At 40.0% G+C, this 144179-nt stretch overlaps 2 protein-coding genes and 2 non-coding genes across 7 annotated transcripts; 1 reads left to right on the plus strand and 3 right to left on the minus strand.

Annotated features, from left to right (window-relative positions):
- Positions 1-926: 926 nt before the first annotated feature.
- dhcr7 (7-dehydrocholesterol reductase) lies at positions 927-8793 on the minus strand. Its single transcript, XM_003437582.5, has 8 exons — positions 8654-8793; positions 7521-7627; positions 4600-4822; positions 4427-4517; positions 4049-4262; positions 3745-3949; positions 2409-2540; positions 927-2256 (listed from the first exon to the last, which is right to left on the minus strand). Exons 2-8 carry the CDS (start codon positions 7607-7609, stop codon positions 1792-1794), a joined length of 1419 nt encoding a protein of 472 aa, XP_003437630.1. The 5' UTR covers positions 7610-7627; positions 8654-8793; the 3' UTR covers positions 927-1791.
- Positions 8794-29706: 20913 nt separating this feature from the next.
- LOC100690420 (MTSS1-like protein) lies at positions 29707-111612 on the plus strand. 4 transcript variants are annotated; one of them, XM_019361146.2, is made up of 16 exons: positions 29710-30253; positions 56341-56402; positions 57209-57282; positions 86846-86930; positions 87770-87861; positions 88915-88989; positions 91496-91504; positions 93496-93653; positions 94240-94347; positions 94437-94534; positions 95931-96078; positions 96417-96491; positions 99522-99677; positions 100128-100310; positions 100772-100937; positions 101487-101910. In XM_019361146.2, the coding sequence occupies exons 1-16, from the start codon at positions 30167-30169 to the stop codon at positions 101768-101770; spliced, it is 1860 nt and encodes a 619-aa protein (XP_019216691.1). In that variant the 5' UTR covers positions 29710-30166; the 3' UTR covers positions 101771-101910. The 4 variants fall into 4 exon arrangements, with proteins under 4 accessions (XP_019216689.1, XP_019216691.1, XP_013120320.2 ...); XM_013264866.3 differs by having other exon boundaries at positions 29711-30253; positions 95802-96078; XM_019361148.2 differs by lacking the exon at positions 99522-99677 and having other exon boundaries at positions 29717-30253; positions 95802-96078; positions 101487-101650; positions 101689-111612.
- An 11438-nt stretch (positions 111613-123050) lies between these two features.
- Positions 123051-123122, minus strand: trnap-agg (transfer RNA proline (anticodon AGG)). The gene has a single exon. It is a non-coding gene; the product is annotated as a tRNA-Pro (tRNA).
- Positions 123123-132347: 9225 nt separating this feature from the next.
- On the minus strand, positions 132348-132419 carry trnap-agg (transfer RNA proline (anticodon AGG)). The gene has a single exon. It is a non-coding gene; the product is annotated as a tRNA-Pro (tRNA).
- Between the last annotated feature and the right edge of the window lie 11760 nt (positions 132420-144179).

Genomic DNA, 144179 nt, shown 5'->3' on the forward strand with positions numbered 1-144179 from the left:
GCTGAAGGAAGCATATTTAGTGAAAACAGTTAACTGAATTTTTTTGCAAAAAGATAAGGTAAGCTCTAGGTTTTCCATCTTGGGATGAACCAACTCACAATTCAGCTTTTTGATCCAACACACGTAGCTAAATGTAGATTTTCAGTTTGGGATGTTTTCAGCATATTTCTTGAATCCTTTTGACAACTATTGTCAAATAGAGCTCCTTTAATTCTTCTTTTGTCTCGATAATGTTTTTGTTTTTTTTACTTATGCAAGTCTCTTGTAACATAATAGTGGTGATAAGGCACAATTTTACTTTATTGAAAGACAAAGAGCGTCCGTATCTAGGAAAGGTTCAACAATTACTGTTTTGAGCATTGTTTAATTTGGTCTAAAGTCACGTCCAAGATCACTTGAGTGAATAAAAAGAAATTCTAGTTTATAAATCTAGTGCAACCCTGTATTAATTTTTCCTCAGCTGACTGGCCACCGAGATTAGCCGTCACCTGCTGCCCTCTAGTGTTAGACACCGCAACGTACAACAAATGGGATCAACTTTGATTGTCCACTCTTTAGTTCCTTCACAATCGATATATGTAGAATTGTCTTGATATTGTGATTATGATGCAAGTTTCTGAATAATTAATTTATAAACAAAATGAATAAAATAAATTCATTTATTGATGGGCAGCACGGTGGCGCAGTGGCACTGTTGCCTGAGTTAGACTCCACCATCTGGCCGGGGTGTTTCTAGGTGGAGTTTCCATGTTCTCTTCGTGATTGCGTGGGTACTCCAGCTTCCTCCCACAGTCTAAAGACATGCAGTTAGTGGGGTTAGGTTAGATATAGGATTCTAAATTGCTCATAGGTGGGAATGTGAGTGCAAACGGTTTTCTGTCTTTATGTGTTAATTGAAAGAGGATGGATGGACATTAATAGACTGATATTTTTAACATTTTAATTCTTTAAGTTTAATTCTTTACAGACTTAGGAAAAAACCAGAAAGTGCAGTTTACTGTTGTTCAGTTGTGTCATTTCCATGATCCTTAATAAGTCTTTAAATGAGTCAAGGCCAGTATATGTGAGCATCCTGCTCTCAACCAGTGAAAAAAAAACAAACAAAAAAAAAAACCCCAAAAACATTCACCAACAAGATAAGCCATTACACAACCTGGCTCGTGTAACAAAATTCTCCTGTTGGTAAGAAATGAGAATCTTGCAAATGCTAATGAACAATGTGACACCTTACAACAACCTTTATATAAAAAGAACATCGTTTTTTTCAGTGAACCTGCGAATAGAGCCAGCTATTAAGTAATTCGGAGCTAAGCGTCATCTTAAAAACTGGAAAGAAATTCCCAGGAGATAAATTGTAATCAAAACTTACTTTTGATAAATGACAGTCATATCAATCACCCATACACAAACCACAGCATTGTGTAGTTGGAGAAAAAAAGGACTTACAGAACTAGCTGTATATGTTCCTGATTTTGGTGTGAGCTGGTTAGGCTGTGTTTGGTCCTTCTGGTTAAAAAATGTGTTTGAAATCGTCAGAGCTTAAAGAAAATAGATTTGTGCATCAAACTAGCAATAAATCTACTCTGCCTGCATACACACATGTAATACAGGCACCATGTATAAAAATACAGCACATATGAAATGTGCAGAATGTTCAATGATGTATTCCCAATGTGTATAAAACTCATGTTTATTGTGCTAACCTACCAGCATTTCAAAATTTCTGTATTTATTTATCTTTTCCCTGCTCACCCTTCCTTCCTCCCATTATTCCGCCACCCCTTCCACGCTCTAAAACACTCCAGGAATTAGCCGGGAAGGCACGGCATCGGTGTAGCGTTTCCAGTCTTTGCCATACTTGCTGCTGCAGCGGTGTTCATCGCGTACACAGCGGTGGACCAGCAAGATAGTCATGTAAACAATGTAGAAATATGGAAGCATGTGGCCGAAACCACACGAGGCACAATAGGCCAGAGAGCCCATCAGATCACCGGTGTAGTTGAAGTGCCGGGCCACGCCCCAGAAGCCTGAGGTCAGGAGCTTGCTGCGGTGCATGCCGCCATCAGCTGAGCGATACGTGCACTCGATCCATGTTGGTTTGCGGCCCCAGATGGAGCAGGAGCCCTCTGTGCGGCGGAACAGATCCTTCTGGTGGTTGGTGGAGCGAAAGATGTAATACCCAACGAGGCCGAGCAGCAAGACGGTGAGGGCGTGGGCATCAGAGAGCTGCACTGGGTGGTACACCAGGTACAGACCCTGAAGAGACACAAACGCATTCATTCTTAATGGAAGCCATCCAATTATCAAGTCAAGAGTATGAGAAAAGCATTTACCGGTAATACTGCTGAAGTTTGATCTTGTTTATCCTTTTGTGTGTTTTTGAGTGTTAGAATTTACATATTTGTTACCTGCAGTGTGTAGAGGTATGGCAGCCAAACACAGTCTCCCCAGCCCAGATACCATCCAAAGTGGTCATGACAGATATCGATGGTCTTCAGGTACCACGCCTCATTCCAGAAGAAGTCCAGTACATAAATAGCCTATCAGAAGCAGAGGCTTTTTACTCAAATTGCAGCTTTAGATTTCAGATGTTTCAATTTTCATCCAACAAAAGTTTTCTTTAAAGTGGGCCAAAACCAAAATAACCTCAGTGAGCCAAAAGCTCCAGCTTCAAACTCGTATATGCTCAGTTTCAGGCAGGCTTTGTACTATTCCTAATACGGTCATCTCAGACACACAGCACTAACTGTGAGAACAGAAGCACCACCCACCTCTTGTTCAAACTCTGTTTATAAGGGAGAGTGACCTTTAAGAGAGAGGCACTAAATCGAAATCAGGCTGAGGATGAACTGAGAGGTAAAGTCAAGAGAGCTCAAGAATAAAAATGTTTTTCAGCATTATGGATCTGCTTTAATGAAACATGCTGGAAATATATCATGTACATCTACACACAACCTTGACGTGAACATGAAGGATGCAATGCTCTGTTGTATTTTAAGTTTCACAACATACGGTGGGTTAGATAAACTCGTACTGGGATATAAACCCGGATATTGACAAAAAGTTTGAGATAGTAGAAACATTTAAAAACACAAGAACAACACAAAATTCTGAATCTGAAAAAACAGAAATGTAAAGAAAGGATTAATATTTACAGATCTAGTTTATTTCTATGTCAGCAATGAAAGGTAAGTTAAACCTGACCTTCTGTCATTGAACACAGTTTGTACCAAAGATCTGCTGAGTTGCATTCTACCACTGAAACAGATGACACTATCTAATCTACTCATCAGAGGCTTGCTCAGGTTAATCAGTCTGCAGCCATAGTTCACCCGTTTAATTATGACCGTGCTTTAGAGCTTCCAACAGAAGAACTGTGAAAGTAGGACACATCAGGGCTTTTCCTGCCTACAGGGATTTATGAGCATCTTGAGGAGGTTTTATCCAAAGCTCGATGAAAACATTTTTTTCCCCTTGGTCCTTTATGATGTCAGTGAGTGCAAATACCTACAATATGGCCTTCTCAGACATACAACTACTAAAAGCTTCTTTGAATAGGGGCAGCAAATCTGGAGCTAAAAAACACTTATTTCAGGGCTGCAACAAGACTAAATAAGAATGATTTTGAACAGTAAACCTTGCAAAGCCACTCTAGCAGTGCAAGTATAAAAATATCCTTTTAAATCATTCAACTTTCACCTGAAATTGTGAAAGAAGATTCATTTAATTTAAACCTCGTCTTACCTGCAGTACATTCACCAGGATCATGGAGTTGGTGATGTAACCGTAGAGTTCTTGTTGCTTGGCCATGTAGGACAGATTGATTAGAGTCCAGGCTACGATGCCGGGCCGGCCGTTGAAGAATAACTTGAAGTCAAACCACTTGCCTATGCGGGGGTTGAACTCAATGCCCATCATGTAGTTATAGAAGATGTTCCCTGTGAACTTGCTGTACAGTCAGACACAGAGATGGAAGAAAACATGTTCAAAAAGTTGCTTTAAATTTCTACTCCTCCTACCTCAGTGACACGTGTGCATCAGTACTCACCAGTCCTCTGCATTGGTGGGGAAAAGATACGCTTTTATGAAAGCGAACGTGGACACAGCATAGCCCAGTATGTTAGCGCACCACAGCAGAGGGATCCAGTTGTCGAATATGATCGTGGGAGAAAACCAGTGGAAATAACGTGCGTTGGCAAACCACAGTGCATGAGTGATGAGCCAGCACTGCAGTCCATTGATCTCATACTTGTTAATCAGGCCTTGTGAGCAGAGAAAAAAAAAACAAGACAACTATTTCTACATAATGCTTTGATAATAAAAGCCAAAATCTATTAATCTTTTCACAGGCATGGGTATAAAACAGGTCCTCATAATTAAACGAATGCTGTGGACTGATGAGTGGGTGTATATGTGTGTTAATTACCAGCAGGAGTTCGTGCTCCTTCCTGCACACCACCAACATAGCCAGGGATGAACTTGTGGGTTATATCAGGAAAACACATGTACAGGAACACCTAAAGGAAAACACAGAGCATTTGAACTAAAAGACAACAGACAGTTTCTCTGAGTTACACGCTCTCAAACTCCCCTGCTTACCTGGAAGCTCACCCAGATGGCATAGATCTTAGCAGCTGACCACGAGAAGGAGGGTGCCCGGGCCCAAATGGAGAGCAGGGTGGCCTCTCCTTGGTACAAATCCAACACAGGCTGGGTGATGGAGCATTCGTACTGATCACAGGCCATCACAAAGTAGAAGACAATGAAAGGGGCAAAGCAAAGGAGGCTTATTACACTAATGAGGGAAAACCAGTCCACCTCCCTGTGAACAGATCACACATGCACACAGATACAGTGTTAGGACATCAAGCTGAAACATTATTCACCTGTTTCATCTTTCTCTAAATGTGAAATGTGAGTGCAGTACTCTAAACCTAAATACTTTGAGCCTCTCTTAAATAAGGGTAATAGGACCCCTAGAGGTACTTTACGGTACCGCATAAGAAACTGAAGTTTGTTTTGTTTGGGGTTTTTTTTTTACCTCTAAACTATCTATTATGAATAATTCCTAAAATGATTAAACATTTATTGGTTAAACAAAACAATTGCTAAGATAAAACTCCATTTTAGTACCAATCAGAATCTGTCAACTGCTGTAAAAACTCACTGATGGAAAAGGCAAAAGATTACGAGAAAGAATTACAACAAAATAAATCCATCTATCCATCCATCCATTCTCTTCCACTTATCCTTTGCAGGCTCGCGGGGGACGTGTAAATGATGACTTGGTTCCATGAAGCTGGTTTGCACAATAACAGGAAACTAGAACAAAACAGCACCAAAATGGAATGCAGTCGTTTTTTATTCTCTTGCATTACACATGTGGAGAGGTCAACTTCTACCATACATCACATGATTCAACAAAAAAAGGAACTGGAATTATGGAGTTTTTTTGTGGATTATCATTAAACTTTCATTTCTTAGTCAAGTGTCATTTCTGCAAGGGAAACGGTAATGACCGACTGTCAGTCTGAAATCTATCAAAAACTGTTTAATGGACTGGCTCGAAATTTTGCACGGGCCTTCGCTTGCCCAGGTGATCAATTTTGAAATCTTTTGTTCCTTGGCAGCTCATCTGTCATCACCAGCAGGTAAATATCATTTGACTGGTCTTATTGTAGATATTTATGGTTTCCAGGTGACAAATCCTAAAGCTGCAGTTATTGTCTCTAAATAAATCAATGGATCGATTCTGCACTGATGTATCACAGATGACTGCAGAGACTCACAGACCAGCCTGGTTATTAAACTGGGAAACAACAAAAAGTACCACGCCAGCATACCTGACGACACATTTGCAGCAGGTGAATGTGAACTGTAATGAGTGCTGCTCTCCTTGCGTTTTCAGGGAAATAAATCAAAAAATTATAGGATAGACTGACATTTATTTGGGGTTATACATAGTAATTAACAGCTTAATATTTCATCTAAAGTCATCATCAGCTCCAGTTTGTGACAATAATGTGTTTATGACCAAACACTTGTCAAAGTAACGACAGTCTCATTAGCCTCAGACGTACATTCTGATTAATTTTTAATCTTACCACTTCTCCCTGGTGCATTACTCTCCGTTTATATATCTGTGTGTCTTCTCCCAGCTTTGTACCAAGGCTCATTTGTGTGCCATGAATATATGATGTGTGATCAAACTGTTTATGATGCCATATCCCAATGACCCAGATAAGTCTGCAGATTGTGTTCTGAATTTCATGGACTTGTTTAACAAATTGTTCCAGGATGTTGCTGAAAAAACAGTATGTCAGTGTTTTCGTTTATAGTTTGTGGAAGATTTGAGTTTTTTTGTTCTTTTATAGTCTTAATCTCAGTAGAAATTTTCTGGCGGACCTCAAACTTTACTTTGTTATCAAAAGTTAAATGCAACAGCATTTTGGTCTTAAAATCCAAGACTAAACTTGAAATCACTTACTGATGTCAGTTAAAAACCAACAATAAAGTAATAATAACACATCTGGTCAAGCTTAAGAAAGCTGCTCAAATCTGAAGGGAAACTAAAAATCTAAATATGAAACGTCTGTGACACAAAGAACAGATTCTTTTTATCAGCATTTCCTGACTTTAAACACCAAACATTATTTTTAGTATTATTATCTTATTAAGCTTACATCATCCCATCTCAGTACTGTATACTGTGCAGCAGGTTGGCTAGCAACACCTTTTATCTCTTTGTCATAATTTTCAAGGTTACCATCAGTGTATTACAAGTGTAATAGCACTGATCTATTACAAGCTAGATCCCAAGTAATAAGGAATTTAGTGTTTTTAGGCCATCTTTGTATACAAAAGCAAGAAAAGCTATTTTATTTGCCTACAGTTTTATATATTCTAACATAAACCTGGCCCATGGTCAGGTTTTCCAGACCTATGGCGCTTTCACACCTGTCATGTATCGCACAGATATGTACAGTTAATTTGTCTAACAGTGTATATAGTCCGATGACAAAAACTTGTTTTTTTAAAAAATACTTTAAAAGTGATATTTAAGGACTCTTTCATCATCCTGTACATGTATGTAGACATACTTACATTATGATCATAATAGTGAGACAAGGGTTCGACTGCAGCTTGTTTCAGATAAATAAATAAATACAATTGCATGTGTGGAGAGTGAGAAAATAGTAGCATTGTTTAATGGAAGCATTTTCTAAAAATTTTAGAACTTAAGACAATTAATTTTTAAGGTCTGTGTTTTCCTGGCTTAAAAAATGCATTTCATGGAGTAATAAAACTCTGAGTCAAGACTGCTCTGTGTATTTAAGCCAAACATGTCTATGCATTTTAACATTATTTCTGACTATATGATAAACAAAGATTATATGTTTTTAATGTCCGAGTAGATTGTTTGCAGGAAAGACTCTCAACAACTTTTTTAGGACTTTCACAGAAGTTTGTGAAAACTGTCAAGGAAAATTTCGGGTGTTTTTTCAGTGAATTCGACTCACCATGCTCTCCCCCACTGTGCTAGCTGCTCCTTCTGTTCAGATCTTTTCCCATTGGCACTGTGCTGCGGTCGTCTCCTGGTGGTCTCCATGGTCACTGCTCCACTCAACTGTGGTGAAGAATTTTGTTATCAGTTTATAATCTGTTATCTACAAATGTGCTGCACTTTGTGCACCACTGCAGTAAGTCGGTCAGATACTCAGTAACTTTCACTGAATGTGCCAGCAGTAAGTAACAGCCTGTTATTAACCAAACAGATGTTACCTTCTAGTTCACATATTGACTCTAGTCTTTTGTGTGTACTTGCTGAACAAACCCTCCAGAGTCACAATGTCACTGCAAATCTAATCATGCAGCTTACTCCACAGGCCGCACGTTTATAAACAGATAATGTGCTAATTGGAGGAATAAAGTGCAAGTCCTTGGAGATGTGCAATAACAGACAGACCCAACTCGTTTAACAGGAAACCTGATGGCACCTTATGCATGAAATCATTTATTCTTCTTTGTATCTGTTTCATTTTCGCTTCTCTCTTTCACACAAAGACACAGTCACGTCTCCTTCCCATGCACTGTTGCTTTACTCTAAACTTAACTGTAACCCATCCTAAACTAAAAAAGGCAAGTACTAAAACTTACTTTCCAGGAATTTGCATTATCTGCACAAACAGGGGGCGGATCCCCAGAATGTGACCCTGTGAACCGCCCCACAAATATGAGTAACACAAATGCACACCGTTCTGCAGCACTAAAGCTACCATAACAATAAAACTGGAAAACTTCAGCTTAAAACACTTATGGCTTTCATATATATATATATATGTATAGTCTAAACAAGTAAAAACACGCTGTTTTAGCAGCTTCGTGTAGAAAGCTATATCTGACGGGGGAGGGGGAAACCCATCGTTGTATAACGTAAACAAAACCGTTAATTTCCGGATTCTGTGTTGATAGTATGATTGTTCAGTACATATGTCAGATCCACTTCCCATAATGCAAACTTAATCTACCGTGACCGTTCAGAGATAACTGCGTCCTTTGTTCCGTGCACGGTGGATTTTAAAAAGCACACTCACAATTTATTCACGGAGTACCGTTAAACACACGCTACACAAATGCACCGTGACCCACTCACCTGTAGATAACCGTAACAAATGAGGGACAGCCTTCTCCCTACTCCTTTCTTCTTGCCCAGGTGCTCGTTATTGAATAACAGCTGGAGAGAGCTCACCTTTCAGCCACAGACTCCGCCTATAGCGCCATTACGTTGTCAGAGTCAGCCAATGGCAATCAAGAGAAGGCGGGCAGGGGAAGAGATTCTGATTAGTGATTGGGTGATGCTGACTGGAGCCACAAGCGCCTGATAGCATCACTTGTGGTTGAATGGTTTAGAAAGACTAGACAACAAACTTCCGACAAACACATTCTCTGCCCTTTGACATTTGGGGATTAAAAAGTAAATGTATTAAAAAAAAAGGTTAATTACAATAATACTCAAGATATATGTAAGAAAATGACAGACAATTATTCAGTTATGTGTTGACATCGACACACCACAGATTTGGGTCTCTTAAAAGTGTTTTTTTTTTTAAAACTGATTAAAAAATTAAAGAAGAAAATAAATATGAACATTTCAATTCCTAAAAAAGGTTGAGAAGTTGTGCAAAATGGAAGTAAAAATAAAGTACAATGACAATAGAGGATATCAAATGTTCAAGTGGAGGCATTTTATAATTTCATTAAAAAGTACTTGGTCATTTTGAATCTGATGGTAGCAGCATGTATCAACAAAGCTGGGATACCTACTGAAAAACAACTGGAGGAACATTTTACCACAAAATAAGTTAACTGAAAACAGATCATTAACATAACCAGTATAAAAATAGCATCTCAGAGGAGTTTATTCTTTCCTTTTTTAAAGAGTTTCTTAGTAGTACAGATGGGCACAGGTTCATCAATTTTCAAAAATAAACAAAAAGAAAAAAGATTCAGAGAATTAGACAAATCAGTATTGGATGTCAGTGATCTTCAGGCACCTGAGGCAGCATTAAAAACAGGCAGAATTCTGTCATAAAAATCATCCAGAAATCTTTTTCTGGGAAATCCATTTTGACCAGGATATAGCCTTCAACGCACATATTAAACAAATATGTAAGACTGCTTTCTTCCATTTGCCCAACATCTCTAAAATTAGGAATATCCTGTCTCAGAGTGACGCTGAAAAACTAGTTCATGCATTTATTACTTCCAGGCTGGACTACTGTAATTCATAATTATCAGGAAGTCCTAAAAACTCGCTGAAAAGCCTTCAGTTAATCCAAAATGCTGCAGCAAGAGTACTGACAGGGACTAGAAAGAGAGAGCAGATTTCTCCTGTTTTGGCTTCCCTTCATTGGCTTCCTGTTAAATCCAGAATTGAATTCAAAATCCTGCTCCTCACATACAAGGTCTTAAATAATCAGGCCCCATCTTATCTTAATGACCTTGTAGTACCATATCACCCTATTAGAGCACTTCGCTCTCGCTCTGCAGGCCTACTTGTTGTTCCTAGAGTATTTAAAAGTAGAATGGGAGGCAGAGCCTTCAGTTTTCAGGCCCCTCTTCTGTGGAACCAGCTTCCAGTTTGGATTCAGGAGACAGACACTATCTCTACTTTCAAGATTAGGCTTAAAACTTTCCTTTTTGCTAAAGCATATAGGGCTGGATCAGTTGACCCTGAGTCCTCCCTTAGTTATGCTGCAATAGGCATAGGCTGCCGGGGGACTCCCATGACGCATTGAGTTTTTCCTTTTCAGTCACCATTCTCACTCACTATGTGTTAATAGACCTCTGCACTGAGGCACACTTGTAATCTCTGTCTCTCTTCCACAGCATGTCTTTATCCTGTCTTCCTTCTCTCACCCCAACAGCAGATGGCCCCGCCCCTCCCTGAGCCTGGTTCTGCCGGAGGTTTCTTCCTGTTCAAAGGGAGTTTTTCCTTCCCACTGTCGCCAAAGTGCTTGTTCATAGGGGGTCATATGATTGTTGGGTTTTTCTCTGTATGTGGTATTGTAGGGTCTACCTTACAATATAAAGCGCCTTGAGGCGACTGTTGTTGTAATTTGGCGCTATATAAATAAAATTGAATTGAATTGAACTGTGCAGATTATTACTCTGTCATGTAAAAAATAAGAAGTATGCGAACATGATCCAGAAATACTGTTGACTTCTCTGGGCCAAAGGTCATTTGGACCAAGGCAAAGTGGAAAACTGTTCTGTGGTCAGATTGATTCAAATTAAAAATTAAAAAAAGACACCACAGCTGGATTATAGGGGATCAAAATGCTAATGCTAAATGCTTAAATTGTGCATTTTGTTGTCTTGTGACTAAAATATGGATTATGAGATTTCATTGCATTTTGGTCTTTTTTTGTTTCTTTGTTTTTTATGTTTGAATTAGCTTGTCATCCTACCCTACTCAGTGCAATGGCTAAAATTCATGTATGCATGTACATATCCCAGCCACTAGATGGCAGAACTCAGCTGTTACATATATAAATATTACAGAAAACATATACCAGTGCTATATAAACTCCAACTAAACACAGAGACACATCAGTCTGAGTACAGAATGCATTCAGAACTGCCACCGAGTGTATATTCATACATGCACCAATTGTCAGTGCTGTGGAGGGGACTCTTAACAGCACGTACTCTGCGGGATATCTCAAAGAGGGCAAGCGTCTAACTTTCTCAGATGAATCTTTATTGCTAACATAAAATTCAGTGGTCCACCTCCCCCTATATGGCCAAGTGGTATAAGAGGTATGAGTTGTTGCTGTTCTTTTTTCCACTCAGCCAGCTACAGCAGCTGTAACATATATTAAACATCTGAGGTCTACTAACCTTCCAAAAAGCAGGCCCCATCTTCTGAATATCAAAATAGTCCTGTTTTTTTGAATAACCGGCATATCTCATGTAAGCCCCTAGATCTGATTTTTTTGCAACTAGAATCATAAGTGTTCCTCCGGGAAATAATAGGAAAAACAAATAATTTACTTTTGGATATTATTGTATGAAGATGCTACATGATTGCATCATTTTTTGAACAGGACTGAACACAATGCAAGATCCTAGATCTGATTTCAGAATGTGAAAACTAATATAAGCCAACAGAATTAAGAGTAATGATTAAAAGCTGCACAGGAGAGTCCTGGTTATTTGTCTATCTACTTTTGCAATCTGAACAGCTGATGAGGAGCATTTTCTGTGTGCTGCTGCCACTAATGTTGAGAAATTCCTGTCTCATTAATTGTGGGTTTTTTGGTGCCATGTTAGAGATTCCAGCAGTGCATCACCCTGTCCATGCAATCAACATCAAACACAGACCTTCTGAAACTATTTAATAACAATAAATAGATGGGGGTGCCTGTGCCCTGGGCATGAAGTCACTCTATACGTTTAAACACAAGGTTGTAAGTTTATTTTTGCAGTGTTTGGAGGATTAGAAGATAAAAGAACTCAGTCCTGATTTTGACTCTTCTGCAAGTGCCTCCCTGCTGAAAAGCTCTGTTTCTTGTGTTAACATCTCAAATAACCCCCATCTCTCTGCTTTTCTTCAATTTCGTTTAGTGGTCTTTAAAACTTGCTTCCATTTCTTCTAATTCCTCCCTTATCTCCCTCTGTGATTTCCCACATGTTTGTTTTTCACCAGTTTTCTGTTTCTGCAGTCCTTATTCTCTTTCCTCTCCTCTCTTCTATACTCTTTGATCAGGTGCCTTGTTGCTATGCTGTATCCAGACAGTGTGATGTATCTGGGCCAAGCAGCAGTCAACAAAACTTCACAATGGCTGTCTCTAAGAGAAAGAAAAGATTTTGTGCTGTTGGTACCTTTTGTTACCTTGTGAAAGGTGAAATTTGATGTAAAAATGTGCCAGTCTGCTCTCGGGGAGTTCAGTCATTGAATACTTTTGTTTTTTTATTTTTGGATTCCTGTGGAAATTTCACATTGTTCCATATGCAACAAGCCATATTAGTAGGCCAGGAATCACATATTAATGAAACCCAGTCAGTTAAAATTACACTGTTGTTATTGTTATACCTTTTTTTCCTGCTTCTTTTTTATTTTTCTTTATATTTGTTGTTCATGGCTGTTGTTTACTTTTCATTGACTTCTGCCTGCTGCACTCTGTGTGTAATGAGAGGCACATAAAGGCTTTGTGAGGACGTTCACTGACATTAATGTATTTCGAAGCCTGTTAGGTGTCAAACCCTCATAACCTAAATTTGCACATTATTGCATATCATTTGTTTTGTATTACTCTAATAACTGGGAATGTTTTAATCCATGTGAGCTGCGGCCGCAAGGTGGTTGGTGCCTGCCGTGGTGGTAATCCCCGAACCAAATGGTGGACACCAGAGGTGAAGGGAGCCACCAGGCTGAAGAAGGAGTCCTATCGGGCTTGGTTAGCCTGTGGGACTCCGGAGGCAGCCGACAGGTATTGACAGGCCAGGCGGAATGCGGCTCGGGCAGTGGCTGAAGCAAAAACTCGGGTGTGGGAGGAGTTCGGAGAGGCCATGGAAAAAGACTTTCGGACTGCCTCGAAGAGATTCTGGCAAACCGTCAGGCGTCTCGGGAGGGGAAAGCGGTGCTCTACCTGCACTGTGTATAGTGCTGGTGGAGCGCTGCTGACGTCGACTGAGAAAATTGTCAGGCGGTGGAAGGAATACTTCGAGGACCTCCTTAATCCCACTGACACGTCTTCCGAGGAGGAAGCAGAGTCTGGGGATGAGGGGAATGACCCGCCAATTTCCGGGGGCGAGGTCACTGAGGCAGTTAAACAACTCCTTGGTGGCAGAGCCCCTGGTGTTGATGAGGTCCGCCCCGAGTTCCTGAAGGCTCTGGACGTTGTAGGGCTGTCCTGGTTGACACGCCTCTACAATGTTGCGTGGAGATCAGGGGCAGTACCCCTGGATTGGCAGACCGGGGTGGTGGTCCCCATCTTTAAGAAGGGGGACTGGAGGGTGTGTTCCAACTACAGGGGGATCACACTCCTCAGCCTCCCTGGGAAAGTCTATGCCAGGGTGCTGGAAAGGAGAGTTCGTCCGCTAGTCGAACCTCGGATACAGGAGGAACAATGCGGTTTTCGTCCTGGTCGCAGAACACTGGACCAGCTCTTTATCCTCTCAAGGATACTTGAGGGTGCATGGGAGTTTGCCCAACCAGTCTACATGTGTTTTGTGGACTTGGAGAAGGCATTCGACCGTGTCCCTCGGGGTGTCCTGTGGGAGGTGTTGCGGGAGTATGGGGTGTCTGGCCCATTGCTACGGGCCATTCGATCCCTATACAACCGTTGCAAGAGTTTGGTTCGCATTGCCGGCAATAAGTCGGACTCGTTCGCCAGGGCTGCCCTTTGTCACCGGTTCTGTTCATAATTTTTATGGACAGGATTTCTAGGCGCAGCCAAGTGGCGGAGGGCTTTCGCTTTGGTGGCCTCAGAATCTCGTCTCTGCTTTTTGCGGATGATGTGGTTCTGTTGGCTTCATCAGGTGAAGGCCTCCAGCTCGCACTGGAACGGTTCGCAGCCGAGTGTGAAGCAGCGGGAATGAGGATCAGCACCTCCAAATCTGAGGCCATGGTTCTCAGCCGGAAAAGGGTGGAGTGCCCATTCCGGGTCGGGGATGAGTTCCTGCCCCAAGTGGAGGAGTTTAAGTATCTCGGGGTCTTGTTCGCGAGTGATGGGAGAAGGGAGCCGGAGATCGACAGACGGATTGGTGCTGCGGCTGCAGTGATGCGGACGCTGCACCGGTCCGTCGTGGTGAAGAGGGAGCTGAGTGTAAAAGCGAAGCTCTCAATTTACCGGTCGATCTACGTCCCTACCCTCACCTATGGCCACGAGCTGTGGGTAGTGACCAAAAGAACGAGATCGCGGATACAAGCGGCAGAAATGAGCTTCCTCCGAAGGGTGGCTGGCCTCTCCCTTAGAGATAGGGTGAGAAGTTCGGCCATCCGGGAGGGGCTCAGAGTAGAGCCGCTGCTCCTCCACATCGAAAGGAGCCAGTTGAGGTGGTTCGGGCACCTGACAAGGATGCCTCCTGGGCGCCTCCTGGGTGAGGTGTTCCGGGCATGTCCCACCGGGAGGAGGCCCCGGGGCAGACCCAGGACACGCTGGAGAGATTATATCTCTCGGCTGGCCTGGGAACGCCTTGGTATTCTCCCGGATAAGCTGGAGGAGGTGGCTGGGGAGAGGGAGGTCTGGGCTTCTCTGCTTAGGCTGCTGCCCCCGCGACCCGGCCTCGGATAAAGCGGATGAAGATGGATGGATGGATGGATGGATGGATGGATGGATGGATGTTAAACAGACCAGAGATACATATGCACACACATCAATCTCCTCCTTTTGATTGCCTGGATGTGATGCAGGCCCATCAGTTGGGCAGACCATGAAGATAAATGTGTGCATGTGTGGCACATGTTTTTTAACGATCTAGATTTTACTTTTTGTGACATTCAAGCCTCTGTTTCCTTTATGATTCGTGGATTATTCAAACTGAAAAGGTTAATATGAATATGAAAGTGCACGGAGGAAGGTCTGTGCTCTGTTTCTGCGTGTTTGCCTGATTATTATAAAAAGAACTACTGGCAGTGGTGGCATGGCACATAAGGTGGGTGGGTGCTGGAACTGGGGGTGGGGTGGGGGTTTGTCTCATTGCCTGACATGTCTTACTCTAATCCGATCCCCTGGGAGAGTGCATGTGTGGGTCTATATGCCTGTATAATGTTCTGAATTTATGAATATTGTTTATACGTGTGCCACTCTCGATCGTGCATACTCTGTGTATGACTGTGTGCTCACTGTGAGTGTGCCAGTGTCTTCTGCATGTGAGGCCCATGCTGCATCATAGACACAGTGCAACATAGCTCTTAAATAATTTACAAATAAATGAAAGTGAAAAATTAATGAGAGCAGATTCTTTCTTCTGTTTGTCCTCCTCCTTACCCCCACCACTGTCCTGATGTAAATATCCTCGTGGCCTCCAATCTCCTGCTTAGTCTCACTATCAGCATTGTCATTAGCATAAAGACTCAATACACAGCTTATTCTTATTACTGTATATCTGCAAAAAATGTACCTACAAATTAATTTCAGAAGGACTTTAAGCTATGCGTCTCCATCCATTCATCCATTTTCTAATGAGTTTATCATATAAAAGTTCACAGGGACAGCCTGTCCCATTGTCTCAGTATTGCTCTTTGCTAATAATTTAAATAATATAATGTATCCATAATGTATAATGTATCCACGATACATTGTCTCATGTACTTTAGCATAAATCTATCATATTGTATAGGAAAATTGATAAAGCCTGCATAGGTAAAAAGCACTATCCTGATATATTTAGAGCCTCAGTTGGTAGTTTCAAGTAGTTTCATGATGTTCAATAGAAAACCAGTTAGAATAAAAAAGAAGGCTATGGCAGGGTATTCTTCACCATCTGATTGACAAGTTGCTAACCTATGAGTGTACAGAGTCTCTCGGTTCCTCAGTTATATCTAATCCTTGCTAGTGAAGACCAGTTACAAAAAAACAAGATGGCTGTGGTGAAAATGCACAGCTTGAGGTGACAAATGGACTATATCACAGTAGCTACATCTGTCTTCCATATACTTCTAGATCAATTTTTGACCAGGTCAAGGTCATGGTTTGATTCAGAGATGGCAGTGTAAGCAGAGAAGCCCAGACCTTTTACATACATGCATTTTCAGCACTCAGAAGATGCTGCAGTCAGGATTTCCTTCATTCTCCTGCCCAGCTAACTGCTAAAAGTCTAATGAATTTTAATAATTATAACTCTTCTCTGGAAAAGCATAGTGGCCTGTTTCTCAGTGTAGTATTGTTGTCATTCTTATTTTTCACTTCTCTGACAAATGAACTTTATTTTGAAGGGGGTCATATGTTGCAGACTAAAAGTTTGTTGAAGGCAGTTAACACGAGCTTTAATTCAAGGTTAGGCTTCATTTATAACAGGAACAAAATCATGATGTGATCTGAAATTCATATACATTTGTGACAAATCAGTTGTACCAAAACAATATAATTACTTGTAAATACCACTTTGCAATGAAGTAGTGAAAAACAGAGATTTAAGTAATTTTGTTAAATAAATGTTACTTTTGTATTTCATGCTAATGTACATAACATGTCCGTGTATTAAACATGTAGATGTAATGAAACCAAATGAAACCATTGAAACCCAAAGAGCATCCCATGGGGCCCGAAGAAAGCAGCCCAGCTGGGCATCGTGATGAGTCACTTCACAATAATTTATTTAGAGAAATTCCAACACTGATGACGTCCGATGACAGATTCTGATGTTTGTGAAAAAAGTAGGTCACATCAACACAGATGATTTGCTGTTTAAATTTATCAAATCACACAGGGAGCTTAATTTGTGTTGGGTTACTGAAGGGACATTCAGTGAGTGCAACATGTTTTTTAACCTCAGCTGGCTCAATAATGCAAGCAGAAAAGTCAAATGTTTAAATGTTAATTGTCAAATGTTGCAGTTAAAAACGTATCTGTTTAAACTTGCTTTTGGTTGATTTTGTTTTGTTTGAGATTTTAATGTCTGTTTGCTGCCTCTGTAAAGCACTTTGTGATTTTATCTTGAAAGGTGCTATATAAATAAAATTTTACTTTACTTTACTTTACTTTAAGGAGACCATGCTGTCCAGAAAGCTTTAAGTTCCTCGGAGTCCACATCTCGGCCGACCTTACCTGGTCCACAAACATCTCCCACCAGGTAGGGAAAGCACAACAAAGGCTGTACTTCCTCAGGAAACTACGTCAGGCCCAATTACCCCAAAGACTGCTAGTAAACTTCTACCGCTCCACCATTGAGAGCCTTCTGACTTACTGCTGCACACTCTGGTTCAACTGCTGCACTGCGGAGGACAAGAGGAAACTGCAGCGGGTGGTGAGGGCAGCAGAGCGGGCAATCGGCACTTCACTAACTCCCCTCAGAGACATCTATACTGGCAGACTTCAGCAGAAAGCCAGCATCATCATTAAAGACCCCTCGCACCCTGGACACTCACTTTTTTCCCCCCTTCCCTCTGGTAAACGCTACAGGTCCATCAGGTCGAAGACAAACAGACTCAACAGAAGTTTTTACCCACAGGCTGTCAAACATGCCCTACCTCCACCCTGATTGGAGGATAACTGCACTGCCAACACTCATGGACATTACACCTTATTTATAAATCGTATTTCTGTTTATACTTCAATGCAAACAACATCCTTACCACTTTAAACTGTATTTATTATAACATTATTTAGTATAGTTCCAACAGCACCCCCCCACCCACCCCCACTCAATGTGCAATATCACTGATCACACTGCACCTCTCAATGCACCTGCTAGTTAGATGGCATGTATGTGTATGTATATAGATGTAAGCGCGTATGTGGAAATATGTGTGTGGATGCATGTACGGATGCAAATATGTATATATACATATATGTATGTATGTGCGTGTATGTTTGCAGGTGTATGTATAACTTGTACATATCTTTCTTGTGTAAATGTAAATTTGTCATTGTGTAAATACTTACGCTATTGTGTACTTCACACACATGGAGAGATGCCAAACTGCCTTCCACTGTTCTTGTAACAGTGACAATAAAAAGCTATTCTATTCTATTCTTCTATAATGTGGGAGCAGAGCTAAGTGCATTCCCTGGTTTGTTAAAAAATGCAACCCAAGAAGAATCAGCCTGTCCTTCATCCAAATTCTTAAACACATTTTATAGGATAGTAATTAATTAGTCTATAACAAAGCCAAGACAGAGACGGACAGCCCAACATAGTCATATGCAAGATACCGACGGCATCTAATATGCTGCCTATATACTGTGTTGAGCAAACTGGAGTACACGAGAAGAAGAAAAAAAGGAGGTGATGGCCTCTTGAGGCTGACTCTAAAGCGAATGAATCCCCATAGAATCAGTGTAGTACAAATAAACATGTTTACAGCCTGGTACAAAAAACTGTATTGGTCTCTGGAGCTAACTGTCACCTTTGCGACAACAAGTCTTGCAAATGATAACGTAAGCTGTTTGTGCCCAGCCTAAAATAGGGCTTTGGAGTTGACGTCACGCCACAATGCATTGTGGGAGCGTGGTGCCATTTTCGGGGTCTACAAACCAAAACAAACACACTGTGTTGGAACGACGATGCTTAAAAGCAGTGCAAAAGAGAATGGACTGTATAGAGGCGAAGCGGCCATACTTGCAGAAAATAGAGTGCATCACAAATCTGGACACATATGAAATACAGCAGTGGAGTAAAGACCCCGACCACTTACCCCCACTGTCCTACCCCGATTTCTTCACGTATCTTGTTTGTGGAGTAAGCGCTTACACTGCGAACCAGTTTCGTAATTACAAGTCGCTGGAGGCGCACATCCAATTTACAAACGGCTGGGTGCAAGATTTGGGTATTTTCAAGCCGCCAAAATGTGAGTACGTCGTGATTCAAACCAAGGTAAGTCAGCTGGAGTGCACTGAGTGTAATAGCCATTGTTCACCCCACCACCACAATTAATGTTAGACATTAATCAATGGACTTTCCATAACGAGCGCCCCCTACAGGTGACCGGATACAATGCAACACAATATGAGGTGGTTTCACTAAGGCATGATAATTTATGATTAACATTTTATTAACAAAGTATCTTAAAACGAACATCACTCAGCAGGTACAGATAAAGATAATGGGCATCTTGTTAAAAGGAAAAGCCCCCAAATGCTGAGAGCAGTCATGGAACCAGTCATGGAACCAAACGATGGATGTTGAGCTCGCCTCATCACCTGCAGCCAGCTGAAAATAAAAGTAAGGTTGTACCAATAAAACCTCAAGTAGTTGCCTACATGGAATTTTGAAGAATAAAGTCTGCCATTCTTGCAAAATATGATCAATCTTTGAGCTCCACAGCCAGTTAAAGTGCACTCCCGTCTTCAGTGCATCTGAAGTAATGTGCTGATTGTTTGAAACTGTGAGTCATCATGTTTGTGTCTAACTGTTAGCTCCACTGAGTACAATCTTAAGGAACAAGTCACTACGTTTTTATAGACTATACAGTTAACCGATTTAACAAAGAACTGAAACACAATAGTCACTTGCCAGGAAAAGGTATGGAGAGCGAAAGACGCCTGATGGCGTTGCTGCAGAAGTCTTGGCAGAAGAAAACACAAGGTGCATGGATTTTAATTATAACCCTCCATTTGGAGTTTGCAATGGTTTGAAATCAATGAAGTGGCCACTCTGATAGCTGTGGAATATAACTGCCAGCTCTGAACGTGACCTCTTTACTTAATATTTCTGTTTCTGTGTTTTATCCTGGTGATATTTGTGATATTTCTTTTTCTTTTTCTGTTCATGCACCTCACAACGTCGGCACCATGTTAATTTTGTAATTAGTAAAATCAGTGTTCAACCCTTCTTGCTGTTAAAATGTGATCATGCTTAACTGTTTGCATACATCTGCACAGGTTTGTGGCAGATACTGCCTCTGTATGCCAACATGTGTGTTCTTCAGAGACTGTTGTGTGTGTGTGTGTGTGTTTCTGCAAGCATATTGTTCATGTGTCTATGTGCATCTGTGTGCGTGTATTACTGCATGTTGTGACGTATGCGTGTGTGTTTAGTCTGTGAGATGCGTCAGTAACTGGGGCAGAACTGATTGTTGCTGATGGCTGAAGGCAAGAGCAGACCTACATTCTGCTCTGCCATACAGAAGAGGAGGAGGAGGAGGAGGAGGGTGATAAAAATTGGGGTCTTTTCTGTGCTCCTCTCCCTCCATTATCCCCTCTCCTAATATATCTCCCATGCTTCTCCTTGCTCTCTCCTCTACACTCCCTACATTTTTTTCCATTTTGGCTGGTGTGACACTTGACAGACATATGGCCTTACTCAGCACACTGAGAGGAAGTGATAGAGGAGGTAATAGAAGCGAAAGAAGGTCATGAGATAAAGGGTACAACATCGGCAGAGGGGTACAGAAAGAAAACATCACAACATCGATTTGTTTTCCAATATATAGGGATTACAAGAAGAGCCACAATGCTCTAAATAGAGATTTATGAACACTTGATGTGCAAAACTAAAAATTAAGCATATCAAATAAACAATAGGGTGCACACTCCCAGAAATAGGGGTGCAGTAAAAGTCAATAGTGTTTCTACAGCAAAGTGCCTCCTAGGGCAAATTATTCAGCCTAAAGGCAGCTGTGTACTGATTTTAGAGCTAAAAAGAACTAAAAGGCACACATTGGCAGCACGTCTTCATGATTTCAAATAAAACTAACCAAAAACAAAAATTCATTTTTGTGAAATATAAACTATTTGATTTTTAGTTTGAATGATTGGATTTGAGGGGATTTGATGTCCTTCTGCCTGGTGGAATTTCTCTGTTTGCCAATGAAAACAAAAGGCAAAAGTTCCAACTAAACAGTCACAAATACAAAATAAACTGACTGGAAGAGAAACAAACAGAACCACTACCTACAATATGGGAGAACACGACAGTGAACAGAGGGAAATGCAAACAATATACACACAAGGAGGATAACGAAGGAACAGCACACAGGTGGGAACACAGCTGATACTAATCTGACCGATGAGACAGGAGAAGCAAAACTGAACACAGCACACAAACACAAGACTATCAAAATAAAACAGGAAGAACAAACACTGAGACCATGACTAAGACACATAGTCTTGACACTGGGACTGCGGGAGAAAGAAAGCAAACATACAACACAGAGGCATGATAACCAAAACCTGAAGACTGGATAACAAAACCAAGACCAGAAAATACAAATACTAAACATAGCAGCAATACAACAACAACAACCAAAACCTGTAACATAAACTAAACGTTAGAATATTAAATGAACCAGAATCACAAAGGTCCAAATACATAAACACTGGGTATTGGACCATGACAGTCACAGTGTATCATCAGCAGCAGTTTACTATATGCCACACGTTACCCAAAGGCCTTCTGTATTTTATGAGGCTATTTTTGTCTTTGGGGAGCAGTTTACATTCTGCAGTTAAAATTTATGTTTGGATGCAGGATTGTGGTATTTTTAGCTAGTTTATTCTTAGCTGGACTTTTATATGAGATGCTGGGGACTACAACAGTAAAACTTTACAGGCCTCTAACTATTACCTGGAAGTTTCTTGGAAACAGGGTTGTTTATATGCTCACCCGCAAGACATTTTTTATTCATTTGGGTTTAGTTAAGTTTATGAATTGTTTTTCCTCAAAATAAATGCTCTGTGTAAATTCAGTTTGCAGATAGAGTAACGAACCATGTGACGTAACCATCACAAATCTCACCCATGTGGAAAGAACCTTGTGAATTGCCTGGGAAAGTAGAATGACAAAACACTGAGAGAGAAGAATGACAATGGCAACATTTGGAAGAAATTTGTGCAGGATTTTAAATAAAAGGGTTGAAAGACATGGCTTTTTACAGTGGAAGTTGGATGTCATTGATTCCCAGCCCATACCTAGAGTCTTCTGACACTGATGCTGGATCAGAGGCCACACAGAAAGACAGTGACGTGCAGACTGGGATGAAACACTGTGGCATCGGCACAAAAAAAGAGGATTTGAGGTGGAAGCACAGTGACGAGGAGCAGTGACTGGACATCACTGCCAACTCCACAAAGTGGGACAGTGCTGTGGCTGAGCAACAAAGCCTCAACCTCAACAACAATCACTAAATCTGTACTTGAGAACAGAATAGCTCATTGTGACATCTTCATTGGCTGTCTGATTACCAATTAACTTTGACAGCATTTTCTAACACAGAGACTAAAACCAGCTAAACCTCAGAAGATGAAATATCAGTTAAGAAAGCACTTGTGATGCTCTGGAAGGCAGTAAGTAACAGCACATGTTTTGGCACAGAGAACCTCCACCACATGGTGTACCAAAGGTCTTGTAGCTAATTCTGTTATTATATGTAAATGTAGACTAATGTGAGTTTCCTCTATCAATATTAATAAAGGAAGTCGCACGCTCAATCATCTAGCTACATCCAGATGAACAAAATCAACCTTTTGGGATTATTATAGAAAGGGAAAAAAAACCTAGAATACCATCAGCAAACAGATCCGATGTTTAAACTAAGACAATTAACCATTTCATCAAAAAATACTGCCTCATTTTGAACTTGACATATTTTATAAAAGATGGAACGGGGGCAACAAAAGGTTGGAGAAGTAAATGCTAAAAGAAACAATTGGATGAAACGTTTGCAACTAATTAGGTACATTAGCAACAAGTCAGTAACATGACTGAATACAGAAAGAGCCTTTTAGAGAGGCAGAGGTGGGCAGAGGTTCAACAATCTGCAAAAAACTGCATCGACAAGTTTCAGAACAATGTGATCCAGAAGGGTCGCGTCTTCTCTGGAACAAAGCGCATATAAAATGGACTGAGGCAAATTCAATGTCAAATGAGGCAAATACTGGAATTCACACATCTGGAAAGGCACCATCAGTGCTGAAAGGTATATACAGGTTCAAGGGCAAAGTCTCACGACTGCTGAGCAGATGAAACCTGTATCAGACACAAATGAGACAACATTCCTGTCCCAGAATCCGACAACTACTATCCTCAGTTCCCAGACATTTATAGACTCCTGTTAAAAGAAGAGATGCTACACAGTCGTGAACATCCTTACTTTCTTGGGACATGTTGCTGCAAATGTAATATGTTTTCTATGTTTGAATGTGAATAAAATAAGCCTTTATGAGATTTGCCAATCATTGCAATATGTTTCATTCACATTTTACACAGCATGACAACTTTTTTTGGAATGAGTGAATGTTGCCGCTGGATATAAATCATTAGGTTGCATATTCATTTCAAATGGAGTCACCAGATGCCAATCTTTAAACCTGTTGAGAACATTTTCTTGCAGTTGGTCGTCCTATGACCAGTAGAAGTTGCTTATAGGTAATAACATCTGTGGGCTACTGAAGATGTCTTGTTTTGTATCAAAAATCTGTTTTCTGTTATTGTATATGTTACTGAAAAATGCTGCAGTAGCAATAATCACAGCTGCATTTCATTCATTTTGTAAGAAAACAAAGCAGAACGTTTCTGTTATCTCTCTTTGAATGAACTTCCATCTGGCAATAAATAAGTCTCTTGAAAAGGCGAACAGACACCAGATGATGCAAACATAAGTTCACATCTTGCAGGACACTCTTGTACTGAAAACTCCTCACATCTGCTGTAAGCAGGCCGTACCAGTTTTGCTCAATGTCTGGTGCTTCCTCACAAAAGAAATGCAGCGTCATCTGCTTTTAAGGTCAGCTGACCCCTGACCTCTGACCCTACCCAGGGACATTGCAGATTCTGCTTTGTGTATGCGTGGAGGGGCAAAATACATCACCACACAGAAATTCTCACTCCAGATTTCAGTAACATATGGATCCTTCAATATAAAAATATATTAATCAGCAGTAAACACATCTGATATGCTGGTTTGGGTTTTGCTTTGTTTTATTGTTTGCTGTGCATCCAACATGGACTAATGTCAATATGTACATACATTTAATTAAAATGCTGTCATGTATTTAAAAATAAATAAATACAAAGTAAAATGATAAGTAAAATTATTGCTTCACTCATACATCATTATGAAAGGCCAGTGCTGTAAAGCCTTAATCTCCAACATTTAATAGTAATTTAAATCTTTATGCCTATACTGTTGTCTCATTTAACCTCATGTGTGGCTTTATCAGGGAGTTTAAAAGCTTTCATAGAAACAGCAGCTCGTTTCTGGCAAACCTCCACCTGGGATGAAAGTGGAAAATTACACAAGTAGGTAAAAATACGGAAATATGGATACCAAAGGGAATCCATATAACCCGGACCAGGTCCTGGAGTCCAAAAAGGCCATCAGCAGCCCACAATCAAAATTTGATAAGCATTCCAATCCATTTCTTAGTCCATTACACTTATTACAAATATTATTGAGGTGTTTTCAAAACAACAACACAGTTAGTAAAGATGCAAAAATATTTGCAATTATTCATTTAGGCCAGGATATTTAATGGCCTCTGATTTATAAATCCAAAAAGCTTCCCTTTGGTTGAAGCTCCTTTGTTTGTCACCTCTTCATATGGAAAGAACGATACAGACAATTCAAAAGGCTTGTAATGTGGATGGATGGCTATTGTGGCTAATCGGCAAATGAAAGGATTTAGTTTTATCCCATCTGATCTAATATATTTTTTATAACACATCTTTAAGGGTAAGTATGGACATCTTGATTGTTTTTACTTCCGTTTTTTGTGAACAACAATTTTATTAATTCTTTATTTTTTCAGATTATATAAGCTAACTGCCAATAGTTCAAAATGACAGTGCTGGGTGTTTTTCTGAACTGGATGTGACTCAGGCTCTTTTATTAGACATCCACGCCTTTAGTAACAAACATGATCATTACAAGCAGCGCTGCTTCTATCAGTGGCTCCATACAGGCTTAGCTTTGTCATATGTGATTCACTGCAGTAACTGAATCATCTTTTGAGATCATCACAACATCCAATGACTAATCTTTGATTTTAAACCATTTCAAGGACAATAAATATTTACAACCCATAAATCTATATAAGCTTTACTTTTGAATCCATTGTGTTCTACCAAAAATGCTTAAACCCCCTGACATGTCCGGTTTCTCTTCATACTGTAAAAAAGTGTCAACAAGAGTAATAACAGTAGAAAAAAGATCTTAATTTCTTATATAGAGAGGCAGCATTTGTGCCCCATGCCCATTCAGTGATTGCAAGATTTTTTTTACATGCAGGCTAAAATTCAAGAACCACAAATATACCTGAACCAGGATGGAGACTCACAAAACTCAATAAAAAAAACAGCGTCCAGCCTGAGGATGAGGGCCCAATCAGTGAGAGGTTGTTGTTTGTGTAGATCAATCAAGCTCTCTCAAGGGAGACAAAGCAACTCCGGAGGGTTTATGGTAAAAATGAGAGGGAGAGTGTTACTGATGATTGTTTAGCTTCCCTCAAAAGGAATTTGAAAGGTAGAGTTCGCTCTAAAGCACCTGTACAGCCACCCCAAGGGCCAGAAACAGACCAGCAATTTAACTAACAGCAAAGTCCTTCGAGAAGCATATTTTACCACATTGCTGCGATCTTGGTAAGTTTTTTACAGCTCATATCCACATGAGAGGCACTCAATTATTATAAAAAACCCAGCCAAAACAGAACATTTAATTTAGTAAATTTGTCTCAAAATAAGATTGAAAAAGCTTGTTCACCAAAAAATGTGTATGTGCACTAAACTTTTGCAACATTTCAGCACATCACTACAGAGAGCACTAACAGCTAATCAGCATCTCTGCCTTGTTTAAGCTAGTGAAGAAAACAATATTTACAGGCTGGCAGGAGGCTGCAGTCCATCAGAAGCAGCATGGTGGAAATGTTTGAATACTGGATGTCAGGTTGATGCCGCGAGCTCTTTGTAAAGTTTCTTGAAACTGTCCTGTGGAGTCTTTGCAGTGTAATGAGGTGGATTCTCTTGGTGGGAAATGTCATTGCCCTCGAGTCAACATGATCGGTGTTTTTCATTTTACCCGTTGGTAGTTTTAATGTCGTGGGAGATTCCCGTAGTCATCATCTCTGTTAGTGACCTATGGCTGTCCTGGACTATTGTGTCCAAAGACATTAAATACTCACAATGAGGAGCCTCTGCCAGCTGTTTTCCATAACCAGCAAAGAGCCAATAACAGCTACGTGATTTATTAGCAGGTATTTTAAAAGAATTTTTACTGTTTAATATATGAAATGCAGAGAAGATACACTAGTATGGGCTCTCTTTAGGCTTTAAATAAAACTAAATATTATGTTACAACTTGTGTATGAAACAACACTCCTATCATGAATCTGGTTGAAGGTGTCTAATGTCTTTAATAATATGTATTTTAAGACCTTTAAGCATGACGGTAACAATAAATAAATAACAAAGCCACAAACAGGATAAAAGGGGAAAGTGAATCATTGCTGTTATGTGTGCAGCACTGTATACCATCAGGACCGTCTGGGCCACTGTTAGCAGAGTGCTAGGAATCTTTAAATAGAAATCAGCTCCAGAGTTAGGAATGCAGTAAAACCTTGTCAAATTGTTTTAACCTGTCTGGAATCTGTCACTTTACCATACACAGCTGTTACTACACCCACACTGTTTTCATGACTCTTTGAAGTATGTTTACTTTCTACACTGAGCCGATCATTTTCAGGAAAGGCCTCATGAGAGATAATGAGAACCAAAGGAGAGTTTTTTGCTGCGCTTGAACACATGCTCTTCAGCTTTCTGCAGACTCCAAGTGAGCCAGTAATGTGTGATGTGTGAAGGGAGACCAGACAGAAGAAGACGCATAAACACACAGGAGGGGTTGCATTAAGACGTAGAAAGCATTGGTTATGTGATATGCATTACATCCGCCCTTCAGTCAAGGTCACCAGTGTAGCCACAGGAACATATAGATGCACATATGCATAATACACAGGAGCTGCATGGGTGCATTTTCCCCTCACAATAGGAGGTCTCTAAGAGGATGCTGAACATTTGGTACAAGCTTAGAGCTGAGTGTTTGTGTGTGTGTGTGTGTGTGTGTGTTCAGAAATTCATCCCTGTATGCATACCAAGGTGTATTACGTCTGCTATCCCCTGCTCTCTATTATTAAATCCCCCTTTTTTACAGGTAGTCTCATCTAAGAGTTGTACACAAAAACAACTGGAGCATATACAGACAGAAAGACAGATCACATTTTTTCAGAGTTAAAAAATGCATGCTATATGAGAAATATAGCTACAAGGACTATGGGACAGTGTTATAGAATCATGAAGAGGACATTTGTATATTCCACCTTAAATATCATCCATCTGATGATCTGGAATTTTGAGAGGGGTTCGTGGTTTCTCTGGTTGTTTAAACTCGACACACAAGCTGTTCCAATAAAAATGGAATATCTCGACACCGCACTCTGAAATCTTCAAGTCATAACAACATTTTTCTGCTTGAAACCAATTCCATCTACCCTTTGACATGATCCATCTGTAGTCTCAGAATTACCACCCCACTGTGACCTTTGACCTTTAAAGCGTCATTCTGGCTGCATGGCGCATCATGTTACTGTTATGCTCTCTAAGCATACAGTAGACGGTGAATATGGCTTTCAGAAAGGACAAATGTAGATATAAAAGCACAGATTTTCTTTTTTTCTTTATCTGTCCTTTACCTCTACAAAAAAAAAAAAAAACATTATCCAGCAAACAATAACACCCCCCCAACTGAAAGGATTTCTGCTCATACTAGAACTGCCTCAGGAAACATTTTTGTAGTTAGTTATGGCTCTGAAAAAAATGATGTAACTGTCTACATGAGAGACACAGTGGTTTAACAGTAGCTACCAAGAACCTTATGACCGCAGTCATCTTTATGCATTTTCTGACTCAAAAAGCATAAATTTGACTCACAGTAATTTGACTACACTAATGAACACTGTCAGAGTTCATTTCATCACTTTAGAACCACACCGCTCCTAAATCAGCTAATATTTTGATACTCTCTTAGAGTTACTACTAAAACCAAGGTGTTCTTTTAACTTTACACGTAGAAGCTTCCATGAAGATTAAAGTGTGAAATGGCTACATAGTTGCATTTTTTTAATGCATGCAGATGTGTCATTTGGGTGTTTTATTATGTTTATAATGTCATTTTATGTAACAGTAATTGACTTTGCATCAAACTCTGACTGGCATTGAAAATTTTATATTAACAGCAGTGTAAGTATAAATATTAATCGCCAACTCCCCAACCTACTCGTTTTTTTTTTCTTTTTTTGGGATAGTCATACCAAAGTTTCAGATAAAGAGATAATGATATGTATGTCCAAGTAATCTCTTTGAGGCAGGCTCAAGCTTTAGACTGCTCTAAATTCTCATTTAGAGTTATTATTTTTTACAGTCATGGATTTGTATGTCAATGAGAGTGAACATCCCTAATATGGTCATGTTAGGTACACAGTGCTGAGTGTGAGCACAGAGGCTGAGCTGAAAGGAAGGAGGCAAAACTGAAAATAGAAAAAAGTCCAGAAAATAAAACTATGAAGCTGGAAATGAGAACAATTAAACCAGTTTATTTCAAAAATAATAATGTATTATTATTATTTTTGTATTTATTTATTTATTTGAGTATGCAACACACAATGATGTGCATTATACCAAATATAAATTCATTGTTCCCAGTTGTTTCCAGTTTGCAGTTTGCTGCATGTCTTTAAACTGTTATTTTTTATGTTCAACAGAAAAGGCAAAGTCAGTAAAACAGTTCTTTAGTGAGGATATAAACATAGTCAGGTAGCTTTAACCTCAGTCAAGAGGTCCTGTTTAGTCACTTGAATTATCACGGGTGTTTTCTACCAGTCATCTACATGTGCCTGTGCCAGCACACCTATCAAACAGAGGGGACACGCCACGAACTGTAACCTCTAACAGTTTCCAAACAGTTGTTATGAGGGGTGAAACCTATCCATAAAGATATTTTTGTACCGTAAACTGTAAACCATGGCAAGTATCTAAATAACTGCTTCTTCTTTAAGGATCAAAATAAAACAGAGTCAACTTTTATTTTTAATTACTTATTTAGGTATTTATTTATTACTCTGAGTAACTGATATGGAAAATGAAGTGTGTTGGACCTGAAGATGTTTTGCCTCCTGGGTAGACCAGTGAACTCATGTCACAAGAGGGTAGCAGGTGGAATTTCAGAAATAGCCACAATGTCAAAAATAACCACTCTTACATGTCACTGAATGGTTAGTGGTTTAAACATAAATCAAGTGGTCAGTACGCATTCCTACACACATACACACACTCTGTTAGTATCTAACTCTATCTGACAGTTAGCCCCTGCTGTAGTGTGTGTGTGTGTGTCTACATGCATGTATATGTGCCTGCGTGCGGCCATGTGACACACCGTCCAGGATTGTCCAGCCTCCCCTTTTTGTGACTCGCTTGCAGTTGAACGGATCGTATTACTGGCTGCTCTCCCTGCACCGCTGAGCCCACCGCTTGTGCACCAATCACAGCCTGTCGTTATGTTACCTACGAGCACATGCATGCACGAACGCACAGACACAGGCTCTGACACACCACATCCCTGTGCTTCTCCGCTGCGTTCACATGCGTCCCCGCGTTGCGCTGGCTGCGCCAAGATGAGCGTGGTCGCCCCGGTACCATCTCACCGCCTGAGTGGGAGGGAGTGAGAGAGCGCAAGAGACAGAGAGAGAGAGAGAGAGAGAGATTTCGTGTCTTTCCTCTCTCAAACCCAATCTTACCTTCTCCTGGAAGAGACCGCAACGAAGCCGTTTGTTTCGGCATCGTTCTTTTTTTCCCACCCCTCCTCTTCCCGTTCTTCCTGCATCCCTCCCGTTATTGTCGGTCTCCCGGTTTTCAGAGGCCGGTCGTGATTTTGTGGAAATAATTTTTTTGTATATTTTTCCCTGCTGGGTGTTGGTAGCGCGCAATTCGTGCGCGCTTCTAAAAATTCCGGCGAATGGTGGATTTGGCAAACATGGAGACGGTGGAGAAGGAATGCGGGGCCCTCGGTGGTCTGTTCCAGGCGATTGTCAACGACATGAAGGTAAATGAAAGTTTATTTATAAGAATTTGTTGCCACGGTTAAACACATGTGCTCCCTCCCTGAAAATAGCGGTGTCCTCCAGTCTAATTCCAGCTGGTGCTCTCAGATGGGCTACACGGTTAAAATACCTGGACGCACGCCGCTCCTTGAAAGCTGATGCTGATTTGTCTTCTATTTAACAATGAGGTGAATGAATGGATGATGGCAGCCTTTTACTGACAGCGATGCGGCGGCCCGGTGGGTTATTGGTGCGATCCGATCCCCACCGCCTTCCCCACGCCCGGAATATTGGCTGCGCATGCAAACGTCAATCCATTCGTTTATTTTATTTTCATTTCTTTTATTATTTTTTTAACGCAATCCTCCAATCTTAGCACCGCCACAACAACCAGGCACCATCACCTCTGTTTTCATTCAGTCTGATCAGGTTTATGCATATGAATAATTTTGCTATCAATTTGTGCTAAATGTGAACACCAGCTGGGTCTCATATCAAAGCCCTTTGGAAGTGCCCATATTAGCCTGGGACTCCATTGATCTCAACGGCTCCGTGAAGTGGTATAATTGGCAAATATAATCAGATGTGTACCCCTGTCGTGACTGACACATTCCCTCACATGCACACGCCGGAATCTTCACCAGAATGTCCTCAACCTAAGACCTGCGGCAGCTGTGTTAGAAAAGGTGCGCGCTCGACTTTTGCGTGTTAAGCCTCCGTCGTCCTTGCCTTTCTGGTTACTCTGCGTCTCCGTGAGAGTGCAGCGTCATTGATTTTCTGTCAGGCTGATCCAGCGAGAAAACACAAAAGCACGAGAAGCCGCGCAGATACCTAGCCTCTCTGTCCGCGTGTCTGTCTGCCCATACCACGGCCTGTCTGTCAGTCAGTGATTCTGCAGCAACCGTGGAGCGGTTCGGTACCCACCCAAGCTGAATGTGCACCGGTGCTGCTGTAAGATGCTTTGGATGAAATGGTTGGAGATGCAGTCTCGGGTGTATGCCTGCTTGTCAGACGCCCATGCAGCTCTGCATGCTTTTCTGTCTGCCTGTCACCTGATGACACGCATCCTTCTCTGTATGTTCCACTAAAATACCAGTTTACATGCGTGAATGTAAAATCCGTAAAGGTTTTTCTGTTGCACATTTCATTGCTATCTGTATGGCTTCACATGCTAGAGGTCACAGCCAATGCAGCACACTCATTGTGTTGTAAGCATAAATTATTGACTTTCTGTTGTGGGTGAGACATGTCGAAGTGACAGAAGGGGATATGATCCCGGATATCAATACCAACCCACAATCAAAGAGTACTTCCAATGGATCAGTTCTACTTAATGTAATTCAAATAATACAGGTGCATGGAGAAATGACATGACTGGCAAAATCCAGTCAATAGTGACTAGAACATTATGGACAATAAAAAGGAGCATTCCTGTGATTTACTATTAATAGTGTTTAATGATAAAGCAGCAGAAACAGTAGAATGTTCTGTTTTTAGTATGTACATCTAAAAGTGATTGATGCCAAGAAGATTGAGAAGAGACTAGAATACCAAGATATATAAACATGCAGATAGTTTGCTACAAGAATTGCAATTTTTATCTATCCCAGTATATATATATATGGTATATATATATATATATATATATATATATATATATATATATATATATATATCACTTTTTAAAAGCTAAATTCATATTGCAGTTGCACTTGCAGCAAATGCAGTCCTCTTTTTTTAAATTTTGCTTTTAACATGGAGACTGGTCAATATGACTCAGACTAAAAGCAGACTACAGCGAGAGTACCACCATAAATCATGTCTCGTTTTCACACTCAGCAATAAGCATGTGCAGAGATCTGTTTACAGCGATTGTAGATCCAGTGACTGAAATTTACACATGGCAGTAATGAAAATATTTAGCTTTGTGTGATGTGTGATTAGAAGTTAGCAGTAGCAGTATGTATTTATATTTTGGTAATGGTTGAGGAATGTCCACTTAGAGTGTTGTAGTTGGATACATATTCAGTGATCATAAATCAGTATTTTCATATGTTTTTACCAAGGATTTGTCATTTTTTTCTCTTAAGAGCTCATGCTCAAACATAAGTGTACAGTGCACATTGAGATGGGTTAATCATTGCTCAAAGAATACTACCTCAAAGGCTTCTCAGTGCATCACTGTTTCATTTATTATTCATTTATTTTCTAATGCATCTCCTGTGGATGTTAACCGCCTAACTCAGAAAAATGTGGGTCACTACAAATTGGGCTAAAGCACTCCTGCCCTGATATAGTTTGTATGAATTCCTCAACCAGGCATTGAATAAACATTAGTGAGGGGATAAGAATCATTGAGTCATCAGCCCTCAAACTCTTTTTGATTCTATAGGAAACACTGTGTCTTTAATCAGTGTTCATAGCTCACCAAGGAAGAAGCCGTTTGTCATATGTAACAAATTAATAGTTTTTCTTGGAAACAAGCTGGTTTTGACAGCTTTGGCGATTAAATTGATGCATGACTTGTGCGACAAAATACACACTGCTGAGGAAGCGTTTTTAAAATGCCTGTACATGATTTGTGCATAGTACCACAAACATCCACGATTCATATTTAGATTAGATTTGCATTAGTAAAAGACTTGCATACATAATTATATAATAATGTACAGTCATTTGTGAGCTGCAATAAAACTGATCGTTATGTTTGAGACATTGTATTCTTTAAAATGAAATACAGCACATTTAAAAGAAAAACTTCTAAAGCAGCATATTGCTGATTCCTGTACACACACTGTCAAATATTTAAGAATATCTACCATCCCAGCAACATGCATGAACATGTGCACTTTGATCCAAAGGATTTTTATAAATTCGATCTAGTCTATTCTTTCATCCATAGTATTCTAAAATGTTACAAAGCTGTACAATTTCAGGCTTCTATAAATGGTGTTAATTAAAATGCAAATGTAATGCAAATTAGAAGCCATACTGACATAGCAGTCTGTTTGATTTTTACATCATTATCTGTTAATTTATAAGAAGACTAAGATTAAATTCATCATTCAAGTATTCTCACAACTACTCATGAATTATGAAAACAAATAGAAGATCAAGTGAAAGTAACTGTAAATTGCATACATAAACTGTATATGAAAGATGTGCACACCCACCCTGATGTCACTCATTGTTTAGAAACTCCCAGTGAGGTCAGTGTTTTTACTGTTGGTGTTGTTGTGGTTTAAACCTGACACCATGCTCCTTGGATCGCCTACAGCTTGTATAGAATGGTCTGCACCAGATCCTCCAAAAATTGTCATGTCACACGTTTGCTGATCAACCCATTTCATGCCTAGAAGAGGCAAACCATGGCAACTACACAATGGAACAGCGGGTCTATTGCTGTGATACTAGGTTGGCTGATATTACTGCACTGGCTCCCTATCAAACTTCGCATATTCCCCATTAGGTCTCTGCACAGTTAAACATTATATTAACAAACCTTTGCAGCCATACGTCACCAGCAGGACTTTCAGGTCTTCTGATCAGGGATTGTTATCCATCCACAAATTTAGACAAAAAACTGAAGGTGACATTTGCAGTCACTCTAGAATTCACTGCCCTCCAGTCTATGATCTGTGATCCCAATGGACTCATTCAAAAAGCAGCTGAAGACTCATCTTTTTAAACTGGTATTAGGGTAACATTTCATTCTGTTTTATTGCTTATTCTTTTTTGTTGGTTTTCTTGTTGGTTTTAAATTGTTGAGCTCAACGTACCAGGAGCAACCTAGAGCAGGTAGAGGATTTCTGAGTGGGTCTCAGCAAATCTCCTCAGCAGAACAAGGATTATCACTGCCAGCTACAGTCCAAGACAGACAAGGGAATCTGAGGCTGAATGTTATGACAGTGACCTTGCCAGTAAGCCAGCTGGTAGGAAAACAACAGGCTCGGGAATGGACCACGAGTAGCCGTGAACAGTGACTGAAACCTAAAAATGTGAATTAGGAGTTTGTGCATCAGAATATCAACTACAAGAGTCATTGTTCTTTTGCATGAATGAAAAATAACAACCAAAACAAAAATTAGTGTTTATGTTTAAGAAACACTGAGGTGGTAAGTGTCAAGCTCCTAGATATATTTTTATATATTTATGGGATATTTAGCTATTGAGATTTCTGCTGTGTTAATAAAAAATGAGTTGATAACTTATTTATTTCTACAAATCTAAAACACTTGGACATCTGGATTTACGTGTGATATTAGGGTTAATCAGTATACTATGGTGCCACACAAGGTTTCAAGGTTAGTACATCAGATCAGAAAACATTTGGTTAGGGCTTCTTCTCAAACTTTGTGCACTCTCTCAAGATGCTGTGTCCTGCCAGTTCACGTTTATTGTATAATTTTGTCTTCTGCAAGTGGATCTATAAGCCAGTGCCCTTAGGTGTCATGCATGGTTTTCAGTTTGCAAGATTCAACCCCAGCGTTCACTGTTTGCCAGTGTCAGCAGAGTGGATTCACACAGTTTAGAAAGCACTTTTTCTTCCTCATTTCCATCATCTTCCTCTTTCTCCTCTTGCTTCGCCCTTCCTCTTCCAGTACTCAGCAGCTTCTCCACCCGAGGCAGTCAGTCACCCCTCATGCATGTGCACATGTGCAATCTGTATGTGCCTCATATATGTAAGCTTGTGAGGTAGTCGGACACGAACGTCAAGGAAGGTGGTAGGGAAGCAGACTAGGCAGGCATTTCAGATTTCAAGGTGAGCAATTTATTTACAGTGAACTTAATATAATAGAACTTAACAAAACTTCCCCCCAAATCAATTCAATTAACAAAACTCAACATAACATGGCTCTGGTGACACAGCTCACCTCTCCTCCCCCTTGCGTCTGGTAGAGACTGGCTTTAAATAGGGCCATCAATTTCCCTCCAATTGCCCAGCCAGTACCACTCACTCAACTGAGGGATGTAAAACTCTACACAGATGATTTAAAAACACAAAACCTCTACACACTTCTAATATGCACATTTACACAACTAAATGGCAATATTAACAAAAGGAAAAACATTCAACAAATTCCTTTAAACCTTAACACAAACAAAAGGAAGCATCTCTATGGAAAAAGAAACCCCTCCACTTGGTTTGACCCGCTGATGTCATGCGTGACATCATCAGGATTTTAAAATGAGGAAATGCCAGGCGGGCATTTCCCCACACCTGACCCTCATGAAAACTGAAAAGACAAACAAAGTAAGTATGAACAAATGACTTAATCTGTAACATAATAAAATATAAAGAAACATAACTTAGTATTTGTCCTAATTTGCAGAATGTTTGATTTGCCGGCAACAGAACGCTTACACAAACAAACCCGGGATAGTGAGTGAAGCAATGTTACTTGACAAATAGCAAATGGAAGCAAATACATAGAAACAGAATGTGTACAATGTGCAAAATAAAGTAAACACATATGGGACAAATGGAGAACTTTACAACTGCTCCTCCACTTTGTCACACTCCCCCCCCCTTAAGGCACTCACTCCTCCATGGAACGAGACAGAAAATCAGCCACTACATTCTTATGCCCTGGTCTATACTGGATCCTGAAACGAAATGGCTGTAGGGACAGATACCATCTAGTGATTCTAGCATTAGAGTCTTTCATTCTGTTCATCCATTGTAATGCACGATGGTCAGTCTCCAAAACAAACTCATCACCCATTAGATAGTACTTTAATGTATCCAGAGCCCATTTGATTGCCAGTGCCTCTTTTTCAATAGTGGAATATTTCATTTCCCTAGGAAAGAGCTTACGGCTTATATACACCACTGGTCGTTTATTCTCACCCTCACCCTGCAGCAACACGGCTCCAAGTCCTTCTCCGGAAGCATCCGTCTGCAACGTGAATGGCTGGGTAAAATCCGGGCACTGCAAAACAGGTTCACTACACAAACAGTTTTTAAGATCAACAAAAGCAGCATCACACTCGGCAGTCCATTTAACCTTTGTGGGGCTGGATTTACGAGTAAGGTCACTAAGGACCGCTGCCCTGGCAGAGAAGTTAGGGATGAAGCGGCGATACCACCCCGCCAGACCCAAAAAGGATTTCACTTTTCGTTTGGTTGTAGGAGGTGGGTAGGCCCTCAGAGCTTCAATCTTTGACACCTGAGGGCGGATGACCCCACCCCCGATGACGTAACCCAAGTACTCCACCTCAGACTTAGCAATGTGACATTTGTGTGCATTTATGACAAGTCCAGCTCTCTTAATCCGTTGGAAGACATCAGAAAGGTGCTGAACATGATCCTCCCATGTCTCACTAAACACCACAATGTCATCAATGTATGCTGCGGAGTACCCATCTGCACCTCTCAAAACTTCGTCCACCAACCTCTGAAATGTGGCTGGTGCACCGTGCAGACCAAAAGGCATTGTTCTAAAACGGTAAAGTCCACTGGGAACTCTAAAAGTTGTCAAATCTTTCGAAGACTCAGTCAAAGGTACTTGCCAGTAGCCCTTGCAAAGGTCTAGTGTTGTAAGATACTTAGCATTCCCTAAGCGCTCAATCAGTTCCTCTACTCTTGGCATCGGATAAGCATCAAAAGCAGAAACAGCATTGAGTTTAGAGAAATCCACACAAAATCTCTGTTTAGAGTCATTTTTCTTCGGCACTAGCACCACTGGACTACACCACTCACCTCTAGATGGCTCAATGACTCCCATGTCAAGCATGTCTTCCACCTCTTGTTTTAATGCTGGCATCAGCTTTGCAGGAACCCGTGAGGTGGTGTCCCTAATAGGTTTTTGATTGGGACAGTGGAGTCGTATCTCATGTTGGATGAGATTGGTGCAACCTGGTTTGGTGCTAAAAAGATCAGCAGGCATAATTGCTGTCAACTCTTCCTGTTGTTCGGAAGTAAGATGACTCACATCAGGAACTGGCTGTTGACCTGCTGGAGAAGGAAAGAACAGCTCCCGTGGTTCCTCCTCTTTGACCACGGCTCGGGCCCAACACTCTAGCGAAGATGCTGGCCGATCAAACCATTCTTTCAACAAATTTACATGAAATATTTGATGCTTCTTGCGACGCTCAGGCATGTGTAGTTCATAGGTAACTGGACCCACTTTCCTACTGATTGCATACGGTCCCTGCCACTTGGCAAGGAGACTGTTCTCAGATGATGGAAGAAGCAGCAAAACCTTTTGTCCCTCTTGAAAAATCCTCCGTCGAGCTGCCTTGTCGTAACTCTGCTTCTGACGTTGTTGGACACCAACCAGATGAGTATTGGCCAGCTCTTGGAGCTCCTCAAGCTTATCTCTCATTTTCAGTACGTATGAAAGAACATTGCATTGTTTTCTGGGATTTGGAGCCTCCCAAGCCTCTTTCAACACATCAAGGGGACCCCGGACAGCGTGGCCATACAAGAGCTGGAAAGGAGAAAACCCTGTGGAAGCTTGAGGTACCTCTCTATAGGCAAATAGCAAGAAAGGAAGCCACTGGTCCCAATCTGCTCCTGTATCTTTCACAAACTTCCTCAACATAGCTTTAAGGGTTTTGTTAAAACGTTCAACAAGGCCATCTGTTTGTGGGTGGTAGGGAGTTGTCTTAATACCTTTGATCCCCAGCAATCTATAGACTTCTCTCATGAAGTTAGATGTAAAGTTGGACCCTTGATCAGTAATGATTTCTTTTGGGATGCCTACCCTCGAGAACATTTGTATTAAGCAGTTGGCAATCTGACGAGCTTTAACCTTTTTTAAGGGGAAAGCCTCGGGATATCTTGTAGCATAGTCACACACTACCAAAATATACCTGTGCCCTGCACTGCTCCTCTCTAATGGGCCTATGATGTCCATCGCAACACGGGAGAATGGAGTGTCTATAACTGGCATAGGGATCAGGGGAGCCCTCTCACCTTTCCTTCCTGGTGCTGTTAACTGACACTCTGGACAAGACTTGCAAAACTGAACAGTGTCTGTAAACTGCTGTGGCCAGTAAAATCTAGGTGACATACGAGAGAAGGTTTTGGCTTGACCCAGGTGTCCTGCCCAAGGGACTGAGTGAGCTAACTGCAGTACTGTGGATCTTAAACTCGTAGGCACAACCAACTGGTCTCCCACCCTACTGCGGCGATATAATAGGTCACCCTTTAGGAAAAATAGCTCTCTGCCTCTCTCAGTGACCTCTGTGGCGTTTGTAACACTTTTTGAAAACAGGGGAGCTAAGGATGGATCCTCTCTTTGAAGCTGAGCTATTTCACCAGGTATGACTGGTAATTCGTCACATTGTGGCACTGGAACAGGTTCAGTGAACTTTGTCCCTCTCACCTTAGCCTGTCGCCTCTGGGCTCTACTCTTTCTTATGAGACCCTGACTTGATCCTTCAACATCAGGAACATCACTGTTAGCGAATGGAAATTCACTCCAACCTAAACCTTCGTCTGCGTGATGCTTATGTTTTGACCTGGTGACTGCTACCATGGACTCAGCTGTAACACTTGGGTTGATTTCCTCTCCCCTGGCTATCAGATCTCGCAAAATGGGAAGATCACGACCCAACACAACCTGATATGGCAGTTTACTCATAACACCCACTGAAAGTAAATACAGCTTGCCGTCAATCTGAATATTAATGTTGGCAATCGGGTAATCCACATCATTACCGTGAACACACCAAACTTTTACCTTGCCGCAAAACGAAGCATCCCTGGGAAGACATTCCTGCCTAACCAAGGTACGGCTGCTTCCTGAATCCAGAAGAGCCACACATGGCTTTTCCTCAATAAAAACGCATGTGGTGCGCTCATGCTGAGAAGAGGGCGCTAAAGACTCAACTTCATCTTCCTGACCTTCGACACCCCTTGAAGAAAAGCACATATATGTGTTACTGACAGTCTGACTTGGACAATCTGCCCTAAAGTGACCCGTTTGACCACAAGAGTGACACACTAAAGGCCCACGTTGCTTGATTTCCCTAGCCCGACTACTAGTGGAATTATGGGGGCCCTGCCTGAAATTCCTAGTTTTTTGACTGTTCCCACTCTCCGTCCTACCCACTATTACTGGGGCTAATGGTTTGGGACTCCCATAGTTCTTTAATGGCCGACGGGCTGCAAGAAAAGCGTCCGCCAGCTCTGCTGCTTGCTTAGACGTGGTTGGGTTATGCTCCTTTATCCACGTGCGCAGTTCAGGATTGAGAACTCTCAGGAACTGCTCTAAAACAATGACATCGCCTATTTCATCTTTGGACTTTTCTTTTGGAACAATCCACTTATCATACAGTTCTTTCAAGCGTGTCCTTAACTCTTTAGGTGTCTCACCCTCGCCCAATGTAGTGGAGCGAAATCTCAGTCTGTAAGTCTCTGCACATATTTCAAACTTTTCAAGAACTGCTTTCTTCACCTTTACATAGTCCATAATCTCATCAATGTCCATGGCTACAAAAGCAGCTCGTGCCTTACCAGTGAGAAGTGGAGCAAGATGTAGTGCCCAGTCCTCGTGTGGCCACTGGCACCCGCTTGCAATCCTTTCAAAAGTTGTTAGGTAATGCTCAATGTCTTCGTCCTCGTTAAAAGGCTGCATTTTAGGCCCTTTCCAAGCTGGTGGTCTTCTTAAGGAGGCAGACTGAGTTGCTGTTGTGGCCTCCATGACGTTAGATTGTAGCTGAGGCATTGCTGGATGCTCCGCAGTAGGCCTCAAACACGTCTCTGTGTCAGCTGTTGCACCTTCCAACAGCAGCTGGTGCTCTCGACGTTCTGATTGCACTTCCTGCTGGAGCTGAGTAAACTGGTGCTGAATTTTCCGCCAGCGATCTTCCTGCCGCTGCTTCTCCAGTTCCCATCGGGCCTCTCTGTCACTTTGTTGCCTCATAAAACCACGCAGGAGGTTAGAAAGTTCAGCAAGGTTATGCAGTTCAGTACCTTGCTCTTGTTCTGCTTCCTCTAGCTGATTGAGTACTGGAGGCTCCTCACTTGCAGAGTCCATTGGCACTTGGTGCTTTTTTGGTCTTGCCCCTTTCTGCATTGCTGCTACCTACTGGCCTGGAGCCACTGCTGCCACCATTTGTGTGGTAGTCGGACACGAACGTCAAGGAAGGTGGTAGGGAAGCAGACTAGGCAGGCATTTCAGATTTCAAGGTGAGCAATTTATTTACAGTGAACTTAATATAATAGAACTTAACAAAACTTCCCCCCAAATCAATTCAATTAACAAAACTCAACATAACATGGCTCTGGTGACACAGCTCACCTCTCCTCCCCCTTGCGTCTGGTAGAGACTGGCTTTAAATAGGGCCATCAATTTCCCTCCAATTGCCCAGCCAGTACCACTCACTCAACTGAGGGATGTAAAACTCTACACAGATGATTTAAAAACACAAAACCTCTACACACTTCTAATATGCACATTTACACAACTAAATGGCAATATTAACAAAAGGAAAAACATTCAACAAATTCCTTTAAACCTTAACACAAACAAAAGGAAGCATCTCTATGGAAAAAGAAACCCCTCCACTTGGTTTGACCCGCTGATGTCATGCGTGACATCATCAGGATTTTAAAATGAGGAAATGCCAGGCGGGCATTTCCCCACACCTGACCCTCATGAAAACTGAAAAGACAAACAAAGTAAGTATGAACAAATGACTTAATCTGTAACATAATAAAATATAAAGAAACATAACTTAGTATTTGTCCTAATTTGCAGAATGTTTGATTTGCCGGCAACAGAACGCTTACACAAACAAACCCGGGATAGTGAGTGAAGCAATGTTACTTGACAAATAGCAAATGGAAGCAAATACATAGAAACAGAATGTGTACAATGTGCAAAATAAAGTAAACACATATGGGACAAATGGAGAACTTTACAACTGCTCCTCCACTTTGTCACAAAGCTGCCTTTGATCTGATGTAGAATTATTGAGGATAACTGTAAATTAATAATGGTGCACAGTGGGAGTTGCAAAGAAGCTCATAATAATAAAACAGCCACAAAGTAATAATCTTCTTATTACTGTGTACAAGAAATATACATGAGAAACGTTCCCATATACTCACACAGCTAATTCTGTGCATAATTCTGTGTGTGTGTGTGTGTGTGTGTGTGTGTGTGTGTGTGAGGGCATTGTGTAGTTGTCAGCAAATGTATATCCCTTGAGGCTTATGTCTCGCCACTTTCAAGTGAATTGTTCACATAGGTTACAGAGGGTCAATCTGATAAGATGAAGACGTCATGTTCATGGTCAGCTGATTAAATCAGCCAGTGGATAGTGGATGATATTTTCTTGACAGTGACAGGAGGATGGAGTAAAGGAGAATATATTTTTATTGTCAAACTTACTGTATTTCTGGTATCTGGATACTGCGCTGTGTCGTACATGTTCACTTCTTAACATTTTTTCTCCTTTTTATCAGACTTTAAAAATCCTGAGTTGTGCTTTTGTGATTTTTTTTCCCCAGTTGAGATTAGTTTTGTTAAATAGTTTTTTTTCCCTTTCCCCCACTGCTGGAAAGACCTTGCTGGTAATCCAGGCATTTATTCCAAGAGCCATTTATGTCATACATTTATGTGATAGCTTCACACAAGTGTTTCTTCAGCTAATAATAATGTTCTAATAATCTTAGCAAATATAGCACACCAAATATCTGCAAAAGCAAAAATGTGGTTGAGTCTTCATGTATTGCCTGCAGCGATGTTGTTGGCATTCTGGGATGCACATCAAAAATACAAAGTTATGATGCAAGTCATTTATGATCCACTTGCATGTGTGGCAGCAGTGCTTTTATGTAAATGACTGCCCTATAGCTTCACTTACACTAAATGCTGGCTTTACAATGACTCTGAATGACAAGTTCAATTCCAAAAAAGAATTGAAAAAGGAGAAAGAGCTATTAAGGCCATTAAAATATTGCTGCTGGGTTGTATCAGAGGATAAGTGGTTAAGACACCATATGCCTACAAAGACCCTTGTTTGATTCAAACAGGGGACCTTTGTTGTATGTCATAGTCTGCCTCAATCAGTGTTTATGTCCTGTTTTTTCTGTTTAAAGAGAATCCCAAAAATACCAGATGAATTGAGAGTGTTAAATGGACACAGTGCTCTGAGGCTTGCCTGAGTCCTCATTAACGTGTTGACCAGGAAAAACAACAACCCCACCAAACCAGCAGAAGTGGAAGTAAACTGGTCAGTAGCCTCACAGAGACAGTTCATTGTTGTCCATCCCTTTAAAAACTGGTGACAATTATGTCCCATGACCCTTGGCCATGCCACAGAACTGAAGATGCTCTGTGGAAGCAAATCATTAGTCCAGTCTGTGGTGTGCTTGTGTCCGTGTGGTCCAGGAGACTTCCGAATGCAAGGCCTGTTGTTTAGAACAGAGGCCCGGGTTCAACCCAAAGATGGAGGAAACTCGACAGGCAGATTTCTCCTTGTAGCTCGTGTATGTCCATACAGCCTCTGGTACTCACGCCAATGAGCTTTTTGCAGCGCAGACATCAACACCATTTCCAAGACTTCTTACTGGGGAACATTGGCATGTTAGCTCATGCTGCAGGTGTTTGATGTTATGTTTGAGATTATGTTTGAGACAAGAGTTTAACATGCATGGGATGATCACCTAATGATCAGTCACTTGTCTGTATTGCCTTTCAGTGAATATCTCACAGATTTTTCAACGATGGGCATCAGTATGACATATGGATTATCCCATGTCTCAGTGATAGACCTGCAACACTAATAAGTCTGTTAACTTGCACAATTAGCAGTTCTGTCCTGGAACAAACAGGCTAAACTTTTTTTTGTTGTCAGTTCTGGAGGGATACTGCTGGATACTCCAGAAGTGAATTCACGTAACTTGCATATCTACTTTCTTTATGGAAATACATGAAATGCAAATCGTATGATTTATTAGAAGGATTGCTGTATTTCTGTAATCTATCCAAGCTGAGTAAGTTTAGCAGAATTAAGGCAAATAGGATTAATCTTGCTTTGTCATGGTACTAGTTTTTGTGTTCTTCCTGTTTTTCACTTTGCTGTGATATTGAGTGTTTAATTCCCGTTTTCTTTATGTTAACATTCTTATGCTGAGTTTCAGTTTGGCAGTTCTGGTTTTGGTTCATGTCTTTATTTTTATTTTTTTAATAGTTTTACTTCCATCAATGTTTCTGTTATTGCCTGTTCACACACTGTGTGTGTGTGTGTGTGTGTGTGTGTGTGCATTTATTTATTTATTTAGCTGTTGAGTTTTATGTTAAATTTAAGTTATTCACAAAAATGTAAATCACATTGTATCTTATTCACATTTTCACATTGATTTATAATTTTCTTTTTTTTTTCCTGTGGAATGCATTTTGTAACAATGGTTTTGAAAAGTTCTATACAAATAAACATGTTGTTTATTTGTATTGTATTGTTTATTTGTTGTTTTTTGTTCACATATTATTGAAAGCAGACTATAGATACACTATCATTATTATTATTATCATTATTATTATTATTAGCAGCTATGCTGTACCCCACCTGCCCATGGTTGCCTTCTGCCCTCTGTGTACATGTAATGTTGCCTTTTTTCAAGTTCTTGGTTCATGTTTGCTGTTTTGCTGCTATGTGTCTTTCTTTTCATCTTTTCATTCCCTGGCTCCCTCTGTTTATCTTTATTAATTCCTGTTTGTTCCTTGTGTTTTTGGATTTCTGTTTTCAGTTTGGAACTTTGTTTATACTGGACCTTTCTGGATATAAGTCTTGCTTTTTGATGAAATATTATGCCTCACTCGAAGAGTTTATGACAAACTTGATTGATTAATGGAAATTTCGATTTTTTTTTCTTTCATTGTCCTCATCTGGCAGTTGAGATTGATTATTACTGCTAACTGACACAGTTCAGGTTTCTGCTAATAACAGTAATGGTAAGAGCACTGTTTTAAAACAGAAAGCCTAATTCCAATCCTAATTGCATCCAAAGTTAATAACTCTGGACTTTAATACTGAGTCTTACTGGTGTTCAGAGCAACTCCCTTGAATTTAGCAAATTCCATCAACACTGAAGCTGAGAGGCATCAGCATTATCAGTTGTAATAACTTTTCAGAGGTATCTTTTTAATTTTTAGGAGTTGGCTGGCAATTTAAAAATGTAAGCTATATTAGAATGAATGAATGTTTGTCTAGGTGCTGTGCTATGTACCAGTCTTTGGTAGCCCTTCCTACATTTCCCTTCTGTCTCATCAACGACAGCTGTAGCAGTCTGTAATATTACCTGGCAAAGCAGGCTGTGGGGAAAAAAACAGAGTTGCGTAAATTACATGGATTTACTTGATTCCATAGTGAGAGTACCTTTTGCTATATCCAATAAATGAAATGACTGTACTCTTACTAATGCTGCAGTTTTAGAATGTATTGACTTTGATATTCCTAAAATATGTACTTTAGAGAGGATCAGATTTTTAAAGTCGCAAGGAGAAGCAAAACTTGAGAGCAAGGCTTTGTGTTTCTTTCATTACAAATAACAAATAATCAAAACAAGAAAAAAAAAACTTACAGTCCATCATATATTTATGTATAAGATGCCAATATTCCAATAGGACACGGAAAGGAGCATCTCCCTCGTTAGAGCTTGTTAAAATCTCAGAGGTCGTTAGGGCCCCGAGGCTCGTTAGAGTCGGTAGAGATGAATGGGGAGGACTGGTCTTGGGAGGCGTGGAGGCTGCTTGGGAGCCCGCCAAGCCAGCTTCACTCAGTGAACCCTTTGTCAGGCCTGTCAAAACCTTTTCATCACAACTCAGCTGTTTACTGTAAAACACACTGATCATTATGAACAGGCCAGAGGCTGACACAGAGAATAACAATGAACATGGCAAATCAATATTCTCCTGTTCATTTCAAAAAGAAAGTTTTCTTCATGCTGTATATGTCATTATTTCATTTCATAATCACATGTATTTGACAAGCATTGGATTTATACCGGCATTAGTGTGAAGGGCATTAGTGAGAAGGGGCTTTCACACCCACGGTTGCTCTCATCATTTTTTAAAATGAAGGGTTATTGTTATGAACGGATAGATTTTAACACCAACTGCAATCTTTTTCTAAACCTGAACATTTTTAGTGCCTAAACTTAACCAGCGAGTGGAAAATAGAAACAAATCAGGTCTTAGCTGGACATCAGTCAGGATCTCCTGCTGACAAACTTGCAAGCACGTGCCACTATCTGAAACCTCTTTATGCAGACTTTGAATGTGGGACATCACAACACCAGAAATCTGGTCGAAGGCTCTAAATATCTGCAGAATTACATGATGCTCATTACCCAGCTCAACAGCTAAACAAAATGATCATCAAAACAAAAATACACTCCTATTGAAAATGCATTTTAAAACATTGATATAGTGAAAGATCAAAATGTTAAATCATATACAGTGCCAAGACTTTAGCATAAGCATTTAATGTTAGCTAAAGGAGCACAGGTGCTGTGGCAGCTATTGAATGCTACCATAACTGTGTGTCTCGGTGACATCCCTGCTTTCTATGCCATAGGATGAAAAGGGGCTGGCTTTGTACAGCTTTTAACTCTATTCACATCTTAGCTAGCCTGAGGTTGTCACTTGGGATAATATTCCAAGGTAGGTTTTCCATCCATCCATCCATCCATCCATCCATCTTCCTCCACTTATTAAATTCAGGGTCCTTTCACAACAAGACATGTTGTATTTCTTGTCAACAGTTATTTGGTAGAATCTATTGTGTTTCGTATCATCAGCTGATATATAGCATTAGCTATATTCAACTGCAATAGTATTACAGTAATGCATTAAAACAAGAATAGCTCAACTAAGTAAAGGGAAACTAAAGTCATAATTTCTTTAATATGTGAAGGTCAGCCAGTCCTTAACTTTTAAGAACTTTTAGTGCAGTTTTGTATTTGGCTCTGTTTTGATCTCCACACAGCAGCAATATGGTCCACTAATATAATTAACCGCTGATACTGTAATGCGATACAGTGGTAATACATAATATTATGAGGCATTAAAATCAAGTTCCACCTCTCATCTCTGTACATGTGGGGAGTGACAATAACAGCTGCACTTAGTCTTAGAAGCCTGATGGGGACACCTTCAGCATCCAGTGACAACCCTTTGACAAGAGCGGAGCAGTGCAGAAAATAATAACCTTCAGCCCAGTAAAGGAAAAGGGGAAAAAAGCCAAGAGTCTGGATGATTGATGGCTCCTTGTGAACATACCATCCAATGAATGATAATGCACCTCAGTCTTATCTTTTATCACTGTGCAGGGTGTAAAATGTGTATATCTCTGTGTGTCTTTTATGATTCAGGGTTGAATATTTATGCTTACAGTGTGTGTGAATCATTGCTTGGCCTGAAAATTAAGGCTGAAATCCACATCATAAGTCAGTTTTCTTGTTTACTGGCTAGCTGATGAATTTTCTTTCTTTGATTGGACTTTTCCCCAAATTAATGGCAGTGTGGTTCTAACTTGCTGGACTCTTTCCCATAACCTCCTCTGCTTAACTGCATCAACCACCCCAGCTCCACTTTGTTGGTCATATAGATTATAGAGTCATTTTTTATTTGTGTGTTTTATGTTACATTGTTGTTACGTGATAATGGAATTGTTTAATTTCATTATAATATGAACATGTTTAGACTGTGGTGTATTTCTCATTGAAGTTTATGGACAGTGTTTCAATCTAATGAATGAAGTAGAAAGAAAACTTTTGTTGTTTAGACATACATTATTAGTGCTTATCAAATAATGTGAATTACATCTCATGGTACCTATTTTTTCTTTATGCCATCCTGACATTTCATTAGGACAAATAGTATGTACTGTTATTTATATTTTTAAAAAACCGATTTTGTCATTTCAAGTCATTATAGTGTTGCTACCATAACTAGCAGCAGAAATATATATTAATCAGTGTCATCAATGTAAAACATCACTTCACTTTTGGATTGCCACCTATCAAAATGTGGGGCTGCTGTCCTTGACAGTGCCAACAGCAGATGTTCTGAACAAGCAAGATGGAAAATAGGACCGGTGACACATCAAATAAATGCAGTCAGACAACATCATGATCTAAAGTATATGTTTGCATATAGCTGCTGGTGCAATTACTGCTATGTTCTGAGTGGTTTTTGCTATTATACTTCTTAATTAGTGTAAATCTAAATTTCTAATTTGACCCTAAATTTCCAATCCCCACCCTAACCAGCCACAACTGATGACTGCCCCTCCCTGAGCCTGGTTCTGCTGGAGGTTTCTTCCTGTTAAAGGGGAGTTTTTCCTTCCCACATTCGCCAGAATCCTTGCTCATAGGCTGTCATCTATTTGTTGGGGTTTCTCTGTATTATTGTAACGTCTAGCTTACAATATAAAGCACCTCAAGGCAACTCTCGTTGTGATTTGGGGCTATATAAATAAATTGAGTTGAACTGAATTGAACCCTATCTTCTTCTGTAGATTATTGTTAGAGCACTTGATGACACTTCAATAGATACTGACACAGACTGAACACAGATAAGGGCACATTGGCTAGTCTCAACTTTCAAGTAGCAAATAATGTCTCTAGGGTTTTAGCATCTTACTAGTTACACTTTGCGTACTTCTCACAGTTACGAGGATTTATCACTCACTGAGGTCAGTTGAGTGTTTTCTATGGTGGTATTTTTGTGTAGTGCAGCATCTCTGTAGCAGTTTAACACTTAACATCCAGCAAGTCAGCGACAATCCATTTAAGTTTAGGGTTAAGCCTTCATTACTTGACAAGCACAACTGAAAACAGTCATTGATGTGATACTTCTTCGAATGCACAGTTGGTGCATTTCAATGTAAATTCTCCAGGGAATTGTCTGTATGGTCATAAAACACTGGCAGGTATTTGGATGTCCAAACAGAAACCTCTTGCTCAACTTATTATGATGATATCAGTGTTACTCGCTCCCATGATAAAGAGACACATGTGTAGAAATTTAGCATAATATCTTAATTTTGAAATTACACTTTTTGTGTTTCCTGTTGGGTTGCTTCATGTAGGTGGAAATTCTGTACTGAGGGTTGGATATTGCCAAACTGACACCCAATGCCGAACCAGCGATGGCTCTCTAGTGATTTGGTGGATGTTAGTCAGTTAAAGGAAAAAGATTTATCTGTAGTCATAAATAATACCATGAAGTAGTGTAATGTCATGATCCTGCTAAAGCACCGGTTAAATATTTGTAGCTGTGTCCTATTGTAATAATACTAATATTCTTCGATTCTCGTCTTTCATTCCTGTTATGATACACTTGATTGATTATGTGTGCATGTTCATATCTGCCCCTGTTTGGCATATTACATGACATTCATCAGTGCAGTGTATGATGCAGACATCCCAGATGTTTCACTCGTAGGGAGTCTGTGATCTCTGGCCTAACAGCAGAGTGACACAACAACACACAGATGGTTTCTTCTTTCTCTCATCACTGTGTTTAGATTGGAATTAGCTGCTGCACTTCATCAATTATGCAGTGAGGCAGCTTCTGTGTCATCATTGCCGCGCTAATTCTTTTTTCTCCAAAACCAACTGCCAGGTGATGTGGTGGAGGATGTGCATAGTACACATTTATTCAGAATGTTTAAAACTGATATTACATAAGTGACATTTTCCCCTGTTTAGTTCATCGATTTTTAGTTCAACTACTAGATTCTCTAACTGAAACCACAAAATGCATATGTCCAGTGCAAATGCACTTCATAGGCAGAGGTGGAAATAGTACAGACATTCTGTACTTAAGTAGAAGTACAGAGACTTGTGTTAAAAAAATACTTGAAGTACTAAGTAGTAAGTATGTTTTTTTCAGTCGAGTAAAAATGTACTCAGAGTAAGAAAGTAGCTTGTTGAAGGAAAATTCCACCATCTATTTTATACAAAGGTAATTGAACCTTGTACTATATTAATATATTAATAAAGTAATATTAGTACACGAGAATAAAAATATGATTCCAGTCTTAATTCTTATTCTAATGAATGTGCAGCTGTGAAGGCCTCCACACATGAACAGTAAAATGAGTACAGTCAGGGGTTAAAGTGGAATCTGGCATGTGGAAGAACCCCAAGACTGCAGTGTAGTGGCTCAGCGTGGGGAAAACTCACAGAAATTTCTATTGAGAGCTCCAGCAGATTTTCTTTGTGTACAGGCTGTGATCAGCTGACCTGCTCTTCTTTGTCTATTTACACAACTGAATTCAACCAGCCATCATGGCTAGTAGCAGCTCTATTCTGGAGTCTACTTACTTCTCGTCACTGAGTATTTCCTCTAAAAATTGTTTGGAGAAAGCTTTGTCATTATGTCTGCTATCTTATTCTTTTAGTCAGTACCCACACCTCGTGGTCTTAGGTGACAGTAGATCAACCATTTAATTGATTCTATTGCCTTAAGGCTCAGTACTTTGTACTCAGGTGCAGTCTGCTCTACACTGAGTGGGACATCATTGCTTGATAAAGCCAGCAGGACCACCTCACCTGGATAACCAGAGGAGTAATCTTCTCAACATGAGCCACCATCAAATTCGAAGAGTGACTGATATTTTATTGATGATACAATAAACCAAATCTCTATGAGTTAAAATAATGAAACAGGAAAAATATTGTAGTTTTACAGGAAATATAAGGTCTAATTTGCTGGTAAAATTAATATCTTAGAAAGGCCCAAATTGGAAAAGACTGTAATGTAACATAATTTAATTCACTGGCCACTAAACTGCATCTGGCCACACTGAGCAGGAACATGAAGCTTTACCTATGTAACTAAATCCTAGTTAATGCACTGGTACTGTTGACTAAAAGGAGACTAAACACATCACCATTCTTTCTGGAAGAGTTATGATATATAACACTTTTCTCTGTGGGTTATACATCCGTCCCCAACCTTGATAATAATGAGTTTGATCCTCGTTATGAAAGCAGATGATTATGCATATGGAGCACTGTGAAATTAGCTTCTTTTGTTTGATTCTTGCATTTCTCTTTTAAAGTGTGAACTGGCTCGGTGATACGACCAAAAAAAAAAACATGCTAATCCTTACATCCCTCTCTGCCTGCCTCCACCCGTTCCCTCTCTCCCTCTGTCTCTCTTGCTGGATTTCCTCTGTTTTTTTGTCTTGCTGTGGGGGAGACAAAGGGAACAAAAGAATGAGAGGAGACAGTAAGCTTCCCGTCCACTATAGTGGAGTGGTGGAGTGGAGCTCTCAATAGAATGCTGGGCAGACTGGATGGACTGGTGTTATGAGAACTAGGCCAGAGGACTGTTGATAGTACCCCAGAGTCTAGAATCAGAACTGGATTAAATGAAGGATTACTAGAAAAAAAGAGTGAAAAGAAAAATATATATTGCTGAAAGATTAAAGCACAGTTTGTCTACCTTTTAATATTTGCACAACTATCAAAAAGTAAGTTTTAATTCAACTAAAATAAATAAACAGGGAACTGTATCCATAAAATGTACACCTAAGAATCATATAATCATACTACGGGTTCATCCCACTTATTGTTCTTTTCCACTTTAATGAAATTCAAACCAAATGGCCTTCTTAATGTATCCTGATCATACTGAATTGCCAATATGTTTGTTTTGTGCTAATTCAATAGGAACTTCTGTGGCTGGCCCCAAATGTCTTTTTCTGCAGCAGGAGTTGTACTTTCGACATCCCCAAGCATATAAGGGTCCACTAGAGTCAAAGTAACATAAATATTGTCATCAGAGAGTGTTCATAAGGCTCTCTGGAGATATCTGTGTATCCTCCGAAGAGACCAACTGCAAATACATTCTCCAAGTGGAATAAAAAGTAGTAGTATGTGTGTGTATTGCCCACAGTTGTCCACAAGGATGATATTATTCTGTTTTTTTTTCTTTAATAAATACAGCTCACCACTTTAGACTTGATATTTTAGTTATTTAATGTATAGAATCATGCAAAGTCTTGTCAGTCTCATGCATTTTGTAGAACTTGTCTATAGATGACACCACAGTTGAAATCCTACTTAACTTGGATTTTTTGAGTGATTTTCCAGCATGCAAAGAGAAAGAAGTCAATGGAGGAATCATCAGATTGATGATAAAAAAATAAAGCTCACACTCTATAGCCCTGAACTTAAAATGTCCAAGAATACAAATGTCTACTTTAATTGCATTGAACATTAAACAGTTTTTATGCTTGGTGATTTCACTATGAGTAAGTGCAGTGTAGCTGGCTTCCTGCATGCTCTATCCAGACAGAACTGTCGCCAAAACCAAACTGAGTATTTCCAGTAGCCAGAATGCATTTGAACTGGAATGCACTTCGTGTAAGGACGGGAAACTCTGGTCATGACCCCAGACGTTGAGTTCTAACTCACTGTTTCAATTGCAGCAATTTACTTTGTGTTTCGAAAGTCAAAAAGTGATGAGTCCTTAGAAAAAGTTCAGGAGAACTGGTGTAATCTGTCCATCTATTTTCTTCCACTTATCCAATCAACGGTCAGGACTCTTACCCTATCAGCTTGGCTAGGCTCTAGCTAAAAAGTGGGTTTCACCATGGACAGGCTAATTAAAAGTATTTCACTTCATAGTATCAATGCACTAAGGCTTTTCTTTTTGGTGTTTTCATGTTCTACCTGTGCCTGCGTGGATATTTTCTAGGTGCAGTGGCTTTCTTTAGCAGTCCAAATTAAGCAGGTTAAATTGACAGATGATTCTAAATTGCCTTCAGTACTCAGATGTCTACAGACTGTTGTTAAAAGAGAGAGAGAATGCTATGCTGTGGTAAACATGGCCATGTACACACTTTTGGGAAACACTGAAAACATTTGTTTTCTGTGTTCCATTGTGAATAAAATGTTAGTTTATGAGGTTTGCAAACTTGTTTTTACATTTTACACAGTGTCCCAACTTCTTGTAATTTGTATTGTATTAAGAACATACACTTTTGAAGCTCAGAATGGACACTTAGATATATGCATTCGCAACACACATTTACTGTAAAAAGGGGTTTTTTTTTACGGAGGAAAAACACAGAAAACAACTGCTTTACCCTGTTCACCACTGACAGTGCTTTCTGATAACTACTAGATGTTCCATGATAATGAGTATAACATGGAAACAGTGATACTGAAACCAGGATGCAGGTTTTTGCTTTGTGAGAGCTAATTAACTCAGAGCAGATGAACCTTTTTATTCAAAACCACTAAGAATGGAGAAAAAGGAAAGAAAATAAAACCAATCAATTAAAAAAACATGCAGTTGTTCTTTGAATGTTAATCACCATTAATTTAAAGAAAGCTACACTTATGTTGTGATTTGGCTTCAACATTTTGCGGTCACATTCATCATCCTGTTCTGTAAGTCCAAAAACAACTGACTGTTTAACTTCATGAGCAAAATAGACAGATGCAGAAACTGTTGTATGACAGTGATTAGCTAGTTATCACTAAGCTATTTTCAAATGGTTTCTATTATAATAAATGGTTTTGCTTAGAGTGCACGTTCCCTTTTGATAGAACATGAAATCCAGGCAGCAGCTCAGCAGTCTAACCACATTCGGTTTTGCTACATCCACAAAAAAAGAAGCAATAAAGGAAAAAGGAAGGAAGGGAGGCTACAAAGGAAGAGAGAAAGACAAAGTGTCACGGTGAAGTGGAGCTCGAAATTTTTGTTATGATATTCTATAAAAGGAACACGAAACCATTCTAATTACACGATTATGCACACGCTCAGCTGATACATGGTCGATCCAATGTCTTTAGAGTTTGACCCATTTGAGTTTTAAACAACTGACTAACATGACAGAAAGACGGCTGGGATAAAGTTTAGTGGTGATATGTTTACAATAGATGGATGGCTGTTGTGTCTGTGTATGTGAGCAAGAGGTAATCGTGCATGCCCTGTTGAGGTTTTCGTGACACAGGAAGTGGTGATGTAATAGTATACAATCCCAGAGCTTTTTCGCACACTCACTGTCTCCCACTGTCTGTGTCTCCCACACTCTGATGTATTTGCCCCTCGGCCACAGTGATGTTCCAAGTCCCACAATCATCTGAGAGCAGTGGTTATGGTCTCGGTCTTTTAGCTCTCTGGTTGAGACAAACATACACGCAACGACATATTTAGGGAGCACGAAGCTGTGCAGGCCCAGGGAATTTTAATCTCCTTCAATGCAAAAGTGATTTCAGAAGGGTCCACACATGTGTCACTGACCCTGAAAGATAATCCCTGTTTTTGTAAGAATAGTTTAAATCTTAGCCTCACAGGTTTTAAGTGTCAACTAAAGAAAAGTACCAATTGTGTAATCACTGGTTTTGTGTGCTTGTTTTCAAGAAATCTTGATGCTATTTTTGAGTAGAATCCAGTAAATCCAGTGTCAAATTACTTTAGCTGATGGCTCACCTGATACCTTTCTATGAATTCAATCTTTTTTTATTTGTTATTTAGCTATACTAGCTGTTTAGCCTCCCCATCCCAGCTTTTCCTTTTATGTTGTGTCTGACTTAATCAATGTCATATCTTTTGTCACTGATGCCTTCTGCGCTCGGTCCTGAAAGTCTGGGTCCCGCTCTCCCCACGTTTCACATGGAAGGGCAGACACATCCCAGAACAGACCAGCAAATATAAAGCTCTACATCTTGAAATAACAATCTTTTTAAAAAAATTTTAAAATAAAAGATGAAATCTCTGTGGCAATTTCATCTTTTGTTCTGAGAAAGAGATTTACAATCCATGCTGTTTTGATGCTAGTACAAGCTATATTTTGTGGAAATTAGTACACATGAAACAGTTGAATTTAAAATCAGTGGAAAAATGATCGGTGCTAGTCCCACTCTTTTTCCAGTTATTATTACTATTTTTTTTTCTTTTTTTGGTTTACAAATTTTCAAATGGCCAGTAAGGTCCACTGAACATATTATAAATAATGTTAAATTATATGGTATGCAAATATAATATTAAAAGGAACTTGTGTTTACTTTACAGGAACACCCAATAGAAATTGACTGGTACCTGTATAAAAAAGCAATTTAAACTACAATTCATCAATTCATGTTTAGCCATATATTTGTATAGCATTTAATTCCATGCACTTTAAATCCATAGCAAAATTAGAATCACCAATCAAACCAGTATGCATGTCTTTGGACTGGAGAAGCTGGAGTACCCAAAGAGAACCAACACAGGAATGCTGAAAACATGTTAATGCCACACGAGACCAAACCCAAAGCATTCATGCTGCCATCTGAATATTCAGTGCCACTATCCCACAGAGACAGTCTTCATTTAATCTGGAAGCTACTGATCATACCTCATACCTCACAGCAGCATACAATGTGTGTCCTGCATTTTAAGAAGCTGAAAGCAATCGCACACATCCTTACTCAGACTTCATACAGTAACTTACCACCAAATTTTTATTGGATTGAAATTGCACAAATATGCTAATAAAGTGAAGGATTCCCCATGTGGGTATGTATGAGTGTGTGTGCGAGGAGGAGGGCATCGCTTTGCGTTATCTTCCAGCCACATTATTTAAGCTCCTGCAAAGGGAAGGTGCAGGGTTACTGTGTGTGTCTGTGTGTGTGTTGGATGGTAGAGGGAGTAGCTTTCAGTACCAAGGGGAAATGGTACTGTGATTTCAGACCAAATTAAGCCACATCAAACAGGCCAGATCAAAGAGTATACAGGCCTTGCTGTCTGTGCCAGGCTGACATCACAACAGGATACCCCACCCCCCAGAAACACACAAAAACATCCACTTCCTCCTTCTTTCCTTCACTTTCATTTTTTCATTATTCCCTGCATTTCCTCGAGTTTCTATTTTACACTGGCAGATTTCTCATATTTCACTGTTCCTGTAAAGACATTTTTGACCTCATGCTGATATAAATACACCCGCCAACCCCCGGCACGCACAATTTGCAAGCATTTAACAGGGTTATAGGTTAACCTGGATCAAGTATAATGTAATATGTGCTGGGGGTGTGTGATAGAGGAATCATCGAGTCTAAAGAAGTGCTGGGAGGATGGGGGAGTAGCATCTATTAGAGACACCGTTTCAGCTTTGAATTGTGTTAACGATCTTGGCTGTTCTAGTCAGACCCTTTGATGCTGCCTGATGCCAGTGGCTGTCAAGTCTTCTCTATATGTGTGTGTGTGCATGTGTGTGTGTGTGTGTGTGTGTGTGTGTGTGTGTGTGTGTGTGTGTGTTGGATAGATGGATTAGATGGCTGCATGAGGAGGAGAGGGGGTTGATGATGAAGGACGGGGTGAAGCGGGGGTGAAAAGGGGATTGGGGGAGTGAGTGGAGTGGGGGATGCAGAGTACCAATGGAGGAGAGAATGGAATTGGTATGTGTGTGAGTGTGCATGTTTAGACATCTTTGTGAGGACAGAGAAATGTCATGCTACTATACTTGGGGGAACCAAAGTCTCTTATGGGGACAAAATGCCATCCCCACAAGTTTGAAGGCATTTTTCAGGCTCAAAATGCGGTTTTAGTGTCAAGGTTACAATTAGGTTATGGTTAGGTTTAGGCTGAGGGTTAGGATTCAGATTAGGCATTCATTTTTGATGGCAAGGGTTAGGGTAAACAGCCAGGGAAAGCATTATGTCAGCGAGATGTCCTCACTAAGATATGAAAACGAAAACGTATGTGTGTGTGTCTTTATGGTTTTAACTTGAAAAATGTAGAGCTAAAGGATATCAAAGCATATGAAATGAAAAAGTCTGTTGTGTATTTACAATGAAAACAGACTTTTCTGTTATCAGAGGATCTGTTTATTTTTAATTCATATTGGTATCGGTTTAAACACATGCATGCACAGAAATATATATAACCAAATGCAATTCAAAGTCTCAAAAGTAAAACTTTTTCTTATTCTTCAAAAGCTACTCTTCATGTTAGGATATTATTACTACATCATCATCTTCCCACTTCATATACCTGTTTTCTTCTGGCATTCTTTTTAACATGTGTATTTTGGTTTGGTAACACATATATGCAGTAAACTTTTATCATTAAATAATATTTTTCAATTTTAATGTGGATCCCTTTCTTTGTGTTGTCAGTGCTCCTATCCTGTGTGGGAGGACTTCAGCGCCAAGGCCACCAAGCTGCATTCCCAACTCCGGTATGCTCCACTGCACAACACACCACTGCACAGTCGACAGCTTTTAAATTATGAAAATATTAAGAGAATATTTAATGGCAATTTCAAAAGAAGACAGATTAAAGTAGAGAGAATTTGGGATTTTATTTAACCTTTAGGATTTAGGCCTTTTGACTTCATTCAAAGGCATAGACTAAATATGAGAATGCAGTAGTCTGAAAAGTGGATCTAATACAGGGCATTAAACCAGTTAATATGGGGGTGGATAACTGGGTGCTTCACCTTTAGTCTTCTTGAACTACATCATACAGTTTTTGTCAAACACTTACCATACCTGATGCAGTCACATGTTACATATTACTAGTTTTAGCACACTCTGAGCTTTCTTGTAGGACATAACTAGCAAAAACTGTGGAAAGGTATATGAGTCCCCACATCACAGACATGACTTTTCCACTTGTTTATGTTTGCAACGCTGTATTTCCTCCAAGATATTCACATTCTGTTTTTTCAGACACGCCCACTGTCGCACCCAAAAGATGAATCAGAAATGACAATATAAAATTAAAGCTTTCATCTATTTGATATTTTAGTTGTTAAAATATTGTTATTAGTCAGAGACCTTAGAGAAATCTTGTACCCTTTTCACTTGATTCCAAACCTCATCTAAAATGAGTTGAGGAAGTAAAGGCTTTAAAACTGACACAGCAGCAGATATTGTTGGTATAGCTTCATTTTTATATACAGTTTTAAATACAGTCTATGTATAAATTCCATAATATCATCATGTGAAATCAGCCTGAAGTTTTGCTTTTTTCTGTCCATAGAACCACTGTGTTGGCTGCCGTGGCCTTCCTTGATGCCTTTCAGAAGGTGGCAGACATGGCTACCAACACCAGAGGTAGGATAACAACGTGTGTCTGCGGGTTTGTAACAAAGAAACAGCGACTTGCTCAGAGAGCTGTAAGCTCTGTGTCTTCTGTTGTTGCTTTTCTGAAATGCCCTCTGCATTGCAGAACTATCAAGAGTATTATTATGTTGTTGAGATATTATCAACCAGCCTTCTAAAAAGCCATCTTACTCATGAAAGTGTTTCCAGTGTCCTCGAGGTAAACTTTGTCCCAAACTTCAAAACAACTTTACTGCTGTTTACAGAGACAGAAACATGATGAAAGTATCTCAGAGAGGTCAATCAAATCTATTTTTGTAGCAGGATGCATTTCATTAGGCATCCCAATGCAATGGGAAACACCTTTTAAACACTGAAACAACAGGGGACAAAAAATACATGCATCAGAATTTTATTGCTGGGAAAGAAAAGAAATGGAAAGCATTGGTTATTATTTTTATTCCATGGAGTCTTTTTGAGACACACAAAAAATAGTCCTTAATTCTTTCTTGTCAAAGTACTTTAAGAGTTTTTGAGTTATTGAGAAAGTTCTCACAGAGGTAATGTTTGAACATCAGCAACCTGCAGAATAGTTACAGTCCCCAGGACTCCAAGTACTGTACCAAAGGAATAAATAATATTTTTTCAGTATTTTCATGGTGGTCATGGTGAATACACATAAAAGCCAGCATTAAGCATCAGCATCAGTAAACCAACATGTTAATGCTGATTGGTGAGTGAGTAATGTGTGAGTAATGCCAAATGCAGGGTGCAGAAAAACAGACCAAAATGACTAAAACTCCTATCTATAAATGAAAGTGATAAGTTGTTTTTGCGTCAAACGAATCAAATCGGTCATGTAATAGGTGTGAAATCTTCATAATTCATGAATGACACAACAGTAAGCTCAGTGTGAAGTAGAAAGTAGCTCCAGATTGTTTTTGTACCCAATGATTCTGGAAGGTGTAGCTAAAAAGTTTTACCTCCATAAGAACATTTATTTTAGTGTGAGAAATGCTTGTAAAGCTCACTGGGTGATTGTTGCTGACAGAGGTGCGGAATGATAGTGAGGGAAGGTCTCAATTTATGTAGCAAATAAGCAGCTTGAATTGTGATTTGTGTGCAGTGTGACTACTGTGCTTTTAATTGGTTCTTTTTTTTTCTTTTTATTGTCTGTGAAACTTTGTATAATTGTCATTTTTTGCTACAATTCCATGGATCATGCTTCCTAAGAAGAGCTTACCAAAAATGTGCACATTATACACAGCCGGTAAAACCTGTGGATAATGTGCCAAACAAGTGTAACTTTAAACAGCTGTTTGGTTGCTTTCTAGCAAGTTGGTTCACATCTTAAATTCCTAAAATGCCCATGATTAATGTTGTTACATGTTTTTTTTCCTGCATGCTACTCAGCCAGAAATTCAACAGAGTTTATAGACTTACGGCCTATGGATTGTTTTCTTATGTGTTTGGCTTGACACTCTTGACACACTTGATATTCTGTGCGTAGGCTTAAAGCTTGGCACAAGTTTTAAGAGAGTCTGGAATGAGAGCTAAGAAGGTCACACAAACACTCACCGCCCACCGACAGCCACGTGAATAGTACGGTACCGCTGAGGAAAGTGAGGAAGACGACCAAGACCGTAATACAGGGAATTTCTCCATCCTGTTGTAGCTTATTAGGTGCAGCTGCCAGACAGTGTATGTGGTGATGGTGTGTGTCTGCAGCCCCAGGTGGGCTCCTATAGCAGAGGATACAGGAAGATCATGCTGCTTTTACAGGCCAGACAGGAAGTCACCATGCTTTGTCAGCTCATTATACATGCCACACACAAACACACACACACACGCAGAAATATAACATAAATGGTCCTGTCACAAAGATCCAGACTGTTCATCAGAGGCTCTTTGTACTTTCTGTACTGATGAGTCATTCCTGTTAGAGTCCATTTGTCAGATTGCGATACAGATGCATCTCTTTCTCAGTGTGTGATGTTCTATAATAGATTTGTTAAATGGATGCAGGCAGGAGACGGCACCAATAATGATGCTCTCTGTCTTCCTGCCACTTGCTATATCAATGTGCTACTTATTACAGTGTGTATGAATCAAGCCCAAAGGGTACTGATGATCCTGTGCTCTGCTCTAGTACTGACAGTCCCATTTGCAAGGCTGGATTGGGAATGTTTTCATTACGGCTGTCAAACAAATTTTAAGTGAACTGAAACGCTGCAAAATGTTATGCTGGGTACAAGTGAAAAAAACAGGCTCCCATTATTCATGGAATATTTCTCAGTCTTGACAGCTAATGATTCATGGTATCGTTCACTATCTTGTGAAACTTGCCGTGAACTATTTACTTCTTAGAAACAGAAAAAAGAAAAGCCTTATGGGAGTTCATTTCAAAAACAAGTTGAAATTTTCATGCGACAGCGTGCAGGACTCCCTACGCAGACCAGCACAATGCGGCTGTTACATTTACAGTTTAATGAAGCCTCCAGTTGAGGACTTGTGAGATGTCAAACCGGGAACTCTCAAGTACTTCTGTTCAGATTTGTATCAGGGTTTCCTAATTTTCTTTCCATTCAGATCAAATTTAGTTTTGATTTTTCTGTGACTGGAGTTGTACACACAGTTGTTCATTGACCGTTTCTGCCTGTAGTTGAAGGCTGATGTTTCAGAGACTCAGCGGCCTTCTTTAATTAACAAAAAGGTTTTCTGCTGAGTCAGCACAATTTAAAAAGTTTTCTAATGATGAATTAGCCTTTAAATATTCCATTAGGGAGCACGTTGTGCCACTGAAACACACAACTCTGTACATTTTTCTACGCAGTCCCTTATAAAAGATTCCTGATTAATGATCAATTTATTCTAATCTTTCTTCCAAAAACAGGGACGTTTCAAAATGTCCCCAAACTTTTCACCGCTGCTGTACATGCCTCTCAGAGAAGGCTCCCCAGCTTATCCAACTAATGAAGCTGACATGTATTATTCAAAAGCATTTTATTATTCGTACTGACATGTGATTTGCCGTATGTTTCTCTCAAGATTAACCCTTTAGAAACAAGTCATTTCTATGTTGCAAATCAAGGTCGGTCAAGGTCATAAAACTGACCAAAATCACTGTGTCTTTCACCATTTGTTTGACCTGCTGATTGGTAAAATACAATGAGTTCACTCTCTGTGATTTAGCCTGATCCCAAAAGTGTCCACTATCATTTGCATTTAGTGTGTATAGCTAATGTTAGCATGCTAACACTACATTAAGAAGATGACCATAGGATAGCTACTAAATATCTGTGTGCTACAGAGTCTGTTGGCACTAACATCTAGCTGAAAACCTCTGCGAGTGAGTTGTATGTCTGGACACAGTCTGCTGTTAATACCCGATAAAAGTAAAAACAAACAAACAAACAAACAAACAAACAAATAAATAAATAAATAAATAAAAAGTACGTGTTTTGGTAGATAGTCTATATTTTCTTTCTTATTAGGGGTCAGATGAGGATTTGGAGAGGAAGACTAACACAAAAATGTGGGCATCTGTGAATGCTAACAGGGTGGCTTTAAAACAAAGCCACACTTGCATCCCATAATGGGTAAGGTAAACAGTGGGAAAAGTCACAAATGCCAGCTAATGAATTTTTCAGTCTTGATCTATGTTTTCTCCTCGGTTCATCTAAATTCATTATTTTCTCTTAACAAAATTAAAAATGGCCACAAGTAGGTAAGAGAAATAGTTTTTCTTAGGGTTGTCATTGTGTGTGTGTGTGTGTGTGTGTGTGTGTGTGTGTGTGTAAGAAAGACATTTAACAAGTGGGTGAAATCCAGCAGTAGGAAGTGAACAATTATTTGTGAATTCCCTGGTGTGGGATGAATGGGAGTGCACTTTCAAATGTGCTCTCCACCCCTGTCTTATAGCCCAAACATTCACTTTCCCCAGCGCCCCTGAGGGAAAACTGTGTTTTACATGTGAGTGTGTTTGTGTGTGTGTGTGTTTACACAAAGAAATTAATTGGAAGTTTTCCAAGCAAAACCTATTTCTTTTGTTGTTTTGGCTTTTGTTTAAGTTATCAGAGTGTGCTTTTAGTTTTCGTGTCTTTTCTTAGTTCACTGGCAAACTCAAAACTTTCATCGGGTAACACAACCTAATTGTGATGAAACAAAAATGCAGAGCTCACAGTTTTAATGCTGGAAAATATATAAAGATATTTTTCAGACGATGGAAAATATCCATAGTAACAGTTTCTAATGTCAATTAAATATGTATAAAATTGCTGCTATGCAGATTCACACCCGTTTGTTTGAATTCTTTTACTGATAATATCTACCCACTTCTGTCACCACCCTCTTCCTCTTCAGTCATATAAAGATGCAAATATAGCGATGATATTTCATGTTTCTATGTTTTTGCAGCATGACATGAGAATTTGACGACTTGTAGAATATTTGCATTATATATATTTTTTTATTTTATTTAACCTGTTGTTCTTGAAGAGAGCTCCAACTGGGATGTTCTATTTATATCATGTATGGTAAACGTAATATTTTGTTCCATAGCTTTCATTACAGCCATTACAGCCACCTTTGTCGTTTCCTGACAGAGTTGGCTGTAAATGAGACAGGATGTCATGATAATTGTAAGTCCCAAAAAAGCCTTTTGTGACTTGTCCTTATATATGAGATTTGTTGTTTTACTCATGTGTTTTATTCATGCAATATTGATGATGATGATGATGTTAATGATGCTGATGATGCTGATGGTGCTGAGGCATCTCTACACCCCCTCCCTCATATCTGTCCTCTCGCTGCTATCACAGCAGTAAAACCTGGGTCAGTCCCAGGACTCTCACTATGCATATTTGGCACTGTGCAGCAATTAAGTGCCCCTGTGTGTACTTGTATTTGTGTGTGTGTGTGTGTGTGTGTGTGTGTGTGTGTGCGGGTGTGTGTGTGTGTATCAGAGAGAGAAAGGGAAAAAGAGAGGAAGAAGATGATCTGATGGTACAGAATGCCTGGTGTTTTTATTGCCAGGCTCCCTGCCTGCACCCAGATACATAATGAATATCATAAATCTTTTTAATGCACACCAACACTTGTGCGCACACAATCATGCATATGCCAAGAGCCAAATTTCTCTGTTATTCTTCCGACTTGTAGAGTTGCAGTTGGTGGATAAATGAAGGGATTGTGATTGAGAATATGTATGATTGGATTTTGAAATACAATATGCCCACAGAATGCAAAAAGTTCTGCACTCCTGAAGTTTGAAAGATCATGCACTTTGATGTCTATTATATCGCTGTTCAGTGACTAAAGTCATCAGACAAACCAAAGCACTGTAGACTAGATGGAAACAGAAGGACTTTGGTTGCATGTGTTGGCTCTCAGTTGGTGTAAAACATCATCCAGTGTGGATTGAATGCATACAGTGGCATTAAACTGGAACTTTATAGTTTCATGATTTTCTAAAATAAATATGAAAGGAGAGTTTTTCTACTGAACGACAAATAAGGAGAAACAAAACTCAGGTTTATCACAACTGCAGATGGTGGAGAGGAGAGAAAACATGCTGGAAAACTAATTTCTAATGTGTTTATCTTTGTCAGTAAATCCAGAGGAAGTGAGCTGGAGGTCAGGAAGTAATGAAGTTTATGGGAAATGTGGTCTTGATTTTCAGAAAGACTAGCACTATATACCAACAATATGACATGGAGGCTGCCAATTATCCTGGCTGTGGTCTTACGTTTTTACAGTAATTTTAACAAGGTAAGGTTTTTAATTGGAGCAGGGTTTATTGGTGTTTAAAAAGTGCTACACACAGCACATTTAAAAGGGGACAAAAAGAAGAAGAATGCATGTGCTGCAAATAAAGAATCTTAGATTCAAAGCACAGTCATGCAGTGTGAAGAAATGAAAGATAATTGGTTAGTGAAATGATAGAAACAGTAAAGGATTGTTCTGACCTCAGAGCCACGGAGTTATCACTGCATGAAAACACAGAGAGGTCCATGCTTTAGAGAGTCGAGTGTAAAAAGCAATAAAGGCAGAGAATGGACAGAGGGCTGCTCTGGAGAAATGTGAGGCAGTCTTCAGTGACAGGCCTGTGCTGTCATTGTAAATACGAACAAGCTCAGCTAAGACAGTGGCTGAACTCCAGCTTTACCCAGCACTGGTTTTATGTACGTGTGCATCACGTGCTGGTCACAGGCCACAAAGTGCCAGAGTGCCACCAAAACAATATCAGAGCCTGCTGGCGAGTGCAAGAAAACAGTTTTACATTTTGTTACACAGCTGCCATCTTTGAGCTTTGAATCCTGGACTCCATCACCCTCACAATCTTTATTGTACTCGTGGAAAATCTCATCTTTTACTATAATCATTATTGTGTATATATTTCATATAAATACATACATGATATAACTTCTCTTATTCTTAAATATGGCAACATGTTGCCATGCAGCAATTAAAGACAACTTTGTCCAACACCCTTTGCACAACGCTGTCTAACTTTTCAGTGGTGCTTGTTTGTGGAGTAAGGTGTTGGAGATGGGCAGGTAAAAATCATATCATATCCTTAAGCACCAAAGCAGCTAGAACTGGCTCTGGCTGTATTTTCACAACCATTCAAACCAAGTAAATTGTGGAGTAAATTTAATCAGAACGTAATCATAAAAACATAAACTATATAAAGGAAATCTTTATATAGTCTTATATAGTCAACATTGGATGTTGACCCAGTAATTAATTATTTCAACAGTTTTTAGGCTTTTCATCTGCTAATGAGTAACTTTTACTGATATGGAGTCAATTTGTCTGTTGCTTTAAGTTGACTATTTATGTTTTTTGTTCTTTACTGTCCTGATGGGATTTACTGAGCTGACTGTCTGAAGAGTAATACATGTGTGAGGGGGTGGAGATTCATATGTAAGAAATAGGCCTACTGAGACGTTTTATTGCAGAAGAGCTATGAATGAAAAACTGTGTGCTGCATAATAAAGGAACAGTGTTTATGTCTGTGGGTGTGTGTGGTGGTGGTGATGGTTTCATTTTGGGGGTTAATATTTTTTATTAATCTCTTAGTAAAAGTATTCAGCACATTCTAGCTGGCAGGGTTCTCCATGCTGGCGTCAGTGACAACTCCCTGTGTGTGGGGGGGAAGAGACGTAAGCTGCAGATGTGGGGCCACTTAAGTTAATACAGATACTCAAACGCACACATGCAACTCAGCAAGAGCAGTTTCCCTTATTCAGCTTGGAGCATCGCACCTCCTCCAAGGACCACCTGCTGTTTAATACAAGTACACAGAGATAAAGCCTCTCCTGACACACACACACACACACACACACACACACACACACACACACACACACATATTTTTACCTCTACATATGCAGTTCTGACATGCTTGTATATTACCTCCTGGGCATGAGTGTAAACTTTGTATATTATACCAATCATGAGCACACAGACATACACAGTGGAAAGAGTATGTTAGTTGTACTCTGCGCTCCAGATACTTTTGATTTTTGGTTTCATTTCAGTTGCTCGATATTTTCACATTTGTAACTCCGGTGCGTGATGCATTCGAGTCTACCCATTTTCTGTCTCTGACTCTGACGTGGATCTACCCTCTCTCTTGAGCCAATCGCTGACAAGTGGGATCACATTTATGAGCTTGGTTGCCAGGCAACAAGGAGGGAGAAAGCAAGCGAGAGAGTGAGTGTGTGAGAAAAAGAGGGACGTGGTGGCAGAGAAAAAATAGCCATGTTGTTGCCAAGAGGAGAGGAGAAATCTGAGAAAGATGGTTTAATTGCCTTTCACAGATAGCATGCCATTCACTGTCAACTGGAGACGTACTGGAGCTGGCAGAGTTCATCATGCAACCAAAATGTTTGAAGCGAGAGTTTGCCCTATACATAACCAGGTTAGCATCAGGCTAAGTCAGCTCTTGTCCTTACCTAAACCCCAGAGTGGTACTTAAAAATGGTGTGACATAAAAGCTAGGTACAATTTAAGTTTGGCTAAATTAGTATAAATTAATGCCATTGCTGGGATTTAAAGTCTTACTGTGTAAAAGGCAGCATGGAGCTTCTTCATAAAGGCACGGTGAGTAAGGAATAAAAGGAGGAATAACTGCAATACCTGGAGTTTCTAAAGACACGAGTTTTTACACAGGCACACACACAACTGCAAGCGGGTGTCTTCCACAACTGCTAACTAGCATAAAGGTAACATTTAGCTGGTACACTTTCTGTTTAGTGTATGCAAACTGTGCAACAGTGAACTAATCTAAAAGCACAACTTAAATTTGTCTTGTTTTCCTTTGCTTACACGGCTAATCCTCACATGTTATGCTAATGCTGTACTTTGTATTGGGCAAATTTATGAGATTACCACTTGGAGATATTGTGATACCTTTGATTTATGGTCTCAAATTTAAAAAACAATGCTATAACACAACATTACTAAACCTATTTTTTTTTTAGAATTCAATGAATCGCTTTTACATTGTTATTTTGTAACATGCTATGACAGTCCTGAACTTTGTTTTTTAATGTTGTATAATTTGAAATGCTAAACAGAAGAAATATTGCTTGGAGGTAAGCTGTTTGCTAGATTGAGTGTCAGTTCATACATCCAAATAACTGTCTAATTCTGTGCCTAACTACACTGAGATGTTGTAATGATAATTTCTTTCTTTTTCTTTCTTTCTTTCTTTCTTTCTTTCTTTCTTTCTTTCTTTCTTTCTTTCTTTCTTTCTCACCCTCCCCTCCCTCTCTCTAAGTAGGCCATGGCTGAGGGCTCTGTTGTTGTGGAGGGCTACAAAACAACATTATTGTCTTTAATTAAGCCTCGGCCACTGTGAATCTATTTCCCTCCCTGCAGCCCCTTCATCGCTCTTCTCTCCCTCCTCCTCACTTAATCCAAATATTGCATTCCTCCTCACGTTTTCTCTTTTCTGCCCTTTTACCATCTCTTTCTTCAGAACATGTTTCTCCTATTAAATTTTTGTGTTTCTCACAATTCCTGTTCCTCGATTGGCCTTTTCCTTCCCTCCATCGCTCTGTCTGTCTCTGGCAGCTCTCTGTGGACATTTCCTCATGTCACAGTGCAGTATTGTCCCAGAGGTCAACAACACAGGACATGCTCTATTGGACACACAAACACACACACACACACTGAGACACACATGCAATGTCCTCGCTCAGTAAGCATGGGAAGCTGAGCTCAGTGAGTCTCACTGCTCCGGGGCCAATTCTGTTTAATCAGTAAAGAGGCTGGGCTGAGGAGCAGTATGACTGTACTCATGTATCTTTGTGTTTTAGGAGTTTTGTCAGGAACAATTTGAAGCATGAAGTTTTCTTTTACATTTACATGCTTATATTTTCACATTTAGCATTTAGTAACTTTTTTTACTAAGTTTATCAAAATACTGATGCAACTCTTGCAGCAGTCAGAGAAAAGCTAGCGTAATGGTGTGCACATGTGTGTGTTGACAGCTATGTGAGAGTTAGGTGTTAATCCTCAGCATTAACGACCATCAGCCAGGCGTGATAACTGGTGTGGCTGCTGCTGGCTCAGCTGCACGCACACACACACACACGCACACACACACTCACACCTTTTTACTGCTATCCTTCAGATAGCTTTCTTTCTACAAACCCTAACGTAATGACGAGAATTACATGTCCAATCTCAACCTGTTATGATCTTAAAGGGATTCTTCCCGATTTTAGCATCACTCATGGTCTGATACAAAGTGAAGGTTGTTGTGCAATATTTATTACATGCTGAACAACTTCTTTGTGTTCTGTAATGTTATGAGAAAGGACTTTATTTCTGTGGAACATTAAACATGCAGCAATTGTTGTGATCTTTCACCGCAAGAGTTACCAATCAAACAGTGATTTTCTGGGACATAAAATACAAACCCAGACCTGCTTTGCGTCTCCATACTTCTTGCAAATGCCTGGACTGCTGTCAGTGCTGCTTCTATTCTTTTCACTTGCACACCTGCAATTTCACACCATACCTTTTGCAACTAGCAAATTTCAAATTGAGAAACTGGCTTGACTTTTGAGTAGTAATGAAATCTGTATTCAACATTAAATACTTTAGTACAATTAAACAATTCAAATAATTTTATTCACGTTTAAAGAATCTGCTTTTCTTTACATTATTTTATTTGTCATAATGTTCCTTCATAATGGACACAGTACCTGTACAGATGCAGAGATATCTATGTGGACTCCTCTTCCATTCATATTTTTTGCATACCCTTCATCCCCTCTCTCTGTCTCTCGGGTCTGCAGCTAGCCCAATGATTGTGTTGCCATGGCAACAGTGGCACACAGATGCCAGTGTGTTATCTTTTGGGGAAAAATCTAACCCCTTATTCTTCTGCATATTTCTTTTTATTTTATGAGCAAATGTATTAAAAAAGAACAATAAAAGTAGAAAAAGAAAAAATATGAAGGAGTTGAATTATGGCTCGAGGCTCCGTGTATAACCGTTAACATACCATCACTCACTCCCACTTACTGTGACAGTCATGGACCAACATTCTTTTGTTCTATACATGATTTTGCTCCTTGGGGGATCAATAATATGCAAAACAGCAGATGTGCATACATGACGCTCGGACTACATTACCCACAATGCTATATTTAGATCACTGCAGTGCATGACTCAGCAGAGACAAGCCTAACTCTAGTTGTGATGGCATAGCTCTGACTGGTGATTCCACTGTGTCATATGTGCATTTATAATTCATAAATTATAACCGTATCTTAGATCATGCCCTTTGAGGCAACTAAATTAGCCTCAAAGGACATTTCATGGCATGTAATATAACACACTTTATCCTTTAACTTTTGCTTTAGATAATGGAAAACTACCATCTGATCTTTTGAAACCCAATGCATAGAAAAGCATAAAATAGTAAATGATTTTTATGTTCCTCTTCACATGTGTTTTGGTTTTTCAGGGACAAAGTCAAGAATTAATCAAAGATTTGCCAAACATTTATAATGATAACAACAGTTAATATGCAATTATAGGCAGTTGCCACACAACTGCACAGCAACCTTTATATTCATGTGTGATTTTTTTGTAATGTGAGAGAATGTATTCACTGCATACACGTGAACTCTAAGCACTTCTCCCGGTTGTACCCCTGTATGTCCTCGGCGTGCAAACCAACATGCCAGGAAACCACACTGTGCAGTTTTGTGGAAAATTTGTGAGTTTATCTAAAAATGTGTTTTAAGAGAAAGCAGCCAAAATGGCATAAACACAAACACTGAAGATAAAAGAAAATATGATTTATTTAAGAGTACCAGCTTCGCTTAAGTAGCCTTGAAAGAGGTCTTGCACAACTTCCAGATTTGACCTCCTGACCTTATTTGGAAGGAACATTTCTTGGACTCCATAAAGCATCACTTGTAAAGAACATGTAACAACAGATTGCAGTATTTAGCTTGTAGAAGTTCTAAACCAGGACTGGTTGGGTTTTTTGTAATTTACTAAAATATGTGCATTATTCTTGGGAATAACATATTTTATTGTTTCATGTAGTGACTTTAGACCATATATATATATTTCCTGTAGCAATATCAGAGTGGCATCAACTTTATTACAACCAGTTTGTTTTCAAAAATGTTAAAATGTTCCTTTAAAAATGCATCACATCACTGAGATAAATATAGAGCGCAGTCCCTTGTTTCAGGGCCATTTTTGGAAATTTTCTGTGTTAAAATTGTAAAAGACAGCAAGGCAGATTAGCTCACCCCACTGGCAACAAATTTCTGTTATTATAAGGGAAAAAACATAACTCTGGACTGGATCCCATGACTCAGTCAAAAGCTATTTTAACAATGTATGGATTAAAATAATTGACAGTGACTTCAAGTATGTGGAGAGCACTGCAGTGTTAACCCTCTGTTCTTTGTGTGTGCTCCTTATTAAACTTTTATAAATGCGTTGTGAGAAGTTTGCAGAGCAGTGGCCACAGAAATGTTCAGCTGGCCATTTCAATGCATGATACAGGAGAATGCACATATGCATAGACAGCAACAGGGTGAATTTGTAACGGAGATAAGCTTTCCCTTGAACCCAATACTGAGTGGCTTTTTAAGTATTTGCCAGAGCAGTGAGAGCACTTTAAGATCATGTGTCATGTAGCCTCGAGAGGTTAGGAACTGCAGACAGCTTAGAAAACCAGCCACTCAACAGCCGGTGCTGAGGGAAGCACCTCCGCCTACGCTGGCATCAAACAACAGCTTTGTTTAAACTGTTCTTACCAGTGGGTGAGGTGTTCCGATCTGGATTCAGAGTTTTACTTGTGGAAACCATGTGCTGTAGGATTGATACTCCACCTAAACTGAAACTCAATTTTGAACATTTACGGTAACAGTAAAAGATATCAGATCAATATCAGATTGTTAAGATGCACAAATGTACTTTCCATTGATTTTCCTTTTTATCGATCCTAATTAGGTGTCATGTTTCTGTATTCGAGTAAAGTGAATGTGAAACAGTAGTGCTACTGCGTGATTATGTTGTGTTTTTCCCCTGACAAGGGACAGGATGGTTTCCAGTGAGGTCATCAACCTTTTAGGTGGAAGGGATCCAAGGTTTTGTTTATAACCAAGTGGGATGGCTGTTTGAATAAACCCGACCACAGACTTGATTTATAGCATTTTTCTGTATGCCAAGTTTTTATTAATGCTGACTTAATGTTGAGGACATTCTTATTTTTCTACATAAGCTATTTAAAGAGTCAGAAACATGCATTCTGTGTAGTCAAGGATGTAAATGAACTTATTATACAAATAAATAATGCTTAATTATTATATTTTATATATTAGTACTCTATATACAGAAAGGATTAATTAACACCAGAGCAAGACTACATCATTTGGCACTGTGCTGAAATAATAGTGTATGTGCCTAATCCAGTGGTTCTCAAACTTACATCGTTCCCCACATGGCAGGAAGAAATATTTTCACGCCCCATCTAAACAAAACAATGACAGAAAAGCCTAGCTGCAACTTTATTTAGATAATAAACTCATTCACATGAATCCTTCAGTAGTTTTTGTTTTAAACAAACAACTTTCATTTCAAACAACTATTTGTAACTTTTGTCACTAGACTGCTTCATTAGACTGCACCACTTCTTCAAAAAAGCAACAAGTTAACAGAATGTGAACATTGCCAAACATGGAAAAATACATTTGTGAACAGAGGTGAAAAATATAGAATTTATTGACAGTTTAATACTGTTCACTCTTAGTGGCTGCAGTGATCCTGTTTTTGACTGCAGAGCTGTGGCGGGGCGTGGTCTGTGGCGTGGCTGCGGGGTAGGCGGACGCACCTAAACGGCATCCCAATTCATGCCTCGGCGGCTTAAAACAGAATGAATCAGGTCCTGTTGTTGTTGATGATGTGTGTAGGCTGTAGCTGAAAAGCTGCACCCGCATGTGTATGTCGACAGCTGCAACAAAGAAGTGTACTGAAAAGTGCGGACATGTGCCTAATCAAACAACTTGTTTTTATGGAAATTGTTTAGACATTCACATTAGACAGATATCAAAGAGAAAATCAGCAGAAGACTTGATGATTATTTTTTTTCCCTCTGGATAATTTATCAGCCTTTTTGCTGTTTAACTGCACTGCATTTAGGAATATATCAAATAATATCACATAATACTAATAATGTGCAAGTTAACTCAAAGGTGAAAGGCACACGCAGTCACTTTGCTTCCTTTGTCTCTTGGCTGTGTTGGTCTGAAAAGTGAATCGAGTGTCGAAGTGCCGTCCCAATATTCAACTTCATCCATCCGTTTCCTTAGCTTCTTATTCATTTTAGGGCTGTAGCCTGTCCAGCTTTTAATCAAGAGGCGTGGTACACCCTGGAGAGGTCACCATTACATGTACTGCATACTGTTATTCAAATACAGAATAATAGCTAAAGCATTCTAGCACAGCTTAAAAAAGCACCAAGCTTATTCACATCTTCAGTGATATTTCACTTCTGAAAAAATATTACATTTTTCTACATCTGTGAAAAGAAGGAACCCATGGAGCAGTTCAGACGCTAGAAGGAAGGTCATGGAGGGTATGTTTAAAGCCTGTATTACTTTGAACTTAGCTTTTCTGTTCTTACTGATTGGCAGAGACAGCAGAAAGCCTTTTAAGTCGCATTTTCTTCTTCTTTTCTCCTTGCATTTTTTTCCACTGATTATTGTGTAATGTAGGTGCAAGCTAGCTAACTTGGCCAGTTTCCCTTTCTCTGTTGGTATTTTTAGCATCAGAAACTGTCCTTTGGCAGCATCCCCCTATTTCTGTGTAAAAAAGACCTATACCCTGTCTGGAGGCCTTTAGTTCAACCCTGTCTCTGTCTCTGGGGAGCGAGTGTGTATCTGTATTTTAGTTCGTATGCTCATGTGTGTCCTTGTGGATATGTGTGTAAGAGAGATTTAAAGCCTCTGTAATCAAAGCCAGAGAATGTGCATGCTTTCCCAGGCCCAGCTGACTCCTCTCTAAACCATTGCACTAGTACACTCTGGTCTACTGTGCCCTGCATTTTATTGGGTCCAAGGTTGTGGGCTGTGAGTTACTGTATGCATTTGTGCACGTCTGTTTGTTGAGTAAGGAAGTTGGACTTCCACTGTGATCATGAAGTGAGCTCTTTGATGCTGAGTATCTTTGCCAAGTAGTGTCTAATGCTGGAGCAGGGTTGCTTTCTTACAGGCTGTGCTGAACACGGGTTTTCAAGTTCTCAGGGTTAGTTGATGGAACTTAATTATGCTTCCTATTTGACATTTTTTTCGCACAGGGAGGAGATCAAATGGCAGGGATGGAAACAGATAAAAGAAACTGCAGTTTCAGGTGATGCATGTTAATATATTTCTTTGATACAAGGGAATCAATGTGCAGGTGGACTACACAGAAATCGCCTATTGTGTTGTTTACTTGCTCAGGACACATTCAAACCTGTGTTTTGACCTGTCAAGTTGTTTGAATGTGTATTACTGAAAAATTGAGAGGAAGACTAAAACAGAGAGCTGAGATATAGAGATGGAAAAATGTAACCTTTTATTTCTGCAACAATAATGCACATAGACACATCAGCTGTCTCCTATTCCTTTTAAGCTAAGCTTCTGGCTCTAACCCGTGACCTGTCTTTGTTGAACACAGATGCACTTTGGCTTTGACTTTTATTTTAGGGCACAGTACATTACTCCCCAGCTGTAGCTTCTGCAGTTGTGATGCCCTTAAGATGAGTGACATGCATAGCCTTTTCAGCATATGCATTTCATGCTGTAAGGCAAATATTTTTTGAAGTATAAGTTGACAAACTCTATATGGTTCAACAACTAGATAAGAAAAACCAAAAACGCACAAATCACATGTACAGTTTGTATCTGAGCTCTTACATTACACAGTTTGTCTACAGCCTCCACGATCTTGTCGCATGTTAAAAACTGCTGCATTTGTCATTTTTCCTGGCACCTATCCAGCAGTCATCAATACGGCTCGCACAATTTCACCACTGACGATGGGAGAAGTGACTTTTATTCCATAAATTCCATCTACGTAATGCAGAAGAGTTGCTTGTGTTGCCAGGGGTTCGTCAATCAAGTAGGTCAGCCACTATCACACGCAGACTGCCATACCCTATTTCATTTTTCAAAATTAACAACAGCATGACTGATGCAGGACATGTGGAAAGCACCTAATTACAGATCACATACAGAAAAAGGTTAATGTGCTAATTATAGTAAAGGCTATTTGAGTGCGTAAGGCATTAATTCTACCTAATCAGGCCTGAATAAGCTAAATTCATCAGAACTGTGTTGACATGGAAAGTTTAGTCAATCAATATGTGTAACTGCAGTTGCTGTCAAAAACAAGAGTTGGAGTTTATGTGTCTTTTGTGAGTTATCTAATATAACTAATATTTGCTTTTTCTGTGAAACAGAACAACAACAGTTAATCCCAGCTGACTGGACAATTAGTGCTCTTACTCGTTTAAAACCAAGTTAATAGAAATTCATTGAACAGAAAAGGAGCTCTGCTCTTTTTGTTGCGGCCATCGCTTCATGATGATTTCTTAATCTCGTGCAACTGGGGAGGACAATGACTGCTATAAAAATCAGCTAGACTCAAGCAGAACATTGATTGCTCAGGTTCATCTCAGTGGACACTCATCTGGGTCCTGATTGAAGCGTCTCTGGGGACGGCGTCTGATAAGCAGCTGCAGCATTAAACTCCACCCGGTTTGAGCATGATACAGTTTCTAAACATGATTTTTTATTTTGTTACATTTGATAATCTGTATTTATTTAATACTTTTAAAACCAAACTACTATAGCAAAAAGACACCAAAAAATGAGCAGTTTACAGTTTAACACATAAAACATGAACCATTCAAAAAAAACAAACAAATAAAACAATAAAAAATTATAAAATTAAATGGAGCAGGAAAGACTCTGTGTGGAAAAAGTATGTCTTAAAAAGATTTAGAAGAGGGCATTGATCTTATTTTCTTAGACTGTTCATTTTATAACTTAGGAGGTTAGACAGCAAATATCGTCAAGGAACAGATAAAAGATCTTCGCTCAGGAGACACAGTCTTCAACTAGGCTCATTAAGGAAATTAAAAGTTCAGATGTAAAACACAAAGGAAATAAAACATTTGTTGGAAATCAATAATAAGTAACCAGTCAGCAGATATAAGGAAACTAAGCTAATGTGTATAAAACATTTTTAGTTCTGAGTTTGTGCATCAGGTCGTCAGCGATCGACTATCTTAGTCTTCCGTCATCATAGCTATTGCAGTTAGGGTGGAGAGATGTGTTTTGACAGGAAGTGACCTTGTCATGACCTTCTGACTGATATCATAAATCCAGAGTGGGTCAGAGGTCACAGCTAGAATGTACATGTCACAGTTTCTGTCAAGTCAAAACATTTCTGACTGACAGCACGGCTTGCAGTTCCAGGCTGAGCTTGACTTTATCTGACACGTAATTTGAGTTTGAACAAACCATGTGGAGCTTGAATCAGGTAACAATGCTGATAAGTTGGACACTTTAATTACTTATTAAATATCCAGTCTTACAAATTGAAATCATGTCATAACAGAAGGGCTGTCCCAAGGGGCACCTCCAGAATTTTTTCATAAGGATGGCCATATGGGGGCCACAAAAAATACTGGAGTGGCACATCCTGGGCGTGACGACGGGAAATCGTGAGGGACATACAAAGAGACACTATATGAATGACAAAGATTGTACATCCAGGAATAAATAACAAGCTAATGTTTCAACTCGTTGGCTGGTGTCTTCCTCTCTCTTGTGCTCACATTTATTAATAAACAGTCTTGCCAAGGGGGGCCACTGGGGGGGGGGGATTTTGGGATGTGGCCAAACTGTACAGTTTTCTCATGGTGCAGAGAATGTATGTTGGTGCCTACCTACAGACGGAAAGATATCAAGATTGAAGTAAAGAAAAAGACCTCTGTCTCTGTGTGGCAAGCAGGACCTTCTATAGTGAACCAATACTTTCCCTAAAATTAAAATGAACATTTTATTTACGCAATTAATAAAATAACTCATTCAACGATTTTCTACCACTTATCCAGTTCAGGTTTCACCGTGGGGCTGGAACCTATCCCAGCTGTCACAAGACATGAGCCGGGATACACTCTGGAAAGGTCACCAGTCTGTCACAGGGCTAACACATAGAGACAACTCATTCACACTCACAACACACATATGGCCAATTTAGAATCGCCAGTTAACCCAGTAACGTCTTTGTGGGAGGATGCCAGAGTACCCAGTGACAACCCGCGCAGTCACATGGAGAACTTGCTAATTTCACACGGAATGACGATTCAAACCCAGCGTCCTCTCGTTGTGAGGTAACAGCACGACCCACCTTACAATCATACCATGCAAGCATGTTGTTGATGTAGTACCCTATTACATAAATGTTAATGTGTCCTTATTTGAATCAGACTGCGACATAACAAAAAGATGAGGTCAAATTTTGGATAAATGATGGGATCCCAATCTTGGTGTAAGGGTGAACAGATTCATATTCTACCATCATTGTGTCTTTTGTCATTTCTCCCTCTGCTCTCTTCTCTTTCACCACAGCGCCAGCTGCTCATGGCAGATGGCTGGCCTTTCCTGAGTTTGCTTTGCTTAGAGATTTTTATCTTGTTAAAAGGGGGGTTTTCTTTCCCACTGTTGCCAAGTAGTTGCTCATAGAGGGTGTTTAATGTTCAGGTTTCTCTATAAAGTGTTGGGAAGGTTACTTTTAAAATGTATTCCACTACAGATTACAAAATACATGCCCCAAAATGTAGTTTGTAACATATTCCATTAAGTTACTCAATGCGAGTAATGTATTCTGAATACTTTGGATTACTAATTATATTGTCATGCTTTTTACAACTACATAAATTGCTGTGTGATTTATTACTATTACTGAAGGCTACTTGCCATCGAGCTAACATTGTTAGCTGGTGTTAGCTGAGGTTAGTTCATAGACTCCTTTCAGAACTGCACATGATTATTTGCAGCTAGCATCAAGTCTAACAGCCTATGAACTAACCTCAGGTAATGCCAGCTAATAATGTTAGCTTGGAGGCAAGTATCCTTCAGTAATAGCAATAGTACATCAAAGATACTGAAGTGGCACATAACCCAGGTAGTTACCACAACTAAAACAAGGTAGTTGCAGCAGGCTAATGTTAAATCAGACTGCGACATAACAAAAAGATGAGGTCAAATTTTGGATAAATGATGGGATTTATCGAAAAAAACTTACTTCCAGATGTTTCTTTAGGTTGCAGGTGGAGTCTTTTGACGCTAAGAGCAGCTTGATTGGTGGCAAACAGAGTAAGCGCTGCACTGTCAGATTTCACCCATCCCTTTCTTCTTTAAATGTGAAGTGGTGTCAGAATTTCCAAGTAAGAAATGCATTCCTGCCTGATAGAGAGGGGATAGCCTAACATATGAAACAGGAAAAGACCGCTGTGTAATCCATTTATTTCAACAAAGTAATGGTATTCTAATTATCACCTTTTTAAACGGTAACTGTAACGGAAAACAGTTACTCATATTTAGTATTTAAAATATGGAACACCGGCACATAAAGCACCTTGACGCACTTGTTGTGATTTGGCTGTTGAATAAAGAGAAACTTGAAGCAACCCCAGAAAATAAAACACCCAAAGCAGCTTGGTGTACGCAGAGTTAAATGCGTTTTAAAGCAGTGTTTTTTATGGCCACATAAAGATAAAAAACACGGAGAGCAGTCATTAAGGCATTTCAAGATCTTTGTACGGCTTGTTGACTTGTTCCCAAAGGAGCTCAGCAGAAGTAACAGCTTAAATCACTGAACTACTGTATTTCAAACATGCTCCTTGTTTGGACAGAGGCTAACCTCTTCTGTGAGACATTTCTTTGTTTCTGCTGAAGTGCTTGGCTCTAATTCTTGCAACCTTAACTGCTCCTGCCTTTGATCTACACAAAAAGCACAGGTAAACACAGCCACTGTGGCTTCATTTAAAATGGATGCACTGGCTGTAAAAACATGCAGTTATAGTGTCGTGATACTGTGCGACAGGGTTCAGCTGAGTGTGTGAAGTGGACATAGTTGGTTTTCATCATATTTATGCATTGCCAACAAACCACCACATTATTATCTGTGTTATTGATTAGTAAGGCTAATGAGCCTTTACACCGTTACCACCAGTGTTCTTCTCAGTCAGGATCTTTCCAAACCACGGCCTCTTGTGGTTTATTGCTTAAGTGTAATGTTTCATGCTGTAATGCATTCCTTCAGCATGCTGTATTGGAGATTTGCGGCACAGGATTTACACTGGAACATAATGTAGATGCTGTTGTCTCAGAGGTGGTTTGTTTTGGCCAGGGCTGTCTAGTTGTCTGGAAAGCACAATCTCTGTCTTGGTTTCATGGTGAGAGGAGAATCTAGGCCTCATGAATAATTCTGCTTTATCAGCCAGTGCTACTACTGCAGACTCTCTTCCCATCTTCCTCTCTTTAATCTGTCTCCACCTGTCTTTGTCTCCTCCTACCTTTCTGCCTTTGAGTCGATCTCTTTCACCTCTCCCTCTTATTGTTGCTGTGTCACTGAAGAGATGCTGCTGTCAGGGGAACAGATGGGCGGGTGCTGCAGACGTCTGTAACCCTGGTAACCACAGCCTCACCTGCTCTAGCATTAACCCTCCCTCTGTGTTTTGCCACATGAGACACAAACGTATTGTCATCCTGCACATTTCCTCTGTATATCACCTATTGCATTGCTTTTTTATTGTCTTTCTTCTTCAGTCCTTGTTGTCATTTTTATGTGTTTATGTGTTTAATCTTTATGTGTGGCTGACCCTTTGAGCTAAGTCAGGGTTACTGACAGTGTCTTCAGATGTGCAATCTGCTAATGGACTGTGGCCTTTAGTGGATTCACAGCATAACTAACAACACTTGGCCGAGTTAAATTTAACAGAGTATAAGTGTGCCAGCTTTCCTCGCTTTACATGTCTTATTATGTCTTTTTATTCCCTTATCATTAGGGAATAAAAAGTTAGGAAATAATTATAGAAACTGCAATTATCTCTAATCAAATACAGCCTTTCTCTCAGGATACATTATGTGAAATGTGAACTAAATGGGGTTTTTTTTTCATCCTGACTGGTTTTCATTTGTACAAAATGGATGGTATTTGTTGACTTTCTAGCTAAGGTTAAGGGGTTGCGTATAGTTTATGAGAGTCCTAAAAGTTTCAGTGATGCAGTTGCCTGTGTTTTCAAACCAAACGGCTCACATAACAGATGCTGTATTAGTGAATGGGAGCAGCAGGCAGGTGTTTGTTTTGGATGTGGGCTGCTTGTGACTAAATGTGGAGGAGTCGTTCTTCATTAAAGTACCAGAAGCAGCTAAAAAGTCTTTTAGCTGCTTGTGTAATATTTGACAGTCTGAGGTCTCTTAACAGCAGAGCCGGAAAACAAAGTCTGCAATGTTGAAACATATTATCATATTGCAGGTATGCATGGCATAATTACTGGTGCCAGCTGGTGCATTTCTGAAACTGCTGGACTAGACTCAGATAAAAATGAATGTTTGGTCCAAATGTGTCCCACATCTGCAGGTTTCTTGTGGGCAACATTTGGTCTTTACTGATGGTACTGACTCAGAGTGAGTCTGGCTGCCTCAGCCCAGTGACAGGTCTACCATATATGGGCTGGTGTGTCTTGGGCCACATCTGGCCAGCACACCAGTTGCCAAACCTATAACTGAGCCTTTATTCTCAAAAGCAGCCCAGATTAGGCTCAACTTTATCTACTATCTGGAAGCCAGATAGTAGAGACAACAAGCTGTGTATTATGTTACACAGCATGTCCAGCCTTGAAGTAAATGGCCTCAAAGTGGAGAAGTCAGCTCATGGTCGTATCAGGCCAGGGCAGAAATTGTAAAGCTGCAGTGGCCTCAGACTCACAAAAACCAAAAACAAGAAAGCGTCAGCTGATGAGCTATTAAGGAACTTTGATGGTGTGCTCAGAATTTGATATGGCATTGACAATTCATGGGTCTAACATGCCTTTTGTTCACTTTGTAATGGTGCCAGAGACTTTTTCTTCCCACATCTTTGACCCCTTCATACTAATCAATCAATGCTCGAATGTGCTGAAAATTACTGCTGACCACCTGCATCCATTTTTGTTTACCATTTAGTATTCATTTAATTCTAGTTAGTCAGAGCTTGCTATATGGAACATTTTAAAAATCAAACAGCTGTAACAGGTTTCATAAAGTATGAGTTTATTAAACTAAAGTGATCTCTGTCATCAGACCTTTATCTCGTAGCACAGCGTTGAGACGTGTTCGAGTAGAACCTCTATGCATCTGATAAATGTGCAGAAGTGATCAAGTCATGTCAGCATGTGGCAAAATTTAACCAATGTTTTCAACATGTTTTGCAATCCTTGGAATGAAGAAAATAGATTGTTTGGTGAGCAAAGACTTGACCTGTATTAGTGACAGCGACCTCATGGGGTGTTCAAGATGTCAGCCCTGGTGTGGAAGTCTAAGAACTCTCAGTGAGGCTGTAGTCAGGGTGGAGATGTCACCATAATATGAAGAACTATTTTGCTTAGCAGTTGTATTTTTCCATCCATTAAATCTGCGCCATACTCAGCCCAAGAAACACAGTGTTGATGAGAACAGAGTACGACGTACATAGTTTAAATACCAAATACTAATCATAACTCATGTTTTTATTTTTCTTTGCAAGTTTGTGTGTCACCAGCTGTTTTTAGGTGAAAACAACACTAAATAAAACAATAATGTGTGTGTGTAAGCTGTGACTTAGAGGGGCAACTTTTAGTAATAACCAGTGACATAATTATAGTCGTTCTAAGTCATTAAACTAGTCGTAACTGAAACACAAGCAATTGAAGCAGATACCAGTGGGAGCCAAAGATTCCAGTGACTGACATGTGGCAGGATGTTAATTTAAGAGTAATTATGCAACCATAACCTCAGCTCACTGGGAACTAATTGTGAGTAATGAACAACTAATAAACCATTTGCTTCATATATAGTTGTGTCTCTGTGTATATGCATCTGTGTGTCTTTATGTGTGCGTTTCCATTTGACTGTGAAGAATCCAAACACAGTTGTCATTTTTTCCTACACCCAGTGCATACACACATAACATGAAAGATGTGCATACGCCTGCTGGATGCATTTATCCAAGTAAAACTGATACATAGCAATCACTGCCATTCACTTTATTACAGTTGCATGTTTGCTTGCATTGCACAGCAAATGAAAACCCAGAGGCTGATGAATCCCTCTGCAAGAGTACAGATAATAGTTGCCATGGAGATGCAGTGGTGGGAAGGCCAGAGATGCCCTAGGCAAAGAACCAGAGAAAAAGGAAGCAGAGAGAGAGAGATGCTATCATTACAGAGCAGAAGAAGTGATTTTCCTGGGAAGGAAACAGTGTACAGCAGCATGTACTGTGTGTGTGTGTGTGCATGTGTGTGTGTGTGTGTGTGTGTGTGTGTGTGTGCATGTGTGTGCACGTGCAAGTGAATTACTTCCAATTACTCCAAGATGGGGCTTAGTGGCCAAGAGGAAGAGTGTGTTTCTACAGTGAGGAGGTTGGTGGTTTCAGTTCCCATCTCTGCCAGACTGCAGGTGGAAGTGTCCTTCCACCTGCCTTTGGTGTGAATACAATAAAGTGTTGTATGACTTTGTGTGTGCGTGAATCGCTAAATGACACATACAGTTCAAAGCTTTCTGAATGATCAAAAAGACTAGAAAGCACCCTATAACTGCCAGTACATTTAACATCTTATGCAATGAATGGAGTTAGAAAATATACCCACACTTTGAAAGAAAGTCATTGTACCTGCAGAGGTAAAACGGCTTATAAGCATTGATGTTATACTTTTAAAGGGTTTGTATCTTATAAAGACCTTTCTTTAACGTCTCTGGAGAATTTTATGTGTTTATAGGTGTAAGCATTGATATATTTCTATAATTTCATTATTTATTTGTTGCTATAATCTTTATCAAGCCTTGCTGAATTTCTTTTTTTTCCAGTTGATATAAATCTAGAATGACGGTTTTATTGTGAAAAAAATATGTTTGACATAGCTACCTTGGGTCCACTAAGGGGGGTAATACTGTAGCTACAGGGATATTAACCCTTTAAACCCTAACCTAATTAACCCTTTAAACCAGGGGTGGGCAACTCCAGCCCTCAAAGGCCAGTGTCCTGCAGGTTTTAGATGTATCCTTCATCTAACACAGCTGAACATGTCTTGAAGTTCTCCAGAGGCCTGGTGATGAACTAATCATTTGATTCAGGTGTGTTGACCCAGGGTGAGATGGGTGCTATAAATGCTAACCATCACCGGTGACGGGTTAGGGTTTAATTAACGGACTTTCATATATTTCATTGTGAAAATAAACTCTTAAATTTGAAAACTAAAACAGTTGTGATACAATTTCTGTTGCACTCTGTACAGACACGTTCCTTAACAAAACAGGGGTAACCCTAATAACGAGTTAATGTAATAACGATGTTCGTGCTGGTCTGTTGCTTCCCGTTCCCACCGCTTTGAGCACTTTTCCGGTGTTCACAGTGATGTTACTGTGTGCCAGTGAGTGACTGCAGTCTGTGTGTCTGTTTGGTATTCCCACTCTGTTCTCCTGTCTCTCTCTCTTGCAGTGCAGTTCAGACATTGGTTTCCGTAGCAGCAGACAGTTTGACCTTAGCAACAGGCCAAGATCTGTGCTGTCATGGAAACCGTAACAACCCTGTCAGTTAAGTCAGTTGCTAGGTGATAAAGAACAGTTACTTTGCCATTTACAAGGGAGGCGCTCACTTGCCTCAAGTGTGAATACATATCATCAGCTCCATTCAAGGTTTTAAGCACAAAAATATATGAGTTATATAAAGAACATTGATTGTCATTCAACACTCACTTACATTATACATATATATGTATATTACCTTTTGTAATGATTAACAATCAGGTGGCAGCATATCACCGCTCTCTATACATAGTTAGCTGTATATGAATAAACTAAATCTGTATGCAAAGAGCAATATTTTGCTCCTGGGAGCAATCATGTATGAACAGGGTTTGGTTGCATCCAGAGAAAATGCTTTGCACTGAGATAAAAGAAAGAAGCTTGTCCAAATGCAATCTTGAAACTATTACTTTTTTATCTGCATTTGTAACTGAACAGGAAGTCTGGCCCCATTTATCATTTGGTTACTCTGGAACCCTGAACCCCAGAGGCTATATCAGCAGACTAGTCAGTTCCTCAGTTTGAGTGGTTACTGTACTGACAAAGCAAATGTAAGTAACCTGTTTGCTGTGGATAGTAATAAAATAATAAAATAACGGGTTTCTTATTTTTCATTGTAGAAAAGTTACAAAACCATAAATTATTTTTAGATCTGAGAAAGTACAGGGTTACCATTCATTAGCCTCTCTGTGTGGGTTTCTCCAGCTCTTCTGACCTCAGGGTAATTCTTTCAAAGTCACAAGTCTCTTACTTCCAATTAATCACATATAAATACTTATAAGGAACCTCTTCATGTCACATTTAGGAAGTACTCATACTAGGTCTGGATACCTTGTACTGCATTCAAGCATGATTGCTGATTTTAAATGATTTTTTTTCATTTATTTTTCCATTTTTATTGTCATTTTGTGGCTTAATTAGTGAAGCAGTGACACACTGTCCCCACAGATTTGTCAATTCCTTAACAGAAACATTATTACAGAGGCACCCGTGGTTGAGGAAGCACTTGGGTGCTGATAGTCATCACTTGCATACTGCATGCTTACATGCATACTGTGCCTGAGACCTAATGAACCAAGTGGGCAATGGCACAGCTCTCTTAACTTTGCCCTGGCTAGTTTTTTCTCCTAATCTGTCAAACAAACTTGACTGATTAGGAGAAAAAACTAGCCAGGGCAAAGTTAAGAGAGCTGTGCCATTGCCCACTTAACTTTGGGGGTCACACAAACTTGGTTAGTGTATGGAATGGAAAGCCCACCCTTAAACTTACTAAGTGAACATCTTTTTTGCAGCATGTAGGGTCAGTGTTGTAAAGGGGCATATTTTAACCTACTGCATGTTTTTTTCCTCAATATAGTACTTTTAGTACAATATTTAGTTTTATTGTACTTTCCTAAATAAAATACGTTTTGGTTCCTGACCCTAACCAGCAAGTAAAAAGGAGAACCTAAAAGTGAGTTTAAACAAATCTCCTCAGCGAGCAAAAACTCCTAAACAGACTCCCGGCACACACACTCAGTCTCTTGGCTGACAAACATGTGACTTTCACCTCATCCCTCCAAATTCCAAAAGTGGATTTGTTACTCTTTTATCCTTTTTTTTATCCCTCTGTACAGTATATTCACAGAGCACTTTGCAACCAGGAAGCATTTCAAAAGCAGGAAAGGGAGAGTGACTGAAGGGAATATGAAGGAAAACAAGTAAGGTCACATGTCCCAGGAGGGGGTCCCACCCTGCTGCAGGACAGACACACAGAAAGTGTGTGTGTGTGTGTGTGTGTGGGGGGGGGGGGGTTATCTCTGAAAACTGGTGCATTCCAATTATGTGAAAATAACAAACATTAAAAAAAAATGTAATTCGGAAAAATATATTCTTATGCTGTAATGTAAAAACTACTTTCATGGGCTGTGGCTTTTTCCCTACAACTTGTTCTTGTTCACATATTATTAAAAGCAGACTATAGATACACTATTATTATTATTATTATTATTATTATTATTATCATTATTATTAATGATAATATTGATAATGGCCATGTGCTGAGACTTGCAAAGGACTTTTCTCAATTTTGCTCAAATCAGCTACAAATCAGCAGAAAGAAGAAGACCTATTCAGAAATGTTTTAATGCAAATCTTTTTCAGCAGTTTTACTCTGTTGGACTTTGTCAACCTTTCATTTTTGCTTTTTTTTGCTTTTTGCCTTTAATGATCACAGCTGAACAGACCTGACAGTGTGTGTACAATTATGCAATCCTCATTCACATGCAGCAATCCATAAACAGTGAAGCAAATCAAAAGATGAGTATGTTCAAAATGCGCAGTGTGGTTTGAGCCTTGTTAGTTCCTCTTTGGTTCGAGTTAACATGGTGATTTGGCTTCGAAGAAAACGAAAACTGACTTGGATGTTGACAGACACAGTAGCTGGATTCCAGATGTGAGTAGTTACAGTTTTTTGTCTAGTTGTTGATCTCCTATGGAGTCTGAGAGGCCTGGTAATAACAGACAAACAGGAAGAGCACCATCATAAATGTAGAGATCAAACACACACACACACACACACACACACACACACACACACACACACACACACTTGGCTGTAACTCCAGTCCCATGGTTCTCACTCCAGCAGTGAGCTCATTAAAATGTGCAAAGCGACCCCTTTCGTCTTCATTCCCTCTCATCTCTCCTCCACCTCGTCCTCTCTCATTTCTTTCCCAAATCATCATTTTTCCTTCGACACCAACTATCACACACCAACACTCTTCATTAGTTTCACTAGAGATCCACTCACTGATTTCGGGTAAGATCACATTCTCGGCAGGCACAGTTCAAACCACTCCTTCAGTTGTATAACTGCTCAACGTGCACATTGTACACTTTTATATTCTGAGTATGTGTGTATGAATGTGTCTGTGTGTGTGTGTGTGTGTGTGTGTGTGTGTGTGTGTGTGTGTGTGTGTGTGCGTGTGTTTGGGGGTGGGTGTCTCTGCTTTAATGAATGGTTGCCGGGTAGAACAGGAGGCGTGATGGAGGAATTTGCTAATTATGAATGGAGCGCTTCTCTCTGGTTGTGAACAACGCAGTATGTGTGTGTGTGTGTGGATGTGTGTGTTTGTGAGAGGGAGAGAGTCTGTGTGTGGTTTGGCGTTTTGAGTGTGTGGTTGTGTGGTAGCATACAGGCATACATCTGAGTATATGCCTTGTGGTTGTTTTAATCAAGGGGTTGCTGATTTGAATCTGCTGACTGTCTGGCGAGGAAATTAAATGTGCAATACTAATTACCACTGTACTGCTCATGAGCAAGGCATTAGATTGATCAGACGAGAATAGCACCAAGTCATTCTGTTTCAAATTAGAACAGAAGGGAACCCACATAACACTGATTTTATGAAATCAAATGTAGTAGGTAATGCAGATTTAACTGACTGCAAAGGAGGTCTCCACACTCCCTGGTAATTACGGGGTACTCTAGACTAGTTTGTGTGTCAAAGGTTTAAAGCTGCTGAGGTCACTGTGGTGGAAGTGGTGACCTGGATGTCTGCCTTTGAGCAGGAAACTGAATTTTATTCCTTATTATACATAAAAAAATATGCATTTCACTTTTAAAAACTCTAACCCAACTTCCCAAAGCTTAACTACCTCATCATCACCCTAAGCTGTTTTCACACATGAACTTCAGAGGATATCAGGAGATTAGGTTGGAGACTGTCCAAAGTTCACATTTCTCACATCTAGGAAGCAACAGGAGAGAGTTCATTTAAGTGTACCAGAAATACTCAGATTTAGATGAGACAGCTGCCTGGATGGAGTGTGCGGGAGGCAGGACACATGACTTACTCACTGCAAATTCAGTGGACTATCAGTCTAAGAAACCATAAGTTATCGACTGAGCCAGCTAAACTCTGGGGCATCTAGGGAAGCCAGTTTTCACTTCGGGCCACTCATCACTGCATTCAGAGTGCATTTTTTTTAAAAGCTCTTCACAGTTTATCTGCATGCAGCTCAAGTCTGTTCAAACATGATCAAACTGACTCCAGAAAGCTTCCTGTACCAACATTTTTGAGTCTTGCTAACAAATTCTGCACTGCATAAGAACACGTCTGCTTTGAGAGACTACTCTCACATGGTCCTGATGAATGTTCAGTTCAACTCTGTTAGACATATCCTGACATGCAGTTCCTTTAGGTAAGGTCTAGAAAAGTTCAGGGCTGTTAAATAACTGTAATTTCAATCATTTTGTCATGTGGAGTGTGCATAGGTGATGGCCCAAATGCAGGACACAGACAGGCAGAGTGCAAAACAAGAATATTTCTACAATTACAAAATTATATGTTTTATGTGGTGAAATTAAAGCTAAGTGGAAGTAAAGTTCTAGTAAACGTGTGCATTGGTTGAAAATGTCCTTTTTATTTGGAAATTATAATTCCAGTTTTGGATGAAAATGTTAAAAAGAACGTATTAGATTAATGCGCTTCCTCCTGCTGTACTCCCCATGCACATTACTCTGTAAGCCAGCCTAAGCCCGTATGATAAACAGGAGGAAATCACATTTGGTTGCTGTTTAATCTGAATTTTCTGCTATATACATTTCACCGGCAGTAGAGATTATGGCCTCTCTAAGTAAGGTATACTATATAAGCCTGACTTCTGTTTAAAAGTCTTTAAATGCGTAGCATGAGAGTAAAGCTTTAATCACTTTTCTTGTGCAGGCTTTCCACCTGTAGTGCAGCGGCAACAGATCTGACGACCTTGTTTGGAAGTTAGCAGTCTCTGCCATCACTTAAATTGACTTAAACTCTGAGGTCAACTTTTTCCACATGGATCTACTGCCTTAAAATAGACTGCTGTTTACAGCTGCAGGTTAGCTACTCACGAAACTGGGTCCCTGCGCAGGACACACACACTCACAAGACACTGCTTTATTTGGATGAAGCCGGGGTGTGCGCGTAGTGTCTACACGAGGCAGATCGGTGTCTTGTGTAAACACTGGCTGGAGGTAAAATAATACAAAGTCTGTGTAGCTGTTCGTGTGTTTGAAAGCTGCAGCGCTTTTAACTGCATTACATTACACAGCACACAGAGAGCTATAACGTAAATATTGATCACAGCTATGTGATCTTTGTTTTTGTGGAACAGAAATAAGAGGTCTTTGTGGTAAATTTACTAGGAGATTTTATGCTTCACAATAAGATCCTGGTTTGTTTTTCCAGGCGCAACCAGAGATATCGGATCAGCTCTGACCAGGATGTGCATGAGGCATCGCAGCATTGAGGCCAAACTTCGTCAGTTCACCAAGTAAGAAATGATCCTTCAAGCTCCCTTATTTCAAGTAGGAATTTGTTCCCTTCTGTAACTTTTTCCACTGATCCTAAACTGCAGCCCATCAGGATGTTTCAGAAGTCAGAAAATGCTCAACTTTGTGTGTATTTCCAAGTAAAGCTGACTTTGTTTTATGATTATGATGGGGCACATGTTTGGTGAGGTTTTCTTGACAGCAATATGGACTCCATTAGGAACATTGGTCTGTCTATCCATATTGAAGTGGCTGTAAATAAATACAGCTATGGCACACAATGCAAACCGCTCTGGAAACCTCACCAAGAGTCTGCTTTCAACCATTGTTTGCCTTTATCTTCATTTTTTTCTACTTTCTAATGACTTTTCCACAGCAAAAGCTATTACACTGATGATGATGGTAATGGCGATAATGATCTATGACTGTGGTAATGACGGGGTTTTTGATGACTGATTTATCTTAAAGCTCTTGTGTGGCTTTGTATAAAAAATGTACACATGTCGTAATAGTCATGCATTTATCTTAATATTTGAGCATGTGCATCACATGTGTATGCATGTGTGGACATGTTGTGGGAAAATGTCCAGATACTAAAATTATGAAGTAGAACAATAGGTGGAGGTGATGTATACATTACCATGTTTTCAGAAATATGTTTTGTACTTTTTGCACTGTTCTGTGGGACTTGGAGATCTGAATATTGCAGGTTTACACTAAACCAGTCATTTGTCACAATGTCACACTTAGGAACTATTTGACGAATCCCTGCTCACCGTCTCTGATACTGCCAGTGCATCTAACCTGCATTCACATATCTACTTCTTTGTCTCTCTCACAGTGCTTTGATGGAGAGTCTTATCACTCCTCTTCAGGACAAGATTGAGGACTGGAAGAAGACAGCCAACCAGCTGGATAAGGATCACGCCAAAGGTACACAGACATCCCAGATTTGCTTATTCATTCAACTTCAACATCACTAAATTCTAACCCCATATCCTCACCGCTGAAGTAGCTTTAAGTGTACTGCTTATGTACGGCTCTAACAGAAGGGCAAATGTTTGATCAGCTAGGCTGCACCATTGCTATGCTAGCACAGGCTAGCAGTGAATAGAAAAAGCGAACTCTGCACACCATTTTAAAATGAGGTTTCAGCAGCGCTGTAGGTGGCGTGTATCCCTACCTTGATCACATTGCAGCTTCTTAGAGCTACGCTCCTCTTTACCTGCTCATCGTCACTCCTTGCAAGCTTGCACTCCAGCAGCTGGAAAAGTAATGAATGCAGATGTCCTAACTGTCAAACAGCCAAAGAATCATGTCTGAAAATGCCAAGGAAGTATTCTCATCAAGTTATCTGTTCCACTGCCAGGGTGTCAGATAGTTGACCTAAACTTTGAGGGAAAGCATGTTTGGGGCTTCTGATGTAGCCGGGACACTTCCTGTTCTGTGCACTGGTCATTCTTTACAAATGCTTTAAAAAAGACAAAGCCAGTGTTGTTAGGATAACATTGTGCCAAATACATGTTGTCTTTTCCTCATTCCATAAACCATACTACTCAGACTATGATCAGACTGAAATCTGACACCAGGAAAATTTGTCCCAAACCAAACTGTATGTTCATATGCAGGAGTCTGTCTATAGACTTTATTTTGGTACTTGACAGAACTAGCCTCTGTCGATATAAACAGGATATTTACCTATTAATATGTGTTTCCGCAGTAAACAGGTAATCCCACTTGAACATTTGCTTCCACATCATTCGGTTCTAAAACTATACCTTTGTATACAACAGTGTCTAAATGGGAGCGGGTACATTTGAAACCAAACATATTAATCAGTGTTTCGCTGATCACTTGGTGGTTTCGCTTTCTGAAAGTTAATATTGTTTCTATTTGAGTTATTATTGGAAATGCAAGACAGTATGAGTTTGCTCAGCAGCTTTTGCATTCCGTTTACTAAAACATCTCTCTCTATTCTCTGTCAAGAGTACAAGAGGTCACGTCATGAGATCAAGAAGAAATCATCTGACACCATGAAACTGCAGAAGAAGGCTCGTAAAGGTAACGATAAGCCGTCTAACAGTCAAGCTCAAGCTCATGGTTGTCACTCAGACAGTTCTTGTCCAAGTGGTATTTGTGTGTTTTATGTATTGCAGCTGCGAATATATTTAGATATCCAGTTCGTTGTTCCTACTGTTATTTATATAAACACAACATTGTAAGTGTAACGCTGCAGTTAATCACAAAAAAGAGCCATTTTGTATCTGACTGGCACTCATGATAACAGACTACGTGAGCATCATCCAAACAGTAACTTGAGTCGTTCTCAGATAAATGAATTATAAGTTTATATTGCCATCTGGTGGCATTCTGTAAAATTACAGGTCTTTTCTCATTTGTCCTGAATCGCTTTACCCAGTGAGGCAGCAGCCAATAATTGTTGGTTTCTTTCTGCTGCTGCTTCCGTTCAGTTGCCAGGCAGATTAATTTACACATGCAAGTTGTCTAAAATATATTTCAAGATAATTATTTATGATTATTGAAATTGTTGTTTTATATTTTATATAAAACATATACCCTTGAATGAGTGTTATATATACTCTTTCAAGGGTTTGTCAGAATTTAAATTTATATTTATGTAGAAAGAGACGGGGGAAAGCAAAATGCACTTTCAATTTGAAGTATCTTTAAAGTAGCCACATTTTGCTTTGATGAATGCTTTGCATGCTCATTACAGTCTCTCAGCCTGGATCATGAGGACAACTTCCAAAATGTTTTCCTACAGCTATGATGGAGCTTTTTCTTCTATATGCACAGTAACTCATGCCTGACTGTGTCAGGTGGGTTTACATTACCATATTGTAGAGGTCAGGTCCTCTGGTGTAGTATTCCACACTCTGGTAGCCTTTACCTAGCCTACAGTTGCATTGCCTCATGGGAAAAATAAGAAAACAAATTGTCGTCCAAAGCACAGGTAACTCTTGGACTTAGTTTCCTGGGGCAGTCTTTGTGAGAGTCCATCATTTTTGTCTTTACAATTATTAAACAGAAAAGCTAGTCAGTAGGTTCATATGTCATTTCTGTTTACGTAGTTAGGTGGGGTTTGCATTAGCATTTATTACTGCAGTAGTTGTATAAAGCTAGCTGTGTTTGTTGTACTGCGTTGGCACAAACACAACTAATGGACTGAAACAGAAAAAGAAAAAAGTTAACATTTTACAGGAAACAGCTATTTAACCTTTAAATTCTTTTTCTTTTCGTTTAGGGAGAAAGGCTTATAAGCACATTAGTATGTTGGAAATAGAGTAAACAGTTATTTGTAAGGCAAAAAATGCACCCATATAGAAAGCAGAAAAAAATAAAGAATTGAAAGGTTTGCTGTGAACAAACGCTTATAATGTTGGTAATGTGATAATAATAATAATGATAATGTTGATACTGGTACCTCAAAAAAGTTTGCACCATTTAAATTGGTAAGTTTTTTTTTGCTTCAAATCATATATAATCAAAATCAGTGAAAAAAGAAGCAGAATTTAAATTCAGCCTGTCTTCAGAGGTTTCCTGTGAAGCAATAATATATATTAGTATATTACTATTATTATGCAAAGCTATCATCAGTGCAAAGAGATGATAGATTTCGTTTGTATTCATAAAAAGTCATGTCATGATCACTTCAGTTTTTTCTAGCCTGATTACTTTAGGAAGTCCACACCTTCAAAAGCAACCCAGTGACTGTAAATCTGAATGCAAGTTATATGCTTAGAGATGTCATTTTCTCACATTAAACAAGGGTAATATAAGAAATTATCTTAAAACGATAGTCTGATGTCGTTGAAGGGGGTTTGTATGAGGCGCTTCACAGTAGTCAGTGCGTTACCTATTGTAGAAGTTATCACACACCTACTGCACCTACTATAACTGAAAAGTTACCAGTGTAACAGATAAGCAAAGTCCTGCTTTCAAGGGTCAGCAGCAGAATGTATTTTTAAAAAAAGTACAAAAGCATACCGAGACGTCACACTGCCCTTTCTCCTGAGTCCTCAGTCTGAACTTCTATCCATCTATGCGAGTTTAAAGCCATCAGACATTGTAGTTCACATGGCATGGGAGTTCATGTGGCTAAAATACGTTTTGATGCTGATCTCTTCCACACTGGCACAATGTTTCCACAATGTTGCATACCTGGGTGCTTCTCCAAAATGAGCCAGCTCCACTTTTGAAAACCTAAACTATCCTTTAACAACACTAGATTAACAGTGAAACTGTGCAATGTCCATTCCTGTGTCTGATAAGCCCCACCGCAGCTGATGCTTGATGATATTATTGTTTCTGGATTGAACTTTTGGTTGCAGCTGTATTATTTTGCTCTAACATTTGGCACTGTGGCTGTCTTGTGATGGCTTCCTTGTACTAACCCTAACAATGAGTTCTGCTATTTCTGCTCTCCCCGCCCCTGTCTCTCTCTCTCTCTGTTTCCTTCTCTTTCCTTACTTTGCTTCCTTTTTTGCTGTCTCCCCCTCTCACTGCTACGTCTCTCTGTCTCTCCTCCCCTCTGGTATTTGTATAGAGATGCAGGGTAAGTATCAGCCTGTCGCTCGCTGCTCTACCGCATCACATCCTTTCCTTCTTAAATTTCCAGCATTTGCCTGCAGGCAGTGATTATTACTAAATTTGAGGTCATGGAAAAGTTTTGGGGGTATATCAGGAAATTGTCTTCCATAATGAAATAGTCATGTAAGCAGACTTAAGGGGAATAGAGAGAACCTTATCAGGGCTGGATTAACCCACCACAGGGACTCCAATAATAAGCTGTAGGCTTTTGTTTAATTTAACTCGCTCTCAGTGCATAAATTGTTATTAATTAGTTATGAGTTTATGGTAATGTAATTAGCATACAATTATTTTGTCAAGTACACCGTATAAGCACATTGCAAGCTGAAATAATAAAGCCTTAAAGCTAAATTTCTATCTGAGGCCCATTACAACACAGGTGCTTTTAGGCTGGTGCCACTTTAGTTTAAACATGAAACACGTGCTGTGTGTCCTGAACTGCATCACACTCAGTCTGTTTTCTTCATTTTAATCAGCTAAGTCCTCCATTCTAGTCTGTGTGCAGAAAATGTGCAGAACAGTTTGCCCAGTGGCCAACGGAAAAACTGATATTTGTATTTGTATTTGTATTTCCTATATTTTATTCATCCTTTGGTGCCAGGGAAACCAAACAATGTTCAAAAATCTGCATGACCAGATTTGAAGATTTAAAGCTTTAAATAAACACAGACAAAATGATAAAGAACTTTCATGATCTTCTACAGAGCCGATGTGTCAGGGTCATTGTAGAAGATCATGCATTTTGATGTTGGAAGGTTTCAATCAGAAAATTTTAATTTGCCTGAAACAACTGATATTGAGATTTTTTTGTGACCGGTGATTCATGAAGTGGGGTAGCAATGTTGTTAAATGACGTTAATTTATAGGTTAAAATATACTTCTGACTTTTCTGCACAAACACAATTATTTGTAGTCTTTTTACCACAAATTGAATGTCACATTTTGAACCTCAACCTTTTGGATCACCTGAATAGTTACATACTGTGCCCAGTGGGTCATCCAGCCTCGCTTGTAATGGGCATCATTCTACTGAGCCAACAACAACATGACAGTTTCATTTATTGCACCTAAATGGTCGACTGGGGTTTAGCTTTTACTTCTCCATTGAAAATAATGAAACCTGTAACCATGACCTTTGTAAAAACTACATGAACTAGCTCCAATGCTTCCTAAACAAGTTTTGCCCCTCGTGACAGATTAGAGCTCAGCCTCTGTAGTTAGCTGTCTTGTAGTGTCACTTATAACAATGCATGATGTAACTGAACTTCTTCCTCGACTCCTGCATGACTTTTGTAGCTGTTACTATCAGCTTTGTAGTGACACTGCAGGCTTCCATCTGACTCTCATGCTACCCCTCCTCGGCTGTTATCTCCGTCATTTTGTTCCTGATTCTGCTCTTACATGCTGTAACACTACAAAGAAATATTTCATGTCTTGCTTTCCATTTACTGCATTTGATGTATTTTTATAGATAGCAGATAGAATTTCTTTTTTCAGATTACATATGCACTTATATTTAAGCTTTTATTATCAAGGTATTGCAGTATAGTTACAACAGATATGATGACATTAAATTTTTAGCAAAACTTTTAGCAAAAAGTCTTAGTTCATTAAAAAAAACATAGGAAACTGACTACAGCACATTAATATTAGAACAAATACAGAGCTAAAATAGCTTAAAAACAAACACATAAACAAAAACCATGTTGCTGCTTTTTTTGTCTTGGTCAAAATTTTAAAATCTGTACTAGCGGTTGGATGAACTCCTGCATTATGGAAAGCAAAGCTTGACAGAGAGATATCCACATTTAGTTACATTAACACTTTTCCACACCTCCATCTTTCTTTCCTTTTTCATTTTCACCCTCTGATGAAAACCTCTACCTTCCTGTGTCAGTCTCTGCTCTCTCGTTTGATAAACATCTCTCACCCACTGCTACGCCTTCTCCCACCCAGGGCGAGGGGACCTGCAGCCACAGCTCGACAGTGCCATGCAGGATGTGACCGACATGTGCCTGCTGATGGAGGAGACTGAGAAGCAGGCGGTGCGCCGTGCCCTGGTGGAGGAGAGGGGTCGCTTCTGCACCTTCATTGGTTTCCTTCAGCCAGTTGTGGTGAGGACACATATGGAGGAAATGTGGTAGACTGTAACAGCAGGAGGAAAAGATGGATAGATGAGGGCAAGCACTGTCTAAAGCAACTTTTAAAGTGCCATACAGAGAAGCGTGTTCGCTGAACAGCTCCACTGATAATTACTGTATTTGAACCCATTGTTTGACATTGCTCCATTAAAAAAAAAAACACATGTATTTAGCTACAAAACTATAAGGCTAAAATGAACAACCTTGGGCTGTACTGATGAAAGACACTTTAAAGAATAGCTTCAGTATAACATTTATCTTGCAGAAAACCATTAATTAATAAACAATGTAAAGCAAAAACATGTGAAATGAGTTGTTACTTTATGTGTCGTACTGAAACTTCAACCACATTATCTTTATAAAGACAAGAAACTAAACTGCTTTGCTTACAGTACCTAATTTACAGTTTAATTATATCACGAAAAATAATCATACATAAAAATAACTAGAGCTCTGAGTATAATTAACTGTGTTATGGTTGTTGTGGAAACTGTACACTGAGAATTTTTGGACTTTAGGGTAAAAGAAAAAGTAAAAATGTTTTCTATCTTGTTTTAAGAATGGAGAGATTGCTATGCTGGGTGAGATCACCCATCTCCAGGCCATCATCGATGACCTCACTGTGCTGACAACTGATCCGCACAAACTGCCCCCTGCCAGTGAACAGGTGAAAAGCATACGCAAACACGACATGCAGAATGCACAAAGACAGAAACAAATAGAAGACAAACCTCTGACTCCTACACGTTCTCTCAGGTGATTAAGGATCTAAAGGGGTCCGATTACAGCTGGTCCTATCAGACCCCTCCGTCATCCCCAAGCAGCTCTGGCTCACGCAAGAGCAGCATGTGCAGGTACTCACACACAAATACACTCTTATCCATACACACATAGGCAGTGTTCTCAGTATCAGAAAGAGGAGCCATCCTTGATGTTTATATGTCAGCGTGATTGTCAGTCGTTTTGTCTACATGTCAGTCTGTCATTACATTCTGTGCAGTCTGTGGGTGATAGAGCCACTCATTTAACCCCAGAAATGTTCCTTCATAATCAGGCTGTGGTGATTCTGCATAATTATAGGACTCAATTTAGATCAAACTGGACCACATATAGCTCTAACATGGCCATTAAAACATGATGACGGCCAAACACTCACTGAAAAACATTAAAATGTAAACTCTGCCAGCAAAGTAGAAAATGCTACCTGAACAGAAAGGTTGTCTGTTCAGGTAGTTGAAAGGTAGTTTAAATCCAAATGTCTGTTGAAATGAAAGGTCATTTATACATCTGATGAAGTTGGTGCTTCAACAAGCTTTTGATGATTGGGTCATCCTCAGTTTTGTAGAAGCACTGCCTTCAGACAGAACAGCACTAAATAAATGATAATAAAGAATCTAGGATTGTGGCCTTAAGATAAGTTATGACAGCCTCTCTTTTACTAGCCAAATGCATAAAAAAAACTGAATACTTTGGAAAGACTACAAACTGATTTCTATGGTTCTGTGAAGCAAACTGCATGAGTGTCAGTGCATGTGAAGCAGATTCACAGCGTTTTGCCTTCAGTGTTTACTGTGTGTATAGATGTGTGTGTGCTGGATCCTTCTAAGTTTGCACACCCTCTGTCTACCCCCTCCTGTCCTTTTCTTTCCCACTTTTCCACTCAAAACAACTGCCATTCTGTGTACTCTTTTTCACTTATCTTCTATTACTTGTGTTTGTTTGTGTGCATTCATGTGATTTGCCCTCTTTCTCTCCTGCTGGGTCTTTGCTTACCTGGTTTCTTTGCGGGTCTCTACTTTTAACTGTTCCTGGTGTGTGGCTTTACTGCATCATCGCACTGCGGGTTTTCACTAACCTAATGAACCAACGACTTGCTGTAAACTCCTCCTGATCCTTCAACCCATCATATGAACTTCCGACGCTTCCTTTAATTGTCAATCTATCACTTTCTACAACAACCAACCCCACTTCTTCTCTCTAAATTCAACCATTACTTCTCTAATCATGCTGTCTCTCCCTGATACTGCCTTCGCTCTACGCTGGGAATCATCACCTTCACATTCCTCACACCTCCATCACTCTGCTCCCTCCCTTCTCCTCTACACCTTCCTCCCCCAACAGCAGTGTAAACAGCGCCCACAGTAGTGCCTCCCGTTCGTCAGGGGGAGGTGGTAGTGGTGGTGTTGGTGGCGGAGGCTCCTTGCCCCACTCGCCCACCTCATCCTCCTCCTCCTCCTGTCGCTACCGCAGCAGCCTGCCGCACCAGCCTCCACCACCGGGGGGCATTGCTGCCCACCGCCTCAGCAGTGTCTCCTCACATGATTCGGGCTTCGTGTCCCAGGATGCCAACATCTACTCCAAGCCACCCTCACCTATGCCCTCAGACTTCACTAGTCAGGTACAGATGCCACATGGACAAATTTACATTATTTATGTGACCCGTTCAGAGTTACTGTGTTACTGTGGCTTAAATTGTTGGCTTTGAATGGCACACGCACAGCCTGAAAAAGACAATGACACAAAATTTTTGGTCTCTATTTTAGTGACACCCTGCAGCTAAACTAGACATTTCAGTATATTGGATGAGTAACTTTAAAATAACAAAGGACAAATATTTGAATAGAATTTAATTACTGGATATCCAATGAAAAAGATTATTAAGTTTCACACATGTGATTTGACCCTTGGTCTAAACTCTTATCAGTTTGTGTCACTCTTATTTCTTTCCTGGTGTAGAAATCATCCAGCTCAGCATCATCAGAGGCCTCAGAAACATGCCAGTCAGTCAGTGAATGCAGCTCCCCCACCACTGTAAGTATTCTTATTCATACCATATAACATGGACAGTCTGAAATGCAGCATAAAAAAAATTAAAGCAATAAAAGTGTGGTCCTAAAAAATTAACAAATAAAGGTCAGTGTGTGTACAAGTAGTCCTTATGAGCCAAAAGCTCAGGCTTCAGACTTTTCTAAACACTCTGTTTCTGAGAGCTTCCTCCTCTGTAACATGTCAGAGTGAGAGGATATCACTAATATGCACAGCTGTCATTGTAAACACAGACGACCCATCCTTGTGTGAAAATTAGCTTTAAGCAGTGGCTCCCAAACCTTCTCTGGCATGCTCCAATTAAAGAGCCGGAAAAAATGAATAAAAAATTAAATGAAATAAATATAAAAATTATAGTGTCAACAGACTCTTGTTTGTTTTTACCCTCAAAAAATTATTCTTAGTCAGACATAACTATTCTTCTATAAGTTTCACTTGATACTTATTGATACTTATTCATATTCATACTATGTTACATAGTGCATACATATAGTATTGAGTATATAGTGGGTCTGTGTCCCAGTAACAGGGCCCAGCACACAGTTTGTGCACTACTAACTTAAAGAGAGGGGAGCTATAATTATTAGCTTCACACGGAGGATAGAATGAGGGCCCAGTATAAGAGAAACAGGAATTATTGTGAGCTGTGGATCATACAAAGTTATTCTAGTTAACATGACATGTGTGTCCTTTAAGATTTTTACACAGTAATCATACAATCATACATCATACTTGTTGTCAATCTGTAACATCACTGTTGAGAGATTAGTTGTACCTGGCAGTGCTGGTTTATTCTTAAGTTTAGAGTTAAACTCTCAGTTTAGGGTATATTTACAAATACAGCTTAATGATTGGTGGGGAAAAAAGATAAATTAATTACTTGAAATTAAAAATTAAGCTCTGCTTCATTTAAGTTTACTTCAAGTTTCCTCATGGAGTCCAAATCAACCAGATTTCCACTGAACACCCGTCACATTCACACCTATATTACCTGTAGTGTTTTCCAGGGACAACAGGCAAGAAAAACAAAATGTAATTTCTTATAAGATTGAGCAATTTTTTAAACAGCTGTGATAATTGTGGTAGTATAAAGTCATTGTTGATACAGAATTGCAAGGTAGCGCACAACACGTGCTGTTTAAAATGAGACGTTACACTCATCAAGGTAGCAGGACATTTATAAGATTTTCAGGGATTTCCGAGAACAGTAGGAGACTTTACACCAAGTTGGACTTACCATTCAGAAATCAGAGCTGACAGTATTAAATCTCTGGGGCCTTGATGTGTTCTCCAGCAGAGAAAGCTTTTTGGTACCATCAAGCAACATCATATCAAACGCCGCCCACTTACTCACAAGAGAATAGTGAGGCAAATGTATTTGAGACACAAGGGGTTGGTTGAATTTATGCATTTTCTCCAATTTAAAAAAATGTTCATTGCAGCAATTAGCCTTGGAGAGCTCTATTTTCATAGGCACATGGGGCAAAGTTGTATCTTCCTAAGCATAAACCACCTACACATTGGTGCCAGTTGCAAAGTTGGCTTTAAGATTTACAGCCATTTGCATCTTCCCCTGCTCACCAACTCAAAATAGGCGCATGTAACGCCAGTCTTCTGTGCTTTTAATTGATGGAGGCATACCCAAATAAAGCTCTACAAAATCAGAGACTTGTTTTATTTATGTTTGGGAACTTGTCTTTTCCTCTTCCATTATACATTCTTTAGCCAGTTTGCACACCATTATATAAATCATGCTTGCAAGGCAAAATAAATATTCATTTCTGATCTTAAGCAGCATCTGTCTTCCGTACCAGCTTGCATATACTGCTTCCCTTTCACTTGTCGTGTTCACAACCATCTGTGATCCATCTCTAATTTGACTGATACACATTGTCAAGCTGGACCATGTGCCCCACTTTCACTGGTTATCTTGACAAGATTTAGCATAAGCATCACAAGGCAGACTTGCAGTCTCTCCTGTGCATTGCATGTATTGGTTATTTCTGGATGTTCTTAATTAAATCATCATGGAATCTGAGGCAGACACACTAGACACATGACATGTTCCATTAAAAACTCACGAGACAATTAAAATTTGCCTGGTCCCCTAAAAGTGATCTAAAACCATTTAGATCAGTTTCATCAGCTCATCTCACTGTACCCACATCCAGCACCTTTGGGAAAATGGTGGTGCACATGCAACAAAAGCAGAGGAACTGTGATTTCTACCTGAGCTCCTTTCATTTAAGCTCAAGAACACATAAAGACATAGATAGATAAAGTGTTAACAGTAAGCAATTATTTATGTGCTTCTGGGAAATAAGTCATGCCTGCAGCTTTAATAACAACAAACTGCACTGCATACTGTGCACGGTTAACTTAAACTGCATTTTGTTTGGTTACTTTCTTGTGAATGAAGGTATAATGAGAAGTTACTAAATCAAACAATAGCTCCTACCAATCATTTTTCTCTATCTCCGTCAGGCATGAGGTACAATTTCCACACTTTTTATCCCCAACAATGCTTCAGTTGGCTTCTCCTTGATCACTGTACAAATCCTACAAATATACAGAAATACTCGAGTATTCTGTGGTACCTGATGCAGATGTGCCACAATTCAGCAATCTGAATTTGTTGCTACAAATTCATCAACATAAACGTGTTAAATATACAGGATCTAAGTAACAATTAGAAGTAGGCTTTGTAGATGTAGAGGCTTAGTCCCACTCTAATCACACGTAACTTGGAGAGTAATTTTGATGCATTGCAGTGGTAACTAATTGTGTTTCATGAGGCCCATTTTGGTTTCAGCTGTATTGTCTATCTGTTTCGGTTTCTTAGAATTTGGTGTGTGTGCCTGTTCACATGCTTGGCTTTTGTTTTTGTGTGTGGCCCAGTGGTCCTGCAGCTGGCTGTCTCTCTCTATATATCTCTGTCTCCCTCTCTCTCACTCTTGCTTCCTGTCTGTGGCTTTTCCATTCTCTGATGACATGACTGTGTCTCTCGTCCCGCAGTTTGGCTCGTCCTTCGCTACCTTCCGCCCCGCTCTTTCTCACTCTGGCTCCACCCGGCCTCTCTCTGTCATTCTTCCTGTTCCTGCGTCCCCACCCTATAACCACCCCCCTGGATCCAGCTCCTCCTCTCCCACATCAAAGGTTCCTATGTGGAAGGTTTGTTCTCCATTCGCTTCCATTTCTTCAGTTGCACATTTTCTTCCGTTTCTGTTTAACAAGTTAATGCATAGAATTTATTTTCTTTTACTTTTCATCACCTGATTAACTCATTCATAACTACATTGCACTGCTTCATTGCAAGTGTTCATCCCCACTTGCTTTGTGTGCATTTTTTTTGGCTTCATCGGCCTCGTTGGTTTTACAGTCTACCAACTGGTAACTGACCAAAACCAAGCAGGGTCAAAGGTCATCAACATATACATGCTCAAACACTCGAAAAGGCCTCTGCTCCACACATTCTGACCTGCACACAGTCCTTGAAGTACCCATAAAGGCCCCCTCTCTCTGCACTCAGATGAAGGGCATCAAACTGCTGGATAGCAGACAAGTCATGTGTGCTAATGTTACCACCTACTTCCTGTTTATTAATTCCACTCACCTCTTCAGGACTGGTCCAAAGCAGGTCAGTATGAGCAGCCTGTGGCTGCAGCGGCAGTCCAGAGAAGAAAGGAACCTCTTGATAGGCTGAGGGAGAGCGAGGCATCACCGGGCTCCCAGGGATATGCTGGGCCATCACATCCTGATGATGGGCAGAGAGCCAGGATGACACCAGCTACCATCGCTGCCAAGGTAATAGTGAAGTTGATGATACTGAAACACGGGCTGAAGATAGCAATTTGTGAGTGCGTCTATACAAATGCATGAATATGTGTAAAGTATGGCCTATAGTAGTTATTACAGGTATTGTGGTCTGTGGGAGCAGCTCATATATCATTCACTGTGGAATACATCTGAGACAGTCAGCTAAAGACTTGACTTTGTTGTCAATTAAGAAAAAGCATATTTATGACTACAAAGGCTGTAAACACAAGTGTCCTTGTCAACATGAGATGCGGCACAGGCAAAACACTTCCAGGTTCTCAGGTGGATGCTTACAAGTGAAACAAATAACAAGTGCACAAACGCTTTTTTCTTTTTGCATTTTAGGACCAGAAACCTTTTTTTATTCTATTCAATTTGTAGATTAGAGTTTAGTTTTCAAACAGCTGGTTGCTCAAACTCCAGTGCAGTGTTTCATTGTATGTTCTCAGCATGGAGAGGAGGTTTCTCCAGCAGCCAGTGACCTGGCCATGGTGCTTACCAGGGGACTCAGCATGGAGCAGCAGAAGAGCAACAGAGACTCCCTGCAGTACTCCAGTGGATATAGCACAGAGACCACAACTCCATCCTGCTCAGAGGACACAATTCCTTCACAAGGTGAAACTCTAATCTACCACGTTCTTTATTGCAGCATTTAATCTCATTCATTTTAGAGTGCCCACATATATTACATTTTCCTGGCCACATTCATTATCTTATTTTTGTAACATTCCAGGAAAAGCAACCTGTTAAGGGAAGGTTTTTTTTAGCTGAAATATCAGTATTTACAACTTCTACATAAGTTCTACTTTACTGTATTCCTCCTACTAGCACTCCTGCCATTGAGTGTAGTTTTACCAAAATCAGATTAAATGAATCCATTTAATCATCCAGGCAGCAGCTAAAGTGTATGATGGATGTATTCTGACAGTTTCTCTGACAGCAGTTGGAAAATGACAATATAAAGATAAAATTGAAAAATATTAAATGTGCTCACTTGCTGGCTTGCTCTACCAAAACGATGTAGCTATCCCCGTGTTAATCTAATAAAGCGACCACAGAACATTGTCTTTCCTCTCCCTCTGTTTCTGGCACATCCAGTTCAATCATTTCTCTAAAATCTCATAAATACCTTTTTTGTTTTACCCTCTGCTCTCCTCATATTAGGTTCAGATTATGACTGCTACTCAGTGAATGGTGATGCCGAAGGTCCAGATGGACAGACAGAGTTTGACAAGTCCTCCACAATTCCTCGCCACTCTAATATTGCCCAGAACTACAGGCGAATGATCCAGACCAAGAGGCCAGCCAGCACAGCTGGCCTGCCACTGGTGTTCTTGGTCCAGGGGCTCATGGGATACCAGGGCAGCCTGGTGGAGCTGGTGGAGGTGGAACAGGGACTCCAGGGACTGCCACCATCCGCCGAACCCCCTCTACCAAACCTGGCGTGAGGCGCACGTTATCCAGTGCGGGGCCCATCCCCATTCGACCACCCATCGTGCCTGTCAAAACACCCACTGTCCCTGGAGACTCACATTCACCTGGTGCAGGTGGAGGGCATGCCGGTGGCGTACCTGTCCGTGTGGGCAGTGAGGAATGTGTGTTCTTCACTGGAGCTGAGGATTCACAGGGAGCGCTTGATTATGTGAAGGCATCACCAAAGCGCCTCAGCCTGCCTAACACCGCCTGGGGATCAGGGGCTGCGTTAGAGGTCTACGCTCAGCAGCATGGGGGCCTTGCAATAGGAACAGGCTCAGGCGCTGGATCAGAGGAAGATCAGATGATCGCAGCCAATCGGCACAGCCTAGTGGAGAAGATTGGCGAGTTGGTAGCTAGCGCACATGCCCTTGGTGAGGGCCAGTTTCCCTTCCCTGCCCTCCCTGATGACCCAGCCCCACCACCAACTGGCCCCACTGACACTCAGACAGGGACCGAAGGGGCAGAAGGGTCTGGTGACATGCTGACCACCATCAGGAGAGGAGTCCGTCTTCGCAAAACCGTCTCCAATGACCGCTCAGCTCCCCGTATATTGTGATCGGAGGAACAGCAGAAAGAGGATGATGCTTGTCAACCGAGAGGGAGTCAGGTGTTGGTGTGATGCAACCCAACCACCTAGTACATACACAAAAACTTAACCATGTAGGGAAAGCTATAATATAATAGAAGACGAATGAAAACAGAAACATACATAAAAAAGTTTAAAGACACCATTAGAGTAATGATATATAATATAATGATAATAATAACAATAATAATGTTAACCCATGCTGACCGTTAAAAGTTAAATGCTGAATATTGACAGGCTCCTAGCAGGCCACTATAACTAGTGTGTGTTGGACGCATGTTTGTCTTCTATACACCTTCACCCAGGGAAGGAAAGACTCGCAGGACAAAAAAAAAAACAGGTGTGATTTTTTTAAAAAGAGGCAAAGAAAGAGAGAAACACTGGGTTCTGTTCTGTTTTGCCAACTTACTCCTTTCCCTATCCTCTTCTCCAACTAACCCGACTGTCTGATCCCAGATGAAAGACTGTTGACTGAACGAGGGGCTGGTGTGGACGAGAGAGAGAGGGGACTCAGAGTGCCATGTGAGCAGCTGGATTTGAACCCAAGCTGTCTCAGCAGCAACACACTGTACTTATTAGCCCATTGAACTGAAGCTTTGGTATTAGTACGGGGAGCTAACAAGCCAGAGGGCCTCTCTGGTTCATCCTAATGTAAAAGAATCTTGAAAAAAAGGAAATATCCACTGTTGGCATTGAACCGTGCTAGTGCCCCCTTCCCCCCTCTCTCGCTCTCTGCGTAGTGAATGCGTGCATTCATGGGTGTGCATGTGGGCAAATGTAAAACGTGAGTGTGTGTCTACGTGTGACTAATTGTGTGTGTGTGTGCGAGGAGGGTGGGTAGAGCTCTGCTGCAGGACAGCTGGTTACCCAATGAGGGCAGGGCTTTTTCTCCTGTGTGTTGTGCGTGTATTTTCTTGTTTATATTGTGACGTCATTTACCTTGTTACCGCTGTACGAGAAGTTACGAGACGTACTCCAGGCGTATAGATATATTCATATATATTTTCTAGAACCAGAGAGAAAATGTTAAATCAGAAATGGAGCAATAAATGTGTTTTATTTTCTTGTTTCGAAGAAGCGGCTCGATGGAGGATTGTAGATTCTCCTTTGTCACATTCAGGCAATCATCAGGAATGCTAAATTACACATCGACTGTGAATTCATGCCTAGCCGGTTTTGGCGTGTGTCTCTCTCTGTCCCTGTCTCTTTCTGGTGAATAAAATGGATTACAAAAGTCTGGGGAAAAAAAGGAAAACTGTAAGCACTTTGATAGGGGATAGATAATATGTACAATAGCCAGTAGGTGTTGTTGTAGTCATAGTGTATGACAGGGAGTGAGAGAGTGAGCGAGATGGTATCCAGGGGGGAATTATTTAATTTGTGAAAGAAGAAGCAGAAGAAGACAGGGAGGGACAAAGAGCAAGTGAGAAAGACTGGTTGATTTGGGAGATTGGTTGAATGAGATGGGATAAGAAAGTGTGAGGGCCATACAAGCTATTGCTTGTTGTGGATCGTGAAGAGCACTGAAGTTTTTAATGCTGTGGCTGCATTGGCATTTAAAGGACTGGTCACATAATGAAAAAAAAAAAAAAAAACACAGTATAGACAGGTCAGACAACGTCTGAATAAAGCAAATCCATATTTTCCTGTCAGTTTTATTTTTCTGTCACTGAGACTTCTGCCTCATAGCATCAGAGGGGAATGTAGGTTTGATTGAGTTTCTACTGTGGAGACAGACCTTTAAAAAAAACCTAATAAAAACAGCTTTTCAGAATAAAACTTTTTCCACTGTGAGTGGAACAGTTGGAATTCGGTTTTTCTGTATTATGTTATTGTAGAGAGGCGAAAATGTCAAAAATTGAGCCAATCCAATCAAAACTATAAACGCACCTGTGGTCAAGAACAAAATCTAACACCTTTACTTGGATATTTACCACTTAATACTTAACCGGTATCAACAATTGAGGCTGTTTAGATACTGTATTTTTCACTGTCCAAATCTTCAATGACAGTTGCTTATCTAAAAAATATCGTCTCACCTGTAAATATTGTGTCTTTTTTTACATTGTGGCCACACAAAGTTAAGCCTTGAACAAAGCTGAACAATACTCTTTTGCCTTAGATTTACTCTGTATGTTGTCCTTTCTAAATAAAACAAAGATTTTAATCAAACAGTATAGCACACATAGCACAGATGTAATAAAACACTCGGAGAGACCATGTCCAGCTTGTAGCTGACAATTTTTGACATTAGTTCTTAGTTCTTTATTTTGGTAGAGAGTGAGGGATTATTGTTTGAAACTCAACAATAGCATTAAAATTGTTATTCAACAATTTGGAGGTCAACGTGTTTGTAGCCTTGACAGTTTGAGAGACTTGAAATCATTTTCAACTCTTCAAATAAGAGACAGGATGAGTTTGCCAAGTGCAGGGGGAGTAAATTTGTCAAAGTGGTTATTATGCATCAAAGTTTTCTTAGCTGCCAGCAAGTTCCTGAAAGTTTTGCCGTTGCCCAAGTCTTCGATTGAAAGTTGGACTTCTGCACAGGGTGTAAGGTGAGACTGCCTTTGAAGCTATTGAAAGCCACCATTCTCAAATCCAGTACAAGTACTGGAGGACTGTAACAAGTAATGTAATCTAACCTAAATTTTTCAGATTCTTTGGCCAGCGGGTTTTAGATTAGCTCAATCACATGCAACATAATTATTTAGCCCCACATTTATTCAGTCACCTAAAATGAATGTATTCCCAGCAGTGAGACACAACGCTGGTGTCTAAACACAAAAAGGCCGCCCCAGCACAGTTAAGCTCAGTTCATCGAAAGTGACCCAGTTCAGCTCAGGATATGGCTGTATGAAAGAAACTTTTATGAACATTAAGATGCAAGAAATGGTGAAGCTCGCTGATGACAAAGACGTGGGAATATTTTACTTTGCAAGTTGACATAGAGAGGAAAAGATGTGTGAAATGAGCATTTCACTGCCTGTTCATACAATATGTACTGTATGTGCTGTAATTGTAAAAGAGAATCAGGCGCACAGATTTGGTATAAAGGTTTGTTAGAAAATATTACATGTAATATTTAGTTGTTTTTTTTTCTTCTACAGTACTGTTTGAATGTTTTGTCTTAACTTTAATTAATGTAAAAAAAGAAAAAAAAGAAAAAACTCCAGTTGTAACACAAACTACTAAGCTGTGTAACATACGGATGTAGGACGTGTGGGCCAGAGTGAGTGTGTCCTTGTTTGGCTGTTGATCTTTAGGCTAGTGAACTCTTCATCAACATGTCTGTATGCTCTTTTAGCAGTGACCTGAACATAGCCTGTGACATCCACTCTCCTATATACTCTTTTTGTCAACGTATTGATTATTTTGCCTCGAATAGAAAATTGTTCCAGGCACATTTGTGGCTTCTTTAGAATGATTTAATATAAAGAGTTGGAGAAGAGATTTTTTTTAACATTGGCACCTTCTGCAAGCAAACAATTTTTTTGTTGAAGTTTGCAAAAGTGCATCAATTAGGGGATGTTTTAATGTTCTGTCAACAGGAAACTGTGCATTTGTTGTTACATGTGGATGCTGTGTGATGAATCTGTCTCTGAATCTTCGAAGCTGAAAGGGGGAAAAACATGTTTTGAGTGAGAAAAGTGAAAAAGAGTTTTTCCTAAACCACCTGTCAAGGTCACCATGTGCATGAATCTGTATACCTATACTGAATGTATGACATGGTGAAGGATGGCATCCAACTGTGTCTGATTTGCTTAAACTATTGCAATGTCAGAACATTGTTCTTGTACAACTGGGTGACATTTCCTCTTTAAACAACAGGAAAGCAATACAGGGGTACTGCATTTATGTGTATTCACAATCATGATCCACTGTGGGTATGATAAAGGAGAATACCATTGTTTTGTATACTAGGATACTTGCGTTGTCCATCTTAAAGTTATTCGACACTACATAGCTCTAATGGTGTTCAGATATCAGAATAAATAATGCACACTGGAGAAGAAAATAGAACAAAATGTCATCCTCATCATCGTCATTGAAAATCACCATGACTAAAAGCTGCTGTGAGGTGTCATGCACTACCAAATGGTTTAATAAGCTGCCAAACCAAAACACTGAGCCATTCAAATGATAAAACTGGGTGTTAGTGTTGGGTGGTATGTTTAATTTTCTAGGTGGTTACAATGAGTCCAACAATTGGGTACTGTAGATATATTTGCAGAATTTTGCACCAGAACCCATTTCTCCTAACTCCAAAATGGACATGGGAACCAAGACTTCCATATTAAGATTTATTTATAGTCAGTATATTTGTCTAATCACCCAACACTGCTAGATAAAAGTAATAAAACATAAGGTATTAGGAAGAATAGGAAAACTTTGGGATCCTGAAACTCAGTATGCAGCATGAAGTTACTGTAGGTGTTAACCTAATTAAGCTATGCAAGGCTTGGTCACTCAGTAGGAAAATTTACAATTTCATTAGTATTATTAATTCAGCTATCTCAAGGCACTTTATATTACATGCTATATATAATGTAAAGATTCTATTATAAGAAAAAAAAAACCTAGCAATCCAAAGATCCCTTACGAGGAGGCACTTGGCAGCAGTAGGACATTTAAAAAACTCCCTTTTAAAAGAAGAAACCTCCAACAGAACCAGGCTCCTTTTATTTAGCGTTTGTCAAGATACCCCTTCCTGTAGAGTTCTAAAAGTTTCCCAGATTTGTGAGAAGCCTAGCCAAGATTCAAGATTCAAGATGGTTTATTCTGTAAATACCATGTTTTTACATGGTATTTACAGACATACACAGGCTGAAACGAAATGATGTTGTGTTGTGCAATAATCAGCAAACAATAAAAATACAGTATAACAATCAAGCTGCAGCTTGATGCGACACTCAGCAAACTCAGGCGTAAACAATCACACTCATTCAGCTAGCAGCAGTCCTCTGACAGAGAGGGATTGAATACGATCAGTGTGTGTTAAGTCCCAGATTAATAGAAAACCTTGCCACTGAAAAACGGTCGCCATTGAACAAGGTCCTAGTCTAGCACCAGACTTAATCACTTTCTAAGAAACAGAGCCCTAGAGTCATGAAATATTCTAAAGTCCTGCAAAAGTTGCATGTTGTGGCTATGATTGTTTTCTTCTCCAGTGGGTGTGGTTTTCTGAGTATGAGAAGCTGACTTCAGTCTTCATAGCTACAGATGAGTCCCTGAGTCTGAAGATTTAAGTGCTGCATATTTGTTGAATGAAATGAAAACTAAGGAATACACTGCCAGTTATCTACAGGAAGTTATTCCTTTAATAAAGTTTTAATAATGCTCTGGAAAACAAGCACTCAAATATTATAAATAACAACTTGGGACCAGACAAGTATTCTAAAACCTCTGAGTTTTTCAAATTGAATGAGATCACAGCAGCCTAAAGGCGAGACTGCGCACAGTAAAAGGTTGAATGGTTAAGATGACTAAAAGACACAAGACTGCTATTTTCCTTTAAAATACCCAGTTTACAGCACAAGAAATATCGAACTAAAAAATGTTTTTAAAATTCTAAATTAACTGTGTAACTAACTGAACAAGCTGGAATACCTGTGCTACAGTGTCAGTTTACGAGTGTATGTGTTGTTCAGTGTGGGCCCATCTTCAAATGAAGTGGCTGCTGCAGAAAAATACAAAGGCACATAGACATACATGCATGCAGGCATGCGTGCATAGATAGAAACACTTGTGCACATATTAGAAACAGGACTAACATAAAGAACAATCTCCTCTTCTGTTAATTTCATAATTTGGCTCAGTTGATGATATTACCACAGTTTACTTTCAATTTTATATTAGCTTTCTTGTTTTCTACCAAGGTTAATGTGCGAGCTTCTTTAGTAATGCACACATTGAAATAACTTGCACAGTAGTTAAAAATACTGTTATACTTAAAATACTGCACAACAAGCCCTAAAAACTAGAAAGCTATGTACTTTTCATTGATTAGCACGAGGCTGCATAGAGTATGTGAAGGGAATAGTTTAACATTTTGGAAAATACTTAGTAGAAAGAATAATTCATAGCCACCAGATGGTAATTTTAGCGTGGCGAGGTTTGGAAGCTGTAGGAAACCCAACCCCTCCAAACATTCCACCTACGTGTATACCTGTGGTTTACTTAGTAATACACGTTTGTGTTAAATCTGAACAAACATCAATGTAAAGTATACAAAGTAAGAGGTTAACTGGCAAGTGTTGTCCCCACAGTGAATGGCTCACACTGACAAGAGAAGTAAGAAAGAAGCTCATAAATTTTCCAAAATGTTAAGCAGTTGCTTTAACTTTTAATGAAAACATGATTTTTTTTTTTTTGATTATGTAACTGGAGATGGACTGAGTTGAAAATTCCTAATATCATAATTGTCTGAACAGCCTGGAGGTATATGAAAGCTACCAGTTAGCCTTGCAAATCGTATTTCACCAAGTGGAAAAAGCAGAAGAGAACTGAATTTAAATGTTCCTCTATTCCCCGACATTTACACCTGTGTATCCCCGTCTTCTCTCTCTTTTTCCTATTGCCATTCAACTTTAATCCACTTTCCTCGATCAGTACACCCAGGGATTATGTGTGGCTGACAAATCAGAAAACAACACTTGTCATGATGGGCGCCCCATTGGCATTACTCTGTCTCTCTGTGCCTCGCAGCCCATCAAAGCTAATGAAAAATAATTTTGATGAAGTCTTTATTTTCACCATAGTCCACAGTGAATACACACTATGCTCAATTTATTATCTTTCTGTCTTTCCCTTCACCCTCTTCCCTCCCCCCTCCTTCTGTGTCTGATTACTGTATGTCAGGATGCATGTGTGGATCCAGTGTGTCATAATGGCTAATGGATGCTATCATTTTGGGACCTGGGTGTTTTGTTCAAAATGCTGGAATCATTAGGTAGGTTAAACTTTTCCCTAGCGTGCACATTAATATCTGCTGGTCTCAAGGCAAGCAGATGAATCTCTAACACTGTCTCAGTGCTAGATTACATTTTAATTAATTTTGATCAGGCTTTTTATGGCATCTTCCTGACATCACCTCAAAGGCTGTTCATGTTACTTGGTTTCTCAGTGAGCTTTTGTCAAAGAGACCATGTGAGCTTTTTAAACTAACAGTACAAGGTCAGTTAGGGAGACCACCAAAATATCATATGTAAATAATTAAAATATATTGCAGTTCAATTGTGAATTGATTTCCATTGTGGCAAGGAGTGACAAAGCATAGGAGTAAGAAAGGGTAGAATATAACAAACCTGAACAACATACAGGAAAAAGTAAAAACCCTAACTGATCTTAGGATCAAGCAAAACCACACCAACTACAGCTGTAACACCAGTTAAGCGTGCTTTTGTAACCCAAATTTAACTGAAGGTTGATTTCAAGAGGAAACAGTTCTTCTCTGATTTACTTTAAGTAGATTATACATGTTAGCTAGCTGCCTAGCAATTTGTCTTTTGCAAGCTATCATTAGCTGATGTCATCCAGACAAAAGATGGCTTAAAGCTGGTTCAGCTTCTCCAAGCAATTGTAACCCGAGTCCTTCGAATAGAAATCTGTCCACAGGCTGAGAGTCTAATTTTTAGGGAAGAATTGTTTACATCATTTAATACATGAAAAACAACAACATTGACTACTTTTAACTAAGCATTCAGTGTAGCCAATTTCACATGTTCTGTTTTTGATTGGCATGGCTCAGGAGACAACACTGTACAAAAGTCGATTTTTCTGTCAAAATTGAAATTGCTGCGCAAGTAATCAGCTTTTTTCCAACTGCTGTTTGAATTATTTCTTCTGAAGCCTTTTCACATCACTGTTATAGAGACTGGAGAAGATGCAGCAGTCAACATCCTGTCATTTTGCTGTTTCCTAGTGTGACGTAGTAAAATTAAAAGCAGATTACAACAGAAGTTCAAATTGCTTGTTGACGACTGATGATGAAACTTAAGGCACAGCCAGCTTCTCTCAGCCGGTAAACTTCATGACCCGATACATATCCGTTTCCCTGGTAACGGAGATTTATAGGCGGTTGGAAGACTTCCACTGTGAGCATTTGCTCGCAGCATGAAAACAATGTTAGAAATCTGTATGGAAATAACTTCACTTTAAATATTGTATACTTACAGTAGAAACTTACATAATATGCTACATAAGATTTAACAATGTCTTCATTTGAAATAGCTTAATCAAAATGAACATAATGTTCTTTATTGCTGACTGATCCAAGTAAGGAAACCACAATGCTGGCCATTGAAGAACAGATTGTTTTATATTTTTGATCAGACAAAAAGAAGTTTTGAGTTGCTCTATATACAACCCACTCTTTTAGCCATCTGCCCAAGTTATATTGAACTATGTACTTGTGTATGTGTGTCTGTATGAGTGTGATTATGTGTGTTGTACAAGGAGAGATGGTTAAAACCCCTACTGTTCCTCCCTTCCACCTCCCACACACAATCTGTCAGTCTTTCCTGCTGTCTAATACGGAAGGTATCCACATTAATACACACACACACACACACACACACACGCACATATACACACTGGTCTGAAGCAAACATGACTAAAGTTGATTCTCAGAAGCCACATGAGGGTACCTTGAAGTCCTCTATGAGATCCTGATGTAACACATTGCAACCTCTTGTCATACAGCCATGCAGAACAGAGTGGCCGAAGTGGCCTCCCGGTGCCACTGTCACTGCAACTAAATTGAATGTCTTGGTGTCTATACTCCAGTTCCAGTAGTGTCTCTTGCTCGCTTGCTCTCTTTCTCGACAGCCGACATCTGAACTCTCAATGAAATCTCTACAAAATTCACAGCTGAGGCATTTTCTGAGGGGCTTTTTTTTTCAAATAATAACATTGTGAGAGAGTCAACACCTGCTTCTTCTTTCTGTACAACCCAGTCTTTTAGCTCCTCTTTTTCCTCCTGAGTAGCCCTGCAGGCACTGTGGTCTTGTCTTTCTCTCTTCTTACGCCCCCTCACTTCCGCTTTTTTTTCTTTAATTTATTGTGAATTGATTTCTAAGTTTGGTTCGCCTCCGTCGCTGAAGGTGAAGATTTCTTTTCTGTCTTCCTTTTTGTAAGATTGACCCTTTTTTTGTTAACTTTAGTCACTGCTAATGTAACAAAACGCACTGTGATGATTCCAGTATTAATAAAAGTTGTACTTAAACTGTGTGCTGCTGTGTAAAACGAGTCTTTTTATTCAAGAAATATGCTCAGAATCCTAAACCATCTACAGAGTTTAGTATGCACTGTAAGAAGCGATTCAGTATGGGTCAGTGAATTGTCTGTGTGGCGTCTAAAGGCCAGTCAGAGGCAGAAAGGCTAACTGTAGTCACTGAACCAAAGAATGACACTTGTACTTTCAGTGCATGATAACACTGGTTAGGAAGAAATTCCATATCCCATTGGTATATATTTTCCACAACATTAACTTTAGGCAGATACTGTAAATAAAACGTAGTTTTTATGAAGAAAGTCCAGGTTAAGTTAGAGTTAAAATGAATTACACTCTCTCAGATGTTGTATATAGAAACATTAAATAGGAGTCTTCAGATGAGAAAAGAGTAATATGTAGTGTACAGGTCAGCACGTACATTCTGATAAAAGCTCACATTTATACAAAAACATGGCCTTTATGTGTATTGCACATGCCTTCGTTCAGGAAGAAGGCATGCCAATTATTCAAGGTCTTTCTCTCTTCTAAGCTGGAAAAGAAGTGCTCTATAGGGCCTTGCTGTCTCCAGATGAGTCTATATTCATACAAATGAGGTTCCTCTGTTTAGTGAACTCTATTAGACCCCTGTTGAGAAGGACCTCTGAAAAGAATTTGCATTAGCTATAGCTTTTAGTGACTTCACCTATTTAGTGACATGAAACCAGGACAACATTGTGAGTTTCAGGTCAATTGCCCTAATTTAGAAGATCATCATTTAGTTGGGAAAAACTGTTTACTCCTCTATGAAAAAAGCCCTCCGTAAAGCATCTTACAATTCATCACTGATTGAAGAATATAAGACCAACCACAGGTTTCTCTTCAGCACTATAGCCAGACTGACAAAAAGTCAGAGCTCTGTTGGGCAAAGCGTTCCTTAACTAATAATGACTTCATGATTTTTTTCACAAATAAAATTTTAACCATTACAGAAACAGGTACTCATAACAATCTCACAGACGTATCATCACAGCTGGACTGGCCATCGGTGGGCCGATGGTAATTTTTCATTTTTATAGGCCAATGTTGTTGCGTTTTTTTCTGCTGTTGTTGTTGTTTGTAACGTATAAACAATGAAAGGTGGTGACTGGCCAAATGCTCATGATCGACTCTGGGCTGGAAAAATTACAGCCGAGGAGGTCTGATGCCTTTTAGGTGACATGAATGAGTTGAAGAGAAGTTATGAACTGTTTCCGAGAGACAAATAACACCAGGATCCTTTTCTATGTAGCTGACAGCTGGTAACTGTGGAGGGGCGGGTCTAGCAAAGTTTTGCCAGGGGGCCAAGTAGGGCATTAACAGGGAAAGGGGGCACAAAGAAATACTTCTTTCTTATTCTCATTTAAAATGTCTAGCTTTTAATAAATAATCTTACAACCAAAGTGGTGAAATGCATAGAAATCATATACCAACAAGAAAGTGTACATCACTATCACAACAGTGTTTGTTTTCTTTCAAAGGCTTTATGGCTTTACCCATAATACCTGGTGGGCCAGTCTCTAGTCAAAATGCCTGGGCCGATTATTTGTCCCAGCCCAGCCCTGAGTATCATTATGTACAGCTACTTTAAAAACTGTTGATATTTATTTAGACTATTTTTCTCCAAGTGATCTTTCTGAGTTAACTTCAGTAATAACTTCCTCCAAACCATCAACGTGTCTTTTAGGCCCCATTGCTACAAGACTGCTTAAACAAATCCAACCAATTATTAATCCTTCAATCTTAAATATGATCAATTTATCTCTATTAATCGGCTTCAGCTTAAACCATTGTTTAAAAAGCCATCCCTTGACCCAACTGTTTTAGCTAATCTCATAAATTCTGGAAAGAGCCACCTACATGTTCATTCTTTTTCTCTGAATTTAAACCAGTTTCATTATCCCATCTTACTGATATAATAATGCAGATGAAACCAACTACGTGCCCCTTGGGTGTTTTTTTTTTTTTCTTGTCCGCCTGTCCCCTACGCCATTTCTCAGAGATGTGCTGAAGACAGATGTGCTCCAACATCCTCGCTATTGTCTATCTCAAATGGAACTGTTCCTCATTTGTTTAAACAATCTGTTGTCCATTCACTTCCAAATAAATCTGGTTTGGACCCGTCAGTTCTTGGCAATTTTAGACCAATCTCTAAGCTGCCAATTATCCTCATAATTGGTAACACACATAATATTCTGGATAAATATCAGAGCCTTCCACAGCACAGACTCTGCTCTACTGAAGGTGTTCAATGATGTGTTTTTAGCTGCTGACTCTGGAAAAAGTACAGTTTTAATTCTTTTAGACCTGAGTGCAGCATTTGACACTTTCGACCACACAATCCTATTAAACCGTCTAAAGACATGTGTCAGCATTCAAGGCGCTGCTCTAAAATAGTTTGCCTCTTACCTGGAGAGCAGATCATACTCTGTGATACTGGGTAACAAATACTCTTCCCCAGCTACACTCACTTGTGGAGTACCTCAGTGCTCTATTCTGGGCACTGTCTTATTCTCCTTATACATGCTCCCATTAGGCTCCATTTTTCAGAAACACCAAATTTCCTGTCACTCTTATGCAGATGATACACAGTTCTACCTCTCACCACATACATTGCTGGATGTCTCTGAACTTTCTCAAATTAAATCACGACAAAACTGACATTATAATTTTCAGTAAGCAGGACTCTGTTAGTCTTTTAAGAAACGACTTGGGCCCATTATCAGCTAATGTACATCCCCATGTAAAAAATCTTGGTTTCATTTTTGATTCTACCCTCAAGCTGGACAAGCAAATAAATTCAGTTGTTCGTTGCAGTTTTTTCCAACTCAGGAGCATTTCTAAACTCAAAAATATCCTGTCATCTAAAGACCTGGAAACTGTTATCCATGCTTTCATATCATCATTGTCTTGACTACTGAACTCTCTATTTAGGCATCTGTCACTCAAGCCTGTCCCGCCTGCAACTTGTCCAAAATGCAGCCGCAAGGCTCCTGACGGGTACCAGAAGGAGGGAGAGTATTACTTTGATACTCGCATCTCTACATTGGCTGCCAGTTAAATACAAAATTGATTTTAAGGTTTTATTATTTGTTTTTAAAGCTCTCCATGGTTTGGCTCCAGGTTACATTTCAGATCTTCTTAGCCTGCACCTACCCAGTCGAACTCTGCGCTCCTCCAGTCAGATGCTTTTATTAGTTCCACGCTCCCAGTTCAAATCTAGAGGTGCCAGGGCTTTCTCCATTGCCGCCCCGAGACTCTGGAACAGTCTTCCCCCTATTATAAAATCCTCTTCATCCTTGGAAGTCTTCAAATCAAATCTGAAGGCCTACCTATTTTCCAAGGCTTTCAGATCTCTCTGACACCTCTTTTATTCTGTTTGAGCTATTCTGGTCTTTTATCTCATTGGATGATGTTTACATGTGTATACACGTATACATGTATGGTATGTTCACGTATGTGTGCTTGTGTGTGAATGTGTACATTTTTGTATATGTATGTGCATATTTGCATGTACACATACATATTTACGAACATATGTGGTTGTCTTACAATGTTTTCTATAATGTTTTCATCTTATCTATTTTAATTCTTTTTATTATATTATCCCTCTGTTCAGCACTTTGGCACTTCGACACTTGATGTCTTTTAAATGTGCTATATAAATAAAGATGACTTGACTTGACTTGACTTGAAAGAGTAAAACAACTAACTGATTGTCTGGAGCGGAATGTTTCAGTCAGGTTTCAGAGCTCATCACATTTAGTGAAGGTTACAAATGATCTTCTTGTGTCTTCTGACAGTGGACTCATCTGTAGTCAGGGCTCTAGAGTGCGACCAAATTTCTCAATGGTGCGACTAAAAAAAATCCTAGGCCGCGACCAGCTGTTCGAGTTAAAAAAAAAAAAAAAAAAAAAAGTCTCCACAACACTGGAAGTCTCCGTGTGGTCGACAACAGACACACATTATGCCCCTATCGTGGTCTAAACCAATCAGAGATAGTCAGGGGTGGGACCTCTCTGATTGGCCGTGGTCCAGATAGTCCTGTAGTCCTACGCGTGTGTACGTTTGAAAGTACAGGTGGATAGAGAGAGAGGTGAGTAGCTTGAATAAAGCGATATCGATTCATTAAATCCTGAATCGACTTTTAAATATAAATGTATTTTGCCAGAAACGCCAGAATCTCAGGTTAAAGTTCACAAAACTATTTCAAAAACCACCAAACAGCTAAAGGAGCAAATGAGAGCAGGTAAACGGATTGTGCACAAAGACGTAAACACAGAGCGGACCCGACGCATCAGAATCAGCTTTCTCTTTCTCGGCTTTCAGCCCGGACGGCATGTCTGTGTACGTGCTGCCGGGTGAGAAAGCTCACAGATTCTGATGCGTCGGCGGGTCTGCGCTTTGTTTTTACGTCTTTTTTGCACTAGATTCTGAGCTGCAGGTTTTATCTCTCTCCAACCAAAATTCACTGAACCAACAGCAAAAGAAGATCCAAACTACGCTTCACATTTGATAAACATCGTTATGAATTCCGTCTTACTTTTGCTGTTTTTCTACGTGTCTACGTTGTTCACAGCGCTGTCGGCCACTGTCTTTTTTTTTTTTTGGTACTTAAATGACCTTGGACAAGAAAGCCTAATTTCTGCTGTTCAATACGGAAGAAATGTAAACTTTTTAAAATTATGCAAAATTGCAAATTATTTTTAAGGTTATCTGCTATAAAAAGCCAGGCCAGGAAAATCTCCTTCATGTCTTTCTGTGTTTTAGCCTCAGTTACTTTGACACAAAGGCATCTGCTGTGATGCTACATCTCTGATGAAGTCTCACATGTATCAGTACTAATAAATGATCAGAATTATAATATTTCTGACTGTCTGAGGCAAAATTGAATCGAATCGAATGGACTATAGAAATCAGTGATGATACCCAACCTTAGTGAGTGGCCTAGGCCCGACAGAAGTGGATGTAGCTGTGGGTAATAAGAAAAGATGAAAAGAACTATTGATAACTTTTTCGTTAAGTTAAGGCCTGATCCGTCTGAAATTCATAGCCAGTGCTCTGACACGGAGCAGTGTATCCAGAAAACACATTATATTCTGCGATAAATGCACTGCCAAAGTGTCCCCTCTCCCCACTGCCTTTCAGTGGCAGGCAGCAGCAAACAGGTCGTCAGAAGAGGCCGAGATGATGATTAAGTTTAACATTGTCTACAGTATTACCAAAGAGTGCCAAAGCACTTTAAGCACAAGCACTTTTTCAGGAACTTATCTTTCTTGTAGAACTGTGCTCCAAATAAAGAACTTTGTGTTGACAAGATGGTTAGTTAATCATTTACATATTGATATTGTCTGTATGTACAGCAACCCCCCCCCCAAAAAAGTGCACATGTAAAACTGCGGTGTTAAGTGCAGGGAGTACTGCAGGGAGCACCACAAGGACCTGGCATCAGAGACCAAGATGCTGCTGATCCAGAGAGAGCTGCCAAAACATAACACAACTGAACCTGTCTGGATTGGTTTGTGCTTCTTGTCCAGAGACTGGGTGCGCCTAACTTTTCTGCTGGTGTGCCTAAGAAAAAAAGTTAGGTGCACCATTGCAACCATGCCAAAAAGTTAGTCTAGAGCCCTGGTAGTCCTCTGTTTGTAGGCATAACTGTAGGTATTAAATGTAGGTATTAAATGTATTAAGGTGGTTTGAATCATATATATGTCCAATTTTTACCTCTATGCAAATGATACCCAACTTTATCTTTCCATTAAGACAGATAGCATATACCAGTTAGTTAAACTACAGGAATGTCTTAAAGACAAAAAGACCTGGATGATCTCTAATTTCCAACTTCCAAATTCAATTTAAAGAGGGTTAATATATAAAATATTAAACAACTATGTAGGACTGGTTTCATTGTGCAATATCTCTAAGATTACAAACATCTTGTCTCAGAGTGACACTGAAAAACTAGTTCATGCATTTATTACTTCAAGGCTTGACAACTGTAATTAGTTATTATCAGGATGTCCTAAAACCTCCATGAAAAGCCGTCAGTTGATGCAAAATCCTGTACTGATAGAAACACCCCTCTCATTTTAATGACCTTATAGTATCATGTCACCCCTTTAGAGCACTTCGCTTTCAGACTTACTTGTGGGTCCTAGAGTATTTAAAAGTAGAATGGGAGCCAGAGCCATCATCCTTCAGGCCTCTCTTCTGTGGAACCAGCTCAAAGCTCTACCTTTAAGATGAGGTTTCAAACTTTACTTCCTTAGAACCTTCTAAGGAACTTAATGGGGATGTGGCAAACAACTCTAGAGGCCAACGTCAAGCCAATAGCACAAGTCACCATCAAGCGTGGGATCTACCAAGGAGACGCTTTGTCCCCACTGCTCTTCTGCACAGGCCTGAACCCCCTCAGTGAGATAACTGACTGGCTGCAGATACCGACTACAGAATGGATCAATGGTCAGCAGCGTCCTCTACATGGATGACATCAAGCTGTATGCCAGGAGTGAATGAGACATCAATTCACAACACTAGGATCTATAGCAACAAGATTTGAATGTCATTCAGACTGGAGAAGTGTAGTCGGATAGCAACAAAGAGACAGAAGGTAGTAACTGAGGGGATCACACTACTAGAAGGCAACATTGCAGATATTGAGGTACCTGTGAATCCCACAGGCAAATGGGAACCACCAAGAGGCTGCTACGAAAGCTGAAACCAAATACAGAACCAGCAGAGAGTAAGGCAAGTCTTCAGGAATCAGCTGAATGAAAAGAACAAAATCTGAGCAACCTATGCCCTTCTGGTTATCAGATAGCCTACTTGGACAATAAACCAAGCCAAGATCCTGTGGGACTTGCAGAAAATTCCGGTGATGGCTAACCAACTGGACATAACAGTGCTGGACAAGGAGAAGAAGATGGTCATAGTGATAGATGTAGCCATACTGAGTGATAACAACTTCAGGAACATGGAACACGAGATGCTCAAGAAATACAAGGGCTGAGAGAAGAGCTTGAGAAGATGTGGAGGGTGAAGGCAAGAGTGGTCCCAGTGGTAATTGGAGCACTTGGAGCCTCTGGTGGAGGACCCAAACTTGAAGAATAAAGACTGCGCGCAGGCGGAGAGGGGAATTGAATATATTATATAACTATGAATGAGATATTGTCCATGAATGAGAGCATATAGCACACTGAGGCAGAAATGAAAAATGAAAAAATAAATTTAAAATCTAATTGGATGGCTAAAGAATTTCTCAAAACCCACATACACCTTGCGAAGCTTAGCCTTCAGCTGCTCTTAAGCTGGGTGCTTTGAAAATCTTTTGTTTGTCGAGAATCAAAAGGGCTTCATCTGAGAAACTATACTGTGAAATACCCAATCATAACCTTTGTGGTTATGAACAAATCATGAACACTTCACTATGCCTTAAAGATCCTTACCATTCTTTAATTAACAACACATTTTGAAGTAGCCAGTATCTAGTCATTCAGTAACTAACAAGAGTTAATTTATCATCTCATAGTCTATTTTGAAACTCAAAGGATAGTGAAACACGAATGTTGGACAAGAAAAATTTGTATGATTAACAGTGAAAATAAATAATGATTAAAACCATGGCTAAGAGTGTTAGAAAATGCCTATAGGGTTTTATTCTGAAGCACAGACATTGATTACTTGGCCAGAATTAGAGAAACTAAACCCCATCCTGATTACACCTTAGTGAAAATTGCAGTTGCTAATGCTGAGTTTGCAGTTTCCACTTTAATTCAGATTTTTCCAGGTCATTGCTCCTGACAAAGTGTTATAGATCACTCATGAGGCTGGAAATGAAGTGAAAGAAATTAGATGTATTCTACTGCGTGCTGGTAGGGGGCAGCCAAGACCTTTAACTCTCAAATGCAGAAATTGGTCTGAAGCAGACAGAGCAGTGATAGTACATGCTTACTGTACACACATGTAAATATGTTAAACAACATGAGTTGTTCAGGAATATGTCACACAGACTGGCTATTTTTTTTCCTTCGGGATGCACAGGACATCCTCAGATGGCTTAAATTTCTGAGACAAACTGTGGCAAGGTGCTCTAAAATGAATCAAATTAATTTTCCTGTGAATACAGTTAAAGCATCAATAACTTCTTTCTTTCTTTTCAAGCTTGAAATGGCCAAAAACACTTTTCATTTGCCTCCATTATCGTTTCTGGAGATTTATGTTCCATTTCTAACAATAGCTGCTGGTGGTGGCAATGGTCTGCTGGTTAACTGAACTAAATCTTGTCAGCTGGTTTTGATTAAAGCACTTGATAGGGCAAGGACAGACGTCTTTTACTTAACACCTACTCCCCATTGCCAGCATGGAACCACACATAGAACTTTAATTAAAAATAAGTGGGGCACAATTAATCTGAGGGAGGCAAGCTTCATTCAAACGCACAGCAGCTTGAGACTGTAAGCCCGTTATACTGCCTTTTGTGTGTGTGCGTGTGTCCATGGGTGCATGCGCTCTTAGCTGAAGTGAAGTGAATGTGTCTCTACTCTGCTCTTCTCTTCTCATACTGGGACTCTAATTAAATGTTTAAATCGTGTGGCTCAGTGTTAGCAGCACTAATAGTGAATTGCTGCATGACATATTGAAAAGACTCACGTATTGTCATGATTTTATTCATAGAGAAATAGCACAGACACTGCAGGATAAGTATATCAGCAACTAATTTTACTATTACTTTTAAACTTTGCTTTTTAAATTAGTTTTCCTGCACTATCAAACAGTCCACCCAGTGAGTGCACATTTCTGTCTACCTAAGAATGTGTGCTTTTGCCTTCATATCCAAATAAACTAAAGTAACATTCAAAGCATGCCATGCTTTTTATGTTTTTTACTTTGTGCAAGGTTTATAGAGAGATAGTTTCACATTCAGGGTAACCTGACCCGTACTGTGAAAAAATATCCCAAAGGTAACAATAACCTGAACTGTTTGTTATAAGTACAAAAAAGAGAGTACAACATTATAAAGTGTATGTATGCATCTTTATAGTAACTGTGCTTAGAAAGTATGGTTTATGCACATGCATAGAAGTCTACAAGACTTGTTTTTTTTTACAATTAGTCTACATAATCCACAGTGACAAAGTGAAAAAAACACTTTGTCAAAATCTGAAATCTTTAACCTCCTAGGACCTGGCGTCCACATATGTGGACGTCACATTTTGGGTTATTTAGACCAAAATACTCAATTTTGCTCTACATGGGCCTGATATCCACTTACAAGGACTTTATACTGCTACTGTTCTATCAAAATTTTAAATTATTATCCTCATATGTGGCTCTTATTTTTCTTAAAAACAAAAATAAGGTGAAAAAAAAAATCTGGCAATTTTTTATTTTTATATTCATCGGGTCCCAATATGCCCAAATATCAAAGAGAAATTGCAAATGCATGCCATGGAAGAGTTCGGGTCTTAGGAGGTTAATTTACAAATGTATCAGATCCTTTGCTGTGGCTCCAAATTGTGGTCAGGTGCGTTCTATTTGCTTTAATAAGATGTGCCTAGATCTTGATTGGAACCCACCTGTGGTGAACTGAACAGACAGGACATTGTTTAGAAAGGCACAAACTAGTTTATATAAGGCCAAACATCTGAAACTGTATATCAGGGCATAAAAACCCAAAACTTCCACAGTAAAATTGATGATGTCAAGCGTAAAGTCTCTCAAACCAAGTAACCAGAATTGTAGTACCTTGGTCACGGTAGTGACATGGACCAAATAGTAACTTTAACAGGGCTTGAAAAATTCTTTTAGAGATAAGAGAACCCATCAAAAGGACAACCACCTCAGCAGTGCTCCATCATTGAGGCTTTTGGGTAAATGATGAGGGAAAAGTTTTTCTCTGTCAAAAAGAGAAATATTTAGGCTCAACTCCAAAAGCCAGGCACTTTCACTAGTTTGTTGCCCAGTGATCTGGTTCCTAACCAAACCAGTGGTCGTGGACAGTGTCATACTATGGAGTTTCTGGAAGAGTGGTCAAAATTGAAGGGGAAATTATTATAGCCAAACACAGGGAGTTTTTGAAACAAGCTGTCACAAGAATGTTTGTTTCAGTATGACATACTGGAAGTACCTGACTAGCATTGAGTGGTTTAACCAAAACACAGACATAAAGCCTATAGAATGTCTCTGGAGGGACCTAAAATGGCAGTTCAGATGTTCCACATCCAATCTAATTAAGCTTCACTGGATCTGCCAGGAAGGAGATAAACTGTTCAGGTGTGCAAAAGTTGTACTGTGGAAACATACAGAACACCAAGCAAAGTACAAGTATAAGGACTTCATATCTTTTATTATTTTGTAGATGTTAGCATTTGATTGAACAGGTATTCAGAAAAAACTGCCCTAATTACTTGATTACAGAAGGGGAACAAGAAAGCCAAGAACAACATGGAGGCTTCTTAGAGAGGCACTTGAAGAATCCATGTCTAACGAAATGCTTGGAAAAACAACCATGCCTTTAACTCCAGCAAGCCATCTCCTCAGGTCTCTTGAAAAGTCTGTTAGACAGCTGCAGCTCATGAACAAAAACACTGCAAGAGTTCTGACATAGACCACAAAGGCTGAAAACAAGCCTCCAGTTGTGCTCTCAGTGTCACTGAACTGGTTTTAAAATAGTCCTGCTCATTTACACACTGGTTTAGAGTAAAAATACATGCCATAGTTTCTTTCCCATATTTCCAACCCCAAAATTGTTGAGAATGTTTTGTTTTCCTCTCAGACAAAACATGGTGAATAAGAAATTATTGACTCTTGCTATTTTTAAACTGAGACAGAAATATATTATGTCTGCTGCAATATTTCCTACTGTGGGCACATGAATGTCATGGATTAATGAAAGGAGTGTGTGAAATATGTATATAGTGGTTAAGGAAGTGTGAATGTGATGGCCATTTTATCTTGAAGAAACAAATCCCTCCATTTCACAAAACACACAATGACATTGTGGGTGAAGCTGAAGACAACCATTCTTTCTTCTTGAATGATTATAGTGCTGTAGTGGTTTTCTGCAGCATAAGAAACTTGTAACATGAAGTCTTTAACTTGACTCAGCTCGGTCTTTAGGGATTTCCATTAGGTGGTAGTACCTGTTACCGGGTATTTCTAGTACCTGCTCAGTAAGGTTTCCAAGTCACTCTCAAAATGTGACATGTACAGATTGCATGTCAGGGCCTGTGCACTCAATGGCATCACTCAATGAGTCATGAGAGTGACTCCTTAATAAAATCAACAGCACCGATGTTGAATGACACATTGGTGTCACAGATCAGATTGAAAGGTTTGGCAAACTACAAATGTACGATGACCCAGAATGAATTGAACTTGCCAAAGGCTTCCATGAAGCTACGAGATTGTGATGTGAAGGGGGCTCGTCCGGGATTTGAACCCGGGACCTCTCGCACCCTAAGCGAGAATCATACGCCTAGACCAACGAGCCACAGAAAGCCTGCACTCACGTCTGGAACTCTGAAAGTATAGAATTAAATCGGCCTTCAAATTCAAGCAAGAACGTTTTTAAGCCCTCTTCACTATCCATTTTTTAAAATGTCAGGCCTTTAGTACTAACAAGCTCCAACAGGGATGATTCCAGAGAGACTGCACACAATGAATGAGAAAAAAAGGGTTCCCAGTCATCCAGGTCATGGTAGTCTGATGAGCTTTGATAGAAAGCAGCTGGAATTCTCTAAGTTTCTTGAAGACCTTTCACCTCTCATCTGAGAACTGTCGTTAGTTCTAACACTAGGTGGTGCAGAGTCCAAGGCATTGAAACCCCATAGGGGGTTGTCCTTACTATGGTCGTTGACCAACTATGAAACATATCACATGAGCCAAGGTGTGAAAAAAGGCCTGGGTAATTATCAGCAGAGGTTTCGGGTGAAACCATTGTGAGACCGTGACATATGTAGTTTCACTTCTTTACAATAACATTGAAAGGCCTCGATTTCAATCAGACCTTGTGAGCTCTAATAGCCCTTTTCCACAAGCACCTACCTGGCTTGGCTTAACTTGACTCAGCTCGGTCTTTAGGGTTTTCCATTAGGTGGTAGTACCTGTTACCGGGTATTTCTAGTACCTGCTTGTAACGCGGTAAAGGACCAGGGCGCCTGACTGCAGCTTCATAGACAATGAGCTATCAGAAGTGGTTTCGACTATGGAGCCTGACTGTGTGAATAAAACACAGGAAACCAAAATAGAGCTCAAAAAAAATATATATATATTATGTATGTTATGAGAAATATGTAGACAGATGTACAAAAAAAGAAAAAATATATGCATATATATCGCAAACAAAAAATAATGTTGACAATACAAAACAGCTTATTAAGTTCCAAAAGGAAGTGGGATGAGGTTTAGTCCAGTATAAGATCAGTTTAGTTTCATTGACCTGTGATAGGTCATGTGGAAACAGTTCAGTTTAGTCCAAAGGTTCGCAAGTCTTACCGCAATGCAGCGGTGGTCGGGTGGCTCGCCATCCCACGCTGATCAGGGCTGATCGCGGGAGAAAAAAACCTGACCGTTGAGTCGATTGTGAGGTGGTGTAAAGATGAATGAATCGGCCGGGTTATTGCACGCTGTCAACTAGTATGTAGTGTAAAATTTGTCAATATCTGACAAGTACACCAACCACAGGAACAACAGCAGCCAGAGGAGCAGGGAACATGCAGCTGATTGACCCGGAACTTATACGGGGTTCATTCCCGCCACAATAAAGGGACTGGCGGAAGTGGGGTCAAAAGTTACCGTGGTTACACTCTCCCCCCCTAATCCCATGGACGTCCTCGTACATGGACTAGGCTGGCAGCGAATGACTGGTTGGCTGAGGTATGAAGGCGTCGTCTCCTCTTCTTCATCGTCTTGAAGAGCAAAGGAGAAGACAGAACTTAACCCATGCACAAAGGTCTGAACGCTCTTTAACAGAGGCTTACCAGGCTTGATGTACTACAGCCGATCAGGAGGATTCCTGGCATGGGTTGAATGCCTCAAGGGTGGTTCTGCCTCAGGACTCAGAGGCTCTGATTCAGTAGGTGAGTGTTGTGACAAGTTATTGCTGGATGCTTCTGGAGTAACTGGATCAGAAGATAGACTTTCTTCATAGTGAGAATTTTCTGTACGATCAACTGGCTCAACGCCAGCTTCCAAAGTTTCGTTATCAATAACTTGTTCCTCTTCAACAGGTACAGGTAGAGGTTTCTCTGAAAGAATAGCGTTCTCTTCCTCTGTAGCCAATACTACAGGGACATCTGGCTGGTTGATAACTGGAACAGGTTGTGGAGTATTGGGTAAGTCAATGGTTGTTGTGAAGGTGACAGGCTCAGCAGAGAAAGGAACAAGTAGGTATGAGATGAGTTCCTCTTCATCATTGTCATCATCATCAGCATGTACAAGAGACACAGGTAAGACAGGCATTTCTCTCTTTTGCTTAGTAAGCATTTCCTTTTGAGAAGGTGGTAAATACCCACAGGGCAGTAGGAGGTCTCGATGTAAAGTTCTCAGGGGCTTCTCTTGGCCTTCGGGTCGAACTGTATACACAGGAAGATTGCCAGCTTTCTTCACTACAATGTACACCAATGACTCCCATTTATCTGCAAGCTTGTGTTTGCCTCTTACCCGCACGTTCCTCACAAGAACTCTGTCTCCAACATTCAGCTGTGACGCAGTGACATTTTTATCAAATCTGGTTTTGTTACGTTTCATCACCTTTTCCGAGTTTTCGATGGCCAGCTTGTAACTTTCTTCCAGGTGGGACTTCCTTCTTTGGCAAGTGGTAGTCCAAAGGCTAAGTCCACCGGTAAGCGAGGTTGGCGGCCAAACATAAGCTCATATGGTGAGAAACCAGTAACATCATTTCTTGTGCAATTGTATGCATGCACCAGGGGTTTTACGAAATCTTTCCAATGAGATTTCTGTTGAGCTGTCAGTGTTCCTAGCATATCCAGTAATGTTCAGTTAAACCGTTCAACAGGATTGCTTCTTGGATGGTATGGAGTGGTCCTTATTTTGTGGATCCCAGCCATCTCACAAAACTCTCGGATGATTCTGGATTCAAAGTCAGGGCCTTGGTCACTGTGCAAACGTTCTGGGATACCATAATGCACAAGAAAGTTGTCCCATAAACATTTGGCAACAGTCCTGGCTTTCTGGTTTGGTGTTGGCACAGCAATAGCATATTTTGTGAAATGGTCGGTTATGACAAGTATGTCTTTGACTCCACGATCTGGTTCCACAGAGAGAAAGTCCATACACACCAGTTCCATGGGATGAGAGGTTTTGATATTGACCAGAGGTGCGGCTCGTTCAGACGGAGATTTGCGTCTCACGCATCTTTCGCAGTGTCTTATTTTATTGACCACATCACTAGTCATCTTAGGCCAATAAAACCGGGAACGGACCAAGTCCAGCGTTCTGTCAATTCCCATGTGACCCATTTGATCATGAAGTTGGTGTAGTACAACTGGTCGATATTCCTCAGGTAGCACTAGCTGGAATGTGAAGTCACCTCCCACTTGTCTCTTCCTGACGAGAAGGGTGTTATGGAGCTCCAGTTTATTTACTTCTCGTAGTAATAGAGGTAGCTCGGGAAGTTCTTCCCTCAGCAATGGCGGTGGTGACTCTCCTCGCTCAACCTGAGCTATGACATGCCGAATGACAGGGTCAAGGCGTTGTTTGGCTGCAAGGTCAGCTGTTGAGATTTGGGGGAGTACCATGGAGGCGAACTGGATGTCGTCCGTGAAACTGTCAGGCAGACTGTTGACATTGACAGACATGGATAACACCAGAGCAAGATCAGGATCAGTGCTTGAACTGTACACCAGATGACGGTCACAAACTGCTTTGATGGTATGCTGGTTAATAGAAACATAATCTGGTTCATTGAGATGTTGCCGTGCAAATTTCCAGATTCGCTCACGTTCTTTCCGGGACAGAGGATCATCAGACAGTTCACCATGAGGTCGCCGAGACAAACCATCAGCATCAGAGTTCTGCTTTCCAGCTCTGTAAATTAATTTGAAAGTGAAAGTGGACAAAGCTGAAAGCCATCTGTAACCGGTAGCGTCAAGTTTTGCTGATGATAAGAGGTATGTTAATGGGTTGCTGTCTGTCACAACTGTAAACTGAGCACCATAAAGATAGTCGTGGAATTTTTCAGTCACTGCCCATTTCAAAGCAAGAAACTCCAATTTGTGGGCGGGATACTTTGACTCACTCCGGGAAAGACCTCTGCTGGCATATGCTACCACTCGGTTTTTCCCATCCTGCTCTTGATACAGCACCGCACCAAGACCTGTGGCACTGGCATCAGTGTGGAGTGTGTATGGTTTTCTGGGATCAGCAAATGCCAGAACTGGGGCGGAAGTAAGTTTGTCAATTATGGACTCAAAAGCTTGTTGACACATTTGCGTCCATCGTCCTCCAAATGGCTCTTTGGGGTTGAGGTAATTCTCTGGCTTTACAGTTGGTCTGAGTTTCTTCTGGGAAGGTGGATAACCAGCAGTGAGATTGTGCAACGGCTTGACAATGGCTGAATATCCCTGGACAAAACGTCTGTAGTACCCAGCAAAACCAAGGAAAGATCTTAATTCCTTTAGGTTTTTCGGCACTGGCCAAGAAGTGAGTGTAGAAATCTTGTCCGGATCAGTTTCAACACCAGCCTGGGACACTACATGGCCCAGATATTTCACAAATGTCTGGAAGAACATGCATTTCTCAAGTGAAAACTTCAAGCCAAAATCTTTGAGTCTGGTGAGAACTTTCATCAGGCGAGTTTCATGTTCCTCAAGAGTTGGTGCAAAAACAATGAGATCGTCAATGAAAACCAGGACTTCTTTTAGATTTAATTCTCCCATGCATTTTTCCATCAGCCGTTGGAATGTGCTTGGTGCATTGGTAATCCCCTGTGGCATCCGATTAAATTCCCAAAATCCTAATGGGCAGACAAAGGCAGTCTTTGCTTTATCCTTCTCCTCCATTTCAATTTGGTAGTATCCCGACTTGAGGTCTAGCACCATGAACCACTTGGATCCTGCAAGTGCAGAGAAGGTGTCTTCCAGTTTAGGCAGAGCATAAGCATCTTTGATTGTTTGCAGATTGACTTTGCGGTAGTCAATACAAAGACGTACACTGCCGTTCTTTTTGCGCCCAACCACAATTGGAGAGGCAAATGGTGAGTCGGATTCTCTGATAACTCCGGAGTCAAGAAGTTCTTGCAGGTGTTTCCTTACAGCATCAAGATCTTGAGGGTGAATTGGTCGTGGTCTTTGCTTGAAAGGGGTTGGATCAGACAATTTGATTTGGTGTTTAACTTTGTCGGTCCTGCCGAAATCCAGATCGTGTTTGGCAAATACTTCAGGAATACTGTTGAGCTTTTGAACAATGCGTTCTTTCCAGTCTGGAGTTAAAGGGGAATCTCCAAAGTTGTATTGTGGTTGAGATGGAGGTAACGACTCTGTAGACTGGTCTGAATAATGGATGTGTTGCTCTTTGGAAATGACTTCCTGGAAGGAACTGATTTCTGCAATAATGGCTCGAGCTGGAATGTGGATTTCATGGTCAGACTCATTACTCACTACAACAGGCAGAAAACATGGCCGACGTTGAGGTAAGTCCACAAGGCAGGTTTTTACTAGGAGTCCACCAGGCAGAGAACTGGAGGTGGGGTGTTCCAGAATAACTGCTTTTTCACCTTGGAATAGCCTTGTGACCAGGCATCCCTCAAGGACAGTGGTTTGGCCGGCAGTAATGGTATGTGGTTGGTCTGACTTCAAGATTACAAGAGCATACTGGTCATTCGAATTCTGGACATGGCGACACTGGAGGATTTTATAAACTGCAATGTAACCGGAACCAGTTGGCAGGAATGACTGCTCAGAGTGGGTATCACAGTGTTTGCTGTACTCAACATCAAGAGTGTTGGTACCAACAAGTATCATTGGGTATGATTGCTGGACGTCAGGCACGACAAGAGCAAGTGTATCAACATTAATGGATGAACCAAGAAAATCAGCTGGGAACGTCATGTTCTCCTCCAATTTCCTCAAACTTAACAGTAATAAAACTGAAGTTTTACTTGTTGGTACACCATCTATCTTAACCAAATCCCACAGTTTCTCCATTAACATTGAAAACTCTCCCACCCTTCCCTCCCCTCAGGTTAAGAGTCTGGGTGTCATACTTGATAATACTCTTTCATTCCAGTCTCACATTAATTACATAACCCGGTCTGCTTACTTCCATTTACGTAATATTAACCGACTCCGTCCCTTCCTTACCCCCCATGCTGCTGCCATCCTTGTCCATAGTCTTATTACATCCCGTATTGATTACTGTAATTCCCTCCTATTTGGTCTCCCTAAACGGTCCCTCCATAAACTCCAACTTCTTCAAAATTCTGCAGCTCGGGTCATAACCCGTACTCCGTTAAGTGCTCATATTACCCCAGTTCTTCAGCAGCTTCACTGGTTGCCCATAGAAGCCAGGATAAATTTTAAAATCTTACTTCTTACATACAAGTGTATCCATAAATCTGCTCCTTCATATTTGTGTGACCTGCTCCATATCACCACTGTTTCCCGCTCTCTCAGATCATCATCTGCTATTCAACTTACTGTTCCGTCCTCACACCTTATTACTATGGGGAACAGAGCTTTCAGTCGCTCTGCTCCCCGGCTCTGGAACTCTCTTCCTCCTGCACTAAGAAATATTGACTCCCTCTCCGTATTTAAGTCACAGCTCAAAACACATCTGTTTAAACTGGCTTATTCGCTTTAATGCTGATTTTATCTGTTGTCACGCTGTTTTGTCATTTTAACTTATTTTATGTATATTATGACTACTGTTCCATTTATTAATTGTATTTTTGTAAGGTGACCTTGGGTTTCTGAAAGGCGCCCTCAAATAAAATGTATTATTATTATTATTATTATTATTATGTTAATCTCAATGTATCCCAGGTAAGGTACAGCTTGTCCATTAGCTCCTTCTACTTCCAACAGATCATTTAGTGGTTTGATTGGATGGTCTGAAAGATAAGTATTATAGAGGGAATAAGGAATGGTAGTAACCTGAGAACCAGAATCAGGAAAACAGTTGAAATGGTCGCCCTTGATTTGAATTTGTCCTGTGCTTTTGGTCCCCACAAGCCCTTTTGGCAGCAATGGAAATTTGTTGTGGTTTCTGGAACTGTTAGTGCATGCAGCTCCTGTGTGTCCCACCGCAGAAGCTCCTTCTAGTCTAAAGATGAAGTATTTTTAGCATCCCATTCTTGCTGTTTTTTCCTTAATTGTTTCCTTTTCTGTTCAACAAGACTGGGGTTGGCTCTGTTGTTGCAGGTGGAAGAAACGTGGCCATCTTCACCACAGTTAAAACAATACCATGGCTTGGGTTTGGTATTTGAATGAGGTGAAGAGTGACTGGGCTTGTTTTGTCGTGTCTTAAACTTTGACTCTGTTGAACTTTTTCGGGACAAAAGTTGGGACATTTGCTGTTGGAGGGTTTGGAGTTGTTTTTTCATTTCTTTTAGCTCTTCATTGGCTGTAGAGTGCCCACAAGAACAAGTGCTTTGGGATTGGATGTTGGCTTTTTGTTTTGATGAACCAATGTATTTTTTCATAAGGGACTCCTTGGCAATTTGTCTGTCTTCTTCTCTCCATAACGACAACAACAAGTCAGAGAAAGGTGGTGGGTTGTTCTTTTGCTGTTCTAATTGTAATTTGGTTAGTATAGTTAGTATGACTGAAGGCAACGTGTTGGGGCTTAGACCTTTAACCAAATCAGCAGAAGGTGACAACAGACTCTCTATGATACGTCTGGTGACGTGTAGAGCTGACAAACTGGGGTCGGCAAGCAGTAGATCAATTTAGGAATGCCATGATTCAAAATCTGCTTCACTACTTGGCTTAGGAACCCTTCCTGAAAAAGCACGGAGACGTAGTGAAGTTGTGGCGCTTATGTCTGGGTTTCGGACCACATGCTCAACAACAACCCTTTGTATTTGCGGTGGGTTGAGATCATGGGCAGTGAGTGATACTCTTGGAGCTGGTCCAGTCTGGCTTTGCCGAGGTCGTGCCCCCTGCTGGTCAGTAGAAACCTGTCTGGCAGGAGGTGAAGACGATTGCTGCTGCTCCAGTTCCCTTTCTTCTTCCTCTACTCCATTGTCCTCTTTTACTCCATTTTCCTCATCATATTCATCTTCACTCTTTCCATCATCACCTGCTCCTGCCTCATGCAAATGTTGACCAATCTGCTTCATGACTGTCTTCAAGACATCCTCAAACCGGTGCCCGCTGCGATCAGCAATATGCTTGAGCTCCTTGAGGTAGTTGGGAGGGGGACTGCTGCTGTCCTCTGTGGCGGCGTACTCACAGGCCAAAGCTGTGACGCGGAACACAAGGTCGGCTACAGTTTTAGAACAGTAAGTGTATGGCAGAAACGGCTCTAGAGTTATAAAAGCAGTGGTATCTACAAACTCAGCGATCAGGTTTTTAAAGAAAGTACTCGCAGGATCATTTACTTAAAAATGACGGTTAAGATTACCATAAGTACGCAAGTAGTCAAGAATTTCGTCATCAGCTTTTGTGTTAGACACACCGGAGATCATCACAGACTGTGATATATTTATGCCGGAAAGTGCAACTGAATCCATTTTTGATTTTCAGCAAAAACAAAGTAATTAAGAAAAGAAAAATTTTATTTATGACCCCAAAATATTCACACACAAAGGCTCCTGGCTGGCTCGCCACTTGTAACGCGGTAAAGGATCAGGGCGCCTGACTGCAGCTTCATAGACAATGAGCTATCAGAAGTGGTTTCGACTATGTAGCCTGAGTGTGTGAATAAAACACAGGAAACCAAAATAGAGCTCAAAAAAAAAAAAATATATTATGTATGTTATGAGAAATATATAGACAGATGTACAAAAAAAGAAAAAATATATGCATATATATCGCAAACAAAAAGAATGTTGACAATACAAAACAGCTTATTAAGTTCCAAAAGGAAGTGGGATGAGGTTTAGTCCAGTATAAGATCAGTTTAGTTTCATTGACCTGTGATAGGTCATGTGGAAACAGTTCAGTTTAGTCCAAAGGTTCGCAAGTCCTACCGCAATGCAGCGGTGGTCGGGTGGCTCGCCATCCCGCGCTGATCAGGGCTGATCGTGGGAGAAAAAAACCTGACCGTTGAGTCGATTGTGAGGTGGTGTAAAGATGAATGAATCGGCCGGGTTATTGCACGCTGTCAACTAGTATGTAGTGTAAAATTTGTCAATATCTGACAAGTACGCCAACCACAGGAACAACAGCAGCCAGAGGAGCAGGGAACATGCAGCTGATTGACCCGGAACTTATACGGGGTTCATTCCCGCCACAATAAAGGGACTGGCGGAAGTGGGGTCAGAAGTTACCGTGGTTACATGCTCAGTAAGGTTTCCAAGTCACTCTGAAAATGGGACATGTACAGATTGCTTGTCAGGGACTGTGCAGTCAATGGCATCACTCAATGAGTCATGAGAGTGACTCCTTAATAAAATCAACAGCACCGATGTTGAATGACACATTGGTGTCACAGATCAGATTGAAAGGTTTGGCAAACTACAAATGTACGATGACCCAGAATGAATTAAACTTGCCAAAGGCTTCCATGAAACTACGAGATTGTGATGTGAAGGGGGCTCGTCCGGGATTTGAACCCGGGACCTCTCGCACCCTAAGCGAGAATCATACGCCTAGACCAACGAGCCACAGAAAGCCTGCACTCACGTCTGGAACTCTGAAAGTATAGAATTAAATCGGCCTTCAAATTCAAGCAAGAACGTTTTTAAGCCCTCTTCACTATCCATTTTTTAAAATGTCAGGCCTTTAGTACTAACAAGCTCCAACAGGGATGATTCCAGAGAGACTGCACACAATGAATGAGAAAAAAAGGGTTCCCAGTCATCCAGGTCATGGTAGTCTGATGAGCTTTGATAGAAAGCAGCTGGAATTGGAATTCTCTAAGTTTCTTGAAGACCTTTCACCTCTCATCTGAGAACTGTCGTTAGTTCTAACACTAGGTGGTGCAGAGTCCAAGGCATTGAAACTCCATAGGGGATTGTCCTTGCTATGGTCGTTGACCAACTATGAAACATATCACATGAGCCAAGGTGTGAAAAAAGGCCTGGGTAATTATCAGCAGAGGTTTCGGGTGAAACCATTGTGAGACCGTGACATATGTAGTTTCACTTCTTTACAATAACATTGAAAGGCCTCGATTTCAATCAGACCTTGTGAGCTCTAATAGCCCTTTTCCACAAGCACCTACCTGGCTTGGCTTAAATCAGAGTCAGCTCAATTAACACGATTGTTCAATTCGCTTTTTGAAATTTCAAGCATTTGGTATTCACTGTACATGTCTGGTTTCCAGGTCAAATAGAAACTAATTTCATAAATTAAACAAACAATTCCACTTTGACAATCTGGGAAAAAATGGAAATGGTAGGGTTATAGATTTAGGGTCACATTTTATTATCTATTGTCATTTAATAAAGTGGCACCTCTTTCCACTCTTGTTGAACAAAAGTATATGCTGACTATTGTACCACAATCTCACAATAAAGTACTATTACTGAAAACAGAAACACAGATTAGTCTTTTTCTGAAAAATATGTGGAAACATATATAAACATATGCAGTCCACTCAAACTCATAGCAAGTTGTTAAACATGAAATGTGTAAAGGCTTCATCACAGCCATTATTAGATGAAGAGATGAACTTGCAAAGTAATGCAATCTGATGTCAGTGACACAGAGGAAGGTACTGCACTCATCAGTAATATACAAACAAAGACATCTTCCTGGTAAATCACTTGGTAATATGAACACTTTATTTCTGTTGTTTAACTCACAATTGACTGCCATGCCAGATTATTGCTATTAAGGAGTATTTGAATCAACTCCGCTGTTTTTTTTTGTTTGTTTGTTTTTTTTTATATGTGAAATGACCTCAAATTCTATTTTTCAAACTGGATTTGCTGGATTGGATTTCATTGTCTTATTGGTGCTTGAGGCAATTTGTCCTCACCAGCACAGATCCATTCATTGTTAAAATGGAGGGCCAGTTTCGGTCTGACTGGCTGTTGGAAGCTCAGGATGGAATCTCAAGGTGCTCTCTGCCAAAGTTTACTGTGATTTGTGAATGGTGCGAAACAAAACTTAACAGTGCCAGAAACCAAACAGTGAATGGAACCAAATTGTAAGAGTGACAATTAAAAGTCTAAAAATAACATAAAAATAATGGCACTCACTCAGGACAAAAAGCAGTTCTGAGTTTTGTATTTGACCTGCATACAGGTGATGCCTGACTGACATGACCACCAAGTTATTAGCAATTAAAAATGTGAATTGGATTTTAAAAAGAGTTCTGTAACTTTAAGTTTAGTCCCACAGAAGTGATTTTAAGTGATTAACAGCATGTTAACCCATTAAAGGAAAAAGTAAAAGATCTGGTTCAAGTGGCATAGAAAAAGTAAATAATGTCTAAAGCGGTCTCTCCCAACCTTTCTCATCTGACGTGTCCTTATAGCGTTTTCGGATGGACTGAGAAACCTCTTTGTCTTCAACACGTTTCTTGTTCAAAGGAATCCATTTTAACTTGGATTTACACTTAACTGCTAACAGTTTCAACACTCACAATTATTAGAACAGCATTGTTAGCTAACACCTAAAATGTTAGCATAGCTAAAATCTTCATTTATATATAAATATCTCACAAACAGCTTCTTCCCCTGGGCCATTTGGACTGTCAACAAACACTATCATGTATAAACATGGCAAAGGAAATTAAAAAGGGAAAGGTGAGAGCACTAGTTTTACTTTTGATGAAATCTTAATCATAGAGCAACAAGGCCAAAGATGGCATGTTTTTATTATTATACTGATCAGTGGCCTGCTGTGACACCTCATCTCATGTTTAAATTTATATATTATTGACGATAGACGGAGGGCATGGAGGGAGATGGGGAAGAATTAGTGGAGAGAATAACAAAGCAATGTTGCTTGAGATGAAAGGGATCTGGAGCTTGGGTGTCTTACACAATGACAGAAAAATGCCAGTCTTCTCTCCATTTTGCGACTCTCATCATATCCTCAACATAGCTGTCAGGCCTCAGGGATAAGGCGGCTCCTTGGTCTGAAGCTGTTGAAAGCTGCATCAGAAATCACAAAATACCTCAGCTTACAGCAACAAACCATTGCATGTCTCTTCTGCATACACAGTGGCCTCGAGTACTGGCGACGGGGAGAGAAGGAAGAAAGAGGGGTGACTTGACGGTAGAAAGAAAGGCTGTCTCAGTAAATGATGTGCATAAATTACAGCAGAACATGAAGAGTGTTCACAGACACGTTGAAATGTTTGACAGAATCTATCAAATTACGAATTCCATCATACTGGTCTTGGTGGGACATCCAAGGTCAGCTTATCAAACTCAGCTCCACTCTCACCAGTTTGAGTTGGACTTTGTCAGGTTCAACATGTTTGTTTTTTTTGTATTTTAAGATGAAAAAGAACATTGTTGCAATATTTTAATTGTGCTTATGTGCTCATTACCCATCCATTCGTTACTTCTAGATGAGCAACTAGGACAAATATGTGCCTACCTACATACTTACTTATTTTCAAACAGGACATGTATGTACCACAGGGAGACCTATCCCACTAAACATTGGACTTCCGATAGATATGCAGGTCATGTCTACACTGGATCCATTAGTCCATGACCAATTCTGGACATCTATATGACACATGCATATATGAACTGGACTATCTGCTCGACAGTCTTTGTCATTGCGCATATTTCGGAAGCTGCCTGCAAGAAGCTGGGGAACATTTCTGCGCGAAATCCACCCTGCAGCTACTCACTTTTTCTTTTTTCTTTTTTTTAGCGTCAAAAGCCCGTGCCATCTTGGAGATGTCCTCTGATCACTTTGCATTACTGCACACAACTGTTCGTACAGGTCCCACGAAGGTCAACACTAGAAGTTCAGTAGAAGTCGGAAAAAAAGACGTCGCCTGGCGTTACAAAACAACCCCTTCAGCGGAACAAAATTGTACGTCCCAAAATGACATATAAAAGACGTCACTCTGACGTTAGTTTGCGCAGTGGGATTTAAGGCACCCACCTACCTCAAACAGCGGTTTTGAGATAGTAGTTGTAGTATAGTGTGCCAGTAGTATTTTTTTTTTCTAGCATGAAATCAGGTAGTGGTTGTAACAAGAAAATACTTTTTGTTTGGTTTTTAATGATTTTTTTTGGCTGAACTTCTTACTTTTAGGTTGTGTTATTTTATTTAATTTAATTTTTTTCCAGGAAAGAGTCTGCTTTCGAAGTGTTTGCTTCAGTATTAAATTCCTGTACCACAACAACAACAATACTTTTACTCTAATAGATATTTTCAGTCTGACAAGTAAACATAAACTAATATGCCTTACCACAATTCAAGCCAGACAGCTGCACGTAGTATTTAATTTGTAAAAAACAAGTTTTGCAATTATTAGCAGAATGAATTAAAATGAACAATTAAGATATAATGGGAAGAGGGTTGGAGAAGTTTATGTTTAACTCAGGAGTGGTTGATTTTTGTCTGTGTATTTATTTAAGAGCTGCACACAAAATATAGAGAGGGAGAACAAAATTGTATGCCACTGAAGACCCAGCGTTCATTTTTTGCCTCGCAGCCCCTAGTATTCCATCAGTCATACCTGAAATCACCACCAAACTAACCAAATATTTGGTTATGAGATGATTTCCATTCATCACTCTCTGTATACCTCTACTGGGAGAGGATTTATTATTTTTAGTGAAGCTCTGGTTTCAGGAGTACCCGAGGCCACAACTAAAATTAATACCCAACATTTGTGCAAATAAAATGAAGGTCCGGTTTCCTACCATAACTCTTACATTCACTCATGTGGCATATTTTTGCAAAAAAATAAAAACAAATACATTAAAAAAACAAAGAAAACCATCAGCGGCACTGGACCTTCCCCGAATTTACACACCATCCTCAGTCTTGGGGTCAAGACTGAGGATGGTGTTGGCAGGTATACAAGTTTTAATATCTTCTGGTCCCCATATTTGTAGCAGTGGACATATGCCATCATTATTTTTACAGTTATTTATACTCAGAAACATCGGTTGATTGGACTAGACAAGCAGTCAATAACACAATAGAGCATAAGGAAAGGTCATGTTTCAGTACAAAATACAAAAATATGAGTGTGCTTCCCAACCAGCTGAATCCCACAAGGCTGTGAGCTTTCACACCAGTCAATCACCACTAATGATTTCCTGTCTGGTTATTAGTTGCCTTATGAATGTTTTTGACAACAAGTTAGACTGTGCCCCAAAGATACGCCCTGGTTAATATGCAAAAACCCAGATGACTCATAGTTTAGTCTATACTGATTATTCACTTTGATTAATATCTCCTCCTCATTCTTTCCATTTTTCCAATATCTCTGTCCTTCTCCCAAAATATACCCTTGTCCCCCCCAACACAGACACACACAGACTTTTCTCTTTCTCTCTTTTTCTTTCTCTCAGGCTGTTTGGGAATGGTGTGTTTCTCCTGTCTGTTGATGACTGGTCTGGCGTTGATGGCTGCAGTCAGCCAGAAGCCCACAGCAGCACACTCACTAATTAAAGACAGCTAATGAACGACAGCATTAGCATTTCAATAAAGGCGCCCGCTCTCTCTTCACAGCTGCCTGGCTGCTGAGTTGTTCATGATGCTGAGACTATGGCCAACCACATAGAGCTATGATGCTCAAAGGAGGTGATAGGAAAGAATTACCTACATAGTTTGATTTGTGAAAACTAAAACTAAAATCCTGATGTGGCTGTTAAAGGTGCGTCAAATCTGAAAACAGATAAAATACTTAAATTTCATGATGCAGACAAATATCCATTATGTTGCTGGCTTATTCATAAGCTGATCGGGGGGGGGGACTATTATCTCAAGAGCTGATTATTTTCAGGCTTCATTCACCATAGGAAATAACTATTCCTATGCTAAAATTTCAGGCAACAGTCCATGCAGGATGGATATAATCACAAAGGATTTGTTAGCTCAGCTGTAATGATTTCAGTTTTATTTACTGATAAGACCCAATCAGGTAATGAACATGAATATCAAGATGACTCTTTCTAAAAGCACGTTTCTGCTCATCTAGACTGAAATAGTTTTCAGGCCAGCTGTTTCATCATCCTTTACCAAGTGCCAGTTCTTAAATGGCAGAGTCATTTTGGCACTGAAGATATGATCCATAATTTCTATGTATCAATGTTTAAAATATAAAGATTGTGGCTATACCTGCCTCAAGGGATGTCTATGCTTTAGGAGGTGCAGCTGCATTGTTCCACTATGTCAGCTGCACAGGCACAGATTTAAGTGCAATGGCCAATCTTCTATCGGCCAATCGACTAAAATTCCTGTAATTTACAATGTGAGCACTGTATGTTTAAGCTTTTCCTGGATATGGTTTAATACATGCATATACTTAGTGGATGCTTTATTAGGTACAGCTTGCTAATACTGGGGAGATCCGCTTTTGCCTTCAGAACCACCTTAATTCTTTGTGGCATGATAGCATCACACAGTTGCTCCAGATTTGTCAGATGCAAATTCATGATGCAAATCTCCTGTTCCACCACATCTGAAAGGGGCTCAATTGAATTGAGACTAAGATGCTATTTGAGCTGTTATGTTCCACATCCATCCTTTATATTACTGGCATCTTGACACTGCAATCATCTATTATCGCAGAAAGCTTAGCTTGTTTCATACTCATAGATAACTGTAGCTGTCTCCATTTAACAATGTTCCCATCTCCCATTAACAATGACATGAGCTGGGCAAGCTGAGAGACCAGCAGCATTTGCCCGGTGGTTGCACATTACATGTGCACATTATGGATAAACCTCTGGTTTTTAGAGAGAAAGTGATGAGAGAGAAAAATTAAAAAAAAAAATTAAAGGACAGGAAATTAAATGTTAGTATTTCATCAAGAGTTCCTGTTTTTTCACTATTCACCGCAGACTTACATTTTTTCTGTTTTTTTGTTTGTTTGTTTGTTTTGTTTTTTAAACAATACTAAAGGGTAAAAATGCCAAAAAAAGTACATGTTCTATGAATTAAGAGTGTTTCAGTTTTTAATTACAGGGAAAAATCTTGTAATTAAAAACTTAATGAGTTACCATTACTTTTTTCTGTAATTTTATTTAATTAAAGTATAATTAAAGTTTATGTAATTTATCTTTGAGTTTCAACCCTAAGAGCCGTGTTGATGGGGTTCTTTTTTTTATATCATGGAGCAGCTTTTGTGAATAATGTAGAAAAAATGAGAATTTTAGAAATTGCACTTTTCCCTGATACATCTCAGATAATATTTGTGTAGTTGGACTTCTTTACACTGAAAAAATGAAAACTGTTCGCTGTTTTGTTATTTGGGATTTTTGAGGGGGCAATAGTTTTGTTTTGTTTTTCTTCATTGGTCTGACTCACTTAAAATCAGTTTGAGTTATGTCCCCCACAATATAAAATGAGTTTGACATACCTGCACCTAGTACTACAAATGTTGCCCTCAGTAAAGTACAGTTAATATCTCCACCAAGAAGATATACGTGTGATTGGTTTGGTTGTTAGCAGAATTATTAGCTATAGATAGTTTTGCATGACAGTTTTAAAAGAAACTAAGAAAATCGCACAAAGTAATCTGGATTCAGATGTCCTTCCAGGGACTGAGATTATTATGCATGGTGTGGAGAACATTTTCCGCCTTGGCAGAGATATGTAGTCAAGGGGATAAACTTGCTAAGCAGGGCAACTGATGGGAGGAAAGTTCTGTGGGTGATCTATTAACAATGCTCTAATTTATGAATGCCCACATAGCTAGTTCATTTTTAAAATGACCAGCGTATTCTGCCAAGAGCAGTAAAAAATTGGGAGTGAGAAGGAGCTACAGGACAGAGCCAAAGTTTTAGCTCTGTCTGTAGCTCACACTTTTAAGTAATCCAGCCATGCCCAATATATGCATGTTTTTATAACACCTTGCTCTTCCGGAATAAATTCATGTATCTCATGGCAACTCAGTCACATCACATGCAAAATATGATTTTTCTCTGTTAAAAAATGTTACAATTTCTAATAAATTACATGCATCAAACCTTAGTAAATCATATTTATAATACAGTAAAAAAGTATTTGCCCTCTTCCTGATTTTTGTTGTTCATATTTGTCATACTTAAATATTTCAGATCATCAATTAAGTGTGAATTTTGTTTGATGATCCAGGTTAATACTAAATGCAGTTTTTAAATGATGATTTTATTTATTAAGCATATTTCTCCTGTTTTGGCTTCCCTTCATTGGCTTCCTGTTAAATCCAGAATTGATTTCAAAATCCTGCTCCTCACATACAAGGTCTTAAATAATCAGGCCCCATCTTATCTTAATGACCTTGTAGTACCATATCACCCTATTAGAGCACTTCGCTCTTGCACTGCAGGCCTACTTGTTGTTCCTAGAGTATTTAAAAGTAGAATGGGAGGCAGAGCCTTCAGTTTTCAGGCCCCTCTTCTGTGGAACCAGCTTCCAGTTTGGATTCGGGAGACAGACACTATCTCTACTTTCAAGATTAGGCTTAAAACTTTCCTTTTTGCTAAAGCATATAGTTAGGGCTGGACCAGGTGACCCTGAATCCTCCCTTAGTTATGCTGCAATAGACGTAGGCTGCCGGGGATTCCCATGATGCATTGAGTTTTTCCCTTCCAGTCACCTTTCTCACTCACTATGTGCTAATAGACCTCTCTGCATCGAATCATATCTGTTATTAATCTCTGTCTCTCTTCCACAGCATGTCTTTCATCCTGTTTTCCTTCTTTCACCCCAACCGGTCGCAGCAGATGGCCGCCCCTCCCTGAGCCTGGTTCTGCCGGAGGTTTCTTCCCGTTAAAAGGGAGTTTTTCCTTCCCACTGTCGCCAAAGTGCTTGCTCATAGGGGGTCATATGATTGTTGGGTTTTTCTCTGTATTTATTATTGTGCTATCTACTGTACAATATAAAGCGCCTTGAGGCGACTTTTGTTGTGATTTGGCGCTATATAAATAAAATTGAATTGAATTGAATTGAATTAAGGGAAAAGGACTATTCAAATCTACCTGGCCCTGTGTGGAAAAATAACTGACACCTAAATCAAATGCTTTAACTGGTTGTTTCCCTCTTTGTCAGCAAGAACTGAGTCTTTCACCTGACTGTGGACGAATTTTGGCCTGCACTTCTTTGCAGAAATGTTTTAATTCAGCCACACTGGAGGGTTTTCCAGCATGAACAGGCTATTTAAGGAAATGCCAAAACATCTCAATAGGATGTCATTCTTTAAGAAATTGATTAGGTAACTTTTCAATTCTTACTACTACCAGCGTGTTTGACTATTAGTAAGTTCTTCTTAGGAAATGCAGTGTTAGTTTTATGCCAGATGTAATGGATTGCAAACCTTTGTCTCATTTGTCCACAGAATTTTTTCACATAAGTCTTGGGGATCATGTGTTTTGGCATATGTGAGACAAATCTGTATGGGGTGTTCAAGTAGGTTTGGAGAGCTTTTTTACGCTCAATAAATGAATTCAAGATTTAAAAATTTGCATTTTCTATTTACTAAGGTTATCTTTCTCTAATGTCTTGATGCATTCTCAATCATCCAGGAAAGTAAATCTCCAAAAGTTGAATCTGTTCATCTGGACGTAGCGTTTTGTGGGAGAAACGTTTCGTCACTCATCCAAGTGACTTCTTCAGTCTCAGCTGACTGCAGGTTTCCCCAGTCTTATAAACAGTACATTTGCATAATGACTGAAACCAGCCCACTGAAGGAACAATGGGCTGTGAGGTCAGTTCCTTAATCATAATTATGCAAATTCCCATGACCATTGATCAACAATCACTGACCAAAACCCACTGATCAAAGAACACTGATCAATGGCCATGAGTACCATTCACAGAGAGTTGGGGAATGGCTGCAATCACAGCATTGTAAGATGGCGAAAGATGTACCCTTAGGTCCCCTCCTCGATTGAGAGATGGTCTTTCCCTTTTCACGTAAATGGCCTCCTTGACTCCGCGCTCAAACCAGCGTTCTTCCCTGTCCAGGATGTGTACATCCTCATCGTTGAAAGAGTGTCCACTGGCCTGTAGGTGTAAATAAACTGCAGAGTCCTGGCCTGATGAGGTTGCTCTTCTGTGTTGTGCCATCCGCTTCGCTAGAGGTTGTTTGGTTTCCCCGATGTATAAATCCTGGCAATCCTCCTGGCACTTAACAGTGTACACTATGTTACTCTGTTTGTGTCGGGGGACCCGATCCTTGGGGTGGACCAGTTTTTGGCGCAGCGTATTTTGGGGTTTAAAAAACCCCAAAACATCCTTGCTAAAGGGTTGAATTTTGCCGTCACACCGAGACAAATCCCTCTAGTGGAGCTGATCACAGCCACAGAAACAGCAATTCGTAACAACAATATTGCAGAAGTGGAAGCAGAGCAACTACGGATGAAAGTTTCGGCCTGTCTCAGCAATGCTAAGCCCCCAGCATCCAACATCACCATGGAGGAGAGGAAGGCACTCACTTCACTTAGTGATGACAACAACATTATCATCCTTCCGGCAGACAAGGGTAGGTGCACAGTATTGCTTAACCAGAAAGACTATCATGAGAAGATTTTGTCACTACTCAGTGATGAAAATACTTATGAGCCCCTGAAACGAGACCCAGGAAGTGGCTACAGGAAGAGGGTCATAGACTGTCTGAAGCAGTTAGAACAAGACAAGGCTATCGACCGGACCTCATACCACAGGCTGTACCCAGGGGAGTCTACACCAAGTCTGTATGGTTTACCGAAAATACATAAGCAGGGTGCACCTTTAAGACCAATTGTCTGCATGATCAACTCGGTCACCTATAACATCTCCAAGTTTCTGGCTTTGATCCTCAACCCGCTGGTGGGCAGCTCTGAACACCACATCCAGAACACCCTGGATTTTGTTGAGAAGGTGAGAGATGTCATTATGGAGGCAGATGAAACCATGGTCTCGTACGACGTTACATCTCTCTTCACTCGCATCCCAGTCACGGAAGCGTTGGAGGTAGTCCTTAAGAGATTACAGGATGACACCAACCTCAGCAACAGGACCACTCTCAGCATCGACCAAGTGTGTTTGCTTTTGGAACTGTGTCTTCATTCCACCTACTTCACATACAAGGGTCAGTTCTACAGGCAGAAACATGGGTGTGCCATGGGCTCCCCAGTTTCACCCATCGTGGCCAATTTGTACATGGAAGAAGTGGAAAAGAGGGCGTTGCTATCCTACCCTGGAACACCACCAAGCCATTGGTTCAGATATGTGGATGACACCTGGGTGAAAATCAAATCTCAGGACGTACTACATTTCACGGATCACATTAACTCGGTGGACCAACACATCAAATTCACCAGGGAGGATATGAAAAGTGGCAGGTTAGCCTTCTTAGACTGTGAGATTTCCATCAGTAATGGGGGACATCTAAAAGCTGACGTGTACCGTAAACCTACGCATACGGATCAGTATCTAAGGTTTGACTCTCATCATCCACTGGAGCACAAACTGGGTGTCATCAGGACGCTACAACACAGAGCGAACACCATCCCCACTGACACAGCAGCCAGGGAGGCAGAAGAACAGCACATCAAGAAGGCCCTGAGTAAATGTGGTTATCCCAGCTGGACTTTTGTCAAAGCTGGGAAGGCACCTAAAGAAAGCTCCAGCCGATCCAGGAGAGAAGGACAACCGCTGCCCAGGCGAAAACCTGTAGTGATCCCATATGTGTCAGGAGTATCGGAACAGTTGAGACGCATTTTTTCTAAACACTGGGTCTCTGTGGCTTTTAAACCCCAAAACACGCTGCGCCAAAAACTGGTCCACCCCAAGGATCGGGTCCCCCGACACAAACAGAGTAACATAGTGTACGCTGTTAAGTGCCAGGAGGATTGCCAGGATTTATACATCGGGGAAACCAAACAACCTCTAGCGAAGCGGATGGCACAACACAGAAGAGCAACCTCGTCAGGCCAGGACTCTGCAGTTTATTTACACCTACAGGCCAGTGGACACTCTTTCAACGATGATTATGTACACATCCTGGACAGGGAGGAACGCTGGTTTGAGCGCGGAGTCAATATATATATATAATATATATATGCTTTGGCTCTCGGAGGAGGCGGACGCACTTTTCTCCTCTTCCTTATCTTCCCTGCTTCCCTGCTTATGTCCTTGTCTAGTCTTGTGTTTTTTTTCTTTCACTCCTTGGAACACTCTCTCACAGTCTGTATCTAAAACCTAAAGAGAACTATGGATTTGATCAACTGGTCTCTGAATGCTATTGACACCCTCTTCTCCACGAGAAGTCTGGGCTCGGGAGAGCCAGAGTGCCCTGGAGGGAC

Source organism: Oreochromis niloticus, linkage group LG1 (assembly GCF_001858045.2).
Source record: "Oreochromis niloticus isolate F11D_XX linkage group LG1, O_niloticus_UMD_NMBU, whole genome shotgun sequence".
NCBI classification, from domain to species: Eukaryota; Metazoa; Chordata; class Actinopteri; order Cichliformes; family Cichlidae; genus Oreochromis; species Oreochromis niloticus.

Excerpts from the sequence above, each read along its gene's own strand:
- dhcr7 (XM_003437582.5), bottom strand. The coding sequence starts at position 7,609 with ATGGAGACCACCAGGAGACGACCGCAGCACAGTGCCAATGGGAAAAGA. Across the intron at positions 4,823-7,520 it reads GCACAGTGGGGGAGAGCATG|GGAGGTGGACTGGTTTTCCC; the intron begins GTGAGTCGAATT and ends ATCTGTTCACAG. Across the intron at positions 2,541-3,744 it reads TCCTGGTGAATGTACTGCAG|GCTATTTATGTACTGGACTT; the intron begins GTAAGACGAGGT and ends TGCTTCTGATAG.
- LOC100690420 (XM_019361148.2), top strand. The coding sequence starts at position 30,167 with ATGGTGGATTTGGCAAACATGGAGACGGTGGAGAAGGAATGCGGGGCC. Across the intron at positions 86,931-87,769 it reads AAACTTCGTCAGTTCACCAA|TGCTTTGATGGAGAGTCTTA; the intron begins GTAAGAAATGAT and ends TCTCTCTCACAG. Across the intron at positions 100,311-100,771 it reads CAGCTACCATCGCTGCCAAG|CATGGAGAGGAGGTTTCTCC; the intron begins GTAATAGTGAAG and ends GTATGTTCTCAG.